The sequence below is a fragment of the Podarcis muralis genome, chromosome 6 (genome assembly GCF_964188315.1).
Source record: "Podarcis muralis chromosome 6, rPodMur119.hap1.1, whole genome shotgun sequence".
NCBI classification, from domain to species: domain Eukaryota; kingdom Metazoa; phylum Chordata; class Lepidosauria; order Squamata; family Lacertidae; genus Podarcis; species Podarcis muralis.
This window is the reverse complement of record NC_135660.1, coordinates 6,546,103-6,660,998: the sequence shown is the minus strand read 5'-3', so window position 1 is coordinate 6,660,998 and position 114,896 is coordinate 6,546,103. Positions and strand designations below refer to the sequence as shown.

General features: G+C 44.5%; 3 protein-coding genes across 4 annotated transcripts; 2 read left to right on the top strand and 1 right to left on the bottom strand.

Moving 5' to 3' along the window:
- The first annotated feature begins 17,322 nt into the window (after positions 1 to 17,322).
- Positions 17,323 to 29,737, top strand: LOC114598077 (cytochrome P450 2J5-like). Its single transcript, XM_077930888.1, has 9 exons — positions 17,323 to 17,490; positions 21,121 to 21,283; positions 22,257 to 22,406; positions 22,708 to 22,868; positions 23,872 to 24,048; positions 26,647 to 26,788; positions 27,829 to 28,016; positions 28,496 to 28,637; positions 29,539 to 29,737. Exons 1-9 carry the CDS (start codon positions 17,323 to 17,325, stop codon positions 29,724 to 29,726), a joined length of 1,479 nt encoding a protein of 492 aa, XP_077787014.1. The 3' UTR covers positions 29,727 to 29,737.
- A 2,893-nt stretch (positions 29,738 to 32,630) lies between these two features.
- Positions 32,631 to 82,005, top strand: LOC144324924 (cytochrome P450 2J2-like). Of its 2 annotated transcripts, XM_077929669.1 has the most exons (10): positions 32,631 to 33,059; positions 57,460 to 57,713; positions 59,243 to 59,405; positions 63,309 to 63,458; positions 63,662 to 63,822; positions 71,654 to 71,830; positions 73,524 to 73,665; positions 74,756 to 74,943; positions 75,395 to 75,536; positions 79,017 to 82,005. In XM_077929669.1, exons 2-10 carry the CDS (start codon positions 57,546 to 57,548, stop codon positions 79,202 to 79,204), a joined length of 1,479 nt encoding a protein of 492 aa, XP_077785795.1. In that variant the 5' UTR covers positions 32,631 to 33,059; positions 57,460 to 57,545; the 3' UTR covers positions 79,205 to 82,005. The 2 variants fall into 2 exon arrangements, with proteins under 2 accessions (XP_077785795.1, XP_077785796.1); XM_077929670.1 differs by lacking the exon at positions 71,654 to 71,830.
- Positions 82,006 to 86,368: 4,363 nt separating this feature from the next.
- On the bottom strand, positions 86,369 to 107,311 carry LOC114598073 (cytochrome P450 2J4-like). The gene is made up of 9 exons (XM_077929668.1): positions 107,069 to 107,311; positions 105,909 to 106,071; positions 97,249 to 97,398; positions 96,887 to 97,047; positions 95,217 to 95,393; positions 91,687 to 91,828; positions 89,421 to 89,608; positions 88,567 to 88,708; positions 86,369 to 87,397 (listed from the first exon to the last, which is right to left on the bottom strand). The coding sequence occupies exons 1-9, from the start codon at positions 107,234 to 107,236 to the stop codon at positions 87,210 to 87,212; spliced, it is 1,479 nt and encodes a 492-aa protein (XP_077785794.1). The 5' UTR covers positions 107,237 to 107,311; the 3' UTR covers positions 86,369 to 87,209.
- Positions 107,312 to 114,896: the final 7,585 nt, after the last annotated feature.

Here is a 114,896-nt window from a genome sequence, read left to right as displayed (position 1 = left end):
AGGCACTATGCAATATTTGAAGGCTTCACATCCTTTATCACAGTTAAGGAATGGAAGGGGGACAAGTTTGAAACAGACGTTCCCCTGACTTCCACTAGCCTTTCCTTCAATGGCAGAAGTTTGAGTAAATGGAGATGGTGGAAAACTGAGATAACTGTGGCTTTAGGAATAATGGAGGGATGGAGGAACACTGAGCAATTGGTGTGTGTGTGTGTGTAACATTTTAACAAGGAGAAACAGCAGAGATGGGTATGGAAGCAACCACCCAAAAGCTAAGAAAACAGAAGAATGAAATGGAAAGTGGAATTAAAGAGGACAAAGAGACTTTGGAGAACAATATGGATGAAGGATTTCCAGAACAGAAGGATGAAATGGTGGAGGTGGAGGCAACAGATGGTGTAATGAAGAAGTCCTTCACAAAAGGTGACTAGAGGACTGAAACAGCCAAATGGCAGTGTTGTGATGTTGGAGGAGTGGAAGGAAGCCACCGACGAAGAGATGAAGAGACATCCTAAGCTGGAAGAGATAGAGTTGGAAGAGAAAGGAGTCTGCACACAACTTGGAGTGAATTTAGAGAGGAAAGCTATCAAACCTCTGGAACTTTTCTTGGAAAAAGAATGGAAGAAGTGTAAATGGAAGGGCTATTTTTTTCACCTTGCCAACAAAGGTCCGTATAGTTAAAGCCATGGTTTTCCCAGTAGTGATGTATGGAAGTGAGAGCTGGACCATCAAGAAGGCTGATCGCCAAAGAATTGATGCTTTTGAATAATGGTGCTGGAGGAGACTCTTGAGAGTCCCATGGACTGCAAGAAGAACAAACCTATCCATTCTTAAGGAAATCAGCCCTGAGTGCTCACTGGAAGGACAGATCGTGAAGTTGAGGCTCCAATACTTTGGCCACCTCATGAGAAGAGAAGACTCCCTGGAAAAGACCCTGATGTTGGGAAAGATGGAGGGCACAAGGAGAAGGGGACGACAGAGGACGAGATGGTTGGACAGTGTTCTCGAAGCTACCAACATGAATTTGACGAAACTGCAGGAGGCAGTGGAAAACAGGAGTGCCTGGTGTGCTCTGGTCCATGGGGTCGCTAAGAGTCAGACACGACTAAACGACTAAACAAGAACAATTTTTTTCACAACTGTCAGGGGTGCCTCAGGTCCCAGCTCACAAAGGACCAACGCCAGTGTCTCTTTATATACAGAAGTCTTTATTGAAGTTCATTGTTGGTTTTACATCCGTGGTGCGCATCCCTACGTCTGTAACTCTAGACCGTCGAAGCTCCGTCTGACTCTTCCCCTCCTCTACACCAGTTTAACACCCGAGCTTTGCTCCACCTCTTCCTCTGCTCTCTTCTCCTCTGGGTCCTCCTGCCCCCTGGGGTTCCACCCCTCCTGGACTCTTCGGAGACGGATTCCTCTGACTCCTCCCCCTGTCTCCGGCGGGCTTTGGGACCTGGCTCCCAATCCGGATTTTCTGCTGACCCGCGCGCCTGCACATTTGAACTTGGCGCGTGCGCCCAGCCAGCCACTTTCCTCCTAACGGCTACACTGCTCCTGTCACTGCTTCCTCCTTCGGAGGGGCTGGCTGGAAATGACCTCTGCTCCGCCCCTCCACTCTCCGACGGAGGTGTGGTCAGCTCTGGCTCTCTCTCTCTCCCTGCTAGAGTGGACGCTGGTTCTGATCTGTGGGTTTCTTCCCCCTCTCTACGCTCTGGCAGGGAAGCTGGTCCTGATCTCCAGCTGCCGCTTGGGGACTCACCCCTGGCCCCCCTTGCCCTGACCCTGGGCGCCTCTTTCTGAGAATCTTCTGATTCGCTGGAGAGACTCATGGAATCCCTCGGGTCACTGTCATACCCTCCTAAGCTCCCTTCAGATTCCTCCCCTTCGCTCTCCAACTCCTCTTTCCCCTTTGGCTCAGCCCCTGAGCCCCTGACAACAACCAAGATGGAAAATCACAGCAAACACAACGGGTTCAGGTTGTGTCCTTCAGAGCAGGAGAAATCAAGCTTGCTCCCTCCCTCTTCCAAGTGACTGTGGAGAATTCACGATTTATTACTTTGGCGCGACCCCCGCTAATGGATTTATTGGTCCCCCATTAGCTCCTTATGACAACCAGCTGCTGGGTCCGGCAGCGCTTCCCCTGCGCACGCTCTCAGTCAGCTCCAGTCACGCCAGTAGCAGAGATAGCACAGCGGTGAAACTGTCACGTCCTTCACTTAGCCCCCGGCTTCCAGACAAACCACACACAGAGTCCAGGTTTGTCCTTTTCAGCTCTTTATTCCGACATTTCCCCAGGGATTTCTCCTGGGCTCCTTTCCGCCATTACCGGCTACATCTTTCTCCCTCAACGACCAGAGGGGAACAGAACAGAAACTCCTCCCAAACTCCTCCCAGCTTCTACTGCTGACGTCTGAATGTTGAGGCATCCTGGGAACTTTTTAACCAGTTAAGTTCCAACCTTAACACCCCCTCTATGCCTCGCATTCTGACAAGACCCTTTTGAGTTCAACACCTTCCCCTTTGCCTTGTGCCACTTCCCGGCATCTTTCCCAGGCACCTGTTGAACCCCTTCCACATTCCCAGAATCACACTGTGCGACACTTTTTCACGCACCTGTGATCTGATACCCTACTGACCCTTTAGAGCCAGCAGTTGTGTCTTCTCCGTCAGACTCTTCCCCCTCTGACTTGACACCCTGTTTGTGAGCTTTCTCCATTACCGGAGATGAAGCCTCACACCTGGACACTCCTTTCACAACCCTTGGAGATGTCCAAACCTGCCCTGAACCCTGACCCTGGGCTTGGTCCCCATCACCGGGTTTGAACCCTGATTCTGGACCTGGTCCCCGTCACCGGGCTCAGCCACAGCCTCCCTTCTCCCTTGAGAAGACTTTGCACCCGTCACCTGGTGACGTATTCCCTTTTCCTTGAAAAATTCCTCCAGAGCAGACCCAGTAAACTGTGACCCTCGGTCGCTCTTGAACCCTTGCACCTTGGTGGAAAACTTTAGTTCCACCTCCGCAACCCAATCCTTGATCAGTTGCGCCGCCTCCCCCTGTGAATTGAGAGAGAGACACCAGCCAACCTGGCTGTGGTCATCTGTCAGCGATGGCACATACCTGGCCCCACCCAGACTCCCACACTTCCTGGGTCCTGACAGATCTGTGTGTGAACAAGCTCAAAAGCTTCCTTGGCTACCCTCCCAAAAACCCGGGAAAACCAAGTACCTTTGCATGCCCTGCACCCTTGGGACCTCCCACATTTCCGGAGTTTGTACCCTTTTGTGCACCCGTGCAACTATTGCACGTTTTTGGGAACCTTAGCACACTGCGCCTGCGCTTTTTTCAGCATTCCCACCACCCACCAGAGGTGACTCCAGAACAAAGAAAGTGTTCTTGCTCTTCGCTTTTGACCCGTTGTCGCCCCCCTCTGAAAATGGAACAGGTGTCATTTTCAAAGCACATTTTTGAACCCCTGCGTCATTAGAGCAGATACAGATAACCGACAACAATTCAGTCCCGGCACAACGTAGATCTCTGGCTCCTCCTGTAATGGAGAGAAACACGTTAGCCACAGCAGAAACCGACTTTTTCATTCCGTCTGCTAAACAATTGTTCCTGTTGAAAACAGCCCTGCAGTTCCGCAGCCTATCAGGTGCTGCCTGATAGCAGAAACCAAAACACCCAGCGTGTCACTGTGTCCTGGCTGGAGTTGTTCTGCACAGTTGCCATAGAAGCAGTGATGAGAAAACAACCCTCCCCAGCGTCCGAGACACGTCTTTCCCTTGCGTTCCCACGCTGGTCTTCTTCTCCCAGACTGGTTCCCTTGGAAACCCAGCTGGCTGACCTTGGCAACATCCTGTCTTGCCCCTCTGCTCCGGTGGGGGCAACAGCGTCGCAAGCGTCCCGTCAAATTGTACACGTAGCAAAGACGAACTCCAGTGGAAAATCACTGCTTGGGCTCCTCCCGCTGGCCTCCTTCTCCTTCTTCCGGAAAAGCACTCCTTGCCAGCTCCGCCCCCTCTGAACCTCCACTTCAATCCAGCACGTACAGTGGAAAACTTTTTTGAACGTGCCTTTGGAAAAGTCCGCCCCCCCGACCTGCTCAGCAGCACTCCTTGTGGCTAAAGCATCAGGGACAGGGGCTTCAGCCGTCTCTAGGCTTTTGTATTCCTTCTCCAGGGCTCTGGCCTTTTGCTGAAGCTTCACAGCAACAGCACAGTGCCAATAGTCCCTTTGCCCCCCCCCTCTGGGGCCCACAGCCCTTCCCAGCTGTGCACCGGCTCTCACGAAGGTGGTCAGCGCCATCTTGCCTTCTGTTCTGAAGCAGCCATCTCCCGGCCCTTGCTTTCCGTCTCCAGCCTCACAAAACTCCCTGGAGCACTAGCCAAGTGGCCTCTGGCTTCCTGGCACCCAGAACAGCAGACTTCAAATCAGCAGCCAGTTTGCCCAGCTTCTTAAAGTGAGCATGGAATGTCCTCCAAGACCTGGCAGCCTGCCATCCTCTTCCGTTCTCCCAAGGGGCCCCAAGCTTACTTACAGACCAGTTTCAGCTCCTCTGGCTCTCCCTTCCGTGGAGAAACGTTTCCTCAGCAACACAGGCAGCCACTTTGCGTCTTTCTGCCAGCCGCTTTTAAACTCCGCAGCTCTCCTTGCCTTTTAACACCAGGCAAAAAAAAAACTCCTCGACATCAGGCGAGACTCACTGAAAGCAGCCTCCGACCTCCGGCCAGCTTCAAACGCATTCCGGCACTTCTTGAGTGACAGTTTTACAAGCGGTAATGATCCATAACCTGTGGAGAATTCACGATTTATTACTTTGGCGCGACCCCCGCTAATGGATTTATTGGTCCCCCATTAGCTCCTTATGACAACCAGCTGCTGGGTCCGGCAGCGCTTCCCCTGCGCACGCTCTCAGTCAGCTCCAGTCACGCCAGTAGCAGAGATAGCACAGCGGTGAAACTGTCACGTCCTTCACTTAGCCCCCGGCTTCCAGACAAACCACACACAGAGTCCAGGTTTGTCCTTTTCAGCTCTTTATTCCGACATTTCCCCAGGGATTTCTCCTGGGCTCCTTTCCGCCATTACCGGCTACATCTTTCTCCCTCAACGACCAGAGGGGAACAGAACAGAAACTCCTCCCAAACTCCTCCCAGCTTCTACTGCTGACGTCTGAATGTTGAGGCATCCTGGGAACTTTTTAACCAGTTAAGTTCCAACCTTAACAGTGACAGCCCTGGAGATATTTGAAGATGGCTCTCCTATCTCCTCTCAGTCTCCTCTTCTCCAGGATAAGGATGGGCAGATATTTCTATCTTGGCCTGCAACCCTTTAAGCAGAAATGCTAGAAATCCACCCTGGAATTTTAAGCATGCAAAGACTCTTTGCATCTTTCCTCATGCCCTGCTCAGAATCAGTCTATCATTTCGAAGGTATTCAGTTGGATGGGCCAGAGGGAAGAGTGAATTTAGAGTATAAGCTGTCATGTCAGAAACATATTGCACTCATGAATTTATATGTAAATAATGCTTGTTGTTTAACAGTTGCCAGCCTGACAAGTTAAGATTTATCTTTACCTATATGTGTAAGCCATTTTTTTAAATCACAAATAGTTAAAAAATGTTATGGTCTCAGTCATGGCCAGCAGGTGGTGATAGAGAATGGCAAGAAGATTTTGAAGTCAATCCCAGAAACCAGCAACTCAGCACAGTAAAGGATATTTTTTGCAGATTTACCCCTTGATCCATGTCTGTTGAACTTCCTGGCACAACTTAGTCTCAAAGTTTAGTTCATTAAATTTTACTCTCTTTTTTTTACAGTTCATTAAATGTTTACTCCCCCCCCCCAGGACTTTCATTGGTGATATTTTCCAATTCAAAATTCTGAATATGTGGCTTGTTTCCACCTTACACCTGTGAATTTTCACTTACAACACCTTCACTTGATAAGCCTTTTGTTAGTAAGCCAAACATTCCCTGCTCTTGAAGACTGGGAAGTCAAAAAACTGCATGCCAAAGCACACTAAGTGGTGTCTCAGTGCTTTTCGCAAGGAGAGCAGTAACTGCTGCTCTTTTAATCCTTTAGTCACGGGAGTCAGTCTTTCAAGAGGTAGGTTGTTGGCCTCCTCTAGCTATTTAGTTTCTGGGTCAGTACTCCGGAACTCTGGCGGCCTGTCGTTTCCCCTTCTGTTTGCACATACACGGTTACAGTTCAAATGTCTCCCAGGGACGGGGAGTTCTGACTGCTTGCTTAGGGCATCTTATGAGCTTTTCTAAACAAGTTTCTGGGCTCAGAAACCTACCCTCCTCCCTCCACCACTTTGATGCTTCCAAAAAACCTCACACAACTGTTTTTACACTGGATTTTTATCCAGACAAATTTCTTTCTTCTGCTTGTCACCCTACAATAATAAAAAAAAAAACTTCAGAGCAGAAAGAGACCCCGAGGGTCGCCCAAGCCACCCCTCTGTTATGCAGGGAATGCCAACCAAAGCGTAGTAGTAGTAGTAGTAGTAGTAGTAGTAGTAGTAGTATAATGGTAGTAGTATAATAATTGAAGGCAAATTCCCATTTCTTCCTCAAACAATCTCTGCTGAAAGCCTTCAATGAACAAGAGTCCACAATCTGGTTAAGTGTTCCAGCAAAAGTGGATCATTTAACTTTTACCAGAATGCTATTCTTTCAGCTCGTATCACTGGTGATTACTACCTGTTCAATCTCTGGGATAGAAATTTCAAGGTTGGGGGTGTTCCAAGAAAACTCCTTGGATTCTTGACCAGGGAACGGTGAAGATATGGAGCAAATGAATTTGCCCTGGGCTGAATGAAACTTGCTGCTTGCAGTTTGCAAAGCACATTTGCAAAGCAACTTCCTCCTGAACACGTTATCATGTACAGAAAGCTGGCAAGACATTGTCATGTCTCCTGTTTCATAATTTTGGGGCTGGAAAAAAATATATAAAGGTGTAAAACAGTTTGCTTTTCTGAAACTCTCTGCAACAACACTGTCTCCTTCACTTGAGGTCTTCTGTGGACAACAAGCTTAATATGAGTCAGCAGTGTGATGCAATTACAAAAAAGCTAATGCTGTTCTAGGCTGCATCAGCAGATATATAGTGTCCAGATTAAGGGAAGTAATAGTTTTCTCCTGGGACTAGGCTACATTTATAAAGATAAAGCTATTTCTATGCATTATAACACTATGCCACCAGATGGCGCAGTGGAGTCCCATTTTTCGCCAAAGGAACTTCCCTGTATGAAGTTTACAATGCATTTAAGTGGGGAAGGATATCAGTAATAAAAATGAATGTGAAGTTACTTTCCAAAATGTATAAACTGTTGCTAGAATGGTATGCTAAAGATGAATAAGTTAAATCACTGATGATACAATAGACAAGAGATATTGGGCATAATATACCATTCTCATCTTGGGAAAAGTTATGGAGGGAAGATTTAAAATCCACAGCATGCTGTGCATGGAAAACCTTGTGAGAATGATGTATCGTGGTATCTAACACCTACTAAATTAGCAAAAATGTATAGAACAGCTACAAATATTTGTTGGATATGTAAAGATAAAGAAGGCACCCTCCATCATACATGGTGACCTGCAAGATAACAAAAGCATTTTGGGAAATTATATATAATGAGTTGAAAAAAATATTTAAAATAACCTTTGTGGAAAAACCCAGAACTGTTTTTACTAGGAATCTAAGGTGCAGAAATACCAAAGGAGCAGAAACGACTATGTATGCGATGACAGCAGCGCCGATACTTTTGGTTCTGAGAAGGAAAAAAGATAAAGTCCTTACCAGAGAGGAATGGTTGATAAAAATGATGGACTACGCCAAAATGGCAAAAATGACCGGAAAGATTAGAGACCAAGAAGAATACCTTTAATAAGGAATGGGGGAAATTTGTAAGTTCCCTTGGAGAACACTGTACACAATTAAAAACATTGGCAGCAATGTAACAACACTTGTAATGTAACAAGAACTATGGTAAGAATGGAATTTTAGGAAAAACTGGAGAACATTATATGATGCAGTTGAATGGAATCCATGGAATCTCAGCTCAGGGAAGTCCAAGGATTCAGAGAATCGTATACGTTTATGATTATGATTTTTATTTGAATGTTAATGTTAATTGTAAAACTGAACAATAATTTTAAAAATACAATGTGTTTAACTGAATCGCTTCTGTGATATGTATTGATCCAGCCCTGCTCTGGAGGGTAGGACTCAAATCAATGGCTTCATGTTACAAAATAGGAAGATTCAGAAAGAAACATATGGAAAAACTTACTGACAGTAAGAGCTTTTTGACAGTGGAATGGTCTCCCTTGGGAGATTGTGGACTCTCCTCCTTCGAGGTGTTTAAGCAGAAGTTGGATGGCCATGTGTCATGGATGTCTTTAGCTGAGATTCTAGCATTGGAGGGAGTTGGACTAGATGGCCCTCAGGGTCCCTTCCAACTCTACAATTCACTGGGACCCAGGGGAATGCCATGACCTAGAACCAAATGTAGACATCCACTGGGGTAAGCACAGCATGTAGGCAATTCGGATCATACATTGCTTTCAGAGAGTGATTACAGTACGAATATTTCTGCTCTAAGTCGGTTTCTAAGAAGCACTGTCCTTGTCCTTCTCCACTGATGGTACTCTAACGTGGAGTCAGAGGCACTTTCCACCCACAACCCATCCCAAGAACCAGATTTACAAAGATTAAGAAGACCTGTGCCATTCAAGAAGGCCTGTAGCTGGCCCACACTACCAAATTACAGTAGAATCTGATCTATAAGATGCAAGGCCAAAATGGAGGAGGTGCAATAATAATAATCAAAATATCTTTCAAACGCAGATGTCCCGCCCCACAATGAAGTAGTAACCATAGTCATAATTAGTACAATCTCTGTTTCTCATTGGGACGCGGATGGCGCTGTGGGTAAAACCTCAGTGCCTAGGACTTGACGATCGTATGGTCGGCGGTTCGAATCCCCGCGGCGGGGTGAGGTCCCGTCCTTTGGTCCCAGCTCCTGCCCACCTAGCAGTTTGAAAGCACCCCTAAGTGCAAGTGGATAAATAGGTACTGCTTTATAGCGGGAAGGTAACAGCGTTTCTGTGTGCTGCGCTGGTGCTGGCTAGCCAGAGTAGCTTCGTAACACTGGCCACGTGACCCGGAAGTGTCTCCGGACAGCGCTGGCTCCCGGCCTCTTAAGTGAGATGAGCACACAACCCCAGACCGACTGGCCCGTACGGGCAGGGGTACCTTTACCTTTACCTGTTTCTCATTGGAACATAATGAACCATGAGTCAAGCACATATGTTATGGCCACAAGTCCATATGCCAGGGATCATTGAGGATTTTGAGGCATGATGGCAGGCACTGGCTGAACACCAAGGAATGGTGGGAAGTACGACCTGGGGAATTTCCAAGGGATGAAGAATGTGAGCCCAGGGATTGGTGATCAGACAGGGGCAGTGTGTGGCAGAGAAAAGTCCAGAAGCAGAGGCAGAAGTAGGAGATAGGAGAGGCCAAGAGGGAGAGATGAGTCCGGCTAGTGAAGGAGCCAGGGTGTCCCCCCTCCTGCTGCAACAAGCTCCCCTCTCCCGGTGTCTTCCAGGACCAGAAGAGGGATGAAGAGGGAGGAGCAGAGAAGGGTGCATCAGTGGAGTCTTAGATAGCATGGAAAGGACCTGGGGAAGGAGGAGAGCTAAACAGCTGTGGGAAGGAGGGGATGTTCACCCTCCACAACTGCCTCATTTACAAGAAAGTAAAATCTCTCACTGCCTCCATTTCTTCCCCTTCTATTTGCCAGGAGGTGACAATCTTAATTCTGGCTTGGGATTCATCCAGCCCAGCCTTTCGCATGATGAATTCTGCATATAAGTTAAATAAGCAGGGAGACAATATACGGTAATTGGTAATTACATTTATTGTGATGATGGGTTTTAAGAGTAACTCTCACTGGCTTGAAATCAACAGGGGAGCAGAATTTGTAAACTAATGGGAGGCCAGAGCAGGGAAACTGAGGGGAGTAGAAAAGAGGCGCGTAGGTGTTTGTGTACAGCATATAGTAACAGCTAACTAATATTGCACCATGTACAAGTCTTTAAGTACATGCCTTCTTGCTCTTTGAAGTTACACAGAATGATTGGTGCTGATATTATTCTTTTAATTCCTGGCAATTGAGCTGTAACGTATGTCTATGATTAAATCATAATTTTAAAAAGGTTTCTACACGCTTCTGCTGATGAGGAATAGACATCCTGATCCACTTGGGGGATTCTGAACCTATTGTGATTCATTCACACTAGTGACAGAAGCAGCAAGTCCTGCAACAAAATTTGGGATCTTTGGGTCTTATTTATGTAAGATCATGCTCACAGTACACTCATTGGAATTAATGAAACTAAATTAGTCATGTCAGGCAATTTCATCATGTCTACTCTTAAGTGGGATTATGCTCTCTATAATCCTCCCACATGTACTTAAAGACTTGTACATGGTGCAATATTAGTTAGCTGTTACTATGCTGTACACAAACACCTACGTGTAATGCCCTAAGAGAAAACTTAATGAAAATGATTTATAGGTGGTACATGATGCCAGTCAAGCTTGAAAAAATTTACCATTTGCCTGACAATAAATGTTGGAAATGTAAGGAGACTGAAGGTACATTCTTTCACCTTTGGTGGACATGCCCAAGGATTAAGACATTCTGGGAGATGATTTATAATGAAATAAGAAAGGTATTTAAATATACCTTCTTGAAGAAACCAGTGGCCTTTCTCCTGGGCATGGTCGGCCAATTGGTATTAAAGAAGGATAGAACTTTTTTTATGTATGCAACAACAGCAGCAAGAATACTCATTGCGAAATATTGGAAGACACAAGATCTACCCACCCGGGAAGAATGGCAGATGAAGTTGATGGACTATATGGAACTGGCGGACATGACTGGCAGAATCCGAGACCAGGGAGAAGAGTTGGTGGAAGAAGACTGGAAAAAGTTTAAAGACTATTTACAGAAATATTGTAAAATTAATGAATGTTAGAAGAATGTTTGAATGAAGTTATGTGGCTTTAGTAGAAAGGTTATAAGGAATTAAGTATAAATAGATAAATAGAACATTAAAGGAAAATTAAGGTTAGTTTGTGTTAAGATAATTATAGGATAGAAAACAGGGGAAGATGGAAAGGAATTGCTGAAATAATTAATAGAAGTGGAATACAAAAAGGGAGGTGTGAGGAGGTCGTTGAAATATGTGAAAGAAAGATAAGATATTGGAAATTTTTCTTTTTTCTTTTTTTTTATGTGTTTTTAAATTGTTTCTGTTTTGTCTTGTTAGTTTAATGTTTTAGTGTTATGTAGTGTTTTTGTATTGTACTGTATTGGCTTTTTTGTTTTTTTTATAGTGTTTAAATTGTTGTTAAAGTAATAAATATTATTTAAAAAAAACAAAACCTGTCTTTGTTGCCTCCAGGTGTGACCATTTGAAAATAAAATACCTACGAAAAATCAGTGAGAAATAATTACTTACAGAAATCAATGTGAAAAGTTGCCATCTCAGAACAAACCATGTTTACTGAAGTTCATGCCTTTGCATGTAAGAGTTGCTTAGTCTCTCTAAAGCAGAGAATTACAAGATGATGCAGAAAGGATTCTGGGTATAATTTGGAGGGAATTTAGAGGAAAAACCTATCAAGCTTCTGGTGACCCTATTGGGAAAAGAATTGAAGTGGTGGAAATGGAAGTTCTTTTCTTTTTCTCTTGCTAAATTTCCCTACAGGAAATGGAATTGCAAGATATAAACACGGGTGTAAAATAATGAATATACAACAAGTAAATAACTATGGATTTTTTAAAAAATAAATGACTACAGTGGAGAGTTTCCTGTTTAAATAAAAATGAAGGATTTATGGTTTTCAAACATGGAGGAAAGGTTGGAAATTTTTTTTGGGGGGGGGGGGAGAGTGATAAAGTCATCATCCTGGATTGGAAGAGGACTATTCTTAACTCATAGCAATGTCTGGGGCTGAAGATGGGGGGAAATATCACCTAGCAGAACAAGGAACAGCTGGATATTATCTCGGAATACAATTGGATATCATACTGGAACGAACATTTAGAATATTTTGAATACACACATGAAGTTGATATCTGGCTGGTGAAAGACCCTGTGTGAGAGGCAGAGAAGGAAAGATCTCCCAGGGTGGGAGACTGGGGGAAGAAAGGGAAGCACCCAGGTGATAGCTGGGAGGGTCCACTCCCTTCTGTGTGAGACAAGAGTTAAGACGTACCTTTGAGAGAGGGCTTGGCATTTCTCTCTCTCTCTCTCGCTCTTCCTTTCTTTGTTTTTATTTTGGTTATTTATTTATTTGTTTTAGTCAGTATGCTGAAAAGTTTCAGCAAACTAACCCAATTTAGCCAATTTTCCCCACACCGTTTTTAAGGATAGAATGTGTAATGTCCACCAGTTACTAGTTCTACGGGTTCCACCAGGCGGGATTTTTATTGAGGGTGAATTCTGCACCATATTCTTGACAAGAATATTCCGCTTTGTTAGTTCTTCTGTAATGCTTCCTGAACACTCCCGCATTATTGCTGTCTGGGGAAACTATATCTATTGCAAAAGTGCGGCAAAAAGAAGTCTGTGCATATGTAGTTTTCAGTAGAAAGTTAAAGGATGTGATAGAATGGAAATGAAACTGTATGACCACCTCAAAATCTTTGCAGGCATAAATAGTATTGAAAATGGAGTTGGATGTATCCACCTTGAAATTATTATGAGCACAAATCATGATGAATGTGTAATCAAAAAGTTTTCTGGAGGAGCCTTTGCTACATGAGTCTGTGCCCAAAAGATGTTGGAAGAGCTTGCCGAGAGAAGCAGTCTTTTGTGCTCCTAAGAGATGCCATAATCGCCCAAATCTCCACATGTGCAGCCAGGTTTTCATACACCCCAACTAATGTGTCAAGGTTTAGTTTTTTTGTGATGAAAGATCAGAATTACTTGACTGGCAAACTGGAAGATTTAATAACTACAATTAAAAATTAAAAAAATGGAGAAGTGTACATTTTGAACGATGGCTGTCTTTCCATTTGTGTATTAGGCAAATTTGCTTTTAAATGTGAACTTACTTGAATTCCCCCCCACACCCTATTCTCCACCCACACTCACCTACCATAAAAGGCCACTAACTTGTTCCAGGAGGGGTCCTCTGATTGTGCCCAGTTTTGGAATGATGCCTGGGAGCTGGGAAAATATTTTCAGCCATAGTTTTCTTTCACATTTTCAGCTAGGGATAATTCACAGAATCCAATCATTGGGAGATTCCAGAAAAGCGATAGATACCCTTCCTTCTTCTTAGTGAGAAACTAGCTAGCCCTGAAGAATAATGCAGATCATGTTTTTTAAAGTGCCAATCCAAAGCACAAATGGTGTGACCAAGCTTCCTCATGGTAATGGCAGCATTTCTGCTATCTTGACTTCAGCTTTGTGAAATTCTCTTTTTTAAAAAAAAATAAAATATATTTATTAGAGATTTAATAGTAATGGGGAAAAGAAGAAAAAAAGAAACAATAAAAAGTTAAACAAAACAAAACAATACCTTACAATACATCACAGAAGAGAAAAAGAAAGGCAAAAAACAATAAGGTAAAGGTAAAGGTACCCCTGTCCGTACGGGCCAGTCTTGACCGACTCTAGGGTTGTGCGCACATCTCACTCTATAGGCCGGGAGCCAGCGCTGTCCGCAGACACTTCCAGGTCACATGGCCAGCGTGACAAGCTGCATCTGGTGAGCCAGCGCAGCACACGGAACGCCGTTTACTTTCCGGCTGGTAAGCGGTCCCTATTTATCTACTTGCACCCGGGGGTGCTTTTGAACTGCTAGGTTGGTAGGCGCTGGGACCGAACGACAGGAGCGCACCCCGCCGCGGGGATTCAAACCGCCGACCTTTCGATCGGCAACTCCTAGGCGCTGAGGCTTTAACCCACAGCGCCACCCGTGTCCCAAACAATACAACAGAACAATACAATACAAAAAACAATACAACAGAACAATAAGAAAAACAAAAACATTTAAAAACACATCCAGTATTTCCGTATCTTTATCTTTCATTTACTTGTTTCATCGACCTCCTCACACCTCCCTTTTTTGTATTCTAGTGCAATTAGCTATTTCAGCAAATCCTTTCCATCTTTCTCAATTTTTGTTCTATAATTTATCTTAACACAATCTGACCTTAAATTTTACACTTTGGCCCATTAACAATCTATTTTTACTTAGTTCTTTATAACATTTCTGCTAAAACCATGTAACTTCATTCCAGCATCCTTCTAACATTCATTAATTTTACAATATTTCTGTAAATATACTTTGATTTTTTTCCAATCTTCTTCCACCGACTCTTCTCCCTGGTCTCGGATTCTGCCAGTCATTTCCGCCAATTCCATGTAGTCCATCAGCTTCATCTGCCATTCTTCCCGGGTGGGTAGATCTTGTGTTTTCCAATGCTTTGTGATGAGTATTCTTGCTGCTGTTGTAGCATACATAAAAAAAGTTCTATCCTTCTTTAATACCAATTGGCCGACCATGCCCAGGAGAAAGGCCTCTGGTTTCTTCAAGAAGGTATATTTAAATACCTTTTTTATTTCATTATAAATCATCTCCCAGAATGTCTTAATCCTTGGGCATGTCCACCAAAGGTGAAAGAATGTACCTTCAGTCTCCTTACATTTCCAACATTTGTTATCAGGCAAATGGTAGATTTTTGCAAGCTTGACTGGTGTTATGTACCACCTATAGATCATTTTCATTAGATTCTCTCTTAAGGCATTACATGCCGTAAACTTCATACCTGTGGTCCATAACTGTTCCCAGTCAGCCATCATAATGTTATGTCCAACATCTTGTGCCCATTTAATCATAGCAGATTTCACCGTTTCATCCTGAGTATTCCATTTCAACAGCAAATTCTCCCATGGCTCATGAAACATCTCCCAGGGCCCCACAAGAAGGCCTTGTCCTGCTCAGAGATGGTGCTTTCATTTGCAAAGGAGGAGCTAGAGAAGCATAAGGAGAATCAGTCTCTGCATGATCCACAGGATCTCATTGATTTCTATCTATTTCAGATGGAGAAAGTAAGTATCAGCTTTGAAGCTGAATACTGCTCATCCAAGGAATCATTATATTCCCTCTTATAAGTGAATACTAATCTCTTGCCTGGAAACCAGCATATTTTTTCCTGAATCTCAGTTGAAAATGGCATTGAGTTCCCACCAAATATTTCTCATAGTCAATTTATTTGGTAAAGTGGGTTGACATCCATCCATTAGCATTGTTAAAAATGTGAGAGGAAAGAAGTGGAAACCTGAGTGTGTTAAGGGGTCTTGCCTATGGAGCATTCCCTCTGTACATAAATTTCTTCGGATTGATGTTCATCTGACATTCAAATGTGGACTGAGAAAACAGAAAATCCTAAACAAAATGCTCTAAAACTAGAGTATGACTTCAAATTCCTGTCTCATCCATCTTCACATACTAGAAAGGCCAAAATATATTTTCATCCTTCCCTATTTGAACAATGCTTATCATGATGACAAATGAATGTTTAAATATGTTTAGTGTTAAGTACCATATTTCACCATAATTGTCACATTTTTATGCCAATTATTATTTGCAAAAAAGGGGGGTGCGACGATTATTTGGTGAAAAACCAAGGAACGACCCTTAATCGAGGAAACAGTCTTTATGAAGAAACATAATTATGTTTATAATGCTTATTACTTATTACTAACTGTTATGTGTGTCAAAACAAAAGAAATCCTTCCAGTATCTGAAGAAGTGTGCATGCACACGAAAGCTCATACCAAGAACTAACTTAGTTGGTCTTTAAGGTGCTACTAGAAGGAATTTTTTTTGTTTTGACTATGGCAGACCAACACGGCTACCTATCTGTAACTGTTTTGTGTGTGATTAGGATGCACAAAATATGTGTGAACAGGCACATGAAGGATAATAGGTAGTCCAAACTGGGGCAAGGCATTCTCATGCACGCTTAGAATGCCCTGTGACCATTATGTGGTGAATGCTTTGGGACTGATTTGAAAAAAGGAACTTGACTATTATATGGTGGTGACCATTAGGCAGTGAAATATGTAGCACACATTTTGAATATCTGATGCCAGAGTTTCCATTGGTTCCCTCTCTTCATGCCAGTATTGTGTTATTATGCCAACTCACAGATCCTGAAATCTAGCACTAGCAGCTACAGCTGTAAATTCAGGAAAGTGTGTGTGGATTTCTTATCATAACCAGCTATGAAGCGGAGGGCCGGTCCACCCACAAGGCAGGCTGTGACAGCTGCCTTGGGCAGTGGAATGCCAACAGGAGGCATCTCTGGGGATGTGCTGCCTAGCCATCTGAAGAATTAGACGAGCAACCACAGACTCCTTTCCTCATGACTATGAGAAAACATTTAAAGGGCTGTCCAGAACAAAGGTTCTCTATTACTGTTGCACTCAACAGGAAATGGGTTACCTAGGGATGAAGAACTAGGGGCTGAGGTCCCTTTAGTGCCCCTCTAAAATATTTGAGGGGTCCTGGCTCCCCCAAATTTCATGGCAATTGCCATTCTAATGGTGGACGTGAGCCACATTATGTGATAGATTATACGAGGTGGGGCTCACTTGCCCCCTTCCTCATATTTTATTCAAGTTGGCACCCCTGATGGATTGCAACAAGCAAGTGCTCTGTGGAAGTAGCAATTGTACTGCACTGTGGTTCTATTCAACTGCTGGTAGAAGTTTGTTGCGTTTTGCAATTGTAATGCATTTACTATCCTGGCCTTCATTACTGGATTAATAAGAGCTTGAACTCAGAATTCTTTCTGAAGGCTTTGATGCCTACATCAGATTGATACCTTCCCAAGGCACAGGTTACAAGGAGTAGCAAATCCATAAGAGGGAAATATATCCATATTAAATACCAGATGACTCTCGGGGTATTGGAAGAAGATCACAGTCTCTTGGGAGTTCAATGTGCCTGATATAAAGCACACTTCGTCACATCTGTGTGACACATATTAAAATGATTATAGCATTTGATTGTACTATTGTTTGATTGTATCACATTCCAAGGCTACTTACAAATGGTGTTGCACCCATTGTTGCTTATTTGTTTTTAATAACTGAGCATATAAAAACAGACAATACTGCCGATGTCTTTCAGGAAAGCAAAAACTCCTTAGATAAAGAGAGTTGAACCTGACCAGGCAACCTAGAAAAAATTAAGGAGAAAGAGACAGCAAGAGAAGGATGGAGGTATGGGCAGTTTTGATTGCTCTGCTGGTGGCTCTTCTGATTCTGCACTACCTGAAACAGCTCTGGTCACACAGGCATTATCCTCCAGGACTTCTCCAGCTTCCGCTCATTGGAGCCATATGGAGGTTTGGATTCAAGATTGATGAAAATACTCTCATTCAGGTACTTATTGCTTAGTAATAACTCAGTCTGATGCCAGCAATTGTTTTATCTATTTCCCCCAACAATTGTGATATTTCTGCTTCGATGATAGCATTGGTTAAAATGGTAAATGCCATAAGCCTCCGTTGTCAGAAGCTGTAAGCAATACAAATAATAGTAATAATTTAAATAGTATTATTATTAATATTGCAAAGCACAAAACCATATAAAAGTTGAAAATACGCATTAAAAACTACAGATCAAAAATATTTATTGTATGCTGTTAAACTGAGGAAGGAGGAGAGAACACCCTCAAAGGAAGAATGCTTTATGAAAATCTTGGAATATGCAGAGATGGCAAAAATTGATAAAAGATACAAATTTAGAATCTTTTAAGGAAGATTAGAAAACCTTTCTGGTCTATATAAAAAGTTATTTCCCATATGCAAAGACCACAGTGGGGTTTAAACTGTAAGAAAACAGCAGAATATATTAAGAAACATGTTAGAGAGGATCAAATTAGATAAGATGGAACTTTAAAATGCAATAGGATGTAATTCGAGTTATAAACATTGATATTGGGTGAGTGGGAAATCACTTGTTTTGTTGAATTGGAATATAGTGGTACCTTGGGTTAAGTAGATAATTTGTTCCGGAGGTCCATTCTTTTTTTTTAAATAATTTTTATTAAATTTCCAGTTAACAAACCAATCATATCACATTAATTCCAAATTATACCAATACATAAGAAACTCCAAATATTTAGCGGAATTTAAATTTTTTGTTGGAGGGTACCCATGCTTCGAGTTCAGAAAGGGTCCAATCATCTCATATTTCCTCTGCTTTGATGTTCACAAGTCCCATCTTTCCATCTCTTTGTTGTTATCCTGTACAAATTCCGTCTTCCAATCTTCTTGCTGTTAACATTTTTCTTCTTAATAACCTCTGAGTTATCTCCACAAGCGAGTTGAAGCAAACATTATCATAGTCCTGTGTGGATTTTCAGGCTGATCCAAAAGTCCTATTCAAACGGCAGGCACCATTTCAGCAGTTCCCATAAAATACAGTCTAAGCGTCTGCTCATTAACTTTCCCAGACCAGTTGCTCCATAAATCAGCCTTTCCAGGGGAGTTCTTGCCAAATCAAACGTAGAATTCAGATATGATAACAGAACAGTGGCTCCCTCCCCCTTTGACTGTAAATCTTGCAACAAAGTATGTCTCATAATGGCGGTTCCCAATTAGAACTGCGTCATCCAAAAGCCTTTTGTTACCTTTCCAGATCTTCCACAAAACAGAGCCTTTAGTTGATAATTTTATTTCCACACAGTTGATTTTCCCATCTCACTTACTATCAGTCATGTGGCGGTTCTTCTTGGGGAGGGGTTGTTAGGTAAATCATATTGAAAAAGTGAAAAGTCCCTTTCCGATCCGTTTCAACATACCGACATAGTTGTGATTATTTGATGTAGTCTTCTGTTCAGTCCAACCCGTCATTCAGCTTCTCAGTGGTCGATTTAATTAGCAATCAGTACACCCTTTCCTTCGCTCGAAACATATGCATTTACTCTTCTCCAATTATTTATCTTGAGCAATGCAACTAGGATCACAATCAGAAGTAGCGTCCAGGAGATCCAAAAACTCACTCGAGGGCTTTCCGTCCAGTGCCCCCACCCCCTCCTTCTTTCGAACTCGGGGGTGATTTATTGGCAACTGCGGACGAGGCAGCATTTTCCCATCGCCTGGGAAAACTCGGGAGGCTAATTTACTCCAACATTAGCCTCTTAAACTGTCCGTTCTTACCCTGAAACTGTTCTTAACCTGAAGCACCACTTTAGCTAATGGGGCCTCCTGCTGCTGCCGCACCAGAAGAGCACGATTTCTGTTCTCATCCTGAAGCAAAGTTCTTAACCCGAGGTACTATTTCTAGGTTAGCAGAGTCTGTAACCTGAAGTGTATGTAACCTGAAGCTTATGTAACCCGAGGTACCACTGTATAATTGTTGAGTAACAAATGTAACTTTCTATATGGAAAATTTCTATATTCCAATTGTTTTGTTAATTGGATTATTATTATTATTATTAACCACCCAATAATACGCCCCGACAGAAAAAAATAAGATTTTAAAAGGGCATAGGATGTCAATGAAATCAACCAAAGGCCTAGTTAAAAAGGAAGGTTTTGCCAGGTGAACTTCCCTGGCGAGAGCATTCCACAGACGGGGAGTCACTGCAGAGAAGGCCCATTCTTGTGTTGCCTTGTCTCTGGAACTCTTATGGAGGAGGAACACAAGGAAGGGCCTCAGAAGATGATTTCAGGGTCTGGGTAAGATCATATCGAAAGAGGCGGTCCTTGAGGTATTGTGGTTCTGAGCCATTTAAGGCTTCTTAGGTCAAAACCAGCACTTTGAATTGGGTCCAGAAACTAATTGGTAGCTGGTTGAAGGGCACTTATCTCCAAAACACATTGTGTAACACAAGAAGCTGAATTAATATAACAGCTTCTTACAGTATCTTCTTGATCTTGTCTTCCTTTTGTTCTACTGCATGCTGCAACATGGCCTAGAACAGGTATGTCCAACTTTCAAGAGACTGAGATCTACTCCCACTATAAAAAACTGGCGGTGATCTACCAAATTTGTTGAGCATTTTTAGGGAGCCAAAGTTCTTGAGCTTTCAGGGGGGTTCAGGGGCCCCACAAGATCTACCACAGACACACCCCAATCTACCTGTTGGACATCCCTGGCCTAGAATGCTGTGTACTTCTCCCCTTCCAACAGACGGAAGGGCAACAAGTTCAACTGGCAATGAAGCAGGAGCACACCAGCCTTTCTCAGCAGCAGCTCACGTGTAACTAGAGAAGACAAGAGACAAACAGAACAGGCACCTTTCCATTGCCTCCTCCGCAAGCATTTACTCTTTGTCAGACCATAGTTTAGTTTATTTGTTTGTTTCTTAAATACAATTATGAGCCTTTTTCCAGCGAAAACTTTTCAAAAAATACAAAATTACTCAACCATCGGATATGAACATATTAACTTTTAAAACATTGGAATTGGTAATATTCTCTAGCCCAGACATGTATCATCTGAATTCCTTGCCATATATTTGCATGGTGGTGATGCTCCTGCTGTGACCCACCGTGGGTCTGAAAGCTGACTCAGGGCTCTAATCCAGCCTATGCCAACCTGGTACCCTCCAGATGTTTTGGACTACAATGCCCATCTGCCCCAACCACCATGGCCAATAGTCAGGGATGGTGGGGGTGCTAGTTCAAAAGCATCTGGTGGGCTACAGGTTCCACATCCCTGCACACACAAAGACTGTGGCAAGATCATTTTCTGGCAACGATTTGTGCATCTTCTTGTCTGTCGCAGGAGGGCTGGTTACTATGAAGTGTCTCTGCTGCTCTGATCCTAGGCAGAGGCAACATGGCTCGGAGGGAGTAAAACAAATGGGTTGGAATTATGGGAGGGAGGGAGGGAGGGAGGGAGGGAGGGAGGGAGGGAAGGGGAAAGGATGCTAGCAAGAGAACTGCACATAGTGAGAAACTGAAGAGGTGAGGGAGGATGACGTTCTCGTATTAAGTTGAAATATCCAACTGCATTTTTTGAACACATCATTCCTCTCTTCTCTTTTGACCCAAATGGAAGCTGGGAAAGCAACATGGAAATATTTACACCATATGGTTTGGACATCTACCCATTGTAGTACTGTCTGGATTCCAAGCAGTGAAAGAAGCGCTCATTGACCACTCTGAAGAATTAGACGAGCGACCAGAGACTCCTTTCCTTAGAACTCTGATGAAAGGAAAGGGTAAGTAGTGAAGAATAAGAATTTAAAGGGCTGTCCTGAAAAACAGAACAAAGGTTCTCTATTACTGCTGCACACAACGGGAAATGCATTACCTAGGAGCCAACACCTAGGGGCTGAGGTCATTCAGAGTGGCTAGTTCTCATGCTATCAAATGACACATTCGTTTGGGTCCATGAAAACCTGGCTTCAGCACCCTAATTTAGCAAGAGAGAAAGAAAAAAGCTCCTTCCATTTCCACCACTTCCATTCTTTTCCCAATAGCATCACCAGAAGCTTGATAGAGAGAAGTGAAATTTGATCGTGATGGCCTTCCATGGAAAGATCTAAACTTGTCAACATCACACTGTATCAGATACCAGTTTTCTCTTCAAAAATCAAAACGGTAGAGCTGTCGAGAAATCTCACTTTTTGCTGATACTGTAAAGTGAGCATGCCTGTGACGTCATTCTGAGCGTCTGCGCATGAGCGAGTGGCAAAACCCTAAAGTAACCTGTTCTGTTACTTCCGAGTTGCCGTGAGAGGCAACCTGAAAAGATTTAAGATTTAACCCGAAGCGACTTTAACCCGAGGTATGATTGTTGTTAGGGACACGGATGGTGCTGTGGGTTAAAGCCTCAGCACCTTGCCGATCGAAAGGTCGGCGGTTCGAATCCCCGCGGCGGGGTGCGCTCCCGTTGCTCGGTCCCAGCGCCTGCCAACCTAGCAGTTCGAAAGCACCCCCGGGTGCAAGTAGATAAATAGGGACCGCTTACTAGCGGGAAGGTAAACGACGTTCCGTGTGCTGTGCTGGCTCGCCAGATGCAGCTTGTCACGCTGGCCACATGACCCAGAAGTGTCTGCGGACAGCGCTGGCCCCCGGCCTATAGAGTGAGATGGGCGCCCAACCCTAGAGTCTGTCAAGACTGGCCCGTATGGGCAGGGGTACCTTTACCTTTACCTATGATTGTTGTTGTTTCTCACTGATTTTCCATAGGTATTGCATTATCAAATGGTCACACCTGGAGGCAACAGAGACGCTTTGTTGTAGTCACTCTGCAGAAGCTGTGGCGGGAAAAGAAAGGCATGGAGCAGCAAGTAGCAGAGGAGGCCCATCACCTCGTGGAGGCTTTTGCACGTTCAAAGGGTATGTGATGCTCAGTGATGGTGCTGAGCTGGCATATGAAGATTTATTTGTGTACTACCTCTGTCCATTTTAGAAAGAACAAAAAAATTCCTTCCAGTAGCACCTTAAAGACCAACTAAGTTAGTTCTTGGTATGAGCTTTCGTGTGCATGCACACTTCTTCAGATACACTGAAAGGAATGTGATAAGCTTCTCTTGGTTCCTAATGGAGATCCCAGCAGTTTCTCTTGGCCACCATGAACTCCCACTCTCAGTATGAACTGGACCAGCTGACCTAACATTAGTATAATTTTATTTTGCAGGACAGCCACTTGACCCCTCCTTGCCCATCGCTACTTCAGTCTCCAACGTGATATGTGCTGTGGCTTTTGGACACCGGTTTGCTCTTGAAGATGAACGGTTCCAGAAGCTGATAGAAGCCATAGAATTTATCCTACAATTTATATGTAGCTTTGGTTATGCTGTGAGTAGTCATTTCCATTCCTGCCAAAGGGCTTTAATACCTCCCAAGGGCCTTAATACCACAAATCAATATTCTGATAGAGGGTTGGAGAAGTGAGATCAGGTTTAAATTGATCTGAGATAAGGGCCACTTACTATCTCACAGCCTGATCAATTGCTCATGATTATCATTGAGATAAAAAACACACCAAAACCCCCCATAAAAAAACAACAAAAGAAGACTTTGTCCACCACAGGAGACTTTTTAGAGGGAAGATGGGACAAAAATGGAAAAATGACCTTGAGAACAGGTCATCTAGAGCCCACCAAAGGGAACAGAGGTGAACAAAATAATCTTCTCAAGAAGGGAATTACATCGTTTTGTTGCCATCATAGGAAACTAAATGTGTCTACTCTATACCCACCTAGCAGTGGCAATCATGATGGCATCCATGGTGAGGCCCCTGCAGCCACCAATTGGCTGGAATTTTTTTTTTAATGAAAGAGAGACCAGCAACTCAAGCACTATTGCTATTGCTGAGGAAAGCAGCCCCCTTCTGTATGATCAACTAAACCCTTTCCTCAAATTTAAGTTCAGTTCTCCACATTTCTACCTCCATTCCTAATCTGTAAAAAAAAAAAAAGTACTCATGAAACTTACCGTACTTGAATTTCCCCCCATCCCTATTCTCCACCCACCTCCAACTACCACAAACGGGCACTAACTTGTTCCAGGAGAGGTCCTGAGATAGTGCCCAGTTTTGAAATTATGCCAGGGAGCTGGAAAAATATTTTGAGCCATAGTTTGCTTTCACATTTTCAGGGAGGGATAATTCACAGAATCCAATCATTGTGGGATTCCAGAGAAGCTATAGACACCTTCTTTCTTCTTAGTGAGACTCAAACTAATATGCTAGCCCTGAAGAATAATGCAGATCATGTTTTATAAGTGCAATTCCAAAGCACAAATGGTTTGAACAAGCTTCCTCATGGTAATGTCAGCATTTCTGCTATCTTTCCTTTAGCTTTATGAAATGCTCCCATGGCTCATGAAACATCTCCCAGGGCCCCACAAGAAGGCCTTGTCCTGCACAGAGATGGTGCGTTCATTTGCAAAGGAGGAGCTCGAGAAGCATAAGGAGAATCAGTCTCTGTATGAGCCACAGGATCTCATTGATTTCTATCTATTTCAGATGGAGAAAGTAAGTATCTGCTTGAAACCGAACGCTGCTCATCCAAGGAATCATTGTATTCCATGTTATGAGTGAACAGAGAGAGGAGCTGAGGAAAGTCTGGAGGCGTGGGTGGGAGGGCTGGTTTTCTTTTCGGGGAGGGGAAAATAGGGGGGGGGGATGAAAATAAAAAAATAAATATAAGTGAATACTAATCTCTTGCCAGGACACCAATATCTCTCTCTGCCCCCCCCCCCCCAATTTCCTCATAGTCATTTTAATTGCTAAAGTGAGTTGACATCCTTCCATAGGCATCTACTAAAATAGCTAGGAAAGGATAGATATTTTCATGTACAAATGTGAATGAAAATGAGTATCTGCTTCAAAACTGTAGGCAGCTCATTCAAGGAATCATTATATTCCCTGTTATATGTGAATACTAATCCCTTGCCTGGAAACCAGGACAGTGGTACCTTGGTTCTCAAACTTAATCCGTTCCAGAAGTCTGTTCCAAAATCAAAGTGTTCCAAAACTGAGGCATGCTTTCCCATAGAAAGTAATGGAAAACGAATCCATTCCAGACTTTTATAAACAACCCCTAAAACAGCAATTTAACGTGAATTTTTCTATCTAATGAGGCCATTGATCCATAAAATGAAAGCAGTAATCACTGTACTGTACTATAAAATAAATAATACAGTATTGTGGATGACAACAATTAAAATTAAAATTCTTTCTTACCTGTGCTGATGATAGTCATTGTTTGGATGGTGGGTTTTTATCCATTTCCGTAGTCACGCAATCAATCAATCATTCATAAAATGAAGAACAAGCTACAGTCACAAAAATGAAAAAGCCACACAAACAAAAACGTAAAAAAAATAGCAAAAACAAAAGCACCAAATATAAGCTCCAAATATCACCTCAGGACACTTCAATCGGAAATGGAAGGCTTTGATTACAATGGGGGGGGGGGGACAAATTAGCAGCGCAACAGTGAAAATGGAAGCTCAGGAGCACATTCTGCTTCCAAAGCAAAGTTCGTGAACCGAAACATTGACTTCCAGGTTTGCAGCATTCAAGTTCCAAGTTGTTCGGGAACTAAGCTGTTCAAAAACTGAGGTAGCAGTGTATCTTTTTTTCTGAATCTCAGTTGAAAATCGCATTGAGTTCCCTCCAAATATTTCTCAAGTGGGTTGACATCCATCCATAAGCAAATATAGAAATGTCTAGGAAATGTGAGTGTAAAGGAGTGGAAACTTAAGTGTATTATGGGGTCTTGCTTTGGAGCATTTTTTGGATTGATGTTTATCTGACATTCAAATGTGGACTGAGAAAACAGAAAATCCAAAACAAAATATTCTTAAACTAAACTGAGGATGCCTCCATGAAGTTTGAAATTTATTTTTCTGTCAAAAAAGTGTGTTGGTAATAGTAGCCTGTTGGCTTTTGGTGAGTTTAGCAGAAGTCTGGTAGGGACTTCTGACAGGAGCTTTACAAGATTGTTTTTGATAGTGAAGCCTACCTCATGTATTTGACCTTCTTGTTCCGATAGACCTTTCCAGAAGAATGTGTAGCCTCCTTTTTCTTCCTTCAGTTGTCCCTTGCCTGCTCTTTGAGTCTCTTGAAGCACTGCAATATTGATGTTAAAACGTCACATCTCTCTTGCAATGATGGCAGTTCTGTGTTCAGGATGCTCATTATCTGTGTTATATCTGACCATATATTCCATGTTCCAAAGTTCAATTGTCTTTTACCACCGCTGGGTGGTGACCCCACTGGGCGTGGTAATCCAGTCAGGGAAAAAGAGAGGCAGACTATGTTTAGGGCCCTTTTCTAGCCCCTCCCCCATTTTGGAGTGAGCAGAGTAGATCCTAAAAAGGGCTGCTCAGTCATGGATACAGCTGCCGAGCTGCTCAACTGCCTTGTTCCTTGAGTCACAATGACTGAATCTGTATCCTCCGCCCATGTGCTGTTTCATGACTAAGGGCTTCCAGATTTCACAATCCTGCCCCTGTTACCATATGCTGATCACCATGGAACTTTTGGTGTTTGGGTTTGGGATGGGTTTTTTGGAAGATGCCTGTACGTGAATTTGTTTTATGTCTGTAAATCAGTGCACTCTGACCAATGAACAGTCTTCGCAGTAAGGCTCTGTTCTGATGGCATGAGTTCTCATGGCAACCGGTAAATTCTTATCTGCTGCAGCCTTCATCCACCTTTACAGCCGTTGTAACATACCGCTTGTTATCACCCACCTGTTCTGCCATTGATGACTTCTTGGGTCATTCTTTGTCTAGCTCCTCCCCTTTGACCTTACCGCCTTGGGTGACCCTGCTGGGAGTACGAGATTCCCAATGGCTTCACTCACAACGGTCATAGGAATGTGCAAGCCCACTCACCACGAAAAGGTGATGATCCAGCGAGTGAGGGCAGCAACAGTAAGGGGGGTGGGGGTGGCAGCAGCTTCCCATTTCACCTTAGGCACTATAAGAGGATACCCCACCTCTCATAAAGCATGTGTGGCCACCCTGGTATGGTAATAAGTGGGGGAAGGAAGATAAAGTGCTGAAGGACAGAATGTAATGCATGTAAATGACATGTCACTTTCCCCATTTTCAACACCAGAGCAGGAATGACCCAGAGTCCACCTATGATGAAGAAAACTTGGCCCAGTGCATTTTTGACCTCTTTGTAGGAGGGTCGGACACAACTACGTGTTCTCTGAAATGGGCACTTCTCCTCCTGGCAAGTCATCCAGATATCCAAGGTGAGAGAGGAGAGCCAGGGCTTCTCTTGACCACTAGGGTGGAGCATAGTTCTTTAAAGGTTTCATAAGGAAGCCTACAATAGTAGGGTTGGAAGGGACCCCAAGGGTCTTCTAATACAACCCCCTGCAATGCAGGAATCAACACATCCCCCTCTCCCCTCCAGTTTGATACCATACCACAGCCTGTTTTGTTATGCAAATGTGCTAGCAGTTTCTTTATGCAACAAATGTACAAGAATGCCCCTGCTGTGAGATAAGTGACTGAGCCTCATTCCTGCCTCTCCGTGCTCCATTACATGAGGGATGCGGGTGGCACTGTGGTCTAAAGCACTGAGCCTCTAGGGATTGCTGATTAGAAGGTTGGCAGTTCGAATCCATAAGACAGATGAGCTCCTGTTGCCTTGTCCCAGCTTCTGCCAACGTAGCAGTTTGAAAGCATGCCAGTGCAATGGTAGTGCTGCGGTGGGAAGGTAATCAGCATTACTGTGTGCTCTGGCACTCATCATGGTGTCCAGTTGTGCCAGAAGTGGTTTAGTCATGCTGGCCACATGACCCTGAATGCTGTCTGTGGATAAACGCCAGCTCCCTAGGCCTGAAAGTGAGATGAGCGAAGCACCCCCATAGTCTCCTTTGATTGGACTTAACCATCCAGGGGTCCTTTACCTTTATATGAGTGACGCTAGACAAAGATCAGGTGAGGAAATGAGTATTAGTGAAACTAAGTAGGAAATATTGAGGGCTGGGCGTGGATAATGAATATATGACAGCCTTTGATCCCAGCCCTTCAGCAAATCCAGCCAGCTCTGGTAACCAGAAACAACTGCGATGAGCTTCACTTTCAGCCTTTTCACACCTGGGATCTAGAGTGGGGAAGACCCATGTACACAGACGAGCTCTTTGGAGGACCAGGTGACCTAAAAATGCAAGAAACTGGGACTCTTTCACAGAGATTTATGGAATATGTTCAAGGGAATTAAATGTCCATCTGAAATAAAATGCAGTATTCACAATAAAACTTCTGTTTCCGTCATTCTCTTCAGATAAAATGCACAAGGAAATAGAAGATGTCATAGGTTCTGCTCACTCAATCTGCTATCAAGATAAGAAGAAACTGCCCTACACCAATGCTGTGATTCATGAAATGCAGCGCTTTAGACCTATTGGTGTTTTGGGGTTCCCTAGGCAATGTACAAAGGATTTCAAGCTGCGTGGTTTTCTCATTCCCAAGGTATAACAGTGTGATACAGCTGCACTCTTGTAGCCCAAGAGCAAAGAGCAGCAGAAGGTTTCATATTGAGAGATGCAGCCAGCCATACAGGAACTTCCTGTCTATTCAAAAATCTGAAGGGCAAGAGCAGGAGCTCCATCTGCAGACATGTTTCACCATCAGCAAGTGCCATTCCATGGGGCAATTGTGGCAGGGGAGGAGCATGTAGTGGCCAGAAGTCTCCGCCTGGTTGTGAGCTTTCATTTTAAAAGAGGTGGCGGAAAGTCCTCTTGTGTTCCTGCCAGTACAGAAAGTTTTTCAAGGTGAAGAATACAAAGCCACCCACCAAAATAATAATAATAATAATAATAATAATAATAATAATAATAATAATAATAATTCAGATCAGTCTCTGCAATGATTAGTCTTGGGATAGTGTGGGACAATAAAAAAAAGTATTGATGTGAACGCATTCCAAGTCACTTGTTTCTTATTTGCAGGGGACTATTATTGCTCCCGATCTACGCTCTGTTCTTCTTGATCCAACACGATGGGAGACACCTGCAGAGTTCAACCCAAATCATTTTTTGGACAAGGATGGACAATTCGTGAACAGAGAAGAATATCTGCCATTTGGTGCAGGTAAACGCAGAAGACCAAGCTACGTTGTTATCTGTAGATGTGCTTACTGGTCTGCTTCCAGGAAATGACATCAGCAGCAGCACAGGAGGGAGTGGGCACTGCTGGTCAGCAGAATGGGGCAAAGCACTGGCAAGTTAAGGGGATCTCTAGGTTGGTGGCTTGGGACCCACACATGCACATACACTTATGTGGTCTCCATCTGCACCTCCCAACATTTGCCACCCCTGCCCTGTCCCTGAGAGAGGCAGCACTGCCAGCACCAGGATAGTGCTGTTCCCTGTCACACATCACCACTGCAAGCCACCCAACTTCTCTTCAGGCAGCAATGCTAGTTCCTACCAAGTTGACCAAAGTTTTCCTTTCATTTTTTAAAATCAAGTTTTATTAAAAAGCTTTATATATAAGACACAAAAAAATCATACTAATCTAAAAGGGAAAATAGAAAAATGATTAGGAAAGAAAAAATAGAAAAGAAATAAAGGAAATCACAGAGTCCTCTATCAAAATTAAATCTTCACCCTTATTCTGCACACAGAAAAGTGAGCCATCCCAGTTCTCACTGGGAGCTAGACCCTCTTACACTGGCTTCTAGCCCTGGGAGATCCACTCTGCCCTGCCCCTCCCACAGGACCCTTCATCTTCAATCCATCCTCTTCCTGAATGTATCTTCCTTGATATGAGATAGGGAACTTCAAATTACAGAACAAAACATAATTATAGCAAGAAGAAAGGAAGGTTAGCACTGACCAGGCTAGAAAGTGACAGCAGCCTTGATGTTTTCCCTATCCTAACTGTGTCTATTTTGCCAAAGTGTTATGCAGAATGCTTATAGCTACAAAGCAATGAACCTGGGAAAGTAAATTATTGCTCACTTGCTGCCTTCCTCTTGTCTCCTCCTCAGGGGCACGCATTTGTTTGGGAATGCAGCTGGCAAAGATCGAAATATTCATCTTCCTGACCAGCCTGCTGAGGGCATTCAGTTTTCAGCTGCCAGAAGGAGTCAAAGAGCTCAATCAAGAGGCTATAATAGGGATTATAGCACATCCCCATCCGTATAAACTCTGTGCTGTTCCCCGTTGCAACACATAAAAAAATAGGAAAATATTAGGGGCTGCACCCCTGCTTCCTGCACTCGGTGACCCCTTGGCCACTCCTGACACATGAACCCCCTAGCATTTCCCCTTCCCTTCCCATCTCATCCCATGCAGCTACTGAGGTCTCTTTTCACCTTCGCAGCTCCATTTCTGAAGCCAATTCTCTCTTATTTTCTGCAGCTCTGCTTTGCATCCATTTCCCCCTTCACCCCATCTCCTCCTTTTCTTTTGGCTCTTTCATGCCCCTGCTTTCATCTTCATCCCTCTCCTAATGCCTACTTACTCCCTCCTTTTTGACAACTTTCCTTTGCATCCCCATTCTTACTCTTGCTCCCTTTTCTCCTTCCCCTCCCCTTCCTTTTCTCAAATCTCCCTTACACACACATTCCCACACCTCCTCCTCTTTCCCTCTTCTGCAGCCCCCTTCTAACACCCCCCATGCTATGTTATTGTATCTTTAAGATGAGTAGACTCCTAAGAGCAAGGCTATCAGCTTCTCCAGTTGAAGAATGTTAAGTTTCTTTGATGGATACTGTACATGTGTGCTTGTTAATAAAATATCTCTTCTAAATCACTACATTGAACCCGGAACCCGGAACGTGGACCACGCAAGGTATCAGGAGTGAAATAGGTTGTGTGGAGGCACTATGCAATATTTGAAGGCTTCACATCCTTTATCACAGTTAAGGAATGGAAGGGGAAGAAGTTTGAAACAGACGTTCCCCTGACTTCCACTAGCCTTTCCTTCAATGGCAGAAGTTTGAGTAAAATGGAGATGGTGGAAAACTGAGATAACTGTGGCTTTAGGAATAATGGAGGGATGGAGGAACACTGAGCAATTGGTGTGTGTCTGTGTGTGTATGTATGTATGTGTGTTTGTATATATAACATTTTAACAAGGAGAAACAGCAGAGATGGGTACGGAAGCAACCACCCAAAAGCTAAGAAAACAGAAGAATGAAATGGGAAGTGGAATTAAAGAGGACAAAGAGACTTTGGAAAACAATATGGATGAAGGATTGCCAGAACAGAAGAATGAAATGGTGGAGCTGGAGGCAACAGATGGTGTAATGAAGAAGTCCTTCACAAACGGTGACTAGAGGACTGAAACAGCCAAATGGCGGTGCTGTGATGTTGGAGGAGTGGAAGGAAGCCACCGATTAAGAGATGAAGAGACATCAATTATATGTTGGGGGCTCCTACTCCTTTAAACTTTTTAAACTTTATAATCTTTTAACCCTCTTCTTATCAAAAGTTTGGCAACCTGGGGTTTTATATCTGACAACTTGTGAAGTTGGCACTGTAAATTAGATCTAACGAAGTTGAACAGCTTAACAGCCACCGCCCAGCCTATTTCAAGGACTCATAACTCTAAACAATTTAATTAATCTTCTGAACTTTTTCCGAACTGACTCTGACTCAAGCTTTGACTCGGCGTTTTAAATGAACTAAGGGAGGTGAAACTGTGTTGCAGGAGTGTTCCGCTTGTGCTTGCCTCTGCCCTCTTGGCTTGTGGGCCCAACTGTGCTGTGTGCCTGCTCTGTCCTCCCACCTGTGGGTCTGGCTGCCCTGCATGCCAGCGGTGCTCCTGGACTGAGACAGACTGGTTGAGTGCTCGGCATGGAGCCTGGGTCAAGATATATTCCTCTGCAGAGGACTCAATTGAAAGACACCTAGGGAAGCCAGAGAGGGGGGTTCCACCCTCAAGACGCCAGAGACTCTTAAGCCACAGGGCTGGCAGCTGGTTGTAGCAGAGGAGAGGTATCATCCTGTGGCCCTGAGAACACCAGCTGCGGGGGAAACCAGAGGACTCCTGATGCCAAGAGGAACACTTTCTCTGCCACTACAAGTGCCAGCGCAACAGCAAGAGGAGGGCCCCCTGAGAGACCATCGGGCATGGCATTGACATCAAACAGGGCATTTACTGAGCCTGCCCTGCCTTCCTTTGCCCATCCCCTGATGTCGCCTGGTTGTTCAGGTTGGCAGATTCAGAGATCATTCAGAGATCATTCGAGTAGACTCGAGCTGGCGCGTGATGCTACAAGAACTTCATCTGCTACAAGAACCTTTTTTCTTTTCTTTTCTTTTCTTTCATTTCCACCCTCCCCCCCTCCTTTGCCATTTGTTTTAGTTTTTTATAGTTCATTGTTCCATGATAATATTTAAGTTTTGCTTGCTTACTGTTAGATGTTTGATTTTTGTTCTCCTGCTATTTAGGTGTTTTTTCTTCCCTTAATGTACGTTATATGGCAGTTCTGTTTAGCTGTGGAATGTTTTGGGGTTTATTTTTTAATTTAATTAATTGGTTTGTTTGATATTAGAATAGTAGGCTGACAAAGAATATAATACAATCAGAGAGGTAGCTGATGTTTAGCTGGTTTGTTCTACTCGACTAATTAGAGTTATCGAGTTGTTGATACTATAAACAGAATAACTAGGCTGGGAAAGAATAACATCAATTGCCATCTATTGGAGGTTAGTATGAGGCTTGGGATTGCTACCGTGGAGGGGCGAGGGAAGTATGGTGGTGGGGGCAGATGTTATAGGCGAAGGGGATCGAGATACGGATATGCTCGTACCCTTTCCAATCTGCGCCCCATCCCGAGGGACGAGGGTAGGGTGAGCAAGGATTACTCACCTCCATCACTGGTGCTGTGCAATGCCAGGTCTATAGGCAACAAGACCGCCACCCTGCGAGATTTCTTTACCTCGCAGGCGGTCAACCTCTCTTGTGTATCGGAGACCTGGGTGCACGAAGGGGAAACAGTTACCTTACGAGATGTGGAGTTTGGAACTGACAGGGTTAAAACTCCGTGGTGTCCTGTATCTGGGAGGAGCTTGACGCAGAGAAGCATGTCACAGTCTGTGTCACTCTCCAGACTTGCTTTTGATTCTGCCTGAGAGACGCAGCTCAGCTTGGAGCTGCGTGTGTGCTGTTGGAGCACAGAGAATTTCGGAGAATGTCAGAAGTTTCTGATGGAATTACTGCTTTGTAAATAAACGCTTCTAGAGATAAGAACCGAACTGTCTTTGGACTTGATTTATCCCTCATCTCACACGGACGCAGGACCGCTGCTACTCTGCTCTCCTGCCAGGTCAGCTCCCTAGCAGAGCCACGCAGGGAAGCCTGACTGGACGCAGGATTTATTTGCGCAAAGGCATAGGTTATGGAGGTTCCGCGTTTCCTGACAAGTGTGAGAAGGGAGGAAGACTGCCAGCGTGGCGTTGCTGAAAGCTCCTGCCAGGAAGGGCAGTGAGGAATGCTGGAGAGCGGAGCCAAAAGCCAAGAGAGACGGCTGCTTCGGAGGTCCAGCTTGCTGGCAAGCGTGTGAGTATGCTTAAAGCCCCCTGGGGGGGGGGGAGGAAGATAGCTGCTGCACAGCAAGGCCATGAGAGCTACCCCGGTGAAAGACTGCATGGAGCCAATTGGGAAGACTGGAGTAAGCGCATGTACTACTGGCTGGCAGAAAGGCAGCTTTGGGAGTGTACACAAGCTGAAACAGTCTTTGCCAGGCCCATTGAGAAGTCTGCAGGAGCAGTGGAAGCTTGTGAAGCAGACGTGGCTGATGCTCTGGAGAGAGAGCAAAGGGTGCTAGCCATTTTAAGGGCCAGCGTTGAGGTTTGGCTGTTGCCAAAGCTCCAAGGGAGGAAGCCCTGGGTCGCGTGGCAGGCACTGAAGACGGCATGACAGGCCGCAGTGGGAGCCAGACCCGAGGGGGCTAGAGATGCCCAGTGAGAGCACTAAGCCCAGAGGGGGCTGGGACTGTTTTGGGAAGCTGTTTCTATGCTTCAACACATCTGTGTGATGGTCCAGGAGAGAGGCTGAGAGCTGGGAAGAGGAAGGCAGTTGCAGTCTGTTCCTCAGGCAGCCAGGCACCCAGGAGTGGGGGTGCAGGCCGTTCCAAGAGCTCTGGGAAAGCCAAAGTCTCCAAGAGTTGTTTGTGCTCTGAGGCGAAGTCCAACAGCGAAGGCATTGTTCTGGAGAGGCTCTGGAATGCAAGGTCAGCCACCTGCAAGGAAGGCAGATAAGCGGCGGTTCTCAGATGGCAAAGCGTGAGAACACCAGCAGAAGCCTTGCAGCAACCATGGCAACCAGGAGGGACATTGGCAGAGACCCCAGTGGGGGTGCAAGCGTCGCCATGGCAACTTTGGAAGACAGCCAGAGAGACACTTTATCTCTTATTATAGACTCGGGAGCTTTGCATTGCCTGGTGACATCTAGAGGGCTCCTGAGGAACTGCAAGACAGTTAAAACTGGACGCTATGTCACATTAGCAGATGGGTCTCAGAGACCATTGACTGAATCTGGGTCTTTATATTGTTCTTTTATAGATTATGAGATGCAAGCTTATGTGGTCCCCGAGCTTGCCCACTCTCTTAAGTGTGCCAGCACTAATGGCTGCTGGGTTTGATATTCTGTTTTCTAACAATTTGTGTTCCTTCTACAGGGATGGGAAGAAGATCTACAGTGTTGAGAGAAAAGACAGGCTCTTTCTGGTGGAGATGCCTATTGAAAATGGGACTGGTGGTAAAATAGGACTGGTGGAAGATGGGGCTAGTGGAAAGCCCATCAAAGACGCCCAAGTGCAGTGTGCAAATGTCCCACCACACCATGATTGTATACACTTGTGGCACAGGAAATTCGGACATGCAGGGTGGTCATATGTTAAAAGAGCCGCAGAGAACACAATTGGGTGTAGGTTCAAGGCATGTGACAGATACCTAGATTGTCAAGCCTGTAAGCAATCGAAGGTCACAACATTCACATACCCCAGGTCAGAGAGGAGAACCAGCAAACACTTTGAACTTGTGCATGCAGATTTATCAGGGCCCATGCCAACACCTTCTTTAGCTGGGTCAAAATGGGTTCTGGTTCTGATTGACGATTTTTCAAAGCATTCTTGGGTTTTCTCGCTTAGACAGAAGTCAGAAGCAGCTGCACTGATCAGGGATTGGATCACAGCGGTAGAGCTGTGGTTCTCTACCAGGGTGATTTCCTTTCAATCTGATCGCGGGGGGGGGGGGGGAGTTCACAGGTTCTGCACTGCAATCGTTTTTCAGGCAGAAAGGTATCCGTCATCGATTGATGGCCCCCTACTCTCCGCAACAGAACAGGATTGCAGAGAGGAAGTTTTGCACGCTACAGGAAGCAGCAAACGCTATGTTGGCAGACTCGGGTTTGCCACAGCGCTTTTGGGCTGAGAGTTATAAGACAGCATGTTTTCTGCAGAACAGGGTGTACAATTCCAGTGTAGGCAACACACCATATTTCTTACTGCATCAGAAGAAGCCGAAAGTGGACTTTCTGCACGTTTTTGGCTGTGAGGCTTGGGTCCTCATTCCAAAGGCCATGCGCAGAAAGGGTGAGCCAAGATCTAGGAAGATGATCTTTGTAGGCTATGAGCCGGGTTCAAAGGCGTGGCGTTTCGCATACCCTACTGGCAACCAGTCTAAGCTGCTCATTAGTGGCAGTGCTGAGTTTTGTGAGCAGAGTGGGTGGAAACGTCTTCACGGGAACCCGGATGTTCTGTTAGACTCAGATGAGGAAGAGGAGGACGAGGCTGAACCTGTTGCTGAGGTGCACGGTCCACAGCCACGGAGTCCAGAGCTGGGATCTCCAAGGGAGAGGCTCCGTATCTCTCCAAAAGGGAGTCCCAGGACCCCTCCACAGGTCTCTGTCAAGTCTGAACCAAGGAGTGAGCCGTCCTCGCCAGCAGAACCAGCTGTACGCCCTAAAAGGCGCAGCAGGTCAGAGGGGGAGGTTTCTGACACAGGGGTTGGTAGGGTTGATCCAGGTGAATCAGGCGCAGTTCCAGAATTCACGCTGAGGAGGTCAGCAAGATCAACCAAAGGAAAGCCACCTGAAAGATATGAAGCCACTAGTGTTTGGGTTGGTGTGGCTAGGTGTGAACCTGAATCCTTTGAGGATGTTCAGAAGTTGCCTCAGGAAGAAGCTAGCAAATGGCGTGAGGCAATGCAGATGGAGATGAACTCAATGGAGTCTCTTGGTGTGTTCTCACTCACTCAGCTGCTGGCTAAAAAGCAAGCTGTCAGCTGCAGATGGGTTTATCGACTTAAACCCACAGAAACGGGAGAACCACAGCATAAAGCGAGGTTAGTGGCCCGAGGATTCACACAGAAGAAGGGTGTCCACTTCACGGAGGTCTATTCGCCGACCTCGAGAGCCGAGACTTTGAGAACGCTTTTGGCGATAGCAGCACAGAGAGGTTGGAAGGTGAACCATTTTGATGTAGATGTCACCTACCTGAACTCAGATCTCCAGGAGGAGTTGTACATGCTTCCTCCTCCAGGGTTTGAAGTCAGTGAGCCAGGCGTCGTGTGGCGGTTGCACAAATCCATCTATGGATTACGCCAATCTGCCAGGAATTGGAATATGTGTCTACATGAAGCCTTAGAAGAGCTAGGTTTTCAGAGATCTCTTGCAGACAGTTGTCTTTACATTAGAGATTCAGGCTTGCAACAGCAAGTGGTTCAGGTGTTTGTTGATGATATCTTGATCATGGCACAGACAGGTAAACAGGTGGAGAAGTTTGCTAAGGAGCTTGGAAAGCGGTTCAAGCTAAAGCAGCTTGGAGATGTCAAGTCCTATCTAGGCGTAGAGATCACAAGAGCAAGTGATGGAAGCTTTTTGCTTCGCCAGAAAGGTAAGATTGAACAGTTGCTTGAGAAGTTCAGGATGTCTGATTGTGCAGGTGCCAGATCACCCATGGAGGCTGGATACGTGAAGGAGTGTCAGCAAGTAGAACGCGTGGTGTTCAAAAATACTGGACTCTTTCAGTCAGCTCTGGGTAGTCTGTTGTATCTGTCACAGTGGAGCAGACCAGACATAGCATTTGCTGTCAATCTGCTCAGTAGAGAGGCTTCAAGTCCTAGTGTGCAGGCCTGGAATGGTATTAAGCGGGTGCTACGTTACCTGCAAGATAACAAAGACTTTTGCCTCAAGATGTCAGCTGAGGGCGGTGTCAAGCTGACCGCTTGGGTGGATTCGGATTGGGCTAACCTTGAGGACCGCAAATCAGTGTCAGGCTTAGTGGTGAAGTTTGGGGACTCAGTAGTTGGGTGGAGGTCCCGGAAGCAAAGTCTCATAGCGCTTTCATCTACTGAAGCTGAGTTCAGTGCGCTATCAGAGGTTTGCAGAGAGCTGGAGTTCTATGTCTGTTTGGTCGAGGAAATCTGTGGAGAGAATTGTCTGCCCGTTGTGGTGCATGAAGACAATCAGCCATGCCTCAAATTGGCTGAGACTGGGCAGTTCAAGGCGAGGACCAAACATTTGGACATACGTTTCCGGAATGTATGTCAGAGCGTTCATGAGGGGCTAGTTGCTCTGAAATACTGTCCCTCAGCCAAGAACCTCACTGATGGTTTCACAAAACCATTAACCTTCCAGAAGCACGAGGAGTTCTGTGAGGGTCTGTGTATGGGGAAAGCATTGTTGGCTATTGTCCCCAGATGCAGGACAAGAGGGGGTGTGGAGTTTGGAACTGACAGGGTTAAAACTCCGTGGTGTCCTGTATCTGGGAGGAGCTTGACACAGAGAAGCACGTCACAGTCTGTGTCACTCTCCAGACTTGCTTTCGATTCTGCCTGAGAGACGCAGCTCAGCTTGGAGCTGCGTATGTGCTGTTGGAGCACAGAGAATGTCGGGGAATGTCAGAAGTTTCTGATGGAATTGTTGTTGTTGTTGTTTAGTCGTTTAGTCGTGTCCGACTCTTCGTGACCCCATGGACCAGAGCACGCCAGGCACTCCTGTCTTCCACCGCCTCCCGCAGTTTGGTCAGGCTCATGTTTGTAGCTTCGAGAACACTATCCAGCCATCTCATCCTCTGTCGTCCCCTTCTCCTTGTGCCCTCCATCTTTCCCAACATCAGGGTCTTTTCCAGGGAGTCTTCTCTTCTCATGAGGTGGCCAAAGTATTGGAGCCTCAACTTCACGATCTGTCCTTCCAGTGAGCACTCAGGTCTGATTTCCTTAAGAATGGATGTGTTTGATCTTCTTGCAGTCCATGGGACTCTCAAGAGTCTCCTCCAGCACCATAATTCAAAAGCATCAATTTTTCAGCGATCAGCCTTCTTTATGGTCCAGCTCTCACTTCCATACATCACTACTGGGAAAACCATGGCTTTAACTATACGGACCTTTGTTGGTAAGGTGATGACTCTACTTTTTAAGATGTTTCTGATGGAATTACTGCTTTGTAAATAAACGCTTCTAGAGATAAGAACCGAACTGTCTTTGGACTTGATTTATCCCTCATCTCACACGGACGCAGGACCGCTGCTACTCTGCTCTCCTGCCAGGTCAGCTCCCTAGCAGAGCCACGCAGGGAAGCCTGACTGGATGCAGGATTTATTTACGCAAAGGCATACGAGAGATGGTGCCCCCGGGTTTCTCCTTCCTCCACCAGTTGCGGACTGTGGGCCGGGGGGGAGGGATGGCATTATTAATCCGGGAAGATTGTTCTTTCAGGGCTCTACCATTGCCATCGATCCCCGGCATTGAATGTGTTGGCCTAGTGTGGGGCTCCGAGGAGAGCTTGGCTTTCTGGCTGGTGTACCGGCCACCTAGCACACCAGCAGCCAACCTGTCAGGGCTACTGGAGGCAGTCGCTGGCTGGGCCATGGATTTCCCTAACCTATTGGTATTGGGGGACTTCAACATCCATGCTGATGCACTCCCTCCTCACAGGCTCTGGACCTGGTGTCTTCCATGGCGACACTAGGGCTCTCCCAGTTTGTTTTGGGCCCCACACATCAAGCAGGCCACACGCCAGATTTGATCTTTGGTGTAGGTATAGATGTGATCATGTCTCCTTCGATGAAGGTGCCATGGTCTGATCACTACACTCTGAAAGCCAGGATTGACTTTCCACCCCCACCCTGCTTAGGTGGCAAGCTGATCTGGGCTCTCCCGCAGAGGCTGATGGACCCTGATAGATTCCGCCAAGCCTTGCGGGACCTTGCTCCCCCTGGCGACTCATTGACTGAGCTTGTTTAGGGCTGGAATATCCAGCTCCTGGCAGCCATTGATGAGATCGCACCTAAGCGCCCTCTGCGACCCCGTCGAAACCGGGCTCCCTGGTTTACCGAGGAGCTCCGGAAAATGAAGCGGGACCTCAGGTGGCTAGAGCGAGTATGGCAGGGTGCCCGCGATGGAGCCTCAAGAACATCTTATAGGGTTTTTATGAAAACCTACAAGATGGCAGTGAAGGCCGCTCTCGCCTGGCACAATTATTTAGTATAATTAGGTCTTTAACATCCCTCGAGGGACAGCCAAATTTAAATAACAATTGACACACGGTTGTGAGGCATTTGCGAGCTTTTTTTTGCGGAGAAGGTCCTGTTGCTCCGCCGAGACCCCCCCCCCGCCAATTTGGATACAATAAAGGAACGAGCCTCCTTGACTGTCCTCGGGTCTTTGGCCGGATATCCCCAACCGATGTGGACAGACTCCTCCGAGCTGGAAAGCCCATCACCTGTCCTCTTGACCCATGCCAGTCCTGGCAGATTAGAGCATGTCCAGACGAGGTGCGGGCCCCCCTAGGGGATATCATCAGTTTGTCCCTTGGCACCGGGACATTCCTAGGGGAACTGAAGGAGGCAGGGGTGCACCCGCTCTTAAAGAAAATATCATTAGATCCCTTAGATCTATCCAATTACCGCCCGGTTTTGAATCTTCCGTTCCTGGGTAAGGTGATTGAGAGAGTGGTTGCTGAACAGCTTGATGGGTTTCTGGATGAAACATCAGCTCTGGATCCATTCCAATCCGGTTTCCGCACTGGTCATGGGAGCGAGGCAGCTCTGGTCGCTCTAACAGATGATCTCCGCAGGCAGCTGGATCGAGGCGGGTTGGGGCTGCTGATTCTTCTAGACCTGTCAGCAGCCTTTGACATGGTCGATCATGAACTCCTGGACCACTGCCTTACCGACGTGGGGATCCAGGGCACAGTCCTTCAATGGCTGCACTCATTTCTCTCTGGTCGGGGACAGAGGGTGGCGCTTGGGGGGGAATTGTCATCGTGCCACTCCTTGGTGTGTGGAGTGCCTCAGGGTGCGATACTCTCCCCGCTGCTTTTCAACATCTTTATGCGTCCCCTCGCACAGCTTGTCCAGTTTTGGGTTGGGCTGCCATCAGTATGCTGATGACACCCAACTTTATCTGTTGATGGATGGCCATCTTGACTCGGCCCCAGACACACTGATCAGATGTTTGGAAGCTGTGGCTGGATGGTTACGTGGGAGCTGGTTGAAGTTAAATCCTTCAAAGAGAAAGATCCTTTGGCTGGGTCGGGACGCTATGGGATTGGGGGGCAACTACCATCTCTTGCGGGGACACAATTAGTGCCAGCACCGTCCGTTAAGAGTTTGGGTGTAATCTTCGACACCTCCCTTTCCAGGGAGGCGCAGATTGCAGCTATAACAAAGGCAGCATTTTTTCATCTCCACCAAGATAAGCAGTTGGCTCCTTACCTGTCTTGCCCTGACCTAGCCACTGTGATCCACACGACAGTCACCTCCAGACTGGATTATTGTAAATCACTCTACGTGGGGCTGCCCTTAAGACTGACCCAGAAACTCCAGCGAGTGCAGAATGCCGTGGCGAGACTCCTTACGGGGTCCTCGCTACAAGATCACATTCACCCGGTGCTATACCAGCTGCACTGGCTCCCGGTGGAGTACAGGATTAGGTTTAAGGTGCTGGTTTTAACCTTCAAAGCCCTATACGGCCTAGGACCATTGTACCTACGGGACCGCCTCTCCTGGTATGTCCCACAGAAGAACTTACGGTCTTCAAATAAAAACATCTTGAAGGTCCCAGGCCACAGAGAGGTTAGGCTGGCCTCAACCAGAGCCAGGGCTTTTTCGGCTGTGGCTCCGATCTGGTGGAACGCTCTGTCACAAGAGACTAGGGCCCTGCGGGACTTGACATCTTTCCACAGGGCCTGTAAGACAGAGCTGTTCCACCAGGCCTTTGGCCAGGGCACAGCCTGACTCCCTCCTTTGGCAATCCTCACAGAACTCTAGCCCAATGGTTGCCATTAATCTACTTTGAATTAATTTTATAATGAAATGAATTTAGAATGTTTTTTCATTTTACTGTTGTTAGCCGCTCTGAGCCCGGCTTCGGCTGGGGAGGGCGGGATATGAATAACGCCGCATGGAAATCTCGGAGGCAGGCAGGCGTGTGAACGTTGGCTGCTGGTTCCCAGGAACGGTCCTCCGGTCCATACCCCTTCCAGTCTATGAGATACTGCAGCTTTCCCTTGAGGTATCGGGAGTCCAGAATGCATTCCACCTCGTACTCAGGCTCCCCCTGGACCAAAACTGGCTGCGGTCGGGGACGGTTCGGGTGAAACTCATCGGGTGGGGACCTGTGGAATACCGGGTGAACCTTCAGGGTTGCAGGCAACTGGAGACGGAATGCTACAGGCGAGACCTGGTCCACGATGGGAAATGGGCCGGTGAAACGGGCGTCCAGCTTCCGCGAAGGTCGAGAGGGGTGGAGGTGGCGAGTGGAGAGCCATACCAGGTCATCGACGTGAAGTTCCGGCCCCACCTGGCGTTGGCGGTCGGCCTGGGCCTTCTACGCCTCCTTGGCCTGGCGCAGTTGCTCCATCAATAGCTGCTGCTGGGACTGGAGCTCCTGAAGCCACTCCGTCACCGCAGGGACCGCGGATGCCAGCAGCACATCTGGAAACAGCCGTGGATGATAACCGTAACTGGCCTGGAACGGGGTCTGCTGGGTGGACGCATTCACCGTGTTGTTGTAGGCGAACTCCTCCAATGCTAGGTGGTCAACCCAGTCATCCTGCTGGTAGCTGCAGTAACACCGGAGGTACTGCTCCAGCACCGCGTTCGCCCGTTCCGTCTGGCCATCGGTCTGTGGGTGGTAGGCTGACGAGAGACAGACATCTGTCCCGAGGGTCTGGTGCAATGCTCGCCAGAACCGGGATGTGAACTGAACGCCCCCGTCGGACACCACATGCTCAGGTAGGCCATGCAGGCGGAAGACATGCTGCAGGTACAGCTGAGCGGTTTCCTTAGCTGTGGGTACGGATGGGCAGGGGGCACAGCGCACCATCTTAGTGAAATGGTCGGAGAAAACTAGAAGGCAGGTACAGCCACGAGATGGGGATAAGTCCACTACAAAGTCCAGCGAAACCGTGTGCCAAGGACGTGGTGGAACTGGCAATGGCTGAAGTAGGCCGGGGGGTCGCCCGGTAGGGTCCTTGGCCCGCCGGCAGACATCACAACCAGCGACATAGCGAGCCACATCAGCCTTCAGGCGGGGCCACCAAAACTCACGGCTTACCAGATGGGTGGTCCGATACCGCCCAAAGTGTCCCGCTGCGGAGAACCTCAGCCCACAGTGGCCCTGGCAGGATGTACAGGCGACCGTGGTGCAGCAGAAGGCCCTGATGCCAGACCAGCCCCGGATACTGAGGGCATGACCCTTCGGCCAGTTCCCGGAGTCGTTCCTGGGCCCAAGCGTCGACCCGCTGCTGTTCCCGCACCCAAGCCTGCAGTGGCTCAGCCTCCTGGGTGGCCAGGAATGCAGCCGGTGGTAGGATTGTGGTGGGTACTGCCTGCTGTACCATGTCTGCGTTGTCTTCAGGTTTCCGGGACAGGGCATCCGCCTTCTGGTTTTGGGAGCTAGGGATGTAGCGGATCCGGAACTGGAACCGGGAAAAGAACAACGCCCACCGGATCTGCCTTTGGTTCAGCTTGTGGGTGGTCTGGAGGTACTCCAGGTTCCGGTGGTCGGTTCTCACCTCCACCGGGTGTCGTGCCCCCTCAAGATGGTGGCGCCAGACCTCAAAGGCCACCTTGATGACCAGTAGTTCCCATACAGTATAGTTACGCTCCTCTGGAAGGAGCTGGCGGGAATAGAAGGCACAGGGTAAGAGTGGCGCATCAGGTCCGTACTGCTGAGACAAGACGGCACCGAGAGCTGTACTGGAGGCGTCGGTCTCTACCACAAAAGGTCGAGAGCTTGCAGGGCAAGCAGCTGAAGAAGGTGCAAAAAAGGGTTTTTCTTGTGTGTGTGTGTTACTTGTGTGTTACTTGTGGCTGAGAGCCAGTGTGGTGTAGTGGTTAAGAGCGGTAGTCACGTAATCTGGGTAACCGGGTTCGCGTCTCCGCTCCTCCACATGCAGCTGCTGGGTGACCTTGGGCCAGTCATACTTCTTTGAAGTCTCTCAGCCCCACTCACCTCACAGAGTGCTTGTTGTGGGGGAGGAAGGGAAAGGAGAATGTTAGCCGCTTTGAGACTCCTTAAAGGGAGTGAAAGGCGGGATATCAAATCCAAACTCTTCTTCTTCTTCTTCTTCTTGATTAGCTGCTCTCCCTGTGCAAAGGTCAGAGGGGGCAGGGCTTCTGTTGAGGTAGGTGATTAGCTGTGGGAGGAGCTTATCAGAGCTTGCAGGGCAGCAGCTGAAGAAGGTGCAAAAAAGGGTTTTCTTGTGTGCGTTACTTGTGGCTGATTAGCTGCTCTCCCTGTGCAAAGGTCAGAGGGGGCAGGGCTTCTGTTGAGGTAGGTGATTAGCTGTGGGAGGAGCTTATCAGAGCTTGCAGGGCAGCGGCGCACGCCTAGCGGCGCACGCAGTTTGATCCATCTTTTAGATTTAGGGGAGCTAGTCTCACACGTTTGTTGGCGGAGAACTAGGGTTTTTTTGGGGGGGAGTTATTTGTCCTGTCTTCACGCTTTTTATGATGGAGGACCGCTGTAGTCACCCCCAACGACATGTTCTCAAGATGGAGGGTGAGGGAACAGCTGCAGTCGCCTGCGATTCCTGCGCAATGTTTGCCATCTTGCCAAAGGTTGCAGGCAGCTTTACTTGCAGCAATTGCATGTTGATTGCCCTCTTACAAGACAAAGCAACTGGAGGAACGTGTAGCTACGCTCCAAAGAATTAGAGAGCTAGAGCTCTTCTTGGAAGCAACAGAGCACACCGTCTCCACCAAGGAGGAGACAGGGGACTCCCCTGAGAAGGAGGCTAGTTCACCAACACAGGAGCCAGATATATGGAGAAACGTGACTCAAAGAAGTAGGAGGCCCAGGGTTTGCTCTGATTGTTTAGAAATACACAATCGCTTTGAGGTCCTCTCCCCTAGCATGGAAGACGAAGAGCAGACTCCATTTGAGGATCTCTCCCTCATTACAGTCGATCAGGTATATGAAGACGAGCAGCAAAGTCAGTCTTCAGGGAATGTGCAGGCGACCTTGGAACGGACAGCTCACGGAAGAACCCCGACCAGACCTAAGAGGAGGCGTGTAGTGGTGATAGGGGATTCCCTACTGAGGGGAACAGAAGCAGTGATCTGTGGGCCTGACAAGATGTCTCGGGAAGTGTGCTGTCTCCCCGGGGCTAAGATCCAAGATGTAACTGAACGACTGCAAGGGATCATAAAACCCACTGACAAATACCCCTTCCTCTTGGTTCATGTGGGAACCAATGACACTGCAAGCAATAGCCTCCAGAGGATCAAAAGAGACTACGAGGCTCTGGGCAGGAAATTGAAGCAATTAAATGCACAAATTGTCATCTCATCTGTCCTCCCAGTTGAACGACGTGGCCCAGGGAGAGAGGGAAAAATAGTGGAAGTGAACAACTGGCTTCACAAATGGTGTAAACAGGAACGGTTTGGATTCTTAGATCACGGGCTGCAGTTTCTTAAAGATGGACTTCTGGCAAGCGATGGGCTGCACCTCACAACGGTTGGGAGGAATGTTTTTGCCAAAAATCTCAGAAACCTCATCATGAGGGCTTTAAACTGACTAATGTGGGGGAGGGAGACAGTGCTCCTGAAGGTAGGAGTCTACCAATTGATGAAGATGATCATCCAAATGTCATAGACCAAATGGAGCAAACAGCACACAGACCTAGTGGTGGGAGGAAAAAATCCTTAAATAAGAGACACGGGGGAATGATTAATGGACTTCAATGTCTGTACACTAATGCGCAAAGCATGGGAAATAAACAAGATGAGCTTGAGCTCTTGGTACAGCAAACTAAATATGACATAATAGGCATCACTGAAACCTGGTGGGATAAGTCCCACGATTGGAATGTAATAATGGAGGGATACAATCTATTTCAGAGAAACAGACCAGACAAGAAAGGAGGAGGAGTGGCGTTATATGTCAGGGATGTGTATACCTGTGAAGAGATGCAAGATTTAGAACCTCAAAGCCAAGGTGAGAGCATTTGGGTCAAAATTAAGGGAGAGAAGAATAACAGAGACCTCATTGTGGGAGTTTACTATAGATCCCCAAGCCAAACGGAGGACATAGATGATGCCTTCCTGGAACAGATGGCCAAGCATGCAAAAGGAAGGGAGATAGTAGTAATGGGGGACTTCAATTACCCGGATATTTGTTGGATGTCAAACTCAGCCAAGAGCATAAGGTCAAACAGATTCCTCACTGCCCTTGCAGACAACTTCATTGTCCAGAAAGTGGGAGAAGCAACAAGAGGAACAGCCATTTTAGATCTGGTCCTAACCAATGTTGATGACCTGGTTAGTGGGGTAGAAGTGGAAGGATCATTAGGCGCGAGTGATCATGCTCTTCTGAAGTTTACTATACAGCGGAAAGGAGCAGCCAAGCATACTAGGACTCAATTTCTTGACTTTAAGAAAGCCGACTTCATAAAACTTAGGGAAGTGCTGGGTGAGATCCCATGGACAGTAATACTAAAAGGAAAGGGAGTTCATGATGGCTGGGAGTTTGTTAAGAGGGAGATAGTAAAAGCACAACTTCAGGCAATACCAATGAGACAGAAACATGGAAGGTGCCTAAAGAAGCCAGGGTGGCTATCTAAAGAACTTTTAACTGAGTTAAGATTTAAAAAGGATGTGTACAAAAAATGGAAAAGGGGGGAAACCACCAAAGAGGAATTCAAACAAATAGCCAGCACGTGTAGACACAAAGTCAGGAAAGCTAAAGCACAGAATGAACTCAGGCTTGCTAGAGAGGTTAAAAGCAACAAAAAAGGCTTTTATGGGTATGTTCGTAGCAAAAGGAAGAACAAAGAAACAGTGGGGTCACTCAGAGGAGAAGATGGTGAAATGCAAACAGGGGACACAGAAAGGGCTGAACTCCTCAATGCCTTCTTTGCCTCAGTCTTCTCCGATAAAGAAAACAATGCCCGACCTGAAGAATTTGGAGCAAATGATTCAGCAGAGGAAACACAGCCCAGAATAACTAAGGAGATAGTACAAGAATACTTGGCTAGTCTAGATGTATTCAAGTCTCCAGGGCCAGATGAACTGCATCCAAGAGTATTAAAAGAACTGGCAGATGTGATCTCAGAACCACTGGCAGTCATCTTTGAGAATTCCTGGAGAACAGGCGAAGTCCCGGCAGACTGGAGGAGGGCAAATGTTGTACCTATTTTCAAAAAGGGGAAAAGAGAGGACCCAAATAATTACTGCCCAGTCAGTCTGACATCAATACCAGGGAAGATTCTGGAGCAGATCATTAAGCAAACAGTCTGTGAGCACCTAGAAAGGAATGCTGTGATCACCAATAGTCAGCATGGATTTCTGAAAAATAAGTCATGTCAGACTAACCTGATCTCGTTTTTTGACAGAATTACAACCCTGGTAGATGAAGGGAACGCAGTGGATGTAGCCTACCTTGATTTCAGCAAGGCATTTGACAAGGTGCCCCATGATATTCTTGTAAAGAAGCTGGTAAAATGCGGACTTGACTATGCTACCACTCAGTGGATTTGTAACTGGCTGACTGACCAAACCCAAAGGGTGCTCATCAATGGTTCCTCTTCATCCTGGAGAAGAGTGACTAGTGGGGTGCCACAGGGTTCTGTCTTGGGCCCGGTCTTATTCAACATCTTTATCAACGACTTGGATGATGGACTCAAGGGCATCCTGATCAAATTTGCAGATGACACCAAACTGGGAGGGGTGGCTAACACCCCAGAGGACAGGATAACACTTCAAAACGACCTTGACAGATTAGAGAACTGGGCCAAAACAAACAAGATGAATTTTAACAGGGAGAAATGTAAAGTATTGCACTTGGGCAAAAAAAATGAGAGGCACAAATACAAGATGGGTGACACCTGGCTTGAGAGCAGTACATGTGAAAAGGATCTAGGAGTCTTGGTTGACCACAAACTTGACATGAGCCAACAGTGTGACGCGGCAGCTAAAAAAGCCAATGCAATTCTGGGCTGCATCAATAGGAGTACAGTGGTACCCCGCAAGACGAACGCCTCGCAAGACGGAAAACCCGCTAGACGAAAGGGTTTTCCGTTTTGGAGGCGCTTCGCAAAACGAATTTCCCTATGGGCTTGCTTCGCAAGACAAAAGCCCATAGGGAAATCTCCGGGACAGCGGGGAAGCGCAGCGCGTCCTCCCCACTGTCCTCGGACCTCCTCCGAAGCCTGGCGGCGGGGTGGAGAGACCTCTTCCTGCCGCCAGGCTTCAGAAGGATGCTCCGAAGCTAAAGAAGCTAAAGCAGCCTGCCGCGACCCTCTCCCGGCTGGAGAAGTGACGCGCGCCTATGGCAGGAGCCTCCATAGCCGAGCGTCACCTCTCCAGCCGGGAGAGCGCGCGCGGGGCTAAAGCAGCCCCCCGCGACCCTCTCCCAGGTGACGCGCGCCTATGTCAGGAGCCTCCATAGCCGAGCGTCACCTCTCCAACCGGGAGAGCGTGCGCGGGGCTAAAGAAGCCATAGCCCCGCGACCCTCTCCCAGGTGACGCGCGCCTATGGCAGGAGCCTCCATAGCCGAGCGTCACCTCTCCAGCTGGGAGAGTGCGCGCGTGGGGCTAAAGCAGCCCCCCCGCGACCCTCTCCCGGGTGACGCGCGCCTATGGCATGAGCCTCCATAGGTGCGCGTCACCTCTCCAATCGGGAGAGCGCGCGCGGGGCTAAAGAAACGCCCCGCGACCCTCTCCCGGCTGGAGATGTGACGGTCGCCTATGGCAGGAGCCTCCATAGGCGCCCGTCACCTCTCCAGCCAGGAGAGCGCGCGCGGGGCTAAAGAAACCCCCCGCGACCCTCTCCCGGCTGGAGAAGTGACGCGTGACTATGGCAGCAGCCTCTGAAGGATGCACCGAAGCCTGGCGTGGGGGGGGGCGGAGAGACCTTCTCCCCGCGCCAGCCTTCGGATGGCTGTCCTGAAGACTTGGGGTGGGAGAAGGGTTTTCCTTCCCACCGCCAACATTCAGAATGCTGTTCTGAATGTTGGCGGTGGGGAGGAAAAACCCTCCTCCCACGCAAGTCCCGGGAACAGAGGGAAAGCGCTGCGCGCCTTCCCCTCTGTTCCCGTACCTGTGCTGAAGGCTTGCGGTGGGGAGAAAAGCCCTTCTCCGCACCGCCAGCCTGGCAAGCGGTTTCCCTAGGAACGCATTAATTGATTTTCAATGCATTCCTATGGGAAACCGTGCTTCGCAAGACGAAAAACTCGCAAGAAGAAAAAACTTGCGGAACGAATTAATTTCGTCTTGCGAGGCACCACTGTATAGCATCTAGATCAAGGGAAGTAATAGTGCCACTGTATTCTGCTCTGCTCAGACCTCACCTGGAGTACTGTGTCCAGTTCTGGGCACCACAGTTCAAGAAGGACACTGACAAACTGGAACGTGTCCAGAGGAGGGCAACCAAAATGGTCAAAGGTCTGGAAACGATGCCTTATGAGGAACGGCTAAGGGAGCTGGGCATGTTTAGCCTGGAGAAGAGGCGGTTAAGCGGTGATATGATAGCCATGTTCAAATATATAAAAGGATGTCACATAGAGGAGGGAGAAAGGTTGTTTTCTGCTGCTCCAGAGAAGCGGACACGGAGCAATGGATCCAAACTACAAGAAAGAAGATCCCACCTAAACATTAGGAAGAACTTCCTGACAGTAAGAGCTGTTTGACAGTGGAATTTGCTGCCAAGGAGTGTGGTGGAGTCTCCTTCTTTGGAGGTCTTTAAGCAGAGGCTTGACAGCCATATGTCAGGAGTGCTCTGATGGTGTTTCCTGCTTGGCAGGGGGTTGGACTCGATGGCCCTTGTGGTCTCTTCCAACTCTATGATTCTATGATTCTATGAGAGCGATCAGGATGTTGCAAGATCGGCGCTCTGTGGAAACAGGCCTTCAACCCCTGAAATGCATCCTCTGCCTCCTTGTCCCAGGAAAACGGCTTCTTGGGGCGCAATAGCCAGGTCAACGGGGTGGTGCGATGAGCATAATCAGCAATGAAGGTCCGGTAATAGTTGGCGAACCCCAGGAAACGCTGTAGGTCTTTGCGGTTCCGAGGTGCCGCCCATTCCCGAACTGCTGCCACCTTCCCAGGATCCATCTGCACCCCATCTGGAGAGAGTCGGTGACCAAGGAAGTCCACTGACCGCTGATGGAACTCGCACTTGCTGAGCTTTGCATACAGGCGGTGCTCCCGCAAACACTGCAGCACGGTCCGGACATGACCCTCGTGGCGAGCCGGGTCACGGGAGAAAACCAAAATATCATCCAAGTACACCACCACGTACTTGTCTAGCAAGTCCTGGAACACGTGGTTGATCTACCATTGGAACACAGCGGGCGCGTTGCACAATCCGAAGGGCATGACCAGGTATTTGAACTGCCCGTACCGGGTCCCGAACGCTGTCTTCCACTCATCCCCGGCTCGGATCCCGATTAGATTGTAGGCCCCCCGGAGGTCTAGCTTGGTGTACACCTGCGCCCCTTGCACCCGCTCCAGCAACTCTGAAATAAGGGGCAAAGGGTATCGGTCTGGGATGGTAATTTTGTTCAGGGCCCGGTAATCGTGGCATAGGCGAAGCTCCCCACATTTCTTCTTAACGAAGAGTACAGGCGCAGCGGTGGGCGAGGTAGAAGGCCTAATGAAACCACGCTCCAGGTTCTTGCGCAGGAAGTCCTGCAAAGCTTCGCGCTCTGGCTCTGTTAGAGAGTATAAGCGACTCACCGGTAGGGGCGCTCCGGGCTGGAGGTCGATGCTGCAGTCAAAAGACCGATGTGGCGGCAGCTGGTCTGCCCCCCGTTCCTCGAACACATCTTGGTAGTCCTGGTACTCGGCGGGGAGCGTGGATGCAGCCTCCTCAGTGGGTGCGGCCACTAGCCTCTCAGACCGAGCATGGGGACATGGGTCTGGGAAGTGCACAGACCGATTGACCCAGTCAATCTGAACATTGTGAGCCTCCAGCCAGTCCATTCCGAGCACCAGGGGGAACCGGGGCATGGAGGCAATGTCCAAGGTTCGCACCTCCCGGTGCTGCTGGAGACACAGGACCAAGGGCTGGGTCTCCCGAGTGACGGCACCCGAATGCAGGAGCCGTCCGTCGATTGCCTTCACCTGTACCGGTTCTGGCTTGTTCTGAAGTGGCACCTGATGATGAGCGGCAAAGGCAGTGTCCATATAGGAGCGGGTTGCCCCCGAATCTACCAGAGCGTGGGTAAGAATCCAGGGCCCACCTGGAGGGTAGAGACGCACCGGAACCATGAGATGTTGCAATTCCACTGGTGAGGGCCACTTTTGCATGGTTTGGGACCCCATGTTGCTAGGGCCTTCGGCTACCGAGGTTGGCGGTTTCCCTGCGACTGGCATCTTCTCGGGACAGGAACGGGCGTAATGTCCACTCCCACTGCAGTAAAGACACAGGTTTCCCTCCCGACGCCGCGTCTTCTCCGAGGGGGAGAGGCGAGGTCGTGCAGCCCCGAGCTGCGTTGGCTCGTCTAGCAACTTGGCTGTGGGTGTGGACCTGCTGGGAAGGACTGGCGCCAGGAGCCGGGAGTGCTGGTGGTCCCGGGCCTGGCGACGGTCCTCCAACCAATCGTCTATCTGCAGGCTCCGCTGAATGAGGGCGTCCAGCGTGGTGGGATGATCCATCATGGCCAACTGGTCCAGTATCTCGTCCGACAGTCCCTCAAGATACTGGTCCCGTAGTGCAGAGTCATTCCAAGACAAGTCTTGTGTCAACAGCCGAAATTCTGTGGCGTAGGCGGCGGCTGTGGACTTGTCCTGTCTCAACTGACGAATCGCCCAATTGGCTTGGCTCTCCTTCAGAGGGTTGCCAAACACAGTCTCTAAGTGGTTACAAAACCCCACATAGTCCGTTAGCAAAGGAGAGTCTTGCCGGAGCAGTGGCAAAGCCCACTTGGCCACCTGGTCCTTTAACAAACTGATCAAAAAGTGCACCTTGGTGCGGTCGTCAGGGAAGTTCCGGGCTCGCCCCTGAATATACAACTTGGCCTGGGCGAGGAACATGGGAAAGCTGGCCAGGGCCCCATCAAATTTCTCTGGCAAGGCCACTGGGTACTTGCCTGGAGCTGGGGCGTGGGCCCCAAGATCTGGAAAGGCATCCAACCGCTGCTGAAGCGCTGCAACCACATCGCTTAGCTGCTGAACGGTGTGGGTCAAGGCCTGGTTCTCCTGGGCGCAGCTGCCTGGTCAGCCATGGCCTCTGACTCTTCCCGAATGTATCCCAACGAAGGGGGAGTGCGGATGTGGCGGGAGCAAACTGTGCTGGTCCCGGGGGGAAGGTAACTGTTACCGTAGTCAAAGTTCAGTCCTGAGTCACTAGCCTGGAAATAGTTCTCAAGGTGCGAGGCGAGGTCCGAAGCAGGGAGCCGGGCAGGGACAGGAACACTCGAAGATCAGAAGCAGGAAGCCGGGCGGGGAACAGGAACACTGGAGGAACAGGACTGGATGCTGGCCGAAACAGCTCTTCAATGACGACGTTGCTCCCGCAACCTGGGACCAGCCTGACTGGCCTTTATCTTCTCTAAGGCCAGGTGCGGTCCCGGCCCCCAGGAGCCCCGCCTCTCCTGGCCTTAAGGCGAGCACTCCTCCTGGGAGAAACCAGTTCCCTTCGCCTCTCTGCCCTAAGCCTCTGCAGTTCAGGAGAGGGTGAAGGGTTACTGGGCCCAGGGGGAGACTCACCTGTAGGCACTAAGTCCTCAACCACCTCTGGGGCCAGAATGGATTCACCTGCTGCCTGCTCCTGAGGATCCGGCACAGGTGCAGGCTCCTCAGAATCAAGGCTCTGCCCCAGTTCAGCCGGCCCTGGTGGCGGGGACTCCTGTGCCGGCTGGGATTCCTCCGGTTCACTCTCAGAATCGGAATCCCAGGCCATCACATGTGGGAAGGAGGGGACGTTCACCCTCCACAACTGCCTCATGGGGGCAAGACTTACTGAAAAGAGTTGCTGTGGCCTGGCACCTGTGAGCAGGCCTTGCTTCTTCTAATATTCTAATTATTGTAATAAGAGTTATCTTCTTGTTGTTGTTGTTTAGTCGTTTAGTTGTGTCCAACTCTTCGTGACCTCATGGACCAGAGCACGCCAGGCACTCCTGTCTTCCACTGCCTGCCGCAGTTTGGTCAAACTCATGCTGGTACCTTCGACAACACTGTCCAACCATCTCGTCCTCTGTCGTCCCCTTCTCCTTGTGCTCTCCATCTTTCCCAACATCAGGGTCTTTTCCAGGGAGTCTTCTCTTCTCATGAGGTGGCCAAAGTATTGGAGCCTCAGCTTCAGGCTCTGTCCTTCCAGTGAGCATTCAGGCCTGATTTCCTTAAGAATGGATCGATTCGATCTTCTTGCAGTCCATGGGACTCTCAAGAGCCTCCTCCAGCACCATAATTCAAAAGCATCAATTCTTCAGCAATCAGCTTTCTTGATGGTCCAGCTCTCACTTCCATACATCACTACTGGGAAAACCATAGCTTTAAGTATACTGCCTTTGTTGGCAAGGTCTTTGCTTTTTAAGATGCTGTCTAGGTTTGCCATTGCTTTTCTCCCAAGAAGCAGGCGTCTTTTAATTTTGTGGCTGCTGTCACCATCTGCAGTGATCATGGAGCCCAAGAAGGTAAAATCTCTCACTGCCTCCATTTCTTCCCCTACTATTTGCGAGGAGGTGATGGGCGCAGTGGCCATGATCTTCATTTTTTTGATGTTGAGCTTCACTTTCTGCCATCAAGGTTGTGTCATCTGCATATCTGAGGTTGTTGATATTTCTTCTGGCAATCTTAATTCCGGCTTGGGATTCATCCAGCCCAGCCTTTCGCATGATGAATTCTACATATAAGTTAAATAAGCAGGGAAGAAGAAGAAGAAGAGTTTGGATTTGATATCCCGCCTTTCACTCCCCTTCAGGAGTCTCAAAGCGGCTAACATTCTCCTTTCCCTTCCTCCCCCACAACAAACACTCTGTGAGGTGAGTGGGGCTGAGAGACTTCAAAGAAGTGTGACTGGCCCAAGGTCACCCAGCAGCTGCATGTGGAGGAGCGGAGACGCGAACCCGGTTACCCAGATTACGTGACTACTACTCTTAACCACTACACCACACTGGCTATAGGGAGACACTATACAGGACAATATACGGTAATTGGTAATTACATTTATTGTCATGATGGGTTTCAAGAGTAACTCTCACTGGTTGAAATCAACACGGGGGCAGAATTTGTAAACTAATGGGAGGCCAGAGCAAGTAAACTGAGGGGAGTAGAAAAGAGGTGTGTATGTGTTTGTGTACAGCAGTGTTTCCCAACCGGTGTTCCGCGGCACACTAGTGTGCCGTGAGACCTTGCCTGGTGTGCCGTGGGAGGGAGGCGGGAGAGGCGGGGCGGCGGCGGCATCTCCTGCTGGATGCAAATCCAAACATGGCGGGCGCCTCCCTCGCTCCTTTGTAGGCGGACCATCGAGAGAGAAAGAAAAGGAGGCGAAAGAGCGAGAGAAGGCGCCTGCGCGGAAAGAGGAGCGAGGAGTGTGCCTGTGCGCCGCGGTGCCCGAGATCGCTTCTCCCCACCGCCCCTTGCTTCAAAAGAGGTCTGGGGACAGCGGGAAGCGCTTCGCGCTGCCCCCGGACCTCTTTTGAAGCAAGGGTTTGCGGGGAGAAGCGATCTCCCCACCGCCCCTTGCTTCAAAAGAGGTCCGGGGGCAGCGGGAAGCGCAGCGCTTCTTCCCTGCTGCCCCCGGACCTCTTTTGAAGCAAGGGGCTGCGGGGAGATCGCTTCTCCCGGTGCTCCGAAGCGGGGCGGGGGGGCGGGAACACCTGCCCCAGCCGCCCCGCTTCGGAACGCTGCTCCGAAGCGGGGCGGTGGGGCGGGAACACCTGCCCCAGCCGCCCCGCTTCGGAGCGCTGCTCCGAAGCGGGGCGGTGGGGCGGGAACCTCGCACGCCGCCGCCGGGCATCGGAACGATGCCCCGATGCCGGGCGGTGGGGCGGGAACCTCTCCCCCCACCGTCGGGCATCGGAACGATGCCCCGATGCCGGGCGGTGGGGCAGGAACCTCTCCCCCCGCCGCCCGGCATCGGAACGATGCCCCGATGCCGGGCGGTGGGGCGGGAACCTCTCCCCCCGCCGCCCGGCATCGGAACGATGCCCCGATGCCGGGCGGTGGGGTGGGAACCTCGCACCCCGCCGCCGGGCATCGGAACGAGGTCCTGGACCTATTCTGAAGGCAGGCGGGGGCAAAAGTCTTTGCTCCCCCCGCCTGCCTTCCCGGGACAGCAGAGACTTCTCCGCTGCCCCGGGCGATCTTAAAATGCTGGCGGGCGGGAGCGAAGCGTTCGCTGCCGACCCCCAGCATTTTAAAATCTCCTCGGGGCAGCGGAGACTTCGCTCCCGCCCGCCAGCATTTTAAAATCGCCCCGGGACAGCAGGGGCTTTTAAAATGCTGGCGGTCGGCAGCAAAGCCCTCCTGTCCCCGGAGCTTGCGGGGCGGGAGGTGGGAAGAAGGGCTTTTCTTCCCACCGCCAGCTTTCAGAACAGCCTTCTGAAGGCTGGCAGTGGGAAGAAAAGCCCTTGTCCCCCCCCCCCCCCAGCCTTCAGAAGAGGTCGGGGGACAGACTGTCCTCGGACCTGGTCTGAAGGCGGTTTCCCTAGGAACGCATTAATTGATTTTCAATGCATTCCTATGGGAAACCGTGCATCGCAAGACGAAAAACTCGCAAGACGAAGAGACTTCCGGAACGAATTAATTTCTTCTTGCGAGGCACCACTGTACTTTTTATATAGTCAATATAGGCACAGAGTTAAATTTTTTAACATTTTCTAATGGTGGTGTGCCTCGAGATTTTTTTCATGAAACAAGTGTGCCTTTGCCCAAAAAAGGTTGGGAAACACTGGTGTACAGCATAGTAACAGCTAACCATATTGCACCATGTAGAAAGTACATGTGGGAGGATTCTAGAGAGCATAATCCTGCTTAAGAGCAGACATGATGAAATTGCCTGACATGACTAATTTACTTTCATTAATTCCAATGAGTGTACTGTGAGCATGATCTTACATAAATAAGCCCCAAAGATCCCAAATTTTGTTGCAGGACTTGCTGCTTCTGTCACTCCTGTGATTGAATCACAATAGGTTCAGAATCCCCCAAGTGGATCAGGATGTCGATTCCTCATCAGCAGAAGCGTGTAGAAACCTTTTTGAAATTATGATTTAATCGTAGACATATGTTACAGCTCAATTGCCAGGAATTAAAAGAATAATATCAGCACCAATCATTCTGTGTGACTTCAAAGAGCAAGAAGGCATGACAGGAAGCCTGAGGAGCAAGTTCAGAATGTTAATGAGAGATAAAGCACTGACTCCTTTCCCAGCTGGATTTTCCCAAGGATTAAGGCTTTCTGGGAAATGATATATAATGAAATGAAAAAGGTATTTAAATATACATTTTTGAAGAAACCAGAGGCTTTTCTCCTGGGTATGGTCGGCCAATTGCTGCCAAAGAAGGATAGAACATTCTTTATGTATGCTACAACAGCAGCAAGAATACTCATTGCAAAGTACTGGAAGACACAAGATTTACCCACCGTGGAAGAATGGCAGATGAAGGTGATAGACTATATGGGACTGGCAGAAATGACCGGCAGAATCCGTGACCAGGGAAGAGAGACAGCGGAAGAAGATTGGAAGAAATTTAAAGACTATCTCAGGAAACATTGCAAAATTAATGAATGTTAGAATGATGTTGATTTTAGAAACTAAGTGGTTTTCAGCTGTAATGATTAAGTAAAAAGAAAAGAAAGGTAAAAAATTAAACAAAAATTAAGGGAGAGGATTTGCTGAACTAATGAATTAGAAATTGGAATACAGAAAGGGGAGGTATGAGGAGGTCGGGGAAGTAAGTTATAAGAAAATAAGGGACTGAAATTATACTTGTTTTGTTTGTGTTTTGTTTGTATTATTGTTTTTTCTTTTTGTATAACTTTTGAAACTTTAATAAATATCTTTTAAAAAAAAAAAAAAAAGACTTACTGAAAAGAGTTGCTGTGGCCTGGCACCTGTGAGCAGGCCTTGCTTCTTCTAATATTCTAATTATTCTACTAAGAGTTATCTTCTTCTTGTTGTTGTTGTTTAGTCGTATCCAACTCTTCATGACCCCTTGGACCCCATGAACTGAATTGTGTCTTTGATGTGTCTAGGGTAGGACTCAAATCAGCGGTTTCATGTTACCAAAAAAAAAAAAAAAAGAAAAAAAAGATTCAGAAATAAATATATGAAAAACTTTCTGACAGTAAGAGCTGTTTGACAGTGGAATGGTCTCCATTGGAAGATTGTGGACTCTCCTTCCTCGGAGGTATTTAAGCAGAAGTTGGATGGCCATCTGTCATGGATGCTTTAGCTGAGATTTCTGCATTGCATGGGGTGGGACATGGTGCCCCTCAGGATCCCCTCCAATTCTATAATTCTACAATTCACTGGGACCCAGGTGAATGCCTAGAACCAAAAGTAGAGACCCACTGGGGTCAGCACAGCATGTAGGCAGTTCGGATGATACATTGCTTTCACAGAGTGATTACAGTACGAATATTTCTGCTCTAAGTCAGTATCTAAGAAGCAGAGAAATGTGTCTCTGTTAATTCTCCTTGACCACTCCTTGACTTTCTAGGTCATCAAAACTGCTTCTTCCACCCTTCCCCTCCACTGCAGGAGGAAGAAGAGCCTCTCAGCCTTCTACACACCCAATAGTTGTCAACATGGGTGGAGAAGGGGGATCAAATAGAAGTTGGCACTTATGCTCTTACCCATTGTTTCTCTAGGCTTCTATCTCTCAGCATTTTCTTCCCTGTTTAGAGATAGAAACCTTGACAAATAAAGAAGATTCAGAATCTTTGTGTAAATCAGGAATAAAGCAAGAACAAATATTTATAAGGAGTGAAATTATTCAGGGGTGTTACTCTTCCACTTCAAGCAGTGAATCACCAACTTTTTAAAGCCAATGAGCACATTTGGAATTTTGAATAAGGAGGGAATATATGAATTAGTTAATTTAGTGTGGTGGGAACCATGCATTTGAGTTGGTCCCCACTCTCCCAGATGAGCCCCCTCCAAGAGAGAGAGAGAGAGAGAGAGAACCAAAAAGGAATCAGAATGAGAGAATGTACACATGCACACTTTGCTTTTCCTAAGGGTCTGGGTTTCATATTCATTTTTTATTTAATGAACATTTGGTACAAAATTCTTGTTCATTTATTTAATGAACATTTGGTACAAATATTTGTGTCACGAAATTATTCTTAAGATAGCTTGGATTCTAATTACAATTTATATAGATCAAGCACCCTCTCATTTACGTGACCCATATAAGACTGATTATAGTGTTCAATTGTATTACATGACTTGCAGTCACGTTCCAAGGCTACTTGCAAATGGTGTCACACCCCTTATTGCTTATTTGTTTTCAATAACTGAGCATATAAAAACAGAGAGTACTGCTGATGTCTTTCAGGAAAGCAAAAACTCCTTAGAGAAAGAGAGTTGAACCTGACCGGGCAACCTAGAAAGAATTAAGGAGAAAGAGACAACAAGAGAAGGATGGAGATACGGGCACTTTTGATTGCTCTGCTGGTGGCTCTTCTGATTCTGCACTACCTGAAACTGCTCTGGTCAAACAGGCATTATCCTCCAGGTCCTCTCCAGCTTCCTCTCGTTGGAGCCATATGGAGGTTTGGATTGAAGATTCATGAAAATACTCTCGTTCAGGTACTTATTGCTTAGTAATAACTCAGTCTGATGTCAGCAATTATCTATTTCCCCCAACAATTATGATATTTAAACTTAAATAATAGCATGGGTTAAAATGGTAAATGTCATAAGCCTCTGATGTCAGAAACTGTAAGCAATACAAATAATAGTAATAATATAAAGGATATTATTATTAATACTGAAAAGCACAAAACCATAAAAAAGTTTAAAATGTGCATTAAAAACTACTGATCAAAAATATTTATTGTATAATGTTAAACTGAGGAAGGAGGAGAGAACACCCTCAAAGGAAGAATGGTTTGTGAAAATCTTGGAATATGCAGAGATGGCAAAAATTGATAAAAGATACAAATTTAGAATCTTTTAAAGAAGATTGGAAAACCTTAACAGTCTATATAAAAAGTTATTTCCCATATGCAAAGACCACAGTGGGGTTTGAAGTGTAAGAAAACAGCAGAATATATTAAGAAACATGTTAGAGAGGATGAAATTAGATAAGATGGAACTTTAAAATGCAATTGTATGTAATTCAAGTTATAAACATTGATATTGAGTGAGTGGGAAATCACTTGTTTTGTTGAATTGGAATATAATTGTTGAGTAACAAATGTAACTTTCTATATGGAAAAAAAGAATATTATTACAAAAAATAGACTGACCACATAGGTCCTCAGCATTCATTCACGACAGCCTCTCAACAGGTACTAACCTGCATTTGCTATTCAATTTCTGAAGCCTGGGGACATTTTCATCGTGTTTACTCCAACTAGAAGCACCTATAAAAAAACAATTTAAATACCACATTCTTAATGGTTCTCTGCAGTAAACTAGGGTTTCCATATTTTAGGAAACCACAAAAATTGTGGAACTATAAAATTGTGGAACCCTGAAACCTGACCCAGTGCTCTAGCCCAGCCTATGGCAACCTGTTACCCACCAGATGTTTTCGACTATGATGCCCATCTGCCCCAACGACCATGGCCAACAGTCAACAATGATGGGAGTTGCAGTTCAAAAGCATCTGGTGGGCTACAGTTTCCACATCCCTGCACACAAAATAATTGTGACAAGGTCCTATTCTGGTACAGGAGGGCTAATCACTATGAAGTGCCTCTGCTGCTCTGATCCTAGGCCGAGGCAACATAGACGGCAGAGAGTAAAATAAATAAATAAATAAATAAATAAATAAATAAATAATAAATTGAATTGTATTTATATCCCGCCCTACCCAGCTGAAGCCAGGCTCAGAGCAGCTAACAACAATAAAAGCAACACAGCATTCTAAAATCAATTCATTCTAAAATCAATTCAAAATCTAATTAATGGCAACCATTGGGCTAGAGTTCTGTGAGGGTTGAAATAGAGGGAGGGAGGAGGGAGGAGGGGGGAGAGATGATAGGAAGAGAACTGCACATAGTGAGAAGCTGCAGAGGTGAGGGAGACTGAAGCTCTCGTATTAAGTTGAAATATCCAACTGTGTTTTTTGAATCCATCATTCCTCTCCTCTCTTTTGACCCAAATGGTAGCTGGGAAAGCAATATGGAAATATTTTCACCCTATGGATAGGACATCTACCCATTGTAGTACTGTCTGGATTCCAAGTAGTGAAAGAAGCGCTCATTGACCACTCTGAAGAATTGGACGAGCGACCAGAGACTTCTTTCCTTAGGAACATGGTAAAAGGAAAGGGTAAGTAGTGAAGAATAAGAATTTCTACTGGTATTTTCCCAAGAGAAAACATTTAAAGGGCTGTCCAGAACAAAGTTTCTCTATTACTGTTGCACTGCAGGAAATGGGTTTCCTAGGAGTGAACAGCTAGGGGCTGAGGTCTCTTCAGTGCCCCTCTAAAATATGTGAAGGGGCCTGGCTCCGCCAAAGTTCATGGCAATTGCCATTCTAATGGTGGGCGTGAGCCACATCATGTAACTGATCATGCGAGGTGGGACTCACTTGCCCCCTTAGAGGCGTTCTCAAAGTAAAGAAAGGATTGAACTCTGATTAATAAGAATACACACAGAGGCTTGAACCAGCAAGATTCTGGGAAGGGTGTGCATAATAATCTCTCCATGCCTCCACTCCTCGGCCCAGCTCATTTTATTCACAAAAGAACTTTTACAGAGTGTTCGTAAGAACCAATCATATTTCTTCTGAACATTTCAACAAACCCCACGTGGGGAAAAGTTAAACTACCAAAACTAATTAAGCACACAGAACTACAAAGGAGTACATTTGGCAACCCCGGGAGGTGATAAACAAGCAATATACATGCTAAGAAGGATGGCCAGGAGGACAGCGATCATTATCACCTTTATGTGAAACCTGTTTCCGGGCCCTAAGATTAACATCCTAAGATTAACATATCAGAAAAGCTACATCAAAGAAGTTTGCCCACTGTCTTTGATGATCCAGGAGCCTGCCTGTCTAAGCAACTGGGCTGTGTATGTGACTTGTGAAGAGAGAGAAATGGGCAGTAGAGGAACAGTAGAGGAAATGGCCAGAGATGCAGGCGGTTGTGGGATTTGATCAGAAATTATTGTCAGTGTATCAAACCCAGTCAACACAATGCATTCATCGTGGACACAGTGGCTTGATGCATATTTTATAATTCCTCATAGTAATCCCACCTGACCCCACACTCTGGATATTTGCACTCCTACACCCTTCCTGATATTTTATTCAAGTTGGAACCCTGATGGATTGCAACTAGCAAGATTCAACTGCAGGTAGAAGTTTGTTGCCTGTTGTAATGCATTTACTATCCTGGCCCTCAGTGCTGGATGAAGAGCTTGAACTCTGAGTTCTTTCTGCTGAAGGTCTTGACGCCTACATCAGATTGGTACCTTGCCAAGGCACAGGTTAAAAGAAGTGGCAATTCCATAAGAGGGAAAGATACCCATATTAAATACCAGATGACTTTTGGAGACTGCTGCCTGCATTGGCTGGATGAGGTGGCGGGCTGGATGAGGGCCAATAAAGTGAGTCTGTATCCTGGTAACATGGAGGTATGGTGGGCGGAGTCTAGACAATTGTTCAGTTTACTGCTATGGATGGGGTTGAACTCCCTCTAAGAGAACAGGTTCATAGACTAGGGGTGCTCCTGGATAAATCTTGGCTGCTAGAGGCCCAGTGACCTTAATGCCTTCTACCAGCTTCAGCCAGCAAGGCAGCTTTGGCTAGTAAGACAGTGAAAGTAGTTTCTGGATCAGGATAGCCTAACTACTGTCATCCATGTGCTGGTTACCTCCAGGCTGATTATAGCAATGTGCTGCATTTGAGGCTGCCCTTGAAGCAGCATCTGGCAAAAAGTGCAGTGGCTTGACTGCTCATGGGGGCAGGACATAGCCAGCATGTTATGCCACGGGCTGACAATTAGCTAAGTTCAAGGTGCTGGTTGAACAAAGAGCCTATAAAACTTGAGATCAATATATCCCTTCCAATAAGCTTTTCTGTTGAAATCTTTCTCAGTTTTGCTTCTTTTTAGCCCTCGGTTCCTCTGGGAGGATGAGTGGGATATAATTGTAATAATAAATACAGTCAAACCTCAGATCTCGAATGCCTCCATTTTGGAACTTTTCGGCTCCCAAACGTCAAAAACCTTGGAAGTAAATGCTCATTTCTTTTTAATGTTTTTTGGTAGCCGAATTCAGTAAGCCGAATTTGGTAGTCTAACGCAGCCTCCACTTGAGTGCAGGAAGCTCCTGCAACCAATCGGAAGCCACCACTCGGTTGAAAGGATTACGTTCAACAACACAGGTTTGACAATTACAATAATAATAATATGGTATTGGCCAGAATATAAACCGCACCCACCATTGATGCACTACAGTCTTGTCAAGAATATGGTGCAGAATGCACCCTCAATAAAAGCCCCGTCTGGCAGGACCAGTAGAAGTAGTAACTGGTTGACATCACACATGATGTCATGTGTGATGTCAACGGAAACGGAGCAATGGATCCAAACTACAAGAAAGAAGATTCCACCTAAACATTAGGAAGAACTTCCTGACAGTAAGAGCTGTTTGACAGTGGAATTTGCTGCCAAGGAGTGTGGTGGAGTCTCCGTCTTTGGAGGTCTTTAAGCAGAGGCTTGACAACCATATGTCAGGAGTGCTCTGATGGTGTTTCCTGCTTGGCAGGGGGTTGGACTCGATGGCCCTTGTGGTCTATTCCAACTCTATGATTCTATGATTATATCCTTAAAAACAGTGTGGCAAAATTGGCTGAATTGAGTTTGTTTGTTTGTTTGTTTGTTTGTTTGTTTGTTGAAGCTTTTCAGCATACTAACTAATCTAAATAAATAACAAAAACAAAAAAGGAAGAGAGAGAGACAGAGGAATGCCAAGCCCTCTCTCAAAGGTAGATCTTAACTCTTGTCTCACACAGAAGGGAGTGGACCCTCCCAGCTCTCACCTGGGTACTTCCCTTTCTTCCCCCAGTCTCCCACCCACATCTTTCCTTCTCTGCCTCTCACACAGGCCAGCTATCACCTTCATGTGTGTACCCTCATTAACCCAGGGCAGAGGACATTGCAAAACAAAACAAAACATAAGCAAAAGCAAAATAGCTAAAAGAAGATGAAAATAATAATTAAAATGTGAAGAGTGAAAGAGAGAACTAAATAAAGACAACTTCTGATTCTTTGTCTGTAAATTATATTTATTCATAATATTTTAGGTGTTCATTCCAGTGTGATATCCAACTGTTTTCCAGGATAATATCCAGCTGTTCCTTGTTCTGCTAGGTGAACATCGTCAGCCCCAGACATCACTAAGTGTCAAGAATAGTCCTCTTCCAATCTTGTATGATGACTTTATCTCTGTCTCCCCCCCCAATTCCAACCATTACTCCATGTTTAAAAACAATAAATCATTCATTTTTATTTAAACACGAAACTTTCTGCTATAGTCATATATTTAAAAAATAATCTGTTATGTACTGAGTTGAATAGGATCCAAAATGCAGCAGTCTGATTGGTCTTAGAACAATAGGATCCAAAAATGCAGCAGTCTGATTGGTCCTAGAACAATGCAGCAGTCTGATTGGTCCGCAGGAGCCACCCAATCCAGCTCCAGGTGGAAGTGAATCCACAACCTGATTGGCCTACAGGGGAATCCCGGAATTAGCCAATCAGGTGCAGCCCATTGTGTAAATAATGTATATAAAGCAGATATTTTGGGGGAACTTTCATTCCTCCTCACCACTATGAGCTGAATAAAGGGCATGAAATCCACTCTCGATTCCGAGTATATTTCATAATGCAGTTATTTACTTGTTGTATATTCATTATTTTACACCCATTTTGATTTTTTGCAATCCCATTTCCTGTAGGAAAATTTAGCAAGAGGGGGGGAAAAGGATTTCCGTTTCCACCACTTCCAATTTTCCCAATAGTGTCACTAGAAGCTTGATGGAATTTCCCTCTAAATTCCATCCAATTTGTACCCAGAATCCTTTCTGCATCATCTTGCAATTCTTTGCTGTAGAGAGACTAAGCAGCTCTTACATGCAAAGGCATGAATCATTGTTTGTTCTGAGATGGCAACTTTTTACATTGATATCTGTAAATAATAATTTCTCACTGATTTTCCATAGGTATTGTATTATCAAATGGTCACACCTGGAGGCAACAGAGACACTTTGGTGTAGTTACTATGCGGAAGCTGGGACTGGGGAAGAAAGGCATGGAGCACCAAATAGCAGAGGAGGCTCATCAGCTCATGGATGTTTTTGCACGTTCAAAGGGTATGTGATGCTAAGTGATGGTGCTGAGCTGGCATATGGAGATATATTTGTGTACTACCTCTGTCCATTTTAGAAAAGGAATGTGATATGTTTTTCTTGGTTCCTAATGGATATCCCGGCAGTTTCTCATGGCCACCATGAAATCCCACTCTCAATATGAACAGGAGCAGCTGAACTAACATTACAATAACCTTATTTTGCAGGACAACCACTTGACCCCTCCATGCCCATCGCTACTTCAGTCTCCAACGTGATAAGTGCTGTGGCTTTTGGGCACCGGTTTGCTCTTGAAGATGAACGGTTCCAGAAGCTGATAGAAGCCATGGAGTCTGTCCTAAAAATTTTCAGTAATTTTTGTTATATTGTGAGTAATTTTCATACACACACACACACACACACACACACACATTTTTATTGATTTTTTAAATATATTTGTTTCAACAGTCATACAACATATCTTCTCAATTTTATACAATATTGTAGACTTCCGTCAACACCTCTGATGATTTTCCATTCTTTATCACTTATTCTGCATTTCTTAATTTCTATATTACCTACATTTAATTGTCCTTAACTATATTTCTCTTCATAAGCTTTCTTGAAGTATTTCAAATAATCCACTTTACAAAACTTCTTGCAGTCCTACTAGCGTAATCTATTCATCACAATTACTTTTCAAATAATTCATATATTTACTCCAGTCTTCTAAGAATCTCTGATCCCCCAGGTTTCGAAACCTTCCTGTAAATTTATCTAATTCTGCGTAGTCCATCAACTTCATCTTCCATTCTTCTTTCGTCAGTAGTTCTTCTTGCTTCCATTTTTGTGCCAATAATATTCTTGCTGCTGTCATTGAATATAAAAACAACTTACAATCCTGCCTATTTATATCATCTTCTACAATGCCAAGTAAAAATGCTTCTGGTTTCCTAATAAATGTATATTTCAACATCTTTTTCATCTCATTATATATCATTTCCCAGAGGTTTTTCACTTTTTTACTTTCCCACCACATGGGATAAAAAGTTCCTTCCTTTTCTTTACATTTCCAACATTTATTACTTACTTTATACTTTTTACCTAATTTTACAGGGGTAATATACCACCTCAACATCATTTTCATCACATTTTCTTTTAAAGCATTGCATGCAGTAAATTTTAATCCTTCTTTCCATAGTTATTCCCAATCTTTCAATTATATATTATATTCAAAGTCTTTGGCCCAACGTATCATAACCAACTTTACCTCCTCATCTTTCAAGTGCCATTCAAGCAGCAATTTATATGTTTTAGACAAAATTTTATACTTATTTTTCAATACCTCTATTTCAAATTTTGATTTATTATCATCAAATACTTCCCCCCTAAAATCCTGTTTAAACATTTCATTAACTTGGCGGTAGTGCAGCCAATCATTCACATATCCTTTAACCTCTTCATAAAGTTTCATTTTCCATTTACTTCCTTTTGTATTAATTTTTCATATGTAACCCGGTTTATACTCATATTTATCTTTTTTTTTCCACACTCATTGCTTCTAATGGAGACAACCACTGCGGTGTTTTACGTTCTAATAGGTTTTTATACCTATCCCATATTTCGAAAAGAGATCTTCGGAATATATGGTTTCCAAATCCTTTATGGACTTTTGTCTTATTATACCATAAACATGTGTGCCAACCAAATCTATTTTCATAACCTTCCAAATCCAACAAATCTGTATTTTCTAACAACATCAATTCCTTTAACCAACAGAGGCAAGATGCTTCATAGTACAGTTTCAAGTCTGGCAGGGCGAAACCCCCTCTTTCTTTAACATCTCTTAACAACTTATATTGAATTCTTGGTTTCTTCCCCTGCCTTTTGCCACTCTTTAAAATTGCTGCCCCCTTGATTATTGGAATTGATTGAAACAAAAATAACATCTTTGGCAGCACATTCATTTTAATAGCAGAAATCCTTCCCCAAAATGATAATTTCATCCTTCCAGATCTTTTTTATTCCATTCTGAAAAAGGTCTATATTCTTTGATGTTATCAATTTCTCGCCTTGCCACCTGACAATTATCAGTTTCTCGCCGCTATTATCCTGCCTTCTTCATATTTGAAGATTTGCTGAGCTTCAAATTTATTTTTTATATACAAAACCACTCCCCTCTTCTTGCTCTTGTCTAAATTCATTTCCCAGTTTTTTATTAATCAGTACTCTTCTGTTTCCTAGCCTCATGTGTCTCTTGTAAACAAATAATATCCCAAAAAAATTCTTTGGGGAATGTTCAATTTTGTTCCTTTTCTTTTTGTCATTTATGCCATTAACATTCCAAGTCCATAATTTCATTGCCATTTTAAGTTCTCTTTAAAAGTGAAAGAATAAAAGTCTTTAAACTCGTCCTCCTCCTCCCTTCAATACAATACTCCTTCAATACTATCTTTATCTTCCTCTTCCGGACCTGCTGGTCCTGCTGCTGCTGCTTCATCTCCTTTTCCCAACTCTTTGTATATCCTCAGGAATTTGTGCGTTTCACCTACATTTTTAAATTTAAATTTCTTTTTTTGTAATAAAACAGAATTCCTTCCGGAAATTCCCATTTAAATTCAATTCCATTTTTCCTTAGCATCTGTGTCAGTGGTTTATATTGGTCACATTTTTTCAACAACCAAAGTGGGACGTCTTTAAAAATGATCGTAAATACTCCATCAATGCATAATCTTTTTTCTCTATTTTTCTGCAGAATCAAATTTCTCATCTCTCTATCTTTGAATATAATCAATCAATTTCCTGGAAATTTATGTGCTTTAGTAGTCTTTGTTCTAATCCTAAATGCATTCTGTATCATCTTCTTAACCTCCTCCACTTCCATATTTAACCGTTATGCAATTTTCGTTGTTAATTTCTCCAAGATGTTTTCTCCTTGTACTCCTGGGACTGATCTAAACCTCAAGTTCATTTCTCTTTGCCTCAGTTCATTCATAGCAATCACATCCCACAGTTCTTCCTGAGTATTATTAATTTCTGAAACTTCTTCTTTGACTTTCTCTTCCTCCTTTTTCATATCTCTTATTTCTTGTTTCGTTCGCTTCATTCCTTCTTCTAAACTCTGTGTTCTTTTAGTTATCTCCCTCATCTGACCTTTCAATTCATTGACAGTCATATCAAAATTTTTATCCATCTATTCCAATCTAGTCTCCATTTTTTTCACTTTGTTTGATGTCTTTTTTAATTTCTGCAAACATTCTAAAAATATCTCCTATATATTCACTTTCTTGTTTCGATCCCCTCCTCTCCAATGGTGTTCCCCCTTCTCCAACATTTTTCTGTGTCTTCTCCATTATACTTCTATTATTTTAGATGTTATTTTATTCCTCACCACTAGATGTCGCCCACCAATACTAAGAATGGACACCAATTATATCCTTTCTGCCTCTTGTTTGGCCAATGCAATGTAGCAGGTAAACAACAACGAGAGAGAGAAAATTATAATCCACAGATATATGCAATTTTTAATAAAAAAGTAATTTAAAAAATTAACAAAATTTTATTCTTCTGCCACTTGTTTGGCCAATCCACCACAGTGTCAAAGCAGGGAAATTATAATCCAATTTAGATCCAAATAATAAAATGATGAAACAGGAAAAACAATAAATAGTTCTTCTGCCACTTGCTTAGCCAATCCACTGTAAAGTTTTATGACTGAAATACAGCAACAGGGTTGCCAAACATAAATAGAGGAAGGAAAGAGTACCAAAACAAAAATAACTTAGTCCAGTTTGCAGAACAACCAGTCCATAAAAAATAAAAATAACCAGGAGAGAAGAAGAGTATCAATAATATATATAAAAAAGAAAACCCAAGTCCGTCACCACAAAAAAAGGAAAAAGGAGTTAAAACCCTCTCAGTCCCACAATCCAATCTCAGACTGTCACAAAAAGTAAAAAAATAGAAGACAGGAAACTGGGGTGGGGGTGTGGGGTGGGTAAAGTAATCCTCTTTCTCCTCTCTGCTCTTCTCCAACAAAATAAGATAAAATGAAAATTACCATTAAAAATATCTCTCTCTTTTGTTCAGGCTTAGCAGTTCCCCAGAAATGCTGCTGTCTGGCACACAAATAGGAACTTAAAAGTTAAAAAAGAGGCTTCTTAATTATAATTACACAGTTTCCCAAAAGCGAAAGTAGTTTCTCCTCCTGCCGTCTCAGAGATCCTCAGACAGACAAACCACCCCCATGGTAAGGGTTTTCTACCCCATTTTTATTATTATTATATATAGTCTTAAGTTAAGCAAAGTGTTTATATAAATTTAAAAAGCTCCACTGTAGGAAGACTCACTGCTTTGTTGTTCCATAGGAACTTCCTGCATATAAGTTGAATCCCAGTGCGGGCTGACCTCCTTTTTCCCACCCCGCTGCTTCTGAATCGCTCTAATTCTTTTAATTTTTATCTACTTTTCACCAATTAAATCCGGATTTTTAATATTTTAAGAATCGATCGCTGTGCCGGGGAAGCTTGAGGCTGCGCTTCTCGAGAGTAGAAAATGGCATCCCGTGCCAGCGTCTTGATCTTGCCGATCTTTCTGCTCCCAAAGGGAGCGTTTCAGGCAGCGGAGAGACCGCTTCTTGGCTTGCTGGGAACCTGCCTTCTGAGTTTTTGGGAGCTTGCGGGGCCCTTGCAATACCCCCTTTCCCCCCTCTGAAAAGCTGGATTCTCCCCTAAGGGCTGAATCCCGCTTGCTCCCGGCTTCGCGACCAACTGGAAGTCCCACGAGTAGTCATTTTTGTTCTTACTAAGCCAAACAGGTGTCCCTTAATACCACAAATCAGGGACTTAATACCACAAATCAGTATTTTGGAATCCATTATGATAGAGGATAGAAGGTTGGAAAAGTGAGATTAGGTTTAAATTGATCTGAGATAAAGGCCACTTACAATCTCACAGCCTGAGCAATTTCTCATGATAATCATTGAGATAAAAAACATGAGTAAGAAAACTTTGTCCACCACAGGAGACTCTTTGGAAGAAAGTTGGTTAAAAATGGAACAATGACCTTCAGAACAGGTCATCAAGAGCCCACCAAGGTGAAGAGAGGGGAACCAAACAATCTTCTCAAGAAGGGAATTACTTAGTTTTGTGTTTTTTTTAAATCATATTTATTGAAATTTCCAAAACACAGAAAGTAAAAGTAAAACAAAAATAAAATACATTTGAAACCTTACTTTCATTACCCACTTTCTGGGACTCCCCCCTCCCCCATCCCTACCATATTCCCCTTTCATAACGTTGGTTCTACAAGCTCTCACTCCCAATTTAAAACTTAATTTGTTTAACCCAATATTCAAATTTAAATTTATACAGTCATCATCATTACCTTAAATAAAATAAGATTCTCCCCCCAAAGTCCACCCCATTTTCCTTCCACGAATTCCCTTTTTTTTTAATAAAGACGCCCCAACAAAGTATAAAGAACTATATAAAGATATAAAAGATAAAAAGTATATAAAAAAAAATTCAGAAAATAGTTACACAGCCTTTGGATTCTAAATCTCCCCCCCCCTTCCCCGGTTTAAATTCCCCATGTCCATCAGTCTGTCTATTGTCTGCCTGGAAATCTTAGATCCATAATCAGATTTTCCCCCAGTTCCTTGCCAGTTTTTTTTAAAGTTATTTTTATGGTATTTAACTTCAAATCTCCAATCCAAAAACGGCCCCTAAGGGCCTTTAGTTTCCTTGGTCTTTAAGGCTCCCCCCATTGTTCTTTCCATGTTGTAGTCCAGTTTCTTGTCTTGTTCCGCTGCTAAAACGTTCTAATTCAGAAATTTAGTAGCTCTACAGGAGTTGTTGTTATTCAGGAACAAAAACTTACGTTCAGTCCCTTCCTTTCTTCAATAGAAAATTCTATTGTCTCCTTTAATGTAAACACCCCTGTAGACAAAATACTGTTTCAGTTTGCAGCTTTCCCAGGAGATAACAAGTCCTGTACAATTCCAAGAGTATTTTTCCACTTACGACCATCTTTGTAATGTCCCGAAACCCCTCTAGGGGGATTGTAGTAAATTTGTTTCCTCTGATCCAAAAGAGCGATTGTTGTTCCATATTTTCAACATTTTGTATCCAAATCGTAGCAAATTGTAGTGAAATTAACTAGCAAAGTCCTCATAGCAGAGTCCTCTTTAAATTTTCTGACTTTGACAGCTACTTTGACAGCTGTCAAAGTCTCCGTCTCTTTTCACCAGGCTCTCTCACAAATCGCCCCGGTTCCCAGGGGGGGTTACGTTTTCCTTCTCCCTCCACTCTTCTCCTCCAGCACAGTTCTTGTATTTTTCCATCGTGGAATTCTTAATTTTTGTCAGAAATACGCTTCTTTCTAGACCTTGGTTACCCAGTCCTTGTTTTAAAATGTTTACAGTAGGGAGGGGGACTGACTTCCTTTTTGGATCCCCCCCCGCTCGTGCCAAATCCGAAAAAAGATTCATTTTTTTCTCCTTTAAAACCCAGTTTCCCAATTACTCACGGGTTGTTGTTAAAAGTCCGAATTTTCAATGGAAGAAGTCAGCGCTCTCCGCCGGATGGCATGCGGCTTCGCTCGGCAGGGAAAGCAGAGGACTCAAAGCACCACGCCACTCCCCGGCACCCGATCCGTAGCCTTTAAAAAGGCTCCTTCACGAGTCGGGAGGGCGCTAACGGTGCCAGCCGAGTCACCCATGTCCACGGGCTCCGTGCCCGTGGTTTTTAAGGGTCCCCGCGTCGCCGGCGCGGTAGGACCCTGCCCCTGCCGAGCAGTCTCCCTCCGGAGCTCGGAGGGAGTCCGCCATTCGGCGATGGCACCAACCCGGAAGTCCCGGGAATTACTTAGTTTTGTTGCCATCATGGAAAACTAAATGTGTCTACTCTCTGCCCACTTAGCAGTGTCAATGATGATGGTGTCCAGGGTGAGGCCCCTGCAGTCACCACCTTGGCTGGAAATTTTTAAATGAAAGAGAGACCAGCAACTCAAGCACTATCCCTACTGCTAAGGAAAGCAGCTCCCTTCTGTATAACCCATTTTTCATTTTGGTACACACCACTTGACTGGGAAACTACAGGCAACTTTAGATCAGTGTTCTAGGTGCATTTAGAACAAGGAATTTCATTAATGTGAGCAGTTTCTGAGCTCTGGGTACAGTACTAAGCCTAAGATTTTAGATTAAAACTGCAGAATGGAAGGGAAGGAGGACCTTTTTCTGCCTCCTCACTTCCAGCTTTCATATCTCAGTTTTTAACTGAGGACTTAAGGGAAGGAGGACTTTATTTTGGCTCCTCACTTCCAACTTCTCTCTGAAGACTGGAAAAGAGACTCTCTTAAGAATATTAGGGGGTCAGGTAGGGGAAGCATGGCTTTGTTTTCTGCAGTCTTCAGATGAGGACTAGACCATGTGAAAAATGAATATAAGATTTTAGCTGCGGTTCATTCATTTTCAGCTTTGTATTCTTTTTATTAAATAGGCACAATTAAACATTCAATTGCTGCACCCATAATCTAGGTTTAAGGTGCCATTTAGCTTGGAGCTTTCATATCTCAGTTTCTAACACTGTTTTATATTAGTCCAAGTTTTATTTTCTAGCTCCTTATATATTCAGAAAATGTAAGTAATTGATCATTAATGAAAAAACAAGGAAGGAGACAAACAAGGAAGGAAGAAAAACATCCTTCTTCAAGGTTTAATTTTTTGAGATGAAAGATCAGTATTACTTGACTGGTAAACAGGGGGATTTAAGAAATAAAATTATAAATTGGAGAAATGCACATTTTGAATGATGGCTCTCTTTCCATTTGTGTATTAGGCAAATTTGGTTTTAAATGCGAGTTTACTTGAATTCCTCCCGCACCCTATTCTCCACCCACCCCCACCTACCACAAAAGGCCACTAACTTGTTCCAGGAGGGGTCCCCTGATTGTGCCCAGTTTTGGAATGATGCCTGGGAGCTGGGAATATATTTTGAGAGATAGTTTTCTTTTACATTTTCAGCTTGGGATAATTCACAGAACCCCATCATTGTGAGATTCCAGAAATGCGATAGACACCTTCCTTCTTAGTGAGAAATTAATATGGTAGCCCTGAAGAATAATGCAGATCATGTTTTTTAAAGTGCTAATCCAAAGCACAAACAGTGTGACCAAGCTTCCTCATGGTAATGGCAGCATTTCTGCTATCTTTCCTTTAGCTTTATGAAATTCTCCCATGGCTCATGAAACATCTCCCAGGGCCCCACAAGAAGGCCTTGTCCTGCTCAGAGATGATGATTTCATATGCAAAGGAGGAGATAGAGAAGCATAAGGAGAATCAGTCTCTGCATGATCCACAAGATTTCATTGATTTCTATCTGCTTCAGATAGAGAAAGTAAGTATCAGCTTTGAAGCTGAATACTGCTCATCCAATGAATCATTATATTCCCTGTTATAAGTAATACTAATCTCTTGCCTGGAAACCAGTATATTTTTTCCTGAATCTCAGTTGAAAATGGCATTGAGTTCCCCCCAAATATTTCTCATAGTCAATTTAGTTGCTAAAGTGAGTTGACATCCATTAGCATTGTTAAAAATGTGAGTGGGAAGAATTGGAAACCTAAGTGTGTTAAGGGGTCTTGCCTATGGAGCATTCCCTCTGTACATAAATTTCTTTGGATTGATGTTCATCTGACATTCAAATGTGGACTGAAAAAAATAGAAAATCCTAAACAAAATGCTCATAAACTAGAGTATGACTTCAAATCCCTGTCTCATCTATCTTCACATACTAGAAAGGACAAATATATATTCATCTTTCCCTCTGTGAACAATGTTTATCATAATGACAAACAAATGGTTAAATATGTTTAGTGGTAAGTGCCATATTTCAACAAAATTGTCATCTTTTTATGCCAATTATGCGACGATTATTTGGTGAAAAACAAAGGCACGACCCTTATGCGAGGAAACAGTTTTTATTAACAAACATAATTATGTTTCTATTGCTTATTATTCTATTGCTTGAACAATGTTTATCATAATGATAAACCAATATACTAGAAAGGACAAATATATATTCATCTTTCCTTCTGTGAACAATGTTTATCATAATGACAAACGAATGGTTAAATATGTTTAGTGGTAAGTACCATATTTCATCACCTAATTGTCACAGTTTTATGCCAATTATTCTTTTTTAAAAAGGGGGGTGCAACGATTATTTGGTCAAAAACCAAGGAACGACCCTTAATTGAGGAAACAGTCTTTATGAAGAAACATAATTATGTTTATAATGCTTATTACTTGTTACTAACTGTTTTTGTTGTGATTAGGATGCTCAGAATATGTGTGAACAGGCACAGGAAGGATAATAGGTAGTCCGAATTGGAGCAAGGCATTCTCATGCACGCTTACAATGCCTTGTGACCATTATGTGGTGAATGCTTTGGGACTGATTTGAAAAAAGGAGCTCGACTATTATATGGTGGTGACCATTAGGTAGTGAAATATGTAGCACACATTTTGAATATCTGCTGCCAGAGTTTCTGTTGGATCCCTCTCTTCATGCCAGTATTGGGTTATTATGCCAACTCACAGATCCTGAAATCTAGCACCAGCAGCTACCGCTGTAAATTCAAGAAAGTGTGTGTGGGTTTTTTACCATAACCAGCTATGAAGTGGAGGGCCGGTCCACTCATGAGGCAGGCTGTGAGAGCTGCCTTGGGCAGTGGAATGCCAACAGGAGGCATCTCTGGGGATGTGCTGCCTAGCCAGCTGCTAGTGGAGAAGCAAAGGGGGCAGCTTCTGACAAGATTTCACCAAAATCTTTCAATATCTTACCAAGCTCCCTTTTGTTGTTGCCACTTTGTGGGCACTGCTGTACAACCTAGTTAGGCAGGTGGCAGCAACAGTATGGCGATGGTGGCAACACCTTCCCATTTCACCTCAGGCAGTGTAAGAGGACACCCCACCCCTCATGAAGCATGTGTGGGTGGTATGGTAATAAGTGGGGGAAATAAAATAAAGTAAGTGCTGAAGGACAAACTGTAATGTGTGTAAATGACTTCCCCCATTTTCAACACCAGAGCAAGAATGACCCGGAGTCCACCTATGATGAAGAAAACTTGGCTCGGTGTATTTCTGAGCTCTTCATAGCAGGGTCAGAAACAACCACGGCTTCTCTGAAATGGGCACTTCTCCTCCTGACAAGTCATCCAGATGTCCAAGGTGAGAGAGGAGAGCCAGGGCTTCTCTTGATCACTAGGGTGGATCATAATTCTTTAAAGGTTTCATATTGGAAAGAGTTAAATGTGAGTTTATGATGGAAATTATGGAAGGCAAATTTTATTGACTTTCATGACTTTCAGGTCTGGAAAGATCAGTTTCATGACTTTCAGGTCTGGAAAGATCACCAATATTTTCCTACATAGTTTCTGTAATATATAAATTTCAGAAGTAAAAATGTAAAATGCCCACAATGCCCTCTTCCCACAGGACATTTCAAGTCTATGATTACTGGGACAGGTAGAGATGGAGGGTCTGAATGTGTAATGGAATTGGGATAGGAGAGGGTTGGTGCAGTGGATGGGCCTCCATTGTGAAACTAAGGTTGGCAGTTCGAATCTGCATGACAGGTGAGCTCCCGTTGCTCTGTCCCAGCTTCTGCCAATGTAATAGTTTGAAAGCATGCCAGTGTAAGTAAACAGGTAGTGCTGCGGTGGGAAGGTAATCAGTATTTCTGTGTGCTCTGGCACTCATCATGCTGTCCAGTTGTGCCAGAAGTGGTTTAGTCATGCTGGCCACATGACCCGGAATGCTGTCTGTGGATAAACGCCAGCTCCCGAGGCCTGAAAGCGAGATGAGCGAAGCACCGCATAGTCTCCTTTGATTGGACTTAACCATCCAGGGGTCCTTTATATTAGTGATGCTAGCCAAAGAGGAAATGAGGAAATGAGGATTAATGAAACTAAGTAGGAAATATTGAGGGCAGGGGATTTAGAACACACACACACACACACACACACACACACACACACACACGAAGCCTTTGATCTCAGCCCTTCAGCAAATCCAGCCAGCTCTGGTAACCAGAAACAACTGCCATGAGCTTCACTTTCAGCCTTTTCACACCTGGGATCTAGAGTGGGGAAGAATCATGTACACAGACGAGCTCTTTGGAGGACCAGGTGACCTAAAAATGCAAGAAACCTGGACTCATTCACAGAGGATTATGGAATATGTTCAAGGGAAATAAATGTCCATCTGAAATAAAATGCAATATTCACAATAAACCCTCTGTTTCCATCATTCTCTTCAGATAAAATGCACAAGGAAATAGAAGATGTCATAGGTTCTGCTCACTCTATCTGCTATCAAGATAAGAAGAAACTGCCCTACACCAATGCTGTGATTCATGAAATGCAGCGCTTTAAATACGTCAGTTTTTTGGGGTTCCCTAGGCAAAGTACAAAGGATTTCAAGCTGTGTGGTTTTCTCATTCCCAAGGTATAACAGTGTGATACAGCTGCACTCCTGTAGCCCAAGAGCAAAGAGCAGCAGAAGGTTTCATATTGAGAGATGTAGCCAGCCGTACAGGAACTTCCTGTCTAGTCAAAAATCTGAAGGGCAAGAGAAGGAGCTCCATCTGCAGACATGTTTCACCATCAGCAAGTGCCATTCCACGGGGCAATTGTGGCAGGGGAGGAGCCTGAAGTATCCAGAGGTCTCACCTGGGTTGTGAGCTTTCATTTTAAAAGAGGTGGCGGAAAGCCCTCTTGTGTTCCTGCCTGTACAGAAATTTTGTGAAGGTGAAGAATACAAAACCAACCAACCCCCTCCCAAAAAAAATAATAATAAATCACACAGGTCTCTGCAATGATTAGTCTTGGAATAGTGTGGGACAATCCAGAAATGTTTTGATCTGAAACATTCCAAGTCACTTGTTTCTTATTTGCAGGGGACTATTATTGTTCCCGATCTACGCTCTGTTCTTCTTGATCCAACACGATGGGAGACACCTACAGAGTTCAACCCAAATCATTTCTTGGACAAGGATGGACAATTCGTGAACAGAGAAGAATTTCTGCCATTTGGTGCAGGTAAATGCAGAAGTCCAAGCTATGTTGTTATCTGTAGATGTGCTTACTGGTCTGCTTCCAGAAAATGACATCAGCAGCAGCACATGAGGGAGTGGGCCAGAGCAGTAGCAGCGTCTTTCTGGCTGGAGTGGCAGTGCTGGTCAGCAGAATGGGGCATGGCAGTGGCAAGTTAAGGGTTGGTGGCTTGGGGCCAGAGCCATAGCTAGGTGATCTTGTGCCCCTGACAGAACTGTCCAGATTATGCACCCTAGCCACAGACAAATTAGCTCTTCTTTCCTCCTCTCCTCCATGCCCCCCCCCGTTCAATTCCTCACACACTTCACCTTGTATTGAATTCTTTCACAGAAAATACAATATTTAATTTATTATTTCTTAATAAAAGGTTTCATCAAAGAAAATGACATTATGATGGAAGTTGACAGTTTTTTTAATGTAATTAATGGTAAAACAATACACAGATAGGTCTAAATGAAGCATACAAAAATACCATACTGATTTGTTCCACAATGAAAACTTTACATTATACTTTCACAGTATCTTCCATGCCACTTGTTTGAAGCATGCTTATGAGAGGTGTGACAAAAACATTGGGCTAAAAAGCAACTCTAACAGAGAGCTTACAAAATGCCTGTTAAAAATGAATTGCACGACACTATTGTAGACATACTTCCAACTCCAAAAGAACTGTTGCTAACACAGATAAAACATTTACCTAGATAATTTCTGACAGTACCCAGTTCTTTTTGAGTACAGTGGTGCCTCGCAAGACGAAATTAATCCGTTCCGCAAGTCTCTTCATCTTGCGGTTTTTTCGTCTTGCGAAGCACGGCTATTAGCGGCTTAGCGGCTTAGCGGCTTTAAGAAAAAGGAAACAAACTCGCAAGAACTTGCAAGACGTTTCGTCTTGTGAAGCAAGCCCATAGGGAAATTCATCTTGTGGAACGACTCAAAAAACGGAAAACCCTTTTGTCCAGCAAGTTTTTCGTCTTGTGAGGCATTCGTCTTGCGGGGCACCACTGTACTCAATAACACTTCACATAACAAAGCAGACCAGAGTACGAGATGGCTCAGTCGGTAGAGCAGGAGACTCAGGGTCATGGGTTTGAGTGCCACGTTGGGCAAAAGATCCCTGCATTGCAGGGCATAGAGCTCGAAGACCCTTGGGATCTCTTCCAACTGTATGATTATCTCTCTCTGTGTGTGTGGATTGTCACCTTTCTAGTCACACTTCTTTGAAGTCTCTCAGCCCCACTCACCTCACAGAGTGTTTGTTGTGGGGGAGGAAGGGAAAAGAGAATGTTAGCCACTTTGAGACTCCTTCGGGTAGTGATAAAGCGGGATATCAAATCCAAACTCTTCTTCTTCTAAAGTATGCAATTCTTGTAAATCACCTGAAGTGTCAGAAAGCATCGCACAGGTAGTAAAACTTGGCTTAGTTACAAACAGTGGTAAAAGCTAAATAATTGGTATAGGAACATGAGAGTGTCTTGTAAGAACCATGTGGTCTGAGCTTGGAGTAACTACATCTGACCTCTCTACCCAGTGAGCTTCTCAGTTGGCCTGAGGGAGAACAATTGGTCTGAAGTAAACCTGGCAGGACAGGTTACTCCATGGTCTTAACCCCTTTATGCATTGCTGATTTGGGCAGTTGACCAATGTTTTCCTTTCATTTTTTAAAATCAAGTTTTATTGAAATTTTATACGTAAGTCACAATAAAAATCATACTAAACTAAAAGGGAAAATAGAAAAAAGATGAGGAAAGGAAGTAAAGAAAGAAAAGAAAAAAAGGATATTACAAAGTCCTCTATCAAGAGTAAATCTTCACCCTTATTCTGCACACAGTCCTCCCAGTTCTCACTTAGGAGCTAGACCCTCTTGCCCCGGCTTCTAGCCCTGGGCAATCCTCTCTGCCCTTCCCCTCACACAGGGTCCTGTTAGAATTCCTGCTCCGGGATTGCAGTCATGGGATTTTTGTCCTGACAACAGTTATGGGCCCAGGTATCAGGGCCACAGACCCAGTGCCAGCAGAAGAAGAACCGGGGTCTGTTTTTATCTTGGTTGGAATCTCCTGGAACTGGCAGTGTTCCAGGCAAGCCTGGAGGCAAGCCTCTTCAGAGATGGAAGGGGAAAAAAGCTGTGAGGAGACAGACTGTGAATAAAGCCTGTGCTTGAAAATGAAAGTAAAGGCAGGCCGGACTGTTTTGTGCCAAAGCCAGCGGCTCGTGCACAGAAGAAGGCAAGAGGCTTTGAAGTTCTTGCCAGGCAATTAAGGCCGGCAGAAGAAGGCTTGATTTATAGCCGTCTGATGCCCACCAGGTATGCTCAGGAGTTTGCTAACACAGCTGTTGCAGATTTAGCTGTGGTTAGTGGCTCGACGCAGGTCTAGGAATCTGTAGTCTTGAAAGGGGCACAGGGTTTGTCCTCAAGGGACGGGAAACCACACCCAAAGGCTGTAAGGGTAGACACTGTTTCCTTGGAGAAGGAAGCTGGACCACGTCCAGAGGCCGTGTGTGCCAACACTGATTCCTCAGAGAGGAACGTGGCTAGGGTTCTAGTCCCAACAAAGCCAGGTGTGAGACTTCCTGATAGTCAGAAGGGCTATGACGCCAAGACTAGTCAGAAGTGCAAGATGGTAAGGGCCAAGGCCAATCCAGTTGCAGGTTGTTCCAAGGGTGGAACAGGTGATACAGGGGTATACTGTGTGTATGACATCTGTATGGTTGCTGCAGTTACACTGATGACTGCAACACAGTGCATGAATTGGGGGAGGATGTTAGAATTCCTGATCCATGATTGCAGTCATGGGATTGTTGTCTTTCACATGACGGTGTGTGTTTTGACTCCAGAGTGGGAAGTGACGGAGACAGGATGTTTGTGTTACTGTGTTCTGTGAAGTGGGACTATTGTCCTTTGTTCATTCTCTTTGCTGTCTAATGCTAGAGAGAGAGGGAGCCAAGTTGCAGTGCTCCGTGTGTGTTTATATGTGAATAAACATAGATTAGCCAAATGCTGAGTTGCTGAGGCCTGTTACGCAAGCTGCGAAGACTCTGCAGATCCCTAAGTGTACCGATGTCTGCTATGATGTTCGGGCTGAAGAAAGCTTTTGAAGCTCCCGAACGAACGACCAAGAGGGAGAGAACATGCCAGTCGGGCATGTGTCTCTGCCATGGTCCTACTCAAGTGTAGGACGAGCTCCTGACAGGCCCTTCATCTGTATTCCATTCCCTTCCTCATTGTATCTTCCTTGATATGAGATAGGGAACTTCAAATTACAGAACAAAACATAAGTATAATAAGAAGAAAGAAAGAAAGGTTAGCACTGACCAGGCTAGGAAATTGACAGCAGCTTTGATGTTTTCCCTAGCCTAACTATTTCTAGTTTCCCAAAGGGTTATATGGAATGTTTAGAGCAACAAAGCAACGAACACTGGAAAGTAAATTATTGCTCACTTACTGCCTTCTTCATATCTCCTCTTCAGGGGCTCGCATTTGTTTGGGAATGCAGCTGGTAAAGATCGAAATCTTCATCTTCCTGACCAGCCTGCTGAGGGCATTCAGTTTTCAGCTGCCAGAAGGAGTCAAAGAACTCAATCAAGAGGCTATAATAGGGGTTACAATACATCCCCATCCTTATAAACTCTGTGCAGTTCCCCGCTGCAACACATAAGAAGATAGGAAAATATTAGGGGCTGCACCCCTGCTTCCTGCACTCGGTGACCCCTTGGCCACTCCTGACACATGAACCCCCTAGCATTTCCCCTTCCCTTCCCATCTCATCCCATGCAACTACTGAGGTCTCTTTTTACCTTCCAGTTCCATTTCTGAAGCCAGTTCTCTTATTTTCTGCACCTCTGCTTTGCATCCATTTCCCCCTTCACCCCATCTTCTCCATTTCTTCAGGTCCTTTCATGCCCCTGCTTTCATCTTCATCCCTCTCCCAATGCCTCCTTACTCCCTCATTTTTGACAACTTCCTTTGCACCCCCATTCTTACTCTTGCTCCCTTTTCTCCTCCCCTCCCCCTTACTTTTATCAAATCTCCCTAACACACACATTCCCACATCTCCTCCTCTCTCCCTCTTCTCCTGCCTCCTTACAACACCACTCCCCATGCTGAGAAATGTTATTGTATCTTTAAGATGAGTAGACTCCTAAGAGCTGTCAGCTTCTCCAGTTGAAGAAGACTAAGTTTCTTTGATGGATACTGTACATGTGTGCTTGTTAATAAAATATCTCTTCTATGGAAGTCCTTTGTATTTAACACCAGTTCTCGGAGGGGCACTATCCCTATAATGTCCATATTCTTTCCAGCCGGACCTCCCTGTTTAGAGTTGGAGCTAAAATCTTGTTCTTTAATCGTTTTAGGTCCAAATAGTCCAAAAGCTCCAACTTCCACCTTGTTCAAATTTATGGTCCATAGATCTTCAGATCCCCACAAAAGGAGATCTTTCCATTCCTCCTTTTTAAATTCAGACCAAATTTTCCTCTTCCAATCTTTATTTTCATCCATGTTGGCAGGCCTCCGGCTCTCCTTTACCTTCTGCTGTTCTGCAGCCTCTCCTTCCTGTTCCTCTTGTTCATTTTCTTGTTCAGCTGCCTGGGTTTTGTAGCTCAAATCCTTTTCCAACTCAGTGGATACAATTGCTATTGACTTCAAAGTTACATCACTTGTAGACAAAACATGACCTTGCTCATACAACTTTTGCAACTTTCTCATGAGAAAAGCAACCTCGTCCAGGTCAGCTAGTATTTTCCGACCTATTTCCATTCTTGCAATGTCTCTGAACCCCCTCTAGAGGGATTCTGATTGTTCAATATTCCTTTCACTTTCCAGCCCAAAAGTCAAGTTAGTTTGTTTCAATCCTTCTTATTTTCAGCAACTTGTAATTATATTGTGTCTATTTTAACCAGCAAAAGCATCAGAAATAAAGTTCTCTATTTTTCCGACTTTGACAGCTAATCTGACAGCTGTCAAAATCTTCTGTATCTCCTCAGCAGGCTCCTCTCATGGATCACTCCCGGTCCCGGAGGGGGTGTGTGTGGCAATTTCACTCAAAACGTTAGCTCATCCTCCAGCACAATTACTTATATTATCAATCCGTGCAATTAATGATTTTTCTCCAATAAAGAAAGGCTCTTCACTCGACCTTAGTTGTCAAATCCTTGCTTTAAATTGTTTACAATTAGGGGGAGGCGGACTTCCTCTTTGCACCTCCCCCGCTCATACCGAATCCAAAAAAGATTTTTAGTCCAATTTCCCAATTACTCACGGGTTCTTGTTTCTAGTTAGTCCAATTTTTTAGAAGAAAAAGTCAGCGCTCTCCATCGAATGGCATGCAGCTTCGCTCGGCAGGGGAAGCAGAAGACTCACAGCACCGCGCCACTCCCCGTCCCCCGCTCCGCAGCCTTTAAAAAGGCTCCTTCGCGGGTCGGGAGGGCGCAAACAGTGCCCGCCGAGTCACCAGGTCCACGGGCATCAGCGCCCGTGGTTTTTGAGGGTCCCCGCGTCGCCGGCGCAGCAGAACCCAACCCCTGCCAAGCAGATTCCCTCCGGAGCTCGGAGGGAATCCGCCATTCGGTGATGGCGCCAACCCGGAAGTCCAAAGCAACCGGCAGAGAGGGACTTCCAAAGAAACCGGCAGAGAGGGACTGAGGGGGATTTGAGAGCCTCGGACGTGAGGTTGCCAGGCTGATAGTAGAGGGATTAATGGATTTTGGCTTGGGGATCGAAACCGGGGAAAGGAGGGTGGGGTTTGGAAATCCAAAGGGTGTCTGAATCTTTCTTTTATATTTTTCTTTTTAATTTTTTGTTGTTATTAGTATAAAGATGGGGAATTCGTGGAAGGGAAATTGGGTCGACCTTAGGAAAATTTTTAAGTATAAATGATTGATGTTTATGAGTTAAAAGTTGATATATAAATTGAATTAAATCTAATAACAAATTAAGGTTAAAAATTTAGGGTTAAGAACTTGTTGGATAATTATCTTGGACATGGAATACAAGAAGGGGAGGTGAGGGGAAGGTCTGGAAAGAAGTTACTGAAAATCTGGAATGTAATGAATGAATTATCTTTTTCTTTTTTCTTTTTGTTTGTTTGTTTTTTGTTTTTTGTAATTCTTTTTTGAAAGTTTAATAAATATTATTTAAAAAATAAAAAAATAAAAAATAAAATATCTCTTCTAAATCACTACATTGAACCCGGAACTTCATGTTGAGGACCACACAAGCTATCAGGAGTGAAATACATTGTGTGGAGGCACTATGGAATATTTGAAGGCTTCACATCCTTTATCACAGTTAAAGAACGGGAGAAGTTTAAAACAGATGTTCCCCTGACTTCCACTCTCCTTTCCTTCAATAGCAGAAGTTTGAGTAAAATGGAGATGGAGGAAAGCTGAGATAACTGTGGCTTTAAAATGTAGCAGACCCTAGAATAATGGAGGGATGGAAGAACACTGAGCAAAATAGTAAAGGGTAAAGGGCCCCCTGACCATTAGGTCCAGTCGTGACTGACTCTGGGGTTGCTGCGCTCATTTCGTTTTATTGGCCGAGGAAGCCGGCGTACAGCTTCCGGGTTATGTGGCCATCAGGACTAAGCCACTTCTGGTGAACCAGAGCAGCACACGGAAATGCCATTTACCTTCCTGAGCAGTAGCTACTTATCTACTTGCAATTTGATGTGCTTTGAACTGCTAGGCTGGCAGGAGCTGGGACCGAGCAACAGGAGCTCACCCCGTCACAGGGATTCGAACCGCTGACCTTCTGATCGGCAAGTCCTAGGCTCTGTGGTTTAACCCACAGTGCCACCCACGTCCCATACTGAACAAAATAACCAGTGCTTATTTTCTAAAAAATAAAATAAAAATGTTTAGGGGTACTCTCATTTTGACTCAAGAAAATTGGGAAAAATCAATACAGTAAATGGGCAAAAGGACAAAGAATCAGAAAATGTTTAGGAGTATGCATACCTCTGCATCCCCCGAGGAAAAAATAATAATTTAATATTTCTACCCCGCCCATCTGGCTGTGTTTCAGGGCTGCCTTCAGATTTCTTCTAAAAGTTGGATAGTTTATTTCCTTGACAACTGATGGGAGGGTATTCCACAGGGACCACTACCGAGAAGGCCCTCTGCCTGGTTCCCTGTAACCTCACTTCTCGCATCGTTCTCTCTCTCTCTCTCTCTCTCTCTCTCTCTCTCTCTCTCTCTCTCTGTGTGTGTGTGTGTGTGTTTGTGTGTAGTAACATAGAGAAACAGCAGAGATGGGCTTATAAGCAACCACCCAAAAGCTAACAAAACAGAAGAATGAAATGGAAAGTGGAATTAAAGAGGACAAAGATACTTTGGAGAACAATATGGATGAAGGATTGCCAGAACAGAAGGATGAAATGGTGGAGCTGGAGGCAACAGATGGTGTAATGAGGAAGCCCTTCAGAAAAGGTGTCTGGAGGATTGAAACAGTAAGGTGGTGGAGTTGTGATGTTGGAGGAGTGGAATAAGTCATGGATCAGGGGTCGGCAATCTTTTTCAGCAGAAGGCCAGTCCACTGACCCTCAGACCTTGGGGGGGGGCAGACTATATTTTGAAAATAATAATAATAATGAACGAATTCCTATGCCCCATAAATAACCCAGAGATGCATGTTAAATAAAAGGACACATTCTACTCATGTAAAAACACGCTGATTCCAGGACCATCCGTGGGCCAGATTAGAACGTGATTGGGCCGGCTCCGGCTCCTGGGCCTTAGTTTGCCTACACATGCCATGGATGAAGAGAAAAAGGCGTCTGCGCACAACTTGGAGTGAATTCAGAGAGGAAAGCTATCAAACCTCTGGAACATTCCTTGGAAAAAGAATGGAAGAAGTGTAATTGGAAGGGCTATTTCCCAAAAAAATCAGTATGGAAAATCACAGCAAACACAACAGGTTCAGGTTGTACCCCACAGAGCAGGAGAACAACAAGCTTGCTCCCTCTTCCATGGGATATTTCTAGGTGGCTCTCATATCTCTTCTCAGTCTCCTCTTCTCTAGGCTAAGGATGGGCAGATATTTCTATCTTGGCCTGTGACCCTTTAAGCAGAAATGCTAGAAAACTGCCCTGAAATTTTAAGCATGCAAAGACTCTATGCCTCTTTCCTTGTGTCCCACTCCCAATCAGTGTATCATTTCGAACATATACAGTTGGGTGGGTGGGAGGGAAGAGTGAATTTAGAGTATAAGCTGTCATACCAGAACCCTCTCTTGGGCTCAGGGGAGAGGAACATTTTGCATTCATGAATTTATATGTAAATAATGCTTGTTGTTTAACTGTTGCCATCCTGAGAAGTAAAGATTTATCTTCAACTATTTGAGTAAGGCTTTTTTATTATCACAAATAGCTAACAAAGGTTATGGGCTCAGTCATGCCCCACAAGTGGTGCTAGAAAACGGCAAGGAAATTTTGAAGTCAATCCCAAAACCAGCAACTTAAACTCAGCACAGTACAGATTTACCCCTTGATCCATGTCTGTTGAACTTCCTGGCACAACTTTGTTTCAAAGTTCAGTTCATTAAATTTTACTTCTTCTTTTTTTACATTTCATTAAATGTTTGCTTTTTTCCAAAAAGGACTTTCATTGGTGAAATTTTCCAAGTGAAATATTTCTCTGCAAGGAGGGAGGAAATGGGAAAAAACCTCCCTATTGTCTCTTTGCTCACAAATCCTGCCTCAAGGGCTCATTTAAGATATTGATAGGGTCAGCCTGTTGTGGTTGTGAGCACCCTGTTGCAAGAGTTAATAAAGATCAGGCTTACTAGCTGCTTTGTTTCTCAGTATTCTCTGGTTTGCCTCTGTTATTTTTCTCCTACCGAAAGAGAGCCTACAAAAGGACTCTATATATTAGCTCTTAGGTACCCCATAAGGGAAAAGGAGCACTTTTGTTCTTATAACAGAAGACAGGGAAGTGGAAAAACTTCATGCCAAAACACACTAAGTGGTGTCTCAGTGCTTTTTTTTTTTTTAATAAATTTTTATTAGGGTTTTTACAATATTACAAAATGAAAAAGAAAAAAGAAAAATACAAAATAAAAATAGTTAAAAACAAATCAATCTTTTCATCACTTATTTTTCATTTACTTGTTTCCCGGACCTCCTCATACCTTCCTTTTTTGTATTCCAGTTCAATTTATTAGTTCAGCAGTTTCTTTCCCTCTTTATTTTATCCTGATCTTTAATCTTAAATTATTTTAACATTAAATTTTTACTTATAAAAAACCATTTTTTCATATTCTTTTATACCATTACAGCTAGAAACCACTTAATTTCAACCCAACATCATTCTAACATTCATTAATTTTGCAATATTTCTGTAGGTAGTCTTTAAATTTCTTCCAGTCTTCTTCTTCTTCTCAGTGCTTTTCACAAGGAGAGCAGTAACTGCTGCTTTTTTAATCCTTTAGTCACAGGATTCAGTCTTTCAAGAGGCAGGTTGTTGGCCTCCTCTAACTATTCAGTTTCTGGATCAGTACTCCAGAACTCTGGTTTTCCCCCTCCTGTATGCACATGCAGTGGTATCTTGGGTTACAGACGCTTCAGGTTACAGACGCTTCAGGTTACAGATGCTTCAGGTTACAGCCTCCACTAACCCAGAAATAGTACCTCGGGTTAAGAACTTTTCTTCAGGATGAGAACAGAAATCATGCTCTGGCAGCATGGCGGCAGCAGGAGACCCCATTAGCTAAAGTGGTTCTTCAGGTTAAGAACAGTTTCAGGTTAAGAGTGGCCCTCCAGAATGAATTAAGTTCCCGAGGTACCACTGTTCATAGTTACAGTTAAAATGTCTTCAGGGGAGGGGGAGTTCTGACTGCTTGCTTAGGGCATCTTGTGAGCTTTTCTAGACACAATCTGGGCTCAGAACCCTACCCTCCATCCCTTTGATGCTTCTCATGTAGAGAAAGCTAAGGGTGTAACAAAAAGCTGGCTACTTCCAAAAAAAACCCCCCAAAACCTCACACAGCTGTTTTGCCAATGGAACTTCCCTGTATGAAGTTTACAACGCGTTTAACTGAAACACTTATTTGATGTGTATTGATCCAACCCTGCTTTGCAGGGTAGGACTCAAACCAGTGGCTTCATGTTACAAGAAAGAAGATTCTGAAATAAACACAGAGAAAAACTTTCTGACAGCAAGAGCTGTTTGACATTGTAACAGTTATAGATAGGTAGCCGTGTTGGTCTGCCATAGTCAAAACAAAAAAATTCAGATACCTGAAGAAGTGTGCATGCACACGAAAGCTCATACCAAGAACTAACTTAGTTGGTCGTTAAGGTGCTACTGGAAGGAATTTTTTTGTTTTGACATTGTAACAGTCTCCCTTGGAACGGTCTCCCCAAAAGCTGGCCACTTCCAAAAAAACCTCATGCAGCTGTTTTTACACTGGATTTTTATAGAAAAGCCTCTGGGTTTTTAAATAAAAGTTATTTTAAACTTTTTTTTTTATGTATGCAACAACAGCTGCACAAATGCTGTTAGCCCAGAGTTAGAAAGAAGATAAAGTTCCTAATAGAAAAGAATGGCAAATTAAACTGTTGGACTATGCCGAAATGGGAAAATTGACTGCAAAGCTCAGCAACCAAGAAGACCAAAACTTCAATAAGGAATTGGAAAAATGTATAATTTATCTTGGAGACTACGGTAAGCAGTTGAAAACATTAGCAGGATTGCAATAACACTTGTAATGTAACGAGAACTATGGAGACAATGGAGTTATAAAAAACATGGATTACAGATAAAGATGCAGTAGAAAAGGTTTAATAAGAGAACCCATGGAGGGGAAGGTGGAAAGTCCAGAGATTTGGAGGAATCTTAATTTTGGATGTGTGTTGCGGTATTACTATAATTTTATATTGGTAAAACCACGTAAAAATTATTTAAAAAGAAAAAGAAAAAAGGATAGTGAAAGTCAGGGGAACGTCTATTTTAAGCTTCTCCCTCTTTCATTTCTTAGCTGTGATAAAGGATGTGAAGCCTTCAAATATTCCATAGTGCCTCCACACAACCTATTTCACTCCTGATACCTGGTGTGGTCCTCAACATGAAGTTCTGGGTTCAATGTACTGATTTAGAAGAGATATTTTATTAACAAGCATACATGTACAGTATCCATCAAAGGAACTTAGCCTTCTTCAACTGGACAAACTGACAGTCCTGCTCTTAGTAGTCTACTCGTCTTAAAGATACAATAACATAGCATGGAGTGTGTGTTGAAAGGGGGCTACAGAAGCAGGAGAGAGAAGGAGGTGTGGGAATGTGTGTGTAAGGGAGATTTGAGGAAAGTAGAGGGGAGGGGGAAAGGGTGTGAGAGTAAGAATGGGGATGCAAAGGAAAGTTGTCAAAAAGGAGGGAGTAAGGAGGCATTGGGAGAGGGATGAAGATGAAAAGAGGGGCATGAAAGGGCCTGAAGAAAAGGAGGAGATGGGGTGAAGGGGAAAATGGATGCAAAGCATAGCTGCAGAAGATAAGAGAGAATTGGCTTCAGAAATGGAGCTGCAAAGGTGAAAAGAGACCTCAGTAGCTGCATGGGATGAGATGGGAAGGGAAGGGGAAATGCTAGGGTGTTCATGTGTCAGGAGTGGCCAAGGGGTCGCTAATTGGAGGAAGCAGGGGTGCAGCCCCTAATATTTTCCTATTTTCTTATGTGTTGCAGCGGGGAACTGCACAGAGTTTATAAGGATGGGGATGTGTTGTAAACCCTATTGTAGACTCTTGATTGAGCTCTTTGACTCCTTCTGGCAGCTGAAAACTGAATGCCCTCAGCAGGCTGGTCAGGAAGATGAAGATTTCGATCTTTGCCAGCTCCATTCCCAAACATATGCGAGACCCTGAAGATGGGAAAAGTGAAAGACAACAAGTGAGCAAGAATTTACTTTCCCATGTTCATTGCTTTGTAGTTATAAACATTCTCCTTAATACTTTGACAAACTAGACATAGATAGGATAGCGAAATCATCAAGGCTGCTGTCAATTTTCCAGCCTGGTCAGTGCTAACCTTTCTTTCTTCTTGTTATACTTATGTTTTGTTCTGTAATTTGAAGTTCCCTATCTCATATCAAGGAAGATACACTGAGGAAGGGGATGGACTGAAAATGAAGGGCTAGAAACTGGGGGAAGAGGGTCTAGGCCCCAAGTGGGAGCTGGGAGGGCTCACTTTTCTGTGTGCAGGATAAGGGTGAATATTTAATTTTGATAGAGGTAATTTGCTTTTCTTCTTTTCTTTCTTTTCTTCCTTTCCTCATCTTTTTTCTATTTCCCTTTTTACATTGGCAAGATGTTTATTGTGTCTCATATATAAAACTTTCAATAAAACTTGACTTAAAAAAATGAAAGGAAAACTTTTGTCAACTGTCCAAATCAGCAATGCAGAAAGGGGTTAAGAGCATAAAGTAATTTTCCTGTCAGACTTACCTCACATTGGTAGGAACTAGATTTCTGAATGCTGTATGGAAAAGCACGTGAATCTGACCTTTGGAGAATTTGTAAGTTAGCAGTGATGATGTCTGCTGAATTTCTGCAGGAATAATATTCTTTTGATTTCAGAGTAGGAGAAATAAGGAAGTGGCATGGTTTCATCAGTTCTGAGTGTGCTTTCAAACCAGGCTAAATAGCACCCCATGAAAAGATAGCCTTAGCCCTGCTGCCTGAAAAGAAGTTGGATGGCTTGCAGTGTGATGTGAGATGGGGAACAGCAGTATCCTGGTGCTGGCAGTGCTGCCTCTCTCAGGGACATGGCAGGGGTGGCAAATGTTGGGAGGTCCAGATGGAGGCCACATAAGTGTATGTGCATGTATGGGTCCCAAGCCACCAACCCAGAGATCCCCTTAACTTGCCACTGCCCTGCCCCATTCTGCTGACCAGCGCTGCCACTCCAGCCAGAAAGACGCTGCTACTGCTCCGGCCCACTCCCTCATGTGCTGCAGCTCATGTCATTTCCTGTGAGCAGACCAGTAAGCACATCGACAGATCACAACATAGCTTGGACTTCTGCATTTACCTGCACCAAATGGCAGATATTCTTTTCTGTTCACGAATTGACCATCCTTGTCCAAGAAATGATTTGGGTTGAACTCCTCAGGTGTCTCCCATTGTGTGGGATCAAGATGAACAGAGCGTAGATCGGGAACAATAATAGTCCCCTGCAAATAAGAAACAAGTGACTTGGAATGCATTCAGATCAAAACATTTCTGGATTGTCCCACACTATTCCAAGACTAATCATTGCAGAGACATGTGTGATATCTCTATCTCTATCTCTATCTCTATCTCTATCTCTATCTCTATCTCTATCTCTATCATCTCTATCTCTATCTCTATCTCTATCTCTATCTCTATCTCTATCTCTATCTCTATCTCTATCTCTATCTCTATCTCTATCTCTATCTCTATCTCTATCTCTATCTCTCTCTATCTCTATCTCTATCTCTATCTCTATCTCTATATCTCTATCTCTATGGATGATATAGATATAGATATAGGTGATATAGATATATAGATACAGATACAGATACAGATACAGATATAGATATAGATGGGGGTGTAGTCTTCACTGTAAAAACTTTCTGTACAGGCAGGAACACAAGAGGAATTTCCTCCACCTCTTTTAAAATGAAAGCTCACAACCAGGCGGAGACTTCTGGCCACTACATGCTCCTCCCCTGCCACAATTGCCCCATGGAATGACACTTGCCGATGGTGAAACATGTCTGCAGATGGAGCTCCTGCTCTTGCCCTTCAGATTTTTGACTAGATGGGAAGTTCCTGTATGCCTGGCAGCATCTCTCAATATGAAACCTTCTGCTGCTCTTTGCTCTTGGGCTACAGGAGTGCAGCTATATCACACTGTTATACCTTGGGAATGAGAAAACCACGCAGCTTGAAATCCTTTGTACATTGCCTAGGTAACCCATAAAAAAGGACATATTTAAAGCGCTGCATTTCATGAATCACAGCATTGGTGTAGGGCAATTTCTTCTTATCTTGATAGCAGATTGAGTGAGCAGAACCTATGACATCTTCTACTTCCTTGTGCATTTTATCTGAAGAGAATGATGGAAAAAGAAGGTTTATTGTGAATACTGCATTTTAGTTCAGATGGACATTTAATTCCCTTGAACACATTCCATAAATCTCTGTGAATGAGTCCCAGTTTCTTGCATTTTCAGCTCACCTGGTCCTCCAAAGAGCTCAAGTCTGTGTACGTGGTTTTTCCCCACTCTAGATCCCAGGTGTGAAATCTTTGAAAGTGAAGCTTATCTCAGATGTTTGTGCTGGCTGGATTTGCTGAAGGGCTGGGATCAAAGGCTATCTATAATGTCTGTGTGTGTGTGTGTGTGTGTGTGTGTGTGTGTGTGTATTCTCCATCCCTGGCCCTCAATATTTCCTACTTAGTTTCATTAATCCTCATTTCCTCACCTGATCTTTGGCTAATGTTATGCATGTAAAACAGGGACACGGGTGGCGCTGTGGGTAAAAGCCTCAGCGCCTAGGGCTTGCCGATCGAAAGGTCGGCGGTTCGAATCCCCGCGGCGGGGTGCGCTCCCGTTGTTCGGTCCCAGTGCCTGCCAACCTAGCAGTTCGAAAGCACTCCTGGGTGCAAGTAGATAAAGAGGGACCGCTTACTAGCGGGAAGGTAAACGGCGTTTCCATGTGCGGCTCTGGCTCGCCAGAGCAGCGATGTCACGCTGGCCATGTGACCCGGAAGTGTCTCCAGACGGCGCTGGCCCCCGGCCTCTTGAGTGAGATGGGCGAACAACCCTAGAGTCTGTCAAGACTGGCCCGTACGGGCAGGGGTACCTTTACCTATGCATGTAAAGGTAAAAGTAAAGGAGCTCTGGACGGTTTAGTCCAGTCAAAGGAAGGAGATGAAGGAGCCAGTGTTTGTCCACAGATAGTTTTCTGGGTCATGTGTCCAGTAGCACCTTAGAGACCAACTAAGTTTGTTCTTGGTATTAGCTTTTGTGTGTATCTGAAGAAGTGTGCATGCACACAAAAGCTCATACCAAGAACAAACGTAGTTGGCCAATAAGGTGCTACTGGATAATATATATATGCTTTTCCAGCTGCATTGGCTCCCAGCGGAGTACAGGGTCAGATTTAAGGTGCTGGTCTTGACTTTTAAAGCCCTTCACTGCCTAGAACCCTTGTACCTACGGGACTGCCTCTCCTGGTATGCCCCACGGAGGACCTTAAGGTCCATATATAGCAACACCCTAGAGGTCCCGGGCCCTAAGGAAGTTAGATTAGCCTCAACTAGAGCCAGGGCCTTCTCAACACTGGCTCCGGCCTGGTGGAATGCTCTGTTTCTTGAGACCAGGGCCCTGCGGGATCTGATCTCTTTCCGCAGGGCCTTTAAGACAGAGTTGTTCCACATGGCCTTTGGCTCAGAATAAGTTTGATTCCTTCCCCCTCTTTCTTTTTCCTTTCTCCTCCTATGAAGAGATTGCTCCCTAATTGTTTTAATGTTGTATCTTAATCTTTTAAATTGCATTTTAATCAACTTGTTTTTATTATTGGTTGTTAGCCTCCCTGAGCCCGGTCTTGGCTGGGGAGGGCGGGGTATAAATAAAAAATTATTATATATGTGTGTGTGTGTGTGTGTGTGTGTGCATATATATATATATAAACTTCTGGTGCAACTGGACACCATGATGAGTGCCAGAGTGCATGGAAACGGTGTTTACCTTCCCACTGCAGCAGTACCTATTTATCTACTTGCACTGGCATGCTTTCAAACTGCTAGGTTGGCAGAAGCTGGGACAGAGCAACGGGAGCTCATCCTGTCACACGGATTTGAACTGCCAACCTTGTAATCAGCAAGCACAAGGGGCTCACTGCTTTAGACCACAGCGCCACCCGTGTCCCTCATGTAATGGAGCACGGAGAGGCAGGCGACCCTTGGGGTCCTTTCCAACCCTACAATTATAGGTTCCATAAAAGTGGTGGGGGAGAATGATCTTTCCAGACATGTAAGTCAAAAACTTTTAGCTTATTTCAATAACATTTGGCTTCCAAAACTGACATCATAAACTCACTTTTAACTCTTTCCAATATGAAAGCTTTAAAGAATTATGCTCCACCCTAGCGATCAAGAGAATTCCTGGCTCTCCTCTCTCACCTTGGATATCTGGATGACTTGCCAGGAGGAGAAGTGCCCATTTCAGAGAACCGGTGGTTGTCTCTGTCCCTGCTGCAAAGAGGTCAAAAATGCACTGGGCCAAGTTTTCTTCATCATAGGTGGACTCTGGGTCATTCTTGTTCTGGTGTTGAAAATGGGGAAAGTGACATGTCATTTACATGTGTTACAATTTGTCCTTCAGCGCTTACTTTATTTCCCCCCACACACACACTTATTACCATACCACCCACACATGCTTCATGAGGGGTGGGGTGTCCTCTTACACCGCCTGAGGTGAAATGAGAAGATGTTGTCACCACCGCTGTACTGTTGCTGCTGCCTGCTTACCTGGCTTGCATAGCAGTGCCCACCAAGTGGCAACAGCAACTGGGGACTAGGTACAGATAGGTAGCCGTGTTGGTCTGCCATAGTCAAAACAAAAAAAAATTCCTTCCAGTAGCACCTTAAAGACCAACTAAGTTAGTTCTTGGTATGAGCTTTCGTGTGCATGCACACTTCTTCAGATACACTGAGTCCGCTGTGGTTTTATCTGAAATGGTGTTCCTTATAGCTTGTAAACCATCGTTGTGTGGGATGTTGGTATACAGAGATTCCACATCCATAGTAGCTAGTATAGTATTGTTGGGAAGATTGTACTGTTGCTGCCGCCTGCTTACCTGGGTTGCACAGCAGTGCCCACAAAGTGGCAACAACAAAAGGGAGCTTGGTAAGATCTTGAAAGATTTTGGTGAAATCTTGCCAGAAGCTGCCCCCTTTGCTTCTACACTAGCGGCTGGCTAGGCAGCACATCCCCAGAGATGCCTCCTGTTGGCATTCCACTGCCCAAGGCAGCTCTCACAGCCTGCCTCATGGATGGGCCGGCCCTCTGCTTCATAGCTGGTTATGATAAGAAACCCACACACACTCTCCTCTGTATATGGCAGTAGCTGCTGGTGCTAGATTTCAGGATCTGTGGGTGGGCATAGTAATCCAATACTGACATGAAGAGAGGGATCAAACGGAAACTCTGGCAGCAGATATTCAAAATGTGTGCTACATATTTCACTGCCTAATGGTCACCACCACATAATAGTCAAGCTCCTTTTTTTCAAGCCCTAAAATCAGTTCCAAAGAATTCACCACATAATAGTCACCGGGCATTCGAAGCGTGCATGAATTTGCCTTGCCCCAATTTGAATTACCTTTTACCTTTACCTGTTCATGCGTATTCCATGAATCCTAATCACATCAAAAAGAGTTAGTAACAAGTAATAAGCAATATAAACATAATTATGTTTGTAAATAAAAACATTTTCCTCACATAAGCGTCGTGCCTTGGTTTTTCACCAAATAATCGTCGCACCCCCCCCTTTTTTGAAAGGAATAATTGGCATAAAATGTGACAATTATGGTGAAATATGGTATTTAAGAAGAGGTGGCAAGAATACACAGAAGAATTATACCAGAAAGATATGGATGTCTCGTACACCCCAGGTAGTGTGGTTGCTGACCTTGAGCCAGACATCCTGGAGAGTGAAGTCAAATGGGCCTTAGAAAGCACTGCAAATAACAAGGCCAGTGGAAGTGATGGTATTCCAGCTGAACTATTTAAAATTTTAAAAGATGATGCTGTTAAGGTGCTACACTCAATATGCCAGCAAATTTGGAAAACTCAGCAGTGGCCAGAAGATTGGAGAAGATCAGTCTACATCCCAATCCCAAAGAAGGGCAGTGCCAAAGAATGCTCCAACTACCGCACAATTGCACTCATCTCACACGCTAGCAAGGTTATGCTTAAAATTCTACAAGGAAGGCTCAAGCAGTATGTGGATCGAGAACTCCCAGAAGTGCAAGCTGGATTTAGAAGAGGCAGAGGAACCAGAGACCAAATTGCAAACATGCGCTGGATTATGGAGAAAGCTAGAGAGTTCCAGAAAGACATCTACTTCTGCTTCATTGACTATGCAAAAGCCTTTGACTGTGTCGACCACAGCAAACTATGGCAAGTTCTTAAAGAAATGGGAGTGCCTGATCACCTCATCTGTCTCCTGAGAAATCTCTATGTGGGACAAGAAGCTACAGTTAGAACTGGATATGGAACAACTGATTGGTTCAAAATTGGGAAAGGAGTACGACAAGGCTGTATTTTGTCTCCCTGCTTATTTAATTTATATGCAGAATACATCATGCGAAAGGCTGGGCTGGATGAATCCCAAGCTGGAATTAAGATTGCCGGAAGAAATATCAACAACCTCAGATATGCAGATGACACAACCTTGATGGCAGAAAGTGAGGAGGAATTAAAGAACCTTTTAATGAGGGTGAAAGAGGAGAGCGCAAAATATGGTCTGAAGCTCAACATCAAAAAAACGAAGATCATGGCCACTGGTCCCATCACCTCCTGGCAAATAGAAGGGGAAGAAATGGAGGCAGTGAGAGATTTTACTTTCTTGGGCTCCATGATCACTGCAGATGGTGACAGCAGCCACGAAATTAAAAGACGCCTCCTTCTTGGGAGAAGGGCAATGACAGGCCTAGACAGCATCTTGAGAAGTAGAGACGTCACCTTGCCAACAAAGGTCCGTATAGTTAAAGCCATGGTTTTCCCAGTAGTGATGTATGGAAGTGAGAGCTGGACCATAAAGAAGGCTGATCGCCGAAGAATTGATGCTTTTGAATTATGGTGCTGGAGAAGACTCTTGAGAGTCCCATGGACTGCAAGAAGATCAAACGTATCCATTCTTAAGGAAATCAGCCCTGAGTGCTCACTGGAAGGACAGATCGTGAAGCTGAGGCTCCAGTACTTTGGCCACCTCATGAGAAGAGAAGACTCCCTGGAGAAGACACTGATGCTGGGAAAGATGGAGGGCACAAGGAGAAGGGGGCGACAGAGGACGAGATGGTTGGATAGTGTTTTCGAGGTTACCAGCATGAGTCTGACCAAACTGCGGGAAGTAGTGGAGGACAGAGGTGCCTGGCGTGCTCTGGTCCATGGGTCACGAAGAGTCGGACACGACTAAACGACTAAACAACATGGTATTTAACACTCAACATATTTCATCATTCGTTTGTCATCATGATAAGCATTGCTCAGAGAGTGAAAGATGAATATATATATTGTCCTTTCTAGTATATGAAGATAGATGAGACAGGGATTTGAAGTCATACTCTAGTTTAAGAGCATTTTGTTTAGGATTTTCTGTTTTCTCAGTCCACATTTGAATGTCAGATGAACATCAATCCGAAAAAAATTATGTACAGAGGGAATGCTCCATAGGCAAGACCCCTTAACACACTCAGGTTTCCACTTCTTTCCTCTCACATTTTTAACAATGCTAATGGATGGATGTCAACCCACTTTAGCAACTAAATTGACTATGAGAAATATTTGGGGGGAACTCAATGCCATTTTCAACTGAGATTCAGGAAAAAACATGCTGGTTTCCAGGCAAGAGATTAGTATTCACTTACAACAGGGAATGTAATGATTCCTTAGATGAGCAGTATTCAGCTTCAAAGCTGATACTTACTTTCTCCATCTGAAGTAGATAGAAATCAATGAGATCCTGTGGATCATGCAGAGACTGATTCTCCTTATGCTTCTCTATCTCCTCCTTTGCAAATGAACACACCATCTCTGAGCAGGACAAGGCCTTCTTGTGGGGCCCTGGGAGATGTTTCATGAGCCATGGGAGAATTTCATAAAGCTAAAGGAAAGATAGCAGAAATGCTGCCATTACCATGAGGAAGCTTGGTCACACCGTTTGTGCTTACATGATCTGCATTATTCTTCAGGGCTAGCATATTAGTTTCTCACTAAGAAGAAGGAAGGTGTCTATCACTTTTCTGGAATCTCACAATGATTGGGTTCTATGAATTATCCCTAGCTGAAAATGTGAAAGAAAACCATGGCTCACAATATTTTCCCAGCTCCCAGGCATCATTCCGAAACTGGGCACAATCAGAGGACCCCTCCTGGAACAAGTTAGTGGCCTTTTATGGTAGGTGGGTGTGGGGGGAATTCAAGTAAGTTCACATTTAAAAGCAAATTTGCCTAATACACAAATGGAAAGACAGCCATCGTTCAAAATGTACACTTCTCCATTTTTTAAATTTTTAGTTGTATTTATTAAATCTTCCAGTTTGCCAGTCAAGTAATTCTGATCTTTCATTACAAAAAACTAAACCTTGAAGAAGGATGTTTTTTCTCGTTCCTTGTTTTCTCATCAAAGATCAATTACTTACATTTTCTGAATACATAAGGAGCTAGAAGATTAAAGTTGGACTGATATAAAGCAATGTTAAAAACTAAGATATGAAAGCTGGAAGTGAGGAGGCAGAAAAAGGTCCTCCTTTCCTTCCATTCTGCAGTTTTAATCTGAAATTTTAGGCTTAGTACTGTGCCCAGAGCTCAGAAGCTGCTCACGCTAATAAAATTCCTTTTTGCAAAATGCGCCCTGAACGCTGATATAAACTTTCCTGTAGTCTGCCAGTCAAGTGATGCTTACAAAAATGGAAATGCAATGATATGGTTTTGTGTGCCTAAAAATGCATATAATAGTGTAAATAACATACAATCCTACAATATACTGCTTTGCAGAAATGTGTATATCGGGCAAAATTGCAAACAAATATGTGCATTAGGATAAATTAGCACAAAAATGCTGATGAAGTTTCATGAGTCCTTTTTTTTTAAAGATCGGAATGTATGTAGAAATGTGGAGAACTGAACTTAAGTTTGGAAAAAGGGTTTAGTTGGGTCATACAGAAGGGAGCTGCTTTCCTTAGCAGTAGGGACAGTGCTTGAGTTGCAGGTCTCTCTTACTTTTAAAAAATTCCAGCCAAGGCTGGCTGCAGGGGCCTCATCATTGTCATTGCTAAGTGGCTAGAGAGCAGATACGTTTAGTTTTCAATGATGGCACCAAAACTATGTAATTCCCTTCTTGAGAAGATTATTTTGTTCACCTCTGTCCCTTTTGGTGGGCTCTGAAGGCCATTGTTCCATTTTTATCCCATCCTTCCTCCAAAGAGTCTTCTGTAGTGGACAAATGCTTCCTACTCCTTTTTTAAAAAAATCTCAATGGTAATCATGAGAAACTGATCAGGCTGTGAGACAGTAAGTGGCCCTTATTTCAAAATACTGATTTGTGGTATTTAGGGAGACCTCTTTGGCATAGTAGAAATGAAAATGACTACTCACACAATGAACAACGCTAGATAAAAATTTTTGGACAAAATCAATGGATTCTATCAGCTTCTGGAACCGTTCATCTTCAAGAGCAAACCGGTGCCCAAAAACCACAGCACATATCACGTTGGAGACTGAATTAGTGATGGGCATGGAGGGATCAAGTGGCTGTCCTGCAAAATAAAATTATACTAATGTTAGTTCAGCTGCTCCTGTTAATACTGAGAGTGGGATTTTATGGTGGCCAAGAGAAACTGCTGGGATCTCCTTTAGGAATCAAGAAAAACATATCACATTCCTTTCTAAAACGGACAGAGGTAGTACACAAATAAATCTTCATACACCAGCTCAGCACATCACTTAGCATCACATACCCTTTGAACGTGCAAAAACCTCCACGAGCTGATGAGCCTCCTCTGCTATTTGGTGCTCCATGCCTTTCTTCCCCAACCCCAACTTCCGCATAGTAACTACACCAAAGCGTCTCTGTTGCCGCCAGGTGTGACCATTTGATAATACAATACCTATGGAAAATCAATGAGAAATTATTACTTACAGAAATCAGTGTAAAAAGTTGCCATCTCAGAACAATGTTTACTGAAGTTCATATCCTTGCTTGTAAGAGCTACTTAGTCTCTCTAAAGCAAAGAATTACAAGATGATGCAGAAAGGATTCTGGGTACAAATTGGAGAGAATTTAGAGGGGAAATCTATCAAGCTTCTGGTAATGCTATTGGGAAAAGAATGGAAGTGGTAGAAATGGAAGTTCTTTCCTTTTTCTCTTGCTAGATTTCCCTACAGGAAATGGGATCGCAAGATATACAACTGGGTGTAAAATAATGAATATACAAGCAAATAATTATGGATTATTTTTAAATAAAAGACTACAGAGGAGAGTTTCCTGTGAAAATAAAAATGAAGGATTTATTGTTTTTAAACATGGAAGAATGGTTGGAATTTTTTGGGGGGAGATAAGGTCATCATACAAGATTGGAAGAGTACTATTCGATCCACTTCCATCTGTCTCTTGAAGTCTGCGGTTTCAACTACGGGAGCTGCCACCAGCTGTAGTGGAGAGCCAGTGTGGTGTAGTGGTTAAGAGCGGTAGACTCCTAATCTGGGGAACCGGGTTCGCGTCTCCGCTCCTCCACATGCAGCTGCTGGGTGACCTTGGGCCAGTCACACTTCTCTGAAGTCTCTCAGCCCCACTCACCCCACAGAGTGTTTGTTGTGGGGGAGGAAGGGAAAGGAGAATGTTAGCCGCTTTGAGACTCCTTAAAGGGAGTGAAAGGCGGGATATCAAATCCAAACTCTTCTTCTTCTTCTCTTCTTCTGTAACTGTTCCGGTTTCAGAATATGCCTCAGCCCGGTGTCTGACTCCCCCTCCAGATACTCCAGCTTCCGGGGCAGGATGTCCCCCCTCTGGTTCTGGTGCCCCGGCATGCATCAGATTCGGAAGTCGGAAAGAGCAAAAAAAATTTGGCAATCTAATTTGCCTCTGGTTCAGATGCCTCGCCATTTGCCAGTATTCTAAGTTCTTGTGGTCCATGTATCTCCACTTAGTGTTGTGCTCCTTTGAGGAAATGTCTCCACACCCCAGCGCTTCTTTTATGGCAAGCAATTCTCTCTCCCAAATGCTGTAATTCCGTTCTGAAGCATTCAACTTTTGGGAGTGGAAGGCACACAGCCTCAAATCTCCGTTACGGTCTTCTTGTAGCAACACAGCTCTTATGGCACTTTCTGACACCCCCGTCTCCACCACCATCGGCCAATGTGGATCTGTGTGGTGCAGGTACTCCTCCGCTGCTTCACAAACGCATCTTGAGCTTCTCAAACGCATCTTGTGCCTCCTATGTCCAGAAGAATGGCTTCTTGCTCCTCCAGCAGTCTGTAAGGAAAGCCATGAGCCAAGAATAATTGGGCATGAAGTTGTGGTAATAATCAGCAAAGCCTAAGAATCTCTATAAGTCTTTCTTAGTCTTTGGCTTCTGCCAATCTAACACCGCCTGCACCTTTGCTAGGTCCATGTACACCCCTTCAGGAGAGACGTGATAACCCCAAATTCCACCCCCTTGACTACATTGGGCCAGAGATTTTGGTTATAATATACAATATGATGAATGGTCAAAACTATGGAATGAAAGACTAAAATTTACGGCATGTACTGTGTTAAAGGAAAATGTGATGAAAATGGTATATAGATGGTATATAACGCCAGTAAAACTAGCTAAAATGTATAAAACATGTAATAAGTGTTGGAAATGTAAAGAAAAAGAAGGGACATTCTATCATATGTGGTGGGAGTGTAAAAAGGTGAGAGGCTTCTGGGAAATGATATATAATGAATTGAAAAAGATGTTGAAATATATGTTTATTAAGAAACCGGAGGCCTTCTTATTGGGATTGGTAGGAAATGAGATAAGTAAGAAAGACTGTAAACTTTTTCAATACGCAGTTACAGCAGCGAGAACACTTCTGGCCCAAAAATGGAAACAGGAAGAGTTACCGACGGTGGAAGAATGGAGACTGAAATTGACTGATTATGCAGAACTGGACAAACTAACAGGGAAGATTCGCTATCAACGAGACCAAAAGTTCATCGAGGACTGGGGAAGATTTACAGATTGTCTGAAAGGCATATGTGATGAACAGATAACGTTTGTCGGTTTTCAAGAGACTCTGTGAAAAACAGAGGAATATTGTTAAAAAGAAAATAAGAGGAGGGAAGGAGATATCTAAAGGCAATACTGTTAAGAAATGTGTTAATAATATTGACGTAAACGAAAGATCGGCAGAGGAGCTGAGGGAAGTCAAAAAAAGAGAGGAATGTGTGATAAAATGTGAATTGATTGTATAAAAAATGGTTTGTTTGTTTTTTTCCGTTTTTTCCCTCTTTTGTGGAAAATGAATAAAAATATTATTAAAAAAATAATAATAAAGATATAAAATAATAATTAAAAAAATCCCACCCCCTTGACGTGAAACTGGCACTTTCCCAATTTCACCTAGAGGTGGTGTGTCCTTAGTCTATGCAGCACCTCTGTCACGTGTTGCACGTGCTCTTCTGGGTTCTCAGAGTAGATCAGCACGTCATCTAGGTAACACAAAACTGTATTGTCCCATAAATCTGCCAGTACATGATTGATAACCACCTGGAATGTGGCCGTGCCCGATTGTAGCCCAAAAGGCATAACTAAGTATTCACAGCTTCCAAATCTGGTATTACGAGCCATTTTCCACTTGTCCCCTTGTCTCACATGTATCAAATTGTATGCCCCCCTCAGGTCCAGCTGGGTAAAAAATTTCACCGACCGTAACCTCTCCAGCAGGTCACCAATATGTGGCAAGGGGTATTGACTAGGAATCATGAGGCTGTTGGTTTTTCTGTAGTCCACCACGAGACGTCTTTCTGGGGTGTCTTTCTTGTTCACAAAGAACACTGGTGACCCACCAGGTGCTCATGACAGCCTAATAAACTCACGTTCCAAGTTCTTCTTCAGAAACTCCCGCAAGTTGGCTAATTCTGCTTCTGACATGGAATATAGATGACTGGTTGGCACCAGGCTCCAAGCCTATTTTGCAGTCATAAGGTCTGTGGGGTGGGTAACCTATCTGCCTCCTTTTCACAGAACACATCCCTATAGGCCTTATACTGTGGGGGTATGGAGCTCTCCTCCCCCATGAGTTTTCCCCCCTACCTCTGCCCCTTGGCTCCTACCTGTATTGGCGCTTCGAACCCTAGGCAGTGTGCTTGGCAGTAAGCTGAATCAAACGTTAAAGAACACTGCCCCCATGCTATTACTTTGTGAGCTAACTTGGTGATGTGAAACATCATTGTCTCCTTGTGGCCTGACAACTCCACCCCCATGGGCCATGTGGCATAGGCAACTTGCCTCCCCACCAATGGCCTGCCATCAATTGGTCCATCCATAGTTTCCAAAAACTCCCCCAGGTTTGAGAGAGTGCTGTGCTTGGCTGCCATTAGAGGGGAGAGCTTCCTTTTAAAGGCAAGATAGTCCGCCAGGTAACCTGCGTATTTAGAGGGGTTTTACTGGCTCTGAGAGTCCTTTCTGCCTCTAAATGCAGTCTTTGTTCTCCCAGGGCCTGGTGAGGGTATCTAGCTGTGATTTCCGCTGCCAGCTGTACTGCTGCAGTTCATTTATGGCATCCCTGGGCTCTCCTGCCCCCACTCCCGCTGCTCCAGCCCCCATTGAGTCCACACCCTCTGGTACTTCCCCTTGCATTCTGCTCTCTATTGTCCCTCGGTGTGTGAGAGAAGAGAGATTTGGCAAGCTGTCAGGTTGGTAGGCTCTAACACAAAAGATGCAGTCTCTGACAGTTTTATTGTCGTTGTTGTTCAGTCATTTAGTCGTGTCCGACTCTTCGTGACCCCATGGACCAGAGCACGCCAGGCTTCCACCACCTCCCGCAGTTTGGTCAGGCTCATGTTTGTAGCTTCGAGAACACTATCCAACCACCTCGTCCTCTGTCTGCCCCTTCTCCTTGTGTCCTCCATCTTTCCTTTTTTTAAAAAAAGATATTTATTAAAGTTTCAACATTTTACAAAAATAAGAAAAGGAAAAAAAAGGAAAAAGAAAATACAAAGTAAAAACAGTTAAAAACAGATCAGTTTTTCCAAATCTTATCTTTCATTTGCTTGTTTCCATTTTTGACCACATCCAACTTACGCAGGTTCATGGTTCTTACATTCCAGGTTCCTATGCAATATTTTTCTTTACAGCATTGGACTTTCCTTTTGCTTCCAGGCATATCCGCAACTGAGTGACCTTTCGGCTTGTACTTGTCCTCCGCTCTTCCTCAGTAGCATGTTGGACGCCTTCTGACCTGAGCGGCTCATCTTCCAGCGTCATAACTTTTATGTACCTATTGTCTTTGTCCATGGAGTTTTCTTGGCGGCGATACTGGAGTGGCTTGCTGGTTCCTGCTCCAAGTGGATTACGTTTGGTCAAAACTCTCCACTATGACCTGTCCATCTTGGGTGGCCCTGCACAGCGTAGCTCATAGCTTCTCTGAGTTATTCAAGCCCCTTCGCCATGGCAAGGCAGTGATCCATGAAGGGGGATGGTGTTATTATTATTATTATTATTATTATTATTATTATTATTATTATTATGTCAAATCTTGGTTGTCAAACATAATCTGTTCAACTGAGGCACGGCTTCTGATTGGTTGCAGATGCTTCCTGCACTAAATTGGAGGCTGCGTTGGACATTTGCTTCCAAAAAAACATTAAAAAAAACAGTGCATTTACTTCTGGGTTTTTTAGCATTTGGGAGCCAAAACATTCCTAAATGGAGGCATTCGAGATCTGAGGTTTGACTGTATTTATTATTATATTTATATTCCACTCATCCTCCCTAAAGAACCGAGGGCTGAAAAGAAGCAAAACTGAGAAAGATCCAAACTGAAAAGCTTATTGGAAGGGGATATATTAATCTCAAGTTGTATAGGCTGTTTGTTCAACCAGCACCTTGAACTTAGCTAATTGTCAGCCAGTGGCATAACATGCTGGCTATGTCCTGCCCCCATGAGCAGTCAAGCTACTGCATTTTTTGCCAGAAACTGTTTCAAGGGCAGCCCCAAATGCAGCACATTGCTATAATCAGCCTGGAGGTAACCAGCACATGGATGACAGTAGTTAAGCTATCCTGATCCAGAAACTACCTTAGCTGCCAAAGCTGCCTTGCTAGCTGAAGCTGGTAGAAGGCACTAAGGTCACCTGGGCCTCTAGCAGCTAAGATGGATCCAGGAGCACCTCTAGTCTATGAACCTGTTCTCTCAGGGAGAGTTGAACCCCATTCATAGCAATAAACTGAACAATTGACAAGACTCCAACCACCTTGCCCCCATCTTACCAGGATTCAGACTGATGTAGGCATCAAAGCTTTCAGCAGAAAGAACTCTGAGTTCACGCTCTACATCTAGAACTGAGGGCCAGGATAGTAAATGCATTACAATTGCAGCAGGAAACATACTTCTACTTGCAGTTGAAACTAACCACAGTGCGGTACAATTGCTAATTCCACAAAGCACTTGCTACTTGCAATCCATCAGGGGTGCCACTTGAATAAAATATGAGGAAGGGGGCAAGTAAGCCCCACCTCACATAATCAATCACATGATGAGGATTGCTCTTTCAGAGCTCTGCCAGCACCGGCAGTCTCTGGCATTGAATGTGTTGGTCTTGCGTGGGGCACCAGGGAGAGCTTGGCTGTCTGGCTGGTGTACTGACCACCCACGGCACCGGCAGCCACCCTCTCAGACCTGCTGGAGGTGGCAGCGGGCTGGGCCTTGGAGTTCCCAATCTTATTGGTTTTGGGAGACTTCAACGTCCATGCCCCCTCCTCACAGGCTCTGGACAAAATGACTTCCATGGCAACACTAGGGCTCTCCCAGGTTGTTTTGGGCCCCACTCATCAAGCAGGCCACACGCTGGATTCGATCTTTGGTGCTGGCATAGATGTGATCATACTCCCCCCTGTGGAAGTGACATGATCTGATCACTGCACTCTGAAAGCCAAGATTGACTTCCCACTCCTCCCCTGCTCAGGTGGCGAGCCTATTTGGGCTCACCCACGAAGGCTGATGGGTCCTGATAGATTCCGTCAGGCTTGCAGGACTCTGCTCCTCCTGATGACTCATTACATGACCTTGTCGAGGACTGGAATAACCAGTTCTTGGCGGCCATCAATAAGATCGCGCCCAAGCGCCCTCTGCAACCCCGCTGAAACCGGGCCCCTTGGTTTACCTAGGAGCTCCGGAAAATGAAGTGGGATCTCAGACAGCTAGAGCGAGTATGGCGATGGAGCTTCAAGAACATCTTATAGGATGCTTATGAAAGCCTATGAGATGGCTATGAAAGCTGCTAAGAAATCTTACTTTGCAGCTTTCATTGCATCCGCTAGCTCTCGCCTGGCACAACTTTTTAGAATAATTAGGTCAATAACGTCCTTAGGAGGACAACCAAATTTAAGCATAAATTCGACTCACAGCTGTGAGGCGTTCGCGAACTTTTTTGCAGAGAAAGTCTTGTTGCTCCTCCATGACCTCCCTGCCAATTTAGATACAGTGACAGAACTGGAGGCCCCTCGACAGTCTTCGGGTCCAGTGTTGGATCATTTCGATCGCATACTCCCTGCTGATGTGGATAGATTCCTCTGAGCTGGTAGGCCCACCACTTGCCTCCTTGATCCATGCCCGTCTTGGCTGATTAGGGTGTGCCCAGATGTTGCACAGATCCCCCTGGTTGAAATTATCAATTTGTCCCTTGGCACGGGGACATTCCCAGGGGAGCTGAAGGAAGCAGTGGTGTGTCCGCTCTTAAAGAAAACTTCACTAGATCCTTTAGATTTATCCAATTACTGCCCAGTTTCAAATCTTCCATATCTGAGTAAGGTAATTGAGAGAGCGGTTGCTGAGCAGCTTGGTAGGTTTCTGGAGGAAACATCAGCTTTAGATCTATTTCAGTCCAGGATCCGTCCTGGTTTCAGGACCGAGACGGCTCTGGTCGCCCTAACAGATTATCTCCGTAGACAACTGGATAGAGGCGGGTCGGGACTGCTGATTCTCTTAGATTTGTCAGCAGCTTTCAACATGGTTGATCATGATCTTCTGGACCACCGCCTCGCCGACGTGGGGATACAGGGCATAGCTGTGCTCTTTTATCTCTGGTCAGGGACAGAGTGTGGCACCAGGGAGGAAGATGTTGTCACGCCACTCCTTGGTGTGGAGTTCCACAGGGTGCAATCCTCTCCCCGATGCTTTTTAACATCTTTATGCACCCCCTTGCCCAGATTGTCCGGAGCTTTGGGCTGGGTTGTCATCAATATGCTGATGACACTCAGCGCTATCTGCTGATGGATGGCCACACCGACTCGGCCCCGGACACACTGACCAGATACTTGGAAGCTGTGGCTGGATGGTTTCATGGGAGCCGTTTGAGACTAAATCCTTGGGGATACAGAGCATAGCCCGTAAATGGCTGTGCTCTTTTATCTCTGGTCAGGGACAGAGGGTGGCGCCAGGGAGGGAGATGTTCTCACGCCACTCCTTGGTGTGTGGAGTGCCACAGGGGGCAATCCTCTCCCCAATGCTTTTTAACATCTTTATGCGGCCCCTTGCCCAGATTGTCCGGAGCTTTGGGCTGGGTTGTCACCAATATGCTGATGACACTCAGCACTATCTGCTGATGGATGGCCACACTGACTCGGCCCCGGACACACTGACCAGATGCTTGGACCTTCATACCTACGGAACCACCTCTCCCGGTATGCCCCACGGAGAACCTTAAGGTCCATAAATAGCAACACCCTAGTGGTCCTGGGCCCTAAGGAAGTCAGATTAGCCTCAACCAGAGCCAGGGCCTTTTCAACACTGGCTCTGGCCTGGTGGAACACTCTGTCTCATGAGACCATGGCCCTGCAGGATCTGATTTCTTTTTGCAGGGCCTGTAAGACAGAGTTGTTCCTCCTGGCTTTTGGCTTGGAATTAACTTGATTCCCTCCCCCTCTTTCTTTCCCCCTTTTTCCTTCTGTGATGGAACTCCTACTTGGGGACTTCCCTGGCTTTTTTCTGGCCCACATAGGACCAGTCTGGATTTTCCCCCCCAACCAGACTTGACATTTTCATCCTCAAAAAGTTTTTGAATTTCTGCTGAAATGAGGCTGCATTTTAATGTTGTATTTTAATCTTGTTTTTAAAGTTGTATTTCAATCAATTATTTTATATCTTGTGTTGGCTGGGGAGGGTGGGGTATAAATAAAATTTATTACTATTATTATGCGGCTCATGCCCACCATTAGAATGGCAATTGTCATGAACTTAGGGGGAGCCTGGTGGTCCCCTCAAATATTTTAGGGGGGAACTGAAAGGACCTCAGTCCCTAGTTGTTCACTCCTAGGTAACCCATTTTCTGTTGAGTGCAACAATAACAGAGAACCATTGCTCTGGATAGCCCATTAAACATTGTCTCTTGGGAAAATACCAGGAGAAATTCTTATTCTTCACTACTTACCCTTTCCTTTTGCCATAGTCCTAAGGAAAGGAGTCTGTGGTCGCTCGTCTAATTCTTCAGCGTGGTCAGTGAGCGCTTCTTTCACTGCTTGGAATCCAGACAGTACTACAGTGGGTAGATGTCCCGTCCATAGGGTGAAAATATTTCCATGTTGCTTTGCCAACTACCATTAGGGTCAAAAGAGAGGAGAGGACAAGATGTGTTCAAAAACTACAATTGGATATTTCAACTTAATACAAGAGCTTCAGTCTCCCTCACCTCTGCAGCTTCTTCCGTATGTCCAGAGCTCAAGTTATGGCTGCTCCCTGCTGCTTCTCCCTTCCCTCTACATACCACTCTTATATGTTTGCTCTCTATGCCTGCATTCTCATTCCCTGTCAGTGAAGCAACATTGCTGACACCAGGCTTAAGAAATTGAATAGCACCTGCAGGTTAATTCCATGTTGAGAGGCTGCCATGAATGAATGCTGAGGACCTATGTGGTCAGTCAATTTTTTTAAATATAATAATATTTTATTCTTTTTTCCATTTAGAAAGTTATATTTGTTATACAACAATTATATTCCAATTCAACAAAACAAGTGACTTCCCACTCACCCTGCATCATTGTTTATAACTTGAATTACATACAATTGCATTTTAAAGTTCCATCGTATCTAATTTCATCCTCTCCAACATGTTTCTTAATATATTCTGCTGTTTTCTTACACTTCAAACCATGCTGTGGTCTTTACATATGGGAAATAACTTTTTATATAGGCTGCAAATGTTTTCCAATCTTCTTTAAAAGATTCTAGATCAGTATCTTTTATCAATTTTTGCCATCTCTGCAGATTCCAAGATTTTCATAAACCATTCTTTCTTTGAGGGTGTTCTCTCCTCCTTCCTCAATTTAACAGTATATATTAAATATTTTTGATCAGTAGTTTTTAATGCATATTTTCAACTTTTATATGATTTTTTGCTTTTCAGTATTAATAATAATATTCTTTGTTTTATCCCTATTATTTGTATATCTTACTGTTTCTTACAAAGGAGGCTTATGGCATTTACCATTTACCATTTGATGCTATAGTTTAAGCTGAAATATCACAATTGTTGAGGGAAATAGATAAAGCAATTGCTGAAATCAGACTGAATTATCACCAAGATGTAAGTACCTTAATGAAAGTATCTTCATGAATCTTAAATCCAAAGTTCCACAAGACTACAATGAGAGGAACCTTAGGAGGGCCTGGAGGGTAATGCCTGTTTGACCAGAGCAGTTTCTTGAAGTTCAGAATCAGAAGAACCACCAGCACAGCAATCAAAAGTGCCCATATCTCCATCCTTCTCTTGCTGTCTCTTTCTCCTTAATTCTTTCTAGGTAGCCTGGTCAGGTTCAACTCTCTTTCTCTAAGGGCTTTTTGCTTTCCTCAGAGACATCAGCAGTACTCTCTGCTTATATATGCTCAGTTATTAAAAACAAATAAGCAACAAGGGGTGTGATACCATGTGCAAATAGCCTTGGAATGTGATTGCAAGTCATGTAATACAATCGAACACTATAATCATTCTTATATGGGTCACGCAAATGAGAGGTGTTTGATGAATTGTAATTAGAATCCAAGCTATCTTAAGACCGATGTTGTGACACAAATATTTGAGAAAGAATTTTGTACCAAATATTCATACAGTGGTGCCCCGCAAGACGTATGCCTCGCAATACGGAAAACCCGCTAGACGAAAGGGTTTTCCGTTTTGGAGGTGCTTCGCAAAACGAATTTCCTATGGGCTTGCTTCGCAAGACGAAAATGTCTTGCGAGCTCCTGCAGGGTTTTTTTCCTCTCCCCCCCTTTCCCCAAGCCGCTAAGCCGCTTATCAGCTGATCCGCTAAGCCGCTTAACAGCTGATCCGCTAAGCCGCTAAGCCGCTTAACAGCTGATCCGCTAAGCCGCTTAACAGCTGATCCGCTAAGCCCGCTAAGCCGCTAATAGCGCTAATCCACTAATGGGCTTGCTTCGCAAGACAAAAACGGCAAGACGAAGAGACTCGCGGAACGGATTCTTTTCGTCTTGCGAGGCACCACTGTAATATAAAAAATGAATAGGGGGCCGCCAGGGGCGCATTGGAAGATGGCCGACAATACCATCTCTCCAGCTCACACGGGACAATTAAGAGGCTGATATGGGAGTATGCAGCCTCCCTTGTTTACCCCAGGGAATGGGGAAACACTGCCTTGCCTGCTGTTGCCATAAATCACCCCCGAGTTCATAAGAAGGGGGTGAAGGCACTAGGCACATAGCCCCCGCGTGGATTGGCTCTCCCGGACGCTGTCTCTGATTGCGCGAACTGCTTGCAGGAGTTCGATATAAACAATTAGGAGAAGCAAATGCACATATTTCAAGTGAAGAACGGGAGTTAAGACTGCTAATTGAAGTGACCTCTGTGAAGTAGAGCGACGGGTTGGATTTAACAGGAATATATCCAGAAGAAAACATCAAAGGGTAGGTATGTCAGAACGGGACTGGATGGGGGGGGGCTTTTCTTTTGCTCTTTTATGTGATTACCTAATAACCCCTTCCCAAGAAAGAACCGTTGCATAATTGACATTAGCAGGATGAGTAAAAACTGTGTGAAAATGAATTAATAACCAAAGGCTTGGCTCATGGAGATCTAGAAGAGTGGGGGCTTTTGGAGTGACACAGCAATAAAAAGAGAGTCGCCATGTTGGCAGGTTATGTCGAAAGATTGATGGCTGAGGAGGAAGTTAAGGATTTGTTATTATACTGGATTCCTGGCAGAACCTCCTCAGAAGTTTGAGAAAGGGAGTGACAGACCTGCAAAGATTAACGACGGTAAGAGTGGTTTTTTTATGGAGGTGATGAGAAGAGGCAACCGTCTGGGTATGACTCTTGGATGAACGGAAAAACTCACACAGGATTATAAAATATTTTTTTCAACTCGCTTGCGGAGATTATCAGAGGTCACAAAGAGAAAGGAAAAATATATGAAAACAACAAAAAGAGATGTGGAAAACAAGAAGAAAGGATTGGATAGAATTATGAACATCATTTGGACAGAATTGTGGACATTAAAGCAGTAGCAACAAGATCATAGAATCATAGAATCATAGAGTTGGAAGAGACCACAAGGGCCATCGAGTCCAACCCCCTGCCAAGCAGGAAACACCATCAGAGTACTCCTGACATATGGTTGTCAAGCCTCTGCTTAAAGACCTCCAAAGACGGAGACTCCACCACACTTCTTGGCAGCAAATTCCACTGTCGAACAGCTCTTACTGTCAGGAAGTTCTTCCTAATGTTTAGGTGGAATCTTCTTTCTTGTAGTTTGGATCCATTGCTCCGTGTCCGCTTCTCTGGAGCAGCAGAAAACAACCTTTCTCCCTCCTCTATGTGACATCCTTTTATATATTTGAACATGGCTATCATATCACCCCTTAACCTCCTCTTCTCCAGGCTAAACATGCCCAGCTCCCTTAGCCGTTCCTCATAAGGCATCGTTTCCAGGCCTTTGACCATTTTGGTTGCCCTCCTCTGGACACGTTCCAGTTTGTCAGTGTCCTTCTTGAACTGTGGTGCCCAGAACTGGACACAGTACTCCAGGGGAGGTCTGACCAGAGCAGAATACAGTGGCACTATTACTTCCCTTGATCTAGATGCTATACTCCTATTGATGCAGCCCAGAATTGCATTGGCTTTTTTAGCTGCCACGTCACACTGTTGGCTCATGTCAAGTTTGTGGTCAACCAAGACTCCTAGATCCTTTTCACATGTACTGCTCTCAAGCCAGGTGTCCCCCATCTTGTATTTGTGCCTCTCATTTTTTTTGCCCAAGTGCAATACTTGGATCCCTTTCGGAACTTGAATTATGGGTACCCCCAACAAAAATTTAAAATTTGGCTTTGTAATTCGGAATTAATGGTATGTGATTTGATTGGTCTGTTAATAAAAATTATTTTAAAAAAAAATGAATGTGAGAAAAGCCCCGCTGGATCACACCGAAATCCTCTCTTGCGCAAAAAGAGGGATTACCTCTTTTCTCCCTTGAAGAGTGCATAGAGCTGGAGGAGGAATTTTTTTTTTTTTTAAGATATTTTTATTAAGTTTCTTTTCTTACGTTCAATAATATACAGAATAAAGAAAAAAGAAAAAGAACAAAGAGAAAAAGAAATATATAAAAATCCAACTTTCCATAATGTTTTCAAAAATCCAACTGGACTTCCCCACATCCTCCAAACCCTGCATTCTTTGTAGTAAAAGCGTCAGCAATTTGTTACCTTATTTCATAACTTACTGTATCTTTCAATTATCATGTTTCTAAATTCACAGTGTTGTATCCCAATTCTTGTACATTTAAAGTAAACATAATAAAGTTATTTCGTGTTTTCACCTCTTCTTTCTCATACCTTAGTTTCCAATTCACCTAATCGAGTTGCTGAAGCAAAAGTTTCCTAATCGTGTACATTCTTAACATTCATACAACTTATCATGTTTTTGCAAATAGTCCTTGAATTTTTTCCAGTCCTCTTCCATTGTTTCCTCTCCCAAATCTCGGATTCTGCCAGTCATTTCAGCCAATTCCATGTAGTCCATCAACTGCGTCTGCCATTCCTCCAGCGTGGGTAAATCTTGTGTCTTCCAGTACTTTGCGATGAGAATTCTTGCTGCTGTAGTAGCATACATAAACAAAGTTCTATCCTTCTTTAACACTTTCTGGTCTACCATGCCCAGAAGGAAGGCCTCTGGTTTCTTGGGAAAGGTATACCTAAATACCTTTTTTAACTCATTGTAAATCACTTCCCAGAAGACCTTCACTTTTGGGCAGGTCCACCAGAGGTGAAAGAATGTCCCTTCAGCCTCCTTACATTTCCAACATTTGTTGTCAGACAGGTGATATATCTTAGCAAGCTTGACTGGGGTCATGTACCACCGGTATATCATTTTCATAATGTTTTCCTTCAAGGCATTACATGCCGTGAACTTCATTCCGGTGTTCCATAACCTTTCCCAGTCCTCAAACATGATGTTATGCCCTATGTCCTGTGCCCATTTTATCATGGCAGATTTAACTGTCTCATCCTGTGTGTTCCATTTAAGCAGCAAGTTGTACATTCTCGAAAGTGTCTAAGTTTTTGGTTCTAACAATTCCGTCTCTAGTTTCGATTTTTCCACCTGGAAACCAACTTTTTTATCTATTTTAAAGACCTCTTGAATTTGAGCGTAATGTAACCAGTCTCGCACCTTATTTTTTAATTTCTCCAAGCTCTGCAACCTCCAATTGTCTCCAATTTTTTCAATTATTTCCCAATATTTCGGCCAGTAGGCCTCCATGTTGGGTCTTTTTCGAGCCTTGGCCTCCACCGGTGATAGCCACCTCGGGGTCTTACCCTCTAGTAAGTCTTTGTATTTCATCCAGACCGTAAATATTGCTCTTCTGACAATATGGTTTCTAAACAATTTGTGAACTTTAACCTTGTCGTACCACAAATATGCATGCCAACCAAAAGCATTGTCAAACCCTTCCAGATCTAGGACATCAGTGTTCTCCAACAGAAACCAATCCTTCAACCAGCAGAAGGCTGCAGATTCATAATATAACCTCAAGTCCGGCAGGGCAAACCCCCCTCTTTCTTTCGAATCAGTTAATATTTTAAACTTTATTCGGGGCTTTTTGCCCTGCCAAACAAACTTGGAAATATCCTTCTGCCACTTTCTAAAACATTCCACTCTGTCCACAATCTGTAGGGCTTGAAACAAAAATAACATTTTCGGCAATACATTCATTTTTATAGCTGCAATTCGACCCAACAAGGAAAGTTTCAATCTTGACCAAATTTCCAAATCTTTTTTGATTTCCGCCCAACATTTTTCATAATTATCTTTAAATAAATTCAAGTTTTTGGCGGACAAGTGAACCCCCAGGTATTTCACTTTTTTAACAACACTTAATTCTGTCTTTTTCTGAAACCCATCTGTTTCTGTAGGTGTCAAATTTTTGGCCAAAACCTTGGTTTTTTGCTTGTTCAACTTAAATCCCGCCACCCGACCAAATTCATGGATCAATTCTAAAACTCTTTTTGTACTAGATTCTGGCTCCTGTAATGTTAAAACCAAGTCATCTGCGAATGCTTTCAGTTTATATTGTTTCACTCCGACCTGTATTCCTTGTACCAACCGGTCCTCCCTAATCATATTCAAAAGCACCTCCAGGACTGAAATAAATAAGAGAGGGGATAGGGGGCACCCCTGTCGTGTCCCTTTTTCAATTTTAAACTCCTCTGTCACCACATTGTTCACTATCAGTTTAGCTTTTTGCTCTGAATAGATTGCTTCTATTCCATTTTCAAACCCCCGTCCCACTCCCATCCCTTCCAAGTTTTTCTTCATAAACATCCAAGAAATGTTGTCAAAGGCTTTCTCCGCGTCAATAAAGATTAACACAGCTCTCGTATTGATATTTGTTTGTAAAAGTTCCAAAATATCAATAATGTTCCTAGTGTTATCAAACAAATGTCTACCAGGGAGAAAGCCAGCCTGGTCCTTGTGAATTACTTCATTGAGTACTTTTTTAAGCCTACTTGCCAGAATATCCGCAAAAATTTTGTAATCCACGTTTAGGAGTGAGATGGGACGGTAGTTCTTAAGTTGAGTCTTTTCAGTTTCCGATTTTGGTATCAATGTGATGAAAGCTTCTTTCCACGTTTCCGGCGCCTTCTTCCCCTCCATAATCTGGTTGCAAACCTCCATCAAAGGTTGTATCAAATAGTCCTTCAAAGTCTTGTAATATTTGGAGGTAAGTCCATCAGGGCCTGGAGATTTGCCTAGTTGCATATTCTGAATGGCACCTTCAATTTCCTGTTGTGTTATTTTGCAGTTCAGGATTGTTCTCTTTTCCTGAGTTAATTTTGGTAGTCCATTAGTTTTTAGAAATTGATCTATCTCAAACTCTTTCTGTGGCCCCTGTGAGTAGAGTTCTTTAAAATATCTCTGGAAACACTTTCTAATTTCTTCTGGTTTCTGAACAATTCTCCCTTCAGTCTCTAGATTTGTAACTGTATTTAATTTTTGTCTCTTTTTCAACTGCCAGGCTAGCAGTTTTCCACATTTATTTGCTGATTCAAACGATCTTTGCTTCATTTGTTTAATTTTCCATTCAACCTCTTGATTTATCAGTTTCGAATATTGTGCTTGATGGAATTTAATTTCTCTCAGCACCTCCTTCGACTTTGGTTTAGTTCTCAATTTTTTCTCTCCTTCTCTTATTTTCTCCAAGATCTTCTCCTTTTTTTCATTCCAGTCTTTTCTTAATCGTGTTTTGTTGTATCAGAAACCCTCTCATGACTGCTTTGCTTGCGTCCCAGATTATTCTCTTTTCTACCGTAGTATTCAAATTTATTTCAAAATAGTCTCTTAAAGTTTTTTGGGCCTTCTTCACAATCTCCTGATCTCTTAATAAAGTGTCATTCATTTTCCATCTGAAGGAACCGGTTGGAGTAAGTCTCAATTCCACTTTCAAGGCGTTATGGTCGGAGCAGGTTTTTGGGCAGATTTCCACTTTTCTAGTCTTAGGTGCCAGCCCTCTAGTTGTCCATATTTGGTCGATTCTTGTCCATGACAAATGGGCCTCAGAAAAGAAAGTTCCTTCTTTACCTAAGGGGTTTTTTGTCCTCCATATGTCTATCAAATCCATATTGTCAGTTAGTTCGAAAAAAGTTTTAGGCAGCCTGCCGTCCGTTGTTAAGTTTTGATTTTGTGACTTATCCATGTTTGTAGATACCACCCCATTCATATCTCCCATCATAATGATGTTGGGATAGTCCATATAGTCCAGCATAATCTCATGCAGCTTCTTAAAAAATTCTGATTTCCCATCGTTTGGTGCATATATTCCTAATATCAAGAATTTTTCTCCTTGTGTCTGGATTTCAATCGCCAAAATTCTTCCTTGTTCATCTTTAAATAGAAATTTCGGTGACAGGCTCTCCTTTGCATAGATCACCACTCCTCTTTTCTTGACTCTGTCCGATGAAATAAATTCCTGGCCTAGTCTTTTGTTAATTAGCACTTTCCTGTGGAGCCTAGTCACATGGGTTTCTTGCAAGCAAATAATGTCCAATTGTTCTTTTTTCAAAATGTGAAATATTCTTCTTCTTTTTTCCGGGGAATTTCCACCATTTATATTCCAACTAAGTAGCTGCAGAGACATCCTGTACTAATTTGTAAATCCTAAAGTGGGGTCTCTTCCTTTTCCTCTGATCCCGAGGGTGTAGGCGTTGGTCCCGCTCCAGGCGGTGTTGGTCCAGGTAATGGTGGTGGCCAAGATGCTGCTGCTCCTTTTTGGAGGTCTTCTCCGTAGTCGTGCAGGAACTTTTGCTGGTCTTCTGTTGTTTTGATTTTAACCTTCTTTCCTTTGTGGGTAAAAGATAATCCTTGTGGAAACTCCCACCTATAAGGAATTGCATTGTGTCTCAACAGTTTTGCTAGTTCTGTATAAGTGGCTCTAAGGTCCAATAACTGTTTCGGTATATCTCTGTAGATTTCAGCCCTTTTGTCTTGTATTTCAAGTGATTTTTTGAAATGAAGGCCTAATATCTTGTCTCTTTCTTCCCTTGATCTCAAAATTATCAAACAGTCTCTGGATCTGTCTTTCCTTACTACTCTTCCCAGTCTGAATGCAGTTACAATTTTAAAATCCTTGTCTTCTTTTATACCCCAGAACTTGGAGAATTCAGATGTCAAATAGCCAATCAAATCTTCTTGTTCAAGTTCTGGGATAGATCTCAATCTGAGATCAGAGCTTTAGGGCAGCAGCTGAAGAAGGAACAAAAAGGGTTTTCCTGTGTGAGTTTCTTGTGGCTGTTTAGCTGCTCTCTCTGGGCAAAGGTCAGAGGGGGCAGGGCTTCTGTTGAGGTAGGTGACACGTTCCCAACGACACGTTCCCAAGATGGAGGGTGAGGGAACAGCTGCAGTCGCCTGTGGTTCCTGC

What these genes read in the sequence shown, in the direction of transcription:
- LOC114598077 (XM_077930888.1), top strand. Translation starts at nt 17,323, where the DNA reads ATGGAGGTATGGGCAGTTTTGATTGCTCTGCTGGTGGCTCTTCTGATT. An exon ending in TATGTAGCTTTGGTTATGCT is followed by an intron (nt 22,869 to 23,871) that starts GTGAGTAGTCAT and finishes TCTTTCCTTTAG; the next exon opens with CTTTATGAAATGCTCCCATG. An exon ending in AAGTCATCCAGATATCCAAG is followed by an intron (nt 26,789 to 27,828) that starts GTGAGAGAGGAG and finishes CATTCTCTTCAG; the next exon opens with ATAAAATGCACAAGGAAATA.
- LOC144324924 (XM_077929669.1), top strand. Translation starts at nt 57,546, where the DNA reads ATGGAGATACGGGCACTTTTGATTGCTCTGCTGGTGGCTCTTCTGATT. An exon ending in TGTTTTTGCACGTTCAAAGG is followed by an intron (nt 63,459 to 63,661) that starts GTATGTGATGCT and finishes CTTATTTTGCAG; the next exon opens with GACAACCACTTGACCCCTCC. An exon ending in GTGGTTTTCTCATTCCCAAG is followed by an intron (nt 74,944 to 75,394) that starts GTATAACAGTGT and finishes TCTTATTTGCAG; the next exon opens with GGGACTATTATTGTTCCCGA.
- LOC114598073 (XM_077929668.1), bottom strand. Translation starts at nt 107,236, where the DNA reads ATGGAGATATGGGCACTTTTGATTGCTGTGCTGGTGGTTCTTCTGATT. An exon ending in GACTATGGCAAAAGGAAAGG is followed by an intron (nt 97,399 to 105,908) that starts GTAAGTAGTGAA and finishes GATTTTCCATAG; the next exon opens with GTATTGTATTATCAAATGGT. An exon ending in ATCTACTTCAGATGGAGAAA is followed by an intron (nt 91,829 to 95,216) that starts GTAAGTATCAGC and finishes TTTCAACACCAG; the next exon opens with AACAAGAATGACCCAGAGTC.